Source organism: Phoxinus phoxinus (assembly GCF_949152265.1).
Source record: "Phoxinus phoxinus genome assembly, chromosome: 24".
NCBI classification, from domain to species: Eukaryota; Metazoa; Chordata; class Actinopteri; order Cypriniformes; family Leuciscidae; genus Phoxinus; species Phoxinus phoxinus.
Window position 1 is genome coordinate 2,871,853 of NC_136899.1, and position 141,855 is coordinate 3,013,707.

Consider the following 141,855-nt stretch of genomic DNA (forward strand, 5'->3'; position numbering starts at 1 on the left):
AGGGCGCCGAGGAGAAACGATTTCTCAAAACCGTTCTACCCCGGAGGGGACCATCCTCAGAAGCCTGCAGCCTCGGCGTCAGGCTTATTTTCTTTCTTTTTGCAGCACTTTATGCTGCGAGGAGCTTTAGTAGGTTGAGACTGCTTCCCAGCAGTCTCAGGAACATTAGATCGGTGAGGAAGAATCCTCTGGAACGCCGCTGAATAGTTTATTCCTTTGCTTATTTGAAAGCGCAGAGTTCAGAAGAACAGACATGTTTTATATTATTTTTCTTTACATCAGAAAACTTAATATATATCACTCCGTGGCCACCAGCAGGAACAACCGAACTGGCAGCGCTGCAACCCTCCTCAGAGAGTCGCCCTCCAGAGGACGCCGAGGAAAAACGATTTCTCAAAACCGTCCCTCCCCGGTACAGTTTTGTCTGTTGCGCGACGCAATTCTGGAATAGCGTCAGCGCTGCCATCCTCACATTCATCCATGCCCTTATATATAAATATATATATATATACTTTACCAACCAGCGCTGCTTAATAATATTGATCTATTATTTATGATGGCTGGTGGGTAGCGTCGGGGTTATAATGACGCCGACTCAGGAGAGAGATAGCTTGCAAGCGTCTCTTAACCCGAGGCTCTGTCATACCATGATACTAAATACCCATAACTATAGTAGAAGTTTGGGGATTTAAAACACATAAATAGAAACCGGTTTATTCCACGATCTCGACACCTCAGTGTGCAGATAGGGCGCTTTTTTTTTAAAACGGCAATCCCCGACGAGGAGGCTGAGATATAGAGTTTATATAAATTCATTATATTCTCACTCTCAGATTTTTTATCATTATATTCTCACTCTCATAATGTTGGCTGGCCAGTAAATATTTATTTAACTTAGCAACAGCACTAGATAAAACCTCCTTTTATAAGCTCCTCTTTATTCAACAGAGTTATGAGCAAACTTATTTATTATAGAAACTCATAAACATCTGCCTTATATATATATATATATTCTTTATATATATTCTTTATTGTTTTGTTCTCTCTTTCTTAACAAAACATAAACGATACAGTTCCTCGGAACTGGAAATCGCAGCATGAGTGTCTCATCGTGGGGAGGAGAAACGCAGCGCGTGCTTCTCCCCGAGAAAAGCCACTGGATCTGGCAGATGAGAGCCGAGATAGGGCGCGCCCGTCTCAACCCCCGCTGTCAGATCCGTTTGCGAACCCCACGAAACGAGTCCCCGCCGCGCCTCGGCAACAGCGGGACCCGCGCTTTGAGGAACGCGAACCGAACCGTCATCCTCGAAGAACGGCCGGCGGGAGCAGAGCGTCCTCACGGACAGCTTCTAGCAATGCTCACAGGCAGTCCCCTCGAGAACTGACTGTTAACATGCTCCACTCCCAAACAAGCTGATGTGTGTCCCCGCTCGTAAAATAACGTGGGCAGGGAACAACACAACGCTTGTTTGCTCTTTTTTTTTTTTGCCATAAAATATATATTGCAACTTGACAGACAACAATAAATAAGACAGACAGAATCAGACCGATTCACACAGAGAGCGCTTCGCTGAAGAAACAGAAGCTGTCACGCTCTGCGTTCAGGGGTGATTTATAGTTTCCTGGTCTATGACGTCACCTGACGTCCCGCTCATTCATTGGACTGATTATACATTTGCTTCATGACGAGACACTTGGAAGTGTTCCCACAGCGTAAACGCAGCGGGAGTTCCCTTGATAGGGAACATGTATTAATATTAAAGTCCAGGTCAATATTTAAAAAAATTATATATATATATATATATATATATATATATATACAATTATAAATATATGTAGATGTGTGTATATTCATATATATATATATATATATATATATGAATATACACACATCTACATATATTTATAATTGTATATATATATATATATATATATATAATTACAATAAAATGAAAAGAAAATGACATGATAGAAAATTATAGTTTTTAATGTTTTTGTAATTATATACATATATATATATATATATATATAATTACAAAACCTTAAACCGATTTATATATTTTTTGCAATTATTTATACATATATATATATATAAAATATACACCAAAAATATATAAATATATAGAGTTTTTAATGTTTTTGTAATTATATACATATATATATATATATACAATTATAAACATATGTAGATGTGTGTATATTCATATATATATATATATATATATATAATTACAATAAAATGAAAAGAAAATGACATGATAGAAAATTATAGTTTTTAATGTTTTTGTAATTATATACATACATATATATATATATATATATACATATGTATAATAATTTGCAAATATATATATAAACCGTTTTAAGATTTTGTAATTATTTATATATATATAAAATATACACCAAAAATATATAAATATATAGAGTTTTTAATGTTTTTCTTATATATATATATATATATGACAAAAATATTTATATATTTATATATATATATATAACATTTTATATAAATGTATATGTATCAATTATATATTTATATATATTCAAAAAAAGTATATATAAACCGTTTTTAAGGTTTTTTCAAATTATAATAATAATAATAATATAATAAGTACAAAAGTAATCCTAGTACAAATAAAACATTGTCATTTCAGTTTGACTTGGCCAATTTACTGTATTAATTTGCATAAATCATTGCATGCAGTTGTGCTCAGCCACTTGGTGCTGCTGAGGCGATGCTGTAAGACCCGTCACCATAGTTTCTGGAGGTTTCCATGGCAACTGAGCCACTATATATCAGCCGAGATGGAGGGAGAACAGCGGAGGGGAGCAGAGAGGTGAGCTTTGGAAAGCAAAGGGGAGGAGAAAGCCAATGAGGGGAGAGTCAGACAGCAGGGGAAAGGAGGGAAAAAAACACTGGCATGTCTTCAGAGACAATAAATACATGCATGTTAGAAAGAGAGAGAGAGAGCGGGCTATTTTCAGCCCGTGGTTGTCATGGAAACAGAGGCCTCGCTACTGATGCAGACGTTCAGTGCTCACAGATGCTCGGCACTTGAATCTGATTAACAACAACTGGCGATAACTATTTGATATATATCAGATATAACAAGCCAACATGAACACTACGACCTCAACTAGTACAGAGACAACTGCAAACGTGATAAAGCACTACAAACATCTCGGATTGCACGAAGCATCCCAGAGATGCATTTTTTGCACGGATGCAGACATAGGGAAAAAGCATCTGTCGTTGGGAAAGAAGAGCGTGGAGGAATACAGTAATGCAGCGAGCGGCTGATCGCAGTGCAAACACTATATGCTGATGCTCCATCACTGTTTCCAATCACATGATCACCAGCACCCCCTCACTCCTCTCTGAAGGACAGAGGGTTTCCCACATTTCACAGTTGCTATGGAAACGCTGCAACGAGAGCGGGGAGTGTGTGCAGGAAGTGTGTGTCGTATAGGTGAGGCCACAGGAAGACGGCGACGTGTGCACATCCACTTCTCAGGAATATCCAGAGCTTTACTGCTCAAAACTTGGGAATAATCATCTCCAATGCGGCATTTATTTGATGAAAAATACAAAACTGTAATATTGTGAAATGTTTTGAACATTTAAAACAGTTTTTTTACAGTAGGTGAATATATGTAAAAAATATATATATATTCCTGTGATCAAAGCTGAATTTTCAGCATCTTCAGTGTCACATGATCCTTCAGAAATCAGTATAATATGATGATCTGATGCTAAAGAAACATTTATGATTATTATCAATGTTGAAAACAGTTCATATTTACGTGGAAACCGTGATATATTACGATTTTAAAAAAGAAATAAAGAATTGAATATGTTTATTCAGCAAGGATGCATTACATTTATCAAAGCGACACATTTATGATTTTAAATAAACTCTTTTGAACTTTATATTCATCAGAGAATCCTGAAAAATGTATCGCTGTTTTCAACACTGATAATATTTATAAATGTTTCTCGAGCATCAAATCATCATATTATACTGATTTCTGAAGGATCATGTGACACTGAAGATGCTGAAAATTCAGCTTTGATCACAGGAATAAAAAAAATAACTTCACAATATTACAGTTTTTACTGTATTTTTAATAAAATAAATGCAGCCTTGCTGAACATAAAATAATCGTAACTGTACGTTCACACCACCGCCGGCGAGAGCGGCAAAATTCGCTCTCGCCGCCCTGCCATCGACGGCGTGAGATTCGGGGACTCTCTAGCGCTCTGACGTAGATTTTAGAAAGCGTGATTTTTAAAAAAACTTTATTTAAAGGAGCCGCAAAGCAAATAAGAACTGAACATAAATCAGTATCCTATTTTGTGCATACTGGCCACACGTAGGGTATAAGTTAACCTATTAAAATATTTTAAATGTGCAAGTAACAAAACACCAACAATTTCAAGTCGTACAATAACGGGAAACCCGCAACAGAAATAATTAACTTTTCCTCCATTTTGCTTAGGAACTAATGTGGTCGGAACCAAAGTTTACAGGATTGTGTTCTCTGGTATCCTCTCAGACGGAGGACTTCTACATTCCGATTGGTTGCCGTCGAACCGCGTCATAGCTTATTACCATAAAGTTGACAAATTTCAACTCTTCTCGCCGTCCAAGACCCGGAGCCGGAGCTCGCCGCCGGCTCTCATTGAAAATGAATGGCTTCCGGCCACTTTGACGCTCTCGCCGCCGGCGGTGTGAACGTACAGTAATTATTCCAAACCGGTAATTTCAACCGGTAATCTAAACGTCATTTTCTAAATGTTTGTCTCTTGTTTGGTCAACCGCAGCATTCTTGTATAATGATTAACGCGCTTAATTTCTCTCGCATCGCTCTTCTCTCAGAATCATCTACACTTGAGTCGGTTCATATAGATTTATTTACTTCAGTAGCCGTGTAGTAAGTGTGGGATCGTGTACAGAGAGAGCCTGAGTCCCTCCGCTTCCGGCTCATGGGACCTTATTTCGGAAAAATATTGTATGGTAGTCAATGGTGAGAGACAACTTATCTTTTTATTCCGTCCGAACTGTGCCCTGAATTACACATATGATGTTTGTCAATTTAAAAGATAATTATGAAAGTCAAGAAAGTCGCAGTTTGTCATAAAACTGAAGAGTAACGTTTAGTCTCGCACTATACGTCACCGTTGCTCGTGTGTGTGCAGTCTGGTACAACACACTCCGGCATGACGGCGTAACGTTACGATTATAACGGAAGACTATAGATGACAGACGTTAGCTTCAGTAAAGTTAGCTTCAGTAACGTTAGCTTCAGTAACGTTAGCTTCAGTAACGTTAGCTTCAGTAAAGTTAGCTTCAGTAACGTTAGCTTCAGTAACGTTAGCTTCAGTAAAGTTAGCTTCAGTAACGTTAGCTTCAGTAAAGTTAGCTTCAGTAACGTAAGCTTCAGTAAAGTTAGCTTCAGTAACGTTAGCTTCAGTAAAGTTAGCTTCAGTAACGTTAGCTTCAGTAACGTTAGCTTCAGTAAAGTTAGCTTCAGTAAAGTTAGCTTCAGTAGAGTTAGCTTCAGTAACATTAGCTTCAGTAAAGTTAGCTTCAGTAAAGTTAGCTTCAGTAAAGTTAGCTTCAGTAACGTTAGCTTCAGTAACGTTAGCTTCAGTAAAGTTAGCTTCAGTAGAGTTAGCTTCAGTAACGTTAGCTTCAGTAACATTAGCTTCAGTAAAGTTAGCTTTAGTAAAGTTAGCTTCAGTAACGTTAGCTTCAGTAGAGTTAGCTTCAGTAGAGTTAGCTTCAGTAAAGTTAGCTTCAGTAAAGTTAGCTTCAGTAACGTTAGCTTCAGTAAAGTTAGCTTCAGTAAAGTTAGCTTCAGTAAAGTTAGCTTCAGTAACGTTAGCTTCAGTAACGTTAGCTGCAGTAACGTTAGCTTCAGTAAAGTTAGCTTCAGTAAAGTTAGCTTCATTCATTGAGAGAAAAGGTATGACGTCACATGTGCGCCTTTTGGGTTTGTAGTTTTTGTAATGACGTATTTTCAGTCTTACACCTCAACAGTTTTACATCAAACTGCGACTTTCTTGACTTTAAAATGTATCTTTTAAATTGACAAACATCATATGTGTAATTCAGGGCACAACAGGCTTGATGTGGTTCCCAACTGGTGGGTCGCAAGGTCACGGTAACGTGTGTTAATACAAATAATAAAGTGCAACTAACTGTAAACATGCAAGGTTAGGATAGCAAAATAAGGACACACTTTAGTGTAGGGTCCAATTCTCACTATTAACTACATCTACGTGTATTACTGCTTCTCAACAGTAAGTAGTTGATAAGTTTAGGTATTAAGGGATGTAGAATAAGGCATTAATATGTGCTTTAATAAACAGCCAAAATCCTAGTAATATGCATGCTAATAAGAAACTAGTTAATAGCGATAATTGGACCCTAAACTAAATTGTTAAGAGGATAAACATGGTTTGTACACTATTTGTTTTGTGAAATCATGAAACTTGAAATTAAAGCAAAACCAGACTCGGAGACAAGCCAAAGAAATCATAATAAAAGTACGTTTTCTTATTCAGCCTGTCTTCTTCCGATTTTATGTGTGCATATCATGGCAATATTTGGTTTTATGACCATTTTAGTGTGATAAATAAGTGTTGTCCTGTGTTGGCTCTGCGTCTTGAATACAAGCCAGTTGAGAACCACTGATTTACTCATCTAGAAACTGCAGAAAGAAATAATTAAAGAAAGAAATTGTGCTTTAATCAATTTTACCATTTGCTAACTTCCACCAGACTGCTGTTGAATCAGACCACGCCCTCTCTCCGAAACCCCGCCCTCTCTTCAAACCCCGCCCTCTCTCCAAAACCCCGCCCTCTCTTCAAACCCCGCCCTCTCTTCTAAACCCCGCCCTCTCTTCAAACCCCGCCCTCCAGAGACATGAGTCACATCCAGACAGCATTACTGATTGGCTAAAAAAAGGCACAGGCCACTCCCCTTTCTTTGCTGTTTACAGAGTCAATACTTCTACAGTATATCTCAGTTTATGGATTGTTTACAGCAGCTTTAATCAAAGTTGAGCATAAAGACACACAGTCAGGGTTCTAAAGCCAAAATGTCCATGTTTTATTGGTAAAGAGCGTCTGTGTAGCGAATGGCATAGTGCAGAGGCTCACACGCACAGTTAAGCATTTGCCACAACCTTTGACCCGGAACTGATGGCCAACCAACTACAGCTCTTCACAGCCGAACCACACAGCATCAACAAAGAAACCAAATCAACTAAAAATACTCAGTACAAATAAATAGGTAAACAGATGAAGAACAAAGCCGATATCAGCAGTACTGTATTTTTTTTAATGCAAAAAAGATTAATTTTAAGGTTTTTTTTTTTGTTTGTTTGTTTTTTTCTTGAGGAGTTTGTTGTTCTAAAGACAGAATAAGAGAAATATATGAGTGAATCTCACAAAACCTGCTAAGAACTGGTTTCGGGTCAAATTGCACCCCAAAATCGTATTTTATTTTGTTTAATAATAGTGAAAATTAAACCCATTATTAGTTTTTTTTTTTTTTTTTAAGTTTCATAACATATATTTTTTAAATGATTTATTCTGGGACAATTTCTCAGAAAAAAATGAGAGAATAATAATTATTCTCAACATTGCAAAAAATTGAAATATTTATATATATTTTAAATGTATGATTGTAGTACTTATACAATTTCTTTTTGCAAATATATATACATTTTTAGAAATTATTTTTATTTATTAAAGCATACACGGAAAATTGGGAATTTACAAACAAAATATCAAGATGTATAATAATAATTAGTAGGAAAATTAGTTAAATGCGGAAAAAGAAAAAAAAACAGCATTATTTTTCTTCCCGCATTATTTGATCCCGTGGTGAAATATGACCTGTTTTCATGAGATTCACCCATAAATAGAAGGAGAGAGAAATGCAGATAGTTTCCAAAAAGCTTCGTTCTGTTTCAAATCCTGAAGAACGCGTGTTCTGCTCATGGTAAGTCAAAAAATAGAGAATATTTACATCTTTAGATTATATACATGGCAATATATGAACACATGGTCAGTGTGAGAACGTGATAGAGAGAGACGGAGAGAGAGAGACCCACCACATCAAGAGTCTACAGCGATGAAACCGCTTCATAATACAATCTGTGCGGATTCAGAAACCGCGTCCATGCCTCGTCTTAAAACACTGCAACACGGGTCTTCATCTCACAGCCAGTGAAATCAGCTTACAGCCGCTTTCCGAAACGGGGAACGGTTCAGGTGAACTGTCTCTCAGTAGCCGTAAGGGTAATGTGATTTTTCTGACCGCCGCAGAGATGCATAGAGGAGGAGAACCTGCTACAGGACGAAACACACATCTGGACTCGCTCAGGGTTTAGCCATTTTGCATTTCACAAGTTGATATGATAAAATCGAGGTATGGAAAGGTTAAAGGTGAGGTTTGCTGGCTATTACGCCGGTCTGTGTCAACTACACGTGTAGTTGATGAATGTTAGCAATATGCTGGTGCAGATATATATATATATATGCATTTAAAATCTAAAATCTTGCACCAAAAATGCTCTAGAATTAGACTTTTTCTCACCCGATACGGCTAATTGGCCAAATCAAGGTTCAATTGTGGCAACTGCTTTATCATTGCGCTTGGAAATTACACAGATGTGTTCCACCAAAATCAATACCATTCAACAGGCGAAAATATTCAAATCGGTTATGCAAATTTTGGATCCGGGTTCAATGCAAAATCTTTCCTAGCTCGATGTCCAGGACACAAAGCGACGCGGAGAACACGTTCCTCACATTAACTAACCTTTTGCTTCTGTGATACTGACGTAATTCTGCTCTACCTATGCGCCGCATCAGCCGACGAGGGTCAGGTGCTACAATAAGCTTTTAAGAGCATTTCCTGGCAATGATGTTGTTGCTAAGCAACTCCACTGGATATTCAAACACAATCAGCTTTCATACTGTAGGGAGAAAGAGGGGAAGCAATAAAAGAAACAGAAAAAATATAGTTCGTCCTATAATTCCATTATGAAGAATAGCAGGGAGACATTTGAGAGGGATATAATGTCCTCAGGTTGCTGAGCTATGTATAGCACTTCAACAAAAAAATTAATAATGTCGGACTCGATTCAATGGAGAAAACAATTGCCCAGTTGTTCAAATGAAGTCCAGCTTGATTAATGAAAGTTCCCACCATTTGCAAAAGGATGAATCAGTTTTAACAACAACAATTTGATAGAAAGATGATGAATTGGAAATTAAAAACCGAATAAAGTTTAATGCAGCAATTACAATAATACACGCATGTGTACTCTACTCCAGTTAATGGCACATTGCACATTGTTATTATACAACTTCAAAGCCATTCAAGAATGAGGAACTTGATCAATAGATCGCTTTATGTAGTCAGCAGTTGTTGTATGGCTCCCACGGAGGACTGGTCAGTCCACAAATCTCTTCAAAGAAAATACTCTCTGAAAGCGAGGCATACAAGTTTCGCCAACGGGATGGCTAACGTTTAATCTGAAGTGGCCCAAAGAGCGGTATTCCCATTCCCTGAACCCTGACCCTTAACCAGCCCCTTGAACCCAAACCCACTGATTTGGTCTATAAACAGTATACTTGAAAATCTTTACATAAGATTACATGTCATATTGCAAAATCTTTCGTCAGAAAAATCTGGACATTTTCACAATGTCTTTCATTCTGTCTCTGTTAAAAATCTAAAATTTTCAAGTCAATGAAATTCTCCTGTGCTGCGTATCCCAGTATATTTCAAAGCTTTAATACAGCTTATTTTTAAAGTCAACATGAACTCAAAATGGACACTATTTACTTTCCTAACACACATTCCTGGCGTTATTGTGCACGATTCAACTGTGCACATTATGCCAAGCCAAAAAAAAAAAAAAAATTCAGATTTTTTTATCAAACCGTAACCTGCTCCGCCTCTGAAACGACTTTCCATTTCGGCTAGAATCACAAATCCCTCCTGGCTCCATTCTGGTACACCCACTTTTCACGATCCAATCAATTCCCGATGGATAAAGTCAAGTCCCGCCCTGCATCCATGTTTCACATAGAAATACTACAGAAGTTAAATGGCGTTTCATGTCGGCTTAAAGTCCAGATACGTTCCGCGCACATCAAAAACACCCAATGCCAGTGAAATAGCCCTTACACACTGCTGTTACTCTTCATTTCAGCGCTGACAGGCGAAAAGACAAACATATGACACTCACGATCTCTTCAAACGTAGATATGCACAGAGAGTTTGCACTATGGCGGCTTGTTGGGAGGTACTATGGTACCTTTGCTGAGGACAACAGCCAAGTAACTCTTATTGTTCACAGGGAAAGGCTTCTTCTCTCTGCCCTCTCCTCTAGGTATGATGTGTGTCACCCTGAAACCGGTGTCTTTTATTGAACTTATGAACTGATCCTCACTTGTGCTAGATTCAGAAAGTCATCATGAAGCCGAGTGAACATGAGCATGTATTCTGGATCACAGCAGTTTAAGTCTTTATTTCTGAACTAGTCTCAGTTAATACTGTCCCTTACACACACACACACACAGGTACACTACCTACCGAGGTGAGTACAATGAATAATGATGTCAACCTCCGGCGAGTGTAAATGTGTGTATGCTTTTATACAGGTCTGTTAGCTGCTGTACATCGGTGTGTGTGTACTCTGTGTCGCTGGACTGTGGCAAACCAACACTTAAGTAATTACACTACTTTAATATAGACTATATTTTTTATACGCGGACACAACTCAAAAAAGAACTGCAAAAAAGACGCTTGCTTTGGCACATATGTACTCAATAGCGCCATGTCCACTTCAGTAAAACCCTGTCTCTCTGTTCACTGAACGGAATATTCCATAGAATCTGTCGGAAAGGGATGGAGTTCCATAATGTCAAAGGCTTGACAGTCACACTGGCGTAAAAACCAGTCTACGTCCCTTCCTGCATGTGTGTGTGTGAGCAATCAGATCTGGGTCTCCTGAACGCTCTCCTTGGAGCCATTCGATAGCAACAGCGGCTCAGTCTGCATATTGGGAACGTGACTAAGGCCTTTCAGAGTTCCATGGAAAGTCATCGCCATTGGGATGGGGATTGGCAGGGGAGGGGAGGTCGAGCCAGGGATGATATCACCGGTCCCTATTTTCATGGTTGAAGCCTGATTTTGGGAAAGATTGGGTTTGTTGTTGAGCATTCCACTCGCCATGTTTAAGCCCAGCACGTTGTTGTTAAAGTGGTGCGCTTTGTAGTAGTGGTTCAGGTGATCCGATTGCCCAACGCTCGGCAGAGTCATGATCTCAGGGTCATGAATCCTAGGACTCTGCCCGCTTCCTCCACCAGTTCCCGCTCCACCGTGGACCGTGCTCCCTCCTGTGATGCCACTAGCTCCCGCAGATCCAATCTCGTCTTCGACGTTGATGATCTCAATGGCGCGCGCCGGGCCGTGGTGTTTGTGCAGTTGGTGCTGCTTGCGAAGCTTGTAGAAGACGACCAGCATCACGGCCGCCATGAAGGTGATGGCCACAAAGCAGCCTATGATGATCTTAGTCGTCTTCATTACGTCCTCAAGACCCGACAGGTTGGCGACGTCTGTGATGGAGACGGTGAACGGGCGATCGGGTGCACGGGTAGTTCGCGGTGACAAGGAGGACAGCATCGAACCAGTGGGACCTGCTGATGGAGATACGGCGGACGGTCCTAGAAAGCTAATGATCGTCTCGTTGACGAACTGCCGAGCTGATTCGTGCCCTTCTTGCCCCGTCTCTACGGTTTCAACAGTGACAGTTGTGAAGTAGCTGTAACCACTGCCTGGATCAGGAGCTGAGACGTTCAACACAGCAGTTGCTGTGGTGTTGCCAGCAGAGTTGGTGACCATACAGGTGTATGGTCCGGTGTCTTGCATGGTCACGTTGGTGAAATTCAAGGTTCCATCATGCAGAACAGAGATCCGGACCTTGTACGCTCCATGGGTCATCAAGGTCCCATTGGGGGTCAACCAATTAACAGAAGTCATGGATGTCCCGCTGCGGCATTTTAGCTCCGCTGCCATTCCCTCGGTCACGTTCAGGTCCGTTGGTGGCTCCACAATCACAGGTGCGTAGCAGGTGAAGTCTCTCTGGTCAAGGTCACCAATGTACCTGCCCTTAGTACCTGGTGGGGCATGGCATCGTGCACAACAAGTGGAGTTATCAGGTACGGTTTCTTTAAGCCACCAGCTCAACCACAGAACATCACAGTTGCAAACCCAAGGGTTGTGGTTCAGATGGACACGCTCTAACTGCTGCAGTGGAGTGAAGAGATCATGTGGCAATGAATGCAGAGAGTTATGCGACAGATTGAGCTCCTCCAGGTTCTTGAGGTCGTCAAAGGCATTCCTCTCAATGACAGAGATCCGAGAGTGCATGAGCCACAGTTTGCGTAGAGACACCAGGCCTTGGAACGATCCCGGACGCACCACGCCCAGCTGGTTTCCTGACAGCTCCAGTTCCTCTAACCGCACGAGAGGCGCCAAGTTGGGTACGTCCTTAAGCCCGCACATGCCCAGATTCAGGAAACGTAGGTTCAGCAACCCTTCGAATGCGGCCTCCGAGATGAAACTGAGTTTGCGCAACTCGCCGAGGTCTAACCGCCGCAGTGACGGCACGCGGTGGAAGGCGTACGCTGGGAGTGTCTCTATGGGGTTGTTCCTTAGCCAGAGTTCACGAAGCTTGCTCAGGTACTCAAACGCCTGTGATGGTACCAGTGGGAGTCTGTTGTCAAAAAGCTCCAGGGTGATGAGATTGGGAAGGCCATTGAACGCTCCCACTTCTATCTGACGAATCTGGTTCTTAGACAACTGTAAAATTTCCAGATGATTTAGGTGCTTGAAGGTGTCTGACTTGATCGACTGCAGAAGAACAAGAAGAAGAGAATATAGTTAGTTATAACAGCGGACACATTCTGGAACGGGGTTACTGCCTCTTCTGAATCTATATTGTAAAGGTTTAGCCTGTTCTGCAGAACCCATCTTTGGTATTTTGTATTATATTTCAGTATTTGCGTATGTGTGACCATCTGTCACTCTGTGACTGATCTACAATGCCCGATTGGATTGTCTAACTAACAGAGCTTGTAAACAAAGACTAACACCAAGGCTCTGCAAATCATTGCAAGAAATCCATCATTTTCATTTGTAGCTCATTTCGGCATGCAGTTTTCATGGAGAAAGCGTATATTTAGGGAATCAAGGAGGTTACCTGTATGGAGTTCTCCTGGAGGTTGAGGTATCGCGTATTGGACGAGATACTCTGTGGAACTTCATTTAAGCCTTTTCTGGTACAGATCACTCGACTGGCTTGATTGGAACAGCTACAGGGATTGGGGCAGGCGGGACTGGCTTCGGCCAAGCGAGGTCCAAGGAGGTGTGGCCACAACAACAGCTGGACCAACCAGATAAGGGGGGAGGGGCTGAAAAGGCCTGTTACGATAGCAGCCTGCATGGCAACTGAATCATGTCCTGCCCCTTTCCTAAACAAAACAAGGCAAATAGTGAGCACCAAAAACCCTCAAAACTTCAATTTGATGAAAAATAATAAATATGGAGGTGTGTTTTGAATGACAACATCCACAAAACAAGAAAGAGAATTAACTTTTTTTACGATTAACTTGTGGAATCAGGTATCTTGTGGCATCAAAGTGTAATCCACACAGTTGTCAACAGCACAGGATGCTGCTACGGGAGTCTTCTGCTTGCCATCACAATCATCACAGTCAGCACTGGCCTTGCTTACTGGAGGAAAAAACACGGGACGGGGAACGCGAGAGAGAGAGAGAGAGAGGACGAGGGAGGTCAAAAACTGCATATATGTACAGCTTATCGTATTTCATATAGCTAAGGGTGTGAGGGTCAGTACATCAGCAACTAAAAACTGTGACCTGTGCAACTAAATGCTGTGACCTCTAGCCCAGTCAAAACAGGATTGTAATCTCAATTTATTTTCTATTTTCTTTTATTACTTATAATCATCGAGCAGCCACAGCTGTAGCCAATAATAATAGTCTTTCTTTTTAAACCTTCCAGACTTGGATTGGTCTGGCCTTGACTGAAAAAAAATGTGAGGTTTAATATTTAATTTGACTGGTTGAAGGCAACAGGTTTGTCCGCTCTGAACAACGTCTAGCTCTGAAATTATATTTGCAAATGAGTACCCTTTATTAAATGTGCATAGATGTGTGGTTCTGTAAACATAAAGAGTCGAATAATGAGAAAAAAAATACACAATATTTACATTATTACTTATGTAAATGAAAACAGACATTTAATACAAATTGTACAAAGAAATGTGTGTGTGCAACCACTGTGCATACGAGCAAGAGGTAAACAGCTCTCATGTCTGAACACTGATGTTTACAATGAATAAATAGAGAATAATGACGAATGTTGGATGACAGTAATGCATTAGCAGCAGAATTTGTTTGTATAAACAGCTTTACAATTAAAACTTTTGGCAGAATGGTGGGGAAAAAACACAGACTGCAAGAATGTTAGTAAATGCTGCCTATATTTAAACAAATGTTGTTGTTTTTCTGAATTCTACTTTTTAATTCGATTCTATAAAAAAAAGTTAATAAACCAGACCAGTCTTTTAGCTTTTAGGTGTAAGGTGGGCCAGAAATGAACTCTAAACCAAAAGTCCGAGCTCGACACCACCATGTTTATATGAAATTACTGACATCAAAATGGAAACCAATAGACACAGTAAAAGAGAGAAAAGATTTGAACACTAGAAAAGGTTTACATGCAAAGTGGAATTGAGGAAATATGGGCAAAAATGCAGGTGTTCGATCTCTTCTCTTTTTTTCACTTACTATTTATATTACTATTTGTGACATTTACCTAATAAAACAGCTTACATGAACTCACACATTTATAGACATAATCAGTTTAAGATCATGCACTCACTAAAAACTATCAAAAATCATCCTACAAACCCAAGGCACAAGAAAAACATGTTTGCATTACATTTGAAATTATCACTTTTTTTATATCCATTTTGACATCAAAGCAGGCATGCGCAGAACACATGCGCACAGGGAACGAGCCGCCAAAGCCCCGGTACGGGTATTTACATGCAGAGCAACATCGAGGTAATGGGAATCTAATGCCAGTCGGGTTTGTGTCAAAGGTTTACGACCTTTAACTGATAACAGAGCACGTTTATCAATTATAAAGTAAGATTGTGCATGCAAACACACACATTGCCTTACATCAGAAATATTTCAAACGAATCCAAAGAAAGTCTTGCAAAATACAATTTGAATACAACGTTTTGTTCTAATATGGCTCTAACATCTTTGTCCATCATCATCACACACAGGCGCATATTTACTGTGTGTGTGTGTGTGTGTCACAGGTGCGGTGGTGCAGCTTCACTGTAACCATGACAACGCTAAATTGATTTGCAGATGCTGGATGTCGGAATCCGGTTGGGTGGCGGCGCTCTGTTTGCACTACGGCTTCGTTAAAACCAGCCACAGGCCAAAAAACGAGTCAAATGCATGGATTAAACATCCATTTCATAAGCCATTATATTGATTATTAATTAACCTTCATAAGGCATCAGATGCAGGGCTCTCCATCATGCCAGAGACTGCAGTGGGTCTGATGCTCTTATGTGAGAGTAAATCGGTGCATCTGAATGCGTTAGTGACTGCGGCGTCTTAACGGAGACCGCCGTACGCGCGTGAAATACACAAGTGAGGCCCCGACACGCGCGCGCGCTCCCTCGAAGACGCGCAACAAAATGGCACACGGGTGTCTGTGTAATTCACGGATAATGAGAAAGAAAAATGCAAATCAAGCCAAGCCATCATTAACACAACTGACAAACTCCGAAATCATCACAATTCCAACGGCCAGATTCAATGCTATGAATACATATTTAAGTAAATAAACTGACTAGCTAAATAAATAAATAAATAAATCAAACGAATGCTGAATGAAAGATCTTACCGTTCTCCTCTCATGCATCCATCACATCCTCCGGATCCTCTTCTAATGACTCATGTTGGACATGAGGAAACCTAAATCAAACCAATTCCCGTCAATCCCACAGCATGACTTTATAACCAAACCTTATTGATCAGTTCCACAGCATTTGAGATCAGTCATCTGATCAAATGCACATTGTACCTTTTCCTTTCTCCTCGCGCCGACTCGACGAATCTTCTTCTAATGATTTTCCTCCCGTTGATTCGGTGTCTCTCACAGATCCGGAGCGCGTCAGTGCGCGCGGACACGGTGAATATATAGTTAACAGATCATACCACCGCTGGGAGAGAAAAAAAACGACGCAATCGCTCGCTGTAAAGTGTAAAAATCGAATGTAATTTGATTATCCGGGGTACGAGGCGTACAAACCTACTGGCGCATTTTTGTAAGTGTATGCAGGCAGCTCGCGCGCGTCGTGGCCGTACACAGGGACTGATGCTGCACCCAGCGCAACATCTTACGCAAAGTCCGTAGCCACGGTCCTGAATACAGCGACCACTGAGACATGCACAAAACACACCTGCTCTAGCCTGTTTCCATACATCCATGCATACACACATCACTCCATGCATTCAAGCACACACACACACACTGTTTCATCTGCAGGGACGACTGAGATTGTGATCATGCCTAGCCTACTACTGCAACTTAACAGAAATTGAACATGGAAAAGCGGTTTTGGTTCAGAGTTCACCCTGCAACAATGTATCTTACAACTGGAAATAAAACATTGAAATGTGTTAATATTACCTAGAACTGCATAAGCCCCAAAATATGCAAAATCATTAACACACTAGTGACTAAACAGATAGGAAAACTGAATTGGTTCAAAAATGTCTTTTGGATTTTGTTGGTTTTTGCTCACAGCAAATGAATTATTTAATGTCATCTGGGTCATATTTTCTTGTAGCTTGTGTAGTTGTGTGCATGTTTTTGAGGATGAAGGTGTCTCAAAACTTTGACATTAAATGTGACTCTAACCCTGCACCAAAACAGAGTTTGATTGGATGCGTGACAAGTGTTTTCTTTTCATATGCATGATTATATTTGTACTTTCGCAGTGAGAATTGCTTGTACATTGCTCTCTGCAACCCTATCAGAACATTGCATTTTACATTACATATATGCATTTGGCAGATGCTTTTACCCAGAGCCACTTACATTGCATTACAAGGTATTTTTCATGCATTCCCTGCGACTCGAACCAATGACCTTGACGTTGCTGGTGACCTGGCTATTTAATGGACTAAATTAGATTGTGTATGTGGGTGACATAATCATCATATTCACAGAATGATTATTTTGTTCACAACATTTTTTCTTCTTCTTGTGCATAAAGTATACAGTATAACAGCGGTTTGCAATGAAATACTAATTCATTTCGTCCACAAAATCGATCGGGTCACACTTGGCGCCTCAAACTGATCCATGATTTGAAAAGCTCTTATCTGGTTATATATGATGGTTAAATTATAACTTGAGGTGTATATATATATAAACTAAATGTATATTTGTTAATTGTCACCATTGTTGAGGGTTGGTAACAGATAACTCACACTAAATGTTTTCAAGAGATGATAACCATGAAGCAATAAGACATTCAAGTTCTCCTAGTTTCAGCTTCAGGGTTTGGAACATGAAGGTCCTGCCTGTGGATAGACATAAATACACTCTAAAAAATGCTGGGTTGTTTCAACCCAATTTTGGGTCAAATATGGACAAACCCAGCCGTTGGGTTACATTTTTTAATTACATTTTTAACCCAACGTTTGGGTTTGTCCATATTTCACCCAAAATTGGGTTGAAACAACCCAGCATTTTTTAGAGTAATATATATATTTTAGTGCAGTGGAAAGACTCAGTGGAACCATCAATGCCAATAAGGAACCTTTATTTTTAAGAGCGCAATATTTGTTCAAGAAATTTCTAAAATATAACCAGGAAAGCAGTTCTTGCCATTTTAGTGTGCTAAACACATGATGAATTCACATGCGGGCCTAAAACACACATTCAAGATGATGCTCAGCTATGCAAACTCATTGCATTGTGACCAATTATGAGATAAAACTGCCTCTGAAACTCTTTAGTTCAGGGTCCAATTCTCACTATAACTAGTTGCTTATTAGCATGCTAATAGGACATTGGCTGTTTATTAGCACATATTCTGCATGACCATATTCTACATCTCCTAATAGCCGTAAACTTAACAACTACCTTACTAACTATTAATACGCAGCGATTAGAAGTTTACCGAGGCAGAAGTCGGCAGTGAGGATTGGACCCTAAACGTGTGACCAATAAAAAAAAGGTTGTATTTTTATTAGGCTATTTTTGCAGTTCCTGGTAAATGCAGATGACCGCTAGCGAAGCTGATTCTCCCAGTAAAGGAATAAATGAATAAGCAGGGCGTCTTGACCAGATGTAGCGGGCGTAATGGTAATGGAGCTCGGCCTCCATGTTCAACATGCTCGAGGTGGTTAGTTCACATTAGCGGCCCTGTTTGAGCTCTCCTGTGGTTCTGTGTTGAACTCTGTCTGCGTCCCACACACTTGTGTCCTCCAGTATGTATTATGACTTAATGATAAGCCATCTACCTCTCTCTCTCTCTCCCTCTCTCTCGCTCTCTCTCTCTCTCCATCCCCCCTCCCATTAAGAATCCAGTCACACAGTGGTGCAGTGGATATTCTGCCTTCCCTCACCTCACTCCGTTCCGTACAACACGCACAGACACACACACACACACACACAAATATAAACAAACAAACAATAAACAACTCCCCCGTTTTGCGGCGTCTATCTCTCTGGCTGTGGTTTGATGAAACTCGAGCTGTGTCATCAGTTTGGCTGATGTCTTTAACGCGGCTGTCGTGCGCTAGTTTCTGCCCTCACAATGTCATGGTCTTTCATTTCTCTTCCAGTGCATATGTGCGTCAACATCTCGTGGCTATATTATTGTGTGTTTCCTCCCACTAAGGGTTTTCATGTATGCGCGCGTGTGTGTGTGTGTGTGCATGTGGAGGACTGTGCTTGTGTGTGAATGAGTTCTCTGTATCTGCCTCACTGAAACGCTATGTGCTTCTGTTACTAATACTGACGCTATCGCCTGCTACATATGGACTGGACACTTTATATGCATGATATTGATATTATTAACCATTATAATCTCAACAACTTGTTGTTTTCAATCTTTAATTAACACAAACCTTGTTGTGAACCTATATCGCTGCGTCCCAGTTCAGTTGCTACATCCTAATAAAATAGTACACAAGAATAAAATAGCTGATAATAAGAAATCTAAATGTGCCGGTTCGAAAGAAATTTAAATGCATAAAGTAATGGATTTAGCTATAGATTTTAACGCTTGCATCCGAATGAAAACCGTACGTTACAAGGGTTTGGCCGGTGTTATCCCGGTTTACTGAAACTGTCCCAGTCCTGCGGTTAGGCTGTAGTGAAGGCCACACATGATCCACAGAAGCACGTGAGCGTTTGTGAACACTTCCGGCCCGGAATAAACCAAAAAGTGGCACCAACTTGTTACACGAGAGACTAATAAATGATCCACAATTAAAAACAGTCTGTTTGTGAACTACAGATGCTTCAAACTCTGTGTTTACAGGTTTAATTAGACGGTTTATTTATCTTTATTTTTAAATAAATATTTATCTTTATTATTGTGGCAAGGGGGGCGTGGTCTAGCGGAGTCTGTGACAGGAGAGAAGATTGAGACACAGGTGTTTGTCATTTGCACTTGACCCACTTACACCTCACCTGTCTCCCAATCTTCTCTCCTGTCACAGACTCCGCTAGACCACGCCCCCCTTGCCACAATTATTTATTAGCTAAGAGAAAGCAGGCATAAATTGGTGCGTTTATGAATTAACATTTTCAATGAACAGTTTGGGGTCAGTCATTTTTTTGTTGTTCTTGAAAGTATTCAATACTTTTATTCAGCAAGGATGCACTAAAGTGACAGTAAATACATTTATAATGTTATAAAAGATTTTCAACAGTGATAATAATGAAGTGTTTCTTGATGATCATGTGACACTGAAGACTGGAGTAATGATGCTGAAAATGCAGCTTTGATCACAGTTAATAAATTACACTTGAACATATATTACAATAGAAAACAGGTCTTTTAAATGCTAATATTATTTCACATTTTTACTGTATTTAGATTAATTTTTAATCTAATAATTACAGCCTTGGTGAGCAGAAGAGACTCCTTTCAACAACATAAAAAATCCCTAAACTTAAATGGTGATTTAAGTGCATGTATAATACTTCATATGCACAAGATAACATTCAGAGTAATACTTTGAATACAACAAACTGTAAAATAGACAAGCTTTCTGACTGTAAAAACTACATTAAAACAGACGGAGATGTGATTTCAGATCGACCACCAGAGGTCCCTGTCATTCCAGAGTTATTGACCGGTTGCTATAGTTACGCACCTGTTCCTTGATGTTCAACCAGATACCTGTTAAAACCCCCGCTTCGCTCGTTCGGTCCGGGGTCGGTGTGTGTGACAGAGCCGGAGCCGAGAGTCAAGTGTTCAATGCACAGAAATGTTAGTTTTATTCCTTCCACTTTCTCAGGTGTAAACTTTTCCTGTAGGTGAAATATAATATGGATTTGGCTCTGATGATAATGGAGGCTTTTCTCCCGTGCGCGCGCGGTAATCTTTCTAACAAGCTCCTACTGGTTTTTGTACAACCCCTCATTAAGCAATATATAAATTACAAAGAGGCCGTTTCTTGACTCTGCTTGAATCATTTGCAGGTCTCTGGCTCTCTTGGAGGTTCTCCAAAAGCAAAAATGTGTTAATTAAAATTAATGACATCCCATATTATTAAATAAAAGAGGTAAAGGTTCCATTGATGAAACAGAATTCATATTTTATTTTCATTTTGGTCTGTAGAAACACTGGTTGTAGTTGTAGTTTGTTTTCCGATTAACACACTTGTTCACTTGGTTCTTTCCATTCATAAGTATTTGGACACTTCAAATATCTGAATGTCACTGTTACTAAGTAGCACTGTAAAGTAAGTAGCAGTTCATTTACAGAAATAAGACACAAATACACTTGACAAGAAGAAGAAGAAATCACTGAAAGACTTTTAGTTGGTTTTAACCCTTAAACACGTGATTTCATTCACTACCATCCTCATTCATTTTTTTAAAGTTAGACATCAACCTTCTTAGTATTCCTCAATTAATTCATTATAAAAAATATAACAAGAAAAAAAAAATCATAAAATGATGCCTGTTTTCCCATTCATTTTTTGTAACAAAAAATTGTGGGTCGCTAACGACCCAAAGTGTGTAACAATCGAAGTATATATTTTTTTGCACAACAATAATTGAATCTTTGCTGACTGAATAAGTGCAATTCCGCATTATTCCACATGGTGGCGATGTCTGATCCACAATGATGACGTGATGTTTCACTCACAGTTACCGCAGGCAGAAAACAAAAGAAGAAGAATCAGAAAACCTTGAAATGGCTCAACGACTCGAGTGCTGACGCAATCAAACTGTCACTTGATGGTGGATCTAGTAAAGAAGCTGTCAGCGATCAAAATATTAATTTTGAAGATGAAAAGGATGGTTTTGAGAATATGAGCCAGATGCTGATACTCAGAAATGAGCTCTGATGAAGACAGTGAGGATGATGATGGTTTAAAACATCTTATAACAAAATACGCTTTATTTCATCCTTCTGTACTTGTTACTCTAATATCAGGAGAGTTTTTTATTGTCGCGACAGAGATCCATCCGTGTGTTAGATATAGATCCGGGTCGCTAAAGACCCGAATATGTAATGATTGGCAAAACATTCATGCATTTAAGGGTTAAATGACAAAAGAATAGATATAGTGTTGAAAAAGTCTAAAAGAAAATGACATTCAGACATTCACATACTTTTTGATGGCCACCGTATAAATGATTTCCATAACTGTAAATATGCGTGGTCGTGCCTCATCTATGATTCCTGATCTCCCTTCACAGGCAACACGTAATTGGCCGGGTACAAGCCTTGGACTCCGCCCTCCTTCACCCCCCAGCACCAGCCCTGATCATCCTCTTCCTCAATCTTCAGGAACTCTTCACCTGTGGGACAGAGCGACAGCCGTCAGCACCTCAGAGACACTCGGGCCCTGTTTACACGAGAACGCTCGCGGGTGAAAACGTAAAATATTTTATCGGATGTGCCTGTCGTTTACACGGCGACGGCGTTTTTTGGGCTTAAAAACGCAAAAAAGTGAAACCACCCTCCAGAGTGGAAATCTTAAAAACGCTCCACCGTCGCGTTCCCGTCTAAAGGGTAAAAACGGTAAAAACGCAAAAGTCTGCTAGACAGTGAAGGCGTCGCGTAAGCGTTTACGTCACAAGGAATGCGCCAGTACAGGAAAATAACAAAACATTATCAAACTAATATAGCATTAATTTCATTGACAAAAAAAATTATAATTCTGAGCGACACGCAAAGAGCACCGAGGGTTAAAGCAGCAGCTTTACCGTATTAAACATGAAAAACTGTGTCAGCGTCTCTTTCACTTTCAGTGCTCCACATCGCCACCTAGCCGTCTGGAGTGCACACTACATCCAATTTCACACACTTTTGCGTCACCATATGCACGCAGATTTCCCCCCCATAACGCTCGTCTAAATGCAGAATAAAACGTGATAACGCAACGCCACTTTTGCGTTTTCTCTTCAGATCCGTGTAAACATAGCCTTAGGTTAACCGCAGAAGAGTCGAGGATCACCTGCTCTGAAGGACAGCTCATCTTCCTCCTCGCCGGTGTAGTTGTACAGCGCTCGCACACGCACTCCTCCGATCATGACCCTGCGGGAGAAGAAGACAGAGAAACCTGTTTTACTATTATATTATATACAGTGTAATAGATGTTGCAAATGTTAAATGCATGAATCTACAATATGCCTTGAAACATAACACTCGCCAGCGCTGATTAATTCTTCCCCAAAAACGTTTATTCAACCCACTAAACAACTCGCAGCCATTAACATTGAATATACCTTAAAGCACACCGAACACCATCATTAAAAAGGTGACATTCACAAGTGTGAGTCTGCCCAGGACTGGCTGGCCTCCAAGCACAGCGTCCGCGTGAGAGAGACTGTTTTAAAGGGAGAGACTCGTGCCTAAAGGAGTTACAGTCCGCATGGCAGAATAAAGCACACCAGCTCGACTGGAGCTCAGCCAAAAGCACACCGCAGGAAGATGATGACAAAACCAACTTCTGGGCCTTCATGCTTAAGTGCTAAAGATTGTCAGTATATCACAATGAACACACACAGCGTCCCTACAGTGAAACATGGAAGTGGCAGCAGGATGTTTTATAGATGCGTCTCTGAGGAAGGGACTACAAAACTCATGAAGGAGCGCAACACACAACATCTGGGAGGAACAGTCATGTTGCAATACCTGGCTGGCTGCCTCTCTCATGCTTTACCAATATAACCTTTCATGCGGTGTGTAATATAGCAGTTTGTGAATGTAAAAGGCCTGTAAAGTTTTGAAGATTTAACAAATCTGCATAATGGCCTTCATTGGTTGCCTGTGAGCCACATTAGCTTTGCCCCGCCCACAAACGCTGAAGCTGAGACGTTCGGTTCGTGTTGTTGAGAAGACGCTGTTTAAGAGCAACCGATGAAGAGTATCTGGAGGAAATTAAAAGGTTTTTTGACCTTGGATGTGTGTAAATCTATAGTGGGAGACTCCAAAGCAACATTAGGAACCTATAAAATAGCACAATAGGGGACAAAATACAGAAACTAAACTATAGAGATTAGAAACCAATAGTGTGCCAACTAAGATAATGTTACCTTAAAGAGCTATTTCTACCTGATTTAACCCATAAACATGAGTTTTGTTGGTATAAAAGTATGTATTTAGGTCGAATCAGTGATCGTCAATCAAATTTTCGACTAGGAAAAAAAACATTAATTTAGATGTTGGAAATACCCTCAAACAAATGTGTTTCAATTTCTGGTGTGAAAAATTTTAATTTTTTAGAAAATGATCTAAAATGTTGTTAAAATATTCTTCAATTTAAATATAAGTATAAACAAGATACTTGTACAGAGATGAATGTGAAAATTGTTAAAACTATAACAACAATGATGGTCTCGTGGTTGTTTTCGTTGCCAGATTTGTCATCATTGTTGTTTTTGTTTGTTTTGTAAGCAGAATTAATAATTTAAAAAAATTAATAATAATAATTGTTAAAATTGAAAGTAGACTACATCTGGTCTGGGCTATTTTGTTATTTTTTTTGGTTTTGTTATTTATTGTCATGTCGGTGAGGCCATCTAATTTGTAACTGTTTTAATATAAGAATGGGGAAGGAGTTTATACGATTTTTTATTTTCTTCATCCTTCTCCTGTTCTTCTTGTCATGGAATGTATTTTTGTTGTGTCTGTTGGATTGTTGTTGTGGCATTTTGTGTTGCATTACCATCAAATAAATAAATGAAATACATAAATAAATGAAATGTTAACCATTTTTAAATGTCATTCCAATTCAATGCATCATTATTTCTGAACATCAAACTCAAAGAAAAATGAAAGTAAAAGAATGGAATGGTCACAGTATGGCACTGCATGCTATTTTAAATTATGCATTGTGCAACAATAAGCATTTTAAAAAGTAGTATGCAACATTTTTGTCACATGACCTCATGTTTAATTCAGTGACTGCCAGCCCGGGATCATGCTAGAAACATAAATCTGCATTTTTAATGCATTTTGTGTAAAAAACTTTTGACGGCTGATCAGATGAAATCAGCTCCAGTTCGTTCCTCTCAGTGGAGATGAAGGTCAAGCTGAGCGCACTAGTATTGCACACAGTACTGCACATGTCTGCAGATGACACACTTCACCTCTGTGTTCACAATCATTCCTCATCCCAATCCGTTCAGCCAAGAGGAGTTTAAACCGCTGACAGACGCAAACCCAAAGAGACTCGTGCTCAATACTTACACATTTCATTTCATAATCGGAGTCATTTTCTAATTAACTTCAATTAATTAATGTTACCTTTGACATTATAATAGAGCATGTTGAGTGCAAAACTTCTCAGTTAAGGCAAGACACTACAGGTGAATAGACTAATAAATATCACCATCATTTCCTACATCAAGACTATAGAAATATGTTTAAATATTTAATTAAATATGCCCTAATTTGTATACATTTCCAGAACACAAATGTGAACACTGATTAAGTCAGGTTGCTTCATTTTGTTGACATTAGAGCTAAAGATGTTTTTTACAGAGGGGATCTCTTTTTATCATAAATCAGAAAATATTGTCAACAGAAAATTCACCATGTTTTAGGGATAAAATTGATTAAATTAGGTATTAAATCAGGTAAATCATTATATACTGTATGAACAAGCTCTCTGTAAAACCCGTCAGAATATAGATAGGAATAAAACCGTAAAGTTTAGTGGATGAAAGTGATACTGAAGTGGAGATTAATAAAAAAAAAAAAAGCTTTTTCTAACAGGGTTAAATATACAATTATAGACACTTTATTACGCGTGTGTGTGTGTGTGTGTGTGTGTGTGTGTGTGTGTGTGTGTGTGTGTGTGTGTGTGTGTGTGTGTGTGTGTGCTTACGCTTTCTCCTCAGGTCCTCTGTGTGCTTTTGGTTTCTTTCCTGGTTTATGTTTTTTAATCGGAGGATTCCAGTCCTGCACCAGAAACACACATAGACGAGATTACAGGACAAAAACACACACAGAGAGAAGAATCGAATGGGTCCTGTAGTCGGGTCAAGACCCGTTAGTCAAGTCTTGAAACACTAAATTACGACATTTAGGACATTTAGGATGCATATGATGACACACACCTCTATTTTGGGCCAGTCGGTTGGCATGCCCGGCCCATGGTTGTTCTTCCACCAGCGGAGATCATCAGGTTCACTGACGGACATGAGTGTGTGATGTAGTTCACCGTACACTGCTTTTATACTGAAACACACGCAACACACATGTAAAAACCCTCAGGCTTTTTGACAGGATGATGAACATCACTGATAGGCTAATAGGCTTTATGTTGAACGTCACATGAACAAACAGGAAAACAGGCCTCATCGCTTCTGCTCGTCTGAGAAAGTGTTATAGTGGTATGAACTTAATATGAATATATATATACACACACACACACACACACACACACACACACACACACACACACACACACACACACACACAGGTGAAACTCGAAAAATTAGAATACGGTGCAAAAGTTCATTTATTTCAGTAATTCAACTTAAAAGATGAAACTAATATATTATATAGACTCATTACATGCAAAGTGAGATATTTCAAGACTTTATTTGTTATAATTTTGATGATTATGGCTTACAGCTTATGAAAACCTTTTCACAATATTCTAATTTTGAATTTGGGGTTTTCATAAGCTGTAAGCCATAAAGGATCTCTCCACCTAAAACACATTTTTGTTGAAATGATGAGGATAAAAGAGGAAGGGAAGAGATGGCTGGATGACAGGATTTGGTTAAAATGAGAAATGAATGTATGAAATCCAAATTTTATAATATATATATATATATTATATATAAGATTGTTTTTTTTTTTGGCCAGTAGAAGTTCTGAATGGGCGGTAACTTAAGTAGCCAAATTGGCCGTTGAGTGAAAAAGTTCATTTCAAACCCTGTGTACACATATCATTTTTTGTTAAATATCCATTTCAATTGAACCTGTTCTGAAATCAACACTAACACATATTTGCTTTTGTTCCCTTTCATAATGAACGGATCGCTTTAATGTATTCACTACAACAACAACAAAATAATCACAATTGTTTTATGGCAGCTAATGTAATGTTGTAATCAAAAGCGTGTTGCCGTGTTCAAACCTCTCATTGTTGGTGATGTCCAGGTGTCTGTGGATGGACAGGAAGGCCTCTTTCAGGAAGCCGATCCTCTTCCTCTCCTCCTCCTGTGATTGGTCGAACACAGACTCCATTTCCTCCATGTATCGCGGTGCAAAGCCACTGACGTCCTCTAGGACCTTCTCGTAACGATCACGTGCCTGCAAAAACACATTCATGAATAAATGATAAAAAATCTAATATTTGTGTAGGAAGTCTCACAGCTCATTGACCTTGCTGCGTTCCTGGGTGGCTTTCTCTCTGTTCTGCTGGATCTTGGACAGTTTGCTCTCACTCAGGTTGGCGTTGTGTTTGGCTTGATTCTCTTTCTCCTGAGCGATCTGCTCCCTCTGACAGGACTTATGATACGCCACACGAGCCTTTTCCAGCTAATGAATACACAAAACGTATTATTAGCATCACGTAGTGCTTTTCATGTCATATTCAGCTCTAACTTATGCTATTAAATGCACTGGGAATACAACTATTTCATCTTCTCTCTCGCCAATGTCAAGTAATGTTTTTTCCTCACTAAAAGCTGAATACTGTATGAAAGGAAATAAATGCAGATATTAATAGAGTAACAATTTAAACTGATAGATATCACCACAATTTCCCTATAGTTGATTAATCACAGTACATTATAAAGGGGTCATTAACTTTTTATTTATTTATTATATTGTTGTCTGAGGTCAACTTTTGGATGTTTGCTTGGTTTTTACATTCAAAAACATCAAAATTAATAATTAATAGGCTATTTTCTACCCTGGGTTTGAGTCTAGCTCCTGAATCGCTCGGTTTTATGGGCGTGCCGCATTGAAGACTTGGAAGTAAAAACCCACTGCTATGATTGGATAACAGTTTTGCATATTATAATGAGTTTCATATAATGCGTGAATTGGTGGGCGGGGCTAAACAGGCGGTGTTGAAGTGGGCGTCGTTCTTCTTCTTCGGAGGCGGGGTTTGATACCGTGTGACGTCATAGATCAACACTTTGAAAAGCTTTTATTGGACTAACAAGGACGTTTTCAGTTCTGAAACTTACAGGATATTCATATAGTATGATGACCTCTTATATGTCAAGCTCATGGAAATTGTTATATCTCAGTTCATCACCGCTTTAAGACAATTGTTTTGAATTACAAGTTATAAATATGCTGTGAGGCATTACCTAATTACATTTGCACATACATTTTCAGAGCTGAAATCTGAAAAATTCTTGCTTCCTTTTATTGGCACATTAGAGTTAAAGTTTTTTTTACAGATGGGATTTTGGATATCTATTTTTATCATTCTATAAACCAGCCAAATTATATATGAACAAACTCTTGAAACCTTCAGAGTATAGATGGGAATAAAACTGTAAAATTTGATGTAAATAAGTGATACTGAGGTGGAGAAAAAAAACTCTCAGAATAATGGCCTTTAATGATATGTATTGTAATTGAAATCTACGCTAATAGCTCTACGTGTAATAAATGTGTATTTCGGATGTTTTCTTTCCACTAGTTAAAGAAGCAAAATAGCCTGAAATATACTCAAATACTTTAAAGCAAATGGTTCAGTTGGTTTACACCTATTAAGTTGCAATAGTTGGCGACCTCCAGCGATCATATGATCGTCAGTATACGTCTTACTATCACCTTCTTTAATCTTTTCACCCAGGGCTTCTGAGCACGTGAGAAAGCCGTCCCCAGGTCATGTGACTCCCTGAAGCCGCAGAACATTTTCCGCGGGAACGTCTCTTTCTTCCACGAGCGAATGCGCTCTCCGTCTTCTGAAACCAGAGACTGGGAGATGGACGTGTGAAAGGCAGACAGACGCTCAGTGGACGAGAAAAAGCACTGCCACGCTCGCAAGAGGGACCCGTACAGCGGCCCTGAGAGAGAGAGAGAGAGAGAGAGAGAGAGAGAGAGAGAGAGAGAGAGAGAGAGAGAGAGAGAGAGATGGAGAGAGAGAGGGAGAGAGACAGAGAGAGAGAGAGAGAGAGATGGAGAGAGAGAGGGAGAGAGACAGAGAGAGAGATGGAGAGAGAGAGGGAGAGAGACAGAGAGAGATGGAGAGAGAGAGAGAGAGAGATCAGCTCAGTTGAAAACACTTTTATCCATTTACATCACACTAAGCAAAACTGCAACTGAACTTGACAGCCAGCAGATTTTAGTTTTTATGTAACAGTGCTATTTTAATATCATGAGATACTGTTAGCTTTCGTTAATATTTTGAATTAGATTTATTTTTATATTTTTATAAGGGTTTTTTTATGCATGTTTTATACATTTTTATTTCAGTTTTAGTTAATTTAGCACATCAAAATTCTGCCTTGGCAACTAGATGAAATACAATAAGTTTAAGATTTTTTAAAATTTTATTTTATTTCAGTTAAAAATTGTTTTATTTCAATGAAAACAAATTATTATTTTTTTTTTTCATTTTCATGGTTTTAGTTAACTATAATAACCCTGGTATATAAAAGAGCAGCAAAATCAGTGTGGGTAGATGATAACAGAATCTTCAGATTAAAGATACTACTGTACAATACCTGACAAAGACATCAAATACAAAAACTCAAAAATTAGCAAAGATTCAATAATAACGCCTCCGCCAGTGTCAGTGGGTGTGACGCTTCTGAAAATAGTGGACCGATTTCGGACCAATGAGATTTGACAGTGGGCGGAGCTACTCTGAGTTATAAACGGATCACTGATGGACAGTGTTTGACCGGTCAGGCCGACTCACGAGTGTCAGTGATCGACTTCCACTTGCTGCTCCACTCGGTCAGCTGACGGGCGTACTGCCGCTCCACACGCGCCCGGTCCTTCAGACACGCTACGATGTCATTACACGCTTGGTGCGACTCCGGTGTCCTCCGCACTGTCCGCACGTAATTCCCTGGCTTGAGACAAGAACACAAGGAAATGGATGGCGTATTTTTGTAGGCCAAATCCCAGAAAAAAGTTAGCATTTGTCCTAAACTCAATGGGGGTTTTGAATGTTTGTGTTTTGTTAAATACCCGAAATAAACTTCACATTTTATTCTGTGACATAAAATGCATCAGTAAAACTCCCTTGTGGATTTTTTAACAAGTGCCTACAGAGGTTGTTGGACATTAAACGTCATCAACGAACAGGAAAACTCATAGTCAAGTAATGAATATGTTTTTATTAATGATCATAACTATAATTACTCTATAAAAGAGCAACATTTACTAAATAATGGTGGATAGATGATGACAGCATCTCCAGATTAAAGCAAATCATCTTGATTGGAACCAAATTAAGATATGTTAATGAGTGATTTTTGCCACGTTACCAAAAATAATTGTGCAAATTATATGACAAAGATAATAACAATATAATTCGGAGCACAATGTGTGCAAAGTAAGCACATCTGCATAATATCCAAGAGGACAATATATATAAGATAGGCTTTTTTTTAGAAAGGAAAATGTAAAAGATAAAAAATAAGAATTAGAGAGAATATATTGAATTAATACTCAATAGTTAAAAAAAAATATATATATATATAAATAAATATAAATCAGATATTTGCGTGCAACACTTTAAAATAAAGGTCCCAAATGTGGTTTTGCACAGTGATGCCATAGAATAATCATTTTTGTTTTCCCAATAAACCTTTCAGTAATCAGTTATTATAATATATATATATATATATCTTTTTTAGTAGGAATAATATTTAAATAATCTGAAGAACCGTTTTCCACTATTAAGAACATTTTCTGTATTAGAAAGGCTCCATTGATGTTACAGGTTCTTTATGTAATGATAGATGCCAATTTGAATCTATTTGAATCGAGTCTCCCAAGCGCTATTTTGTGTGACGCGCGCTATAGTGCAGTCCACATCAGTCACTTCTGATCTATGGTGCTGCCTTACACTCTAAAAAAATGCTGGGTTGTTTCAACCCAATTTTGGGTAAAATATGGACAAACCCAGCCGTTGGGTTAAATTTGTACATTACATTTTTAACCCAACGTTTGGGTTTGTCCATATTTTACCCATATTTGAGCATTTTTTAGAGTGTAGAAGGAAGCTACCTATGTAGGGAGTAAACAGCAAGGCTGCACACTAGGTGTTGGAACAGCTTTTTGCTTACCATCCAGAAGCTGATTTTGTTGGGATCCTCGGGTGGGCCTGCGGGGGGGTCCGCCATGCTCACGGCTGGCTGCAAAACACAGTCGGATTACATGCATGTGTGTAAGTGAGGAAGAATCTGCACGGAGTATAAAACCAATAAACCAATAGAAGTCTGAAGTTGTCCTGGTCCAGTTCGCTGCTTGTTGCACCACCTCAAGGCTGTTGTTACCCCTGCACTACCAGGACCCGATCGGCAGATCAGCTGGCCTTTATTCCGGGGCATCTGGGTGTGTTTACCCATTTGTTTCCACAATCCTCCCCGAGGCTTCATGGCAAACAGAGGCCGCTCACTGCAGCGTCTCAGAAGCTTCTGAACCCTCTGCACATTTGCATTCCCCGGGCCTGTTGTTTCATCGGATGTGAACATCCTCTTGTTTCGACATATTGCAGAATGAGTTACATGTACATGCAGCGGTTTAGAAGTGTTAGTAGATGCTCTTGAAAAAGAAAAAAAGTCACCTTCGTACAGCCAGGTGGTTCCTTTTGCCTTTTACAATATAACAACATTTTAGTAATGTTGATGAGTAACTTCAGTCTAATATGTCTATATATACACTGTAAAAAAATATTTGCATGATTTGTTATCACAACTTTTTATCTTTTATCAACTTCGATAACTAATGTGTGAAGATAACACAATATTTTGAGTTTCTGTTTATTAAACCATTCTTCGTCACTGTATTAACTCAGATTTTTAATTAGCCTAAACTAACTAAAAATTTTAAGGCAACAAGGTAACTTGCTATTTTAAGTTAAACCAAAAAAAAATGTTTAGTGTATAAACAATGTAATATTTTAAAAAAATTGAATTGCATGTAATTTGCAAGTGAATGAAATTTGTCTTTATATGTGTCATTTCATAATTATTTCTATTCTCTTTGACGTGGTTAAAGTGCACGGTCGACTGAAAAATGTATGGTACACAGAAATAATGTAATTTCTATTGAAACTTGTATGTCATGTATTTAATTAGTTAAACATTTGTAATGGAGAAGTTCTAATTTAGTGCATTTAAAATGTTAATTAAAAAAAAGTCACATCAGATAACACACTTCAGTTAAAATTTGAATCAACTACTTTATATGTGCTTTATGCATGTTAGTCACATCAAAATGTGTACTTTAAAGCACGGCAAAAGATCATTAAAGTGTACCACCTTTACATAAAAAAATACCGCCTTTTATTTCATTAATAACATATTATCTGCAATTACAGCTTTTAAAAATATACTTTTAAGATTTGGTGTACACTACAAGTGCATATTAAATATAATTATGATAACTTTTTCACAAGGTAACAAAGTCTAAAATTACATCCGCTGTGGTTTGGGGTTTAAAACACACAAGATGCAAACTAGCAAATGACAAAAGTCCTGCGACCCGCTTGATAAAACAAGAGTGTGTAGAGCAGTGGTTCTCAATCTGCTGTCTACACATCACTGCAACTTGATTAATAATGATGATTCAAATAAAAACAGATCTGAATAGTCTTGAAAAATGATACACTGGTAAAAGTAAGGCAATTTCAAATGGTAAGTGTATGAGAGCCACTGCTAGAACACTAAACTATTGACACATAATATGACTTGAGCCTAAATGCATGGGTGAAACTTTACAATAATGGTTCAATTGTTAAAATTAAACATGAACAATACTACTACAGTAATAAATCATCTTTTAACATTTAATAATACATTTTTAAAGTTAAAAGTTGTATCTGTTAACATTACTTAATGCACCGTGAACTACAATTGGTCCATTTTAGTTTTAATTTCTATTGAATTGAATTTATTTGTATTTTAATGGCATTAATAAAGATGAATAAATGCTGTAAAAAGAGTGTTAGTTAATGTGAGGTACAAATGAGCCCTTACTGTAAAGTGTTATGAATGCATGCATTTGCAAAGTCTATCTGATAAAAATAGGTTGTGGGTGAGTTTCTGGCCGTTCTCCAGAGCATGCAACTGTCCATGTGAATCACTCCTGGGACTCGCTGCATGCGAGACTGCAACTGGATATAGTCAGTCGTGATGATAAACATCTCTGAAATGTGCGGTGAATTTATTATGATTAAACCTGACAGAAATATTTATACTAAAGAATAGGCGCAAAATCACACAAACTAGCCAAATTGAAGAACGGCAAAATAATGAATGCACTGCATCAGTATGTGTATTATTAATACATGCATTTATAAGTTACTGTAAAGGCGTGTCTGTCTACTCTGTGTGTGTTGCTACTGGACTCTGGGATCAGAAATAGAATTCTCCCCCACCCTGGATTCCATACACCAGCCGAGCGAACTCCAAATAAACAAGAGCTGGTAGGTCATCTTACACATGCTTCACAACACACACACACACACACACACACACACACACGAGTGATATTTGCCACCCTTGAGGCGATTTTATATTTATCAGAGAATATGTTCTTAATTCAAAAAATTAGATTAACTAATTAAAATGAGCACTGTGGAGTCTAAACCCATAAAATTGTCACATATATTCATTATTAAATAATAGTCACATAATAAAATGCCCACAAATGTAAAATATCAGAGTGATTTCCCTCAAGTCCAGGTTCATTTCTGACCGTGATGGATAGTGTGTTTAACTTTTCAACTGTCATGTTTCTAACTTCACACAAAAAAATGTTATGTTACATACATGAGATCACAATCATATCTCTAATATGAAAGAATGGCATAGGGAAAAAAACACATGTATACAAAAATACAGCATCATATCAAAATTCTTTAAATAAACTCATAAAGCCCCAAAATCTAACATTGCACGTAACAATCAATTGTTAGTAAAGTACAAAAACATAATGGAAGCATTTCAACAGTGTGTGAGCTAAATATACACAATAACACACAAAAGTTATTTTTCACATGCAACACTTTCCAATAGTGCGCAACACTCTTTACACTGTATGGGTAGTTGACGTGACACACATCTAAAACTATTTTGCATGATTATCATGCATGCATATTTTATGAGCTCATATTAACTGAGAATGAAATAATTGCACCTACTACTAAATATTAAAAAATATGTAAATTTTAGCTTAAAATCTTGATTATGAAAAAAACAAAACATGAAAAAGTTATTTGTCAACTACCCAATAAACTTACGGTAAGTTAAACTGAATAGAAAAAAAACAAGGCTTTTTACCTCCAGTCCTCGGCTTGTTCTGTCCTCCTTCAGTATCCTTCACTTCTCTCCCATGTCTGATGTTCACTCCAGTGTGTGTGCAGTCAGTCAGCTGTTGCCAAAGTGCATATGTACATGCAAGTGTGTTCTCCTCCTCCTCTCTCTCTCTCTCACACACACACACACACACACACACTCTCATCTCAGTGTAAATGAGTTGTCAGGTGTGAAATGTAAGTGTGTTGTAGAATGTGAGAGTTATTTCAGCTCTCCGCCAACCACAGCTCAGAGCGAAAAACCGCCAACATGTGAAGCAATTAGTATGTATCAGTGCGGTTCATAAGTTCAAAAGCAAACAATACAGCCTGAACAAAATATGCAATTTCTTTATCAGAGCATTTAAAGTTATGAAGTGCTTAACTTAGCATAGCAACACTGGCTGAGTGAATGTTGATTGTTTATTATCAGAGTTCATCACCTCAGCGACAGGAACGGTGGAGAACCCGCAGTGATCTCTGCATCACAGTCACTCGTGGCCTGTGGGAACTTAAGAAATAGTTCATCCTAAAATAAAAAAATTACATTATTTACTCACCCTAATGGTTGTTTCTTCCATGGAACAATGTTCAAACATACAATTAATGTGAAAATAGGCTGTTAAGCTGAAAAAATGGCTAAAAAAGAAATGGGGGGACACACACTTACTGTATGTTTTGCGCACGATTGTTTCTCAAGAACAGATGAGAATAAATTCAACGAGAATAATTTATTCAAACCTCTTAAGCAGAGCTTATGTATCATCATATTCATCAATTATTGTACAGAACAATAGAAATATCTGATATTTATATATATATATATATACTTTAATTCTGCATTCATTTCCATACACACACGCACACATATATTCATATATATTTCCTTTGTTTCTAATTCCTTAAATATATTTTCAAATGAAATGGAGTTATGCTTTACTCCTATAAAACAACCACCACCGCCATCACAAAACACACACATACACACACAGTCCGTGTTTGTGTGTATGTGTGTGTGTGTTTGTGTAGGTTAAAAAGAGCGCACTTAAGCAATATAAACGATGGGTTCTTTCATTGTGTTCTGATCTTTGGAAGACTGATTCTGCGTATGGTATTAAAATGCTTACATACTTAATCCTTATATGGTTATTATTGGCATTATGATGAGCTTTTACTGCTTAAAGTCAACACGAAATAGTTTGTAACCCATTTTTCTTTCATAATCCAAGATATTTTCCGATTTAAAAAAGGACATTCAATGATAAAAATGTAAGGCAAGGCTTGATTTTATGATCTATCGCAAATTGATTGGATGGTGAAAAGTCACTCAACATGACTGATGGTTCAAAATAAGAGAGCCAAAAAGGAAAATTACATTTGTTTTCTTTGGAATAATGTGTATTAAAAAAGTAAACAGGGTTTATTCTGATTTCATGTTGACCTTAATCATCATATTATCAGATGAATCAAAGCCTGTACGTCATGATGCTAAAATATGCACAGTAGCCTCTTTTTTATCAATATAATAATATTACTAAAATTCATTACACTTTTTGATATAGTCATCCCAAAAAACAATGAAAGAAGTACATTCTTTGTGTGTCTCTGATTGGCTGAAGAAGTTTGCCCATCTGGCTTCAGCAGAGATGACAAACATTTGCTCAGAACGACGGAGACGATGACTTTAGCTTTCACTCGGCAAGAGTGTTTGAGTATTTCATAGCACTTCTCCTTTGCAATCATCCCCATCTCTGTCCTTCAGTGGAAGTCTTTCCCTCTCATCCCAAGTGCTTTTTGTCTAACCACATTCTTTCTTTCTTTCTATCCTCTAACTAGTTCTCTCTAATTCTCCTCTAGCTCTGAGTCGTATCATCTCTCATGCGCTCGTTCTGCCCTTCAGAAGAAACAGTGGAGAGAGAGAAAGCAGAGGAGAGCCTAGAAAACATGGAAGGGGGAAAGGAAAAGAAAGGAGGCAGAGCATGAGGTGTAAGAAACAAAAGTGCTTGACCATCTAGAGACTAAAATGAAGAATTTGGCATTCAAAAAGCAATTAGTTACATTAGTGTGCAGTGTGTAATTATAGGGCATGTGTCAGTTGTGCAATTTTAAATAAATGCCATGGTTAACAAAAAGAATGAGATGTAATTCCATTGATTGGTGTGGTCTTAAATGGAATATGAAAAATCATAACTCAATCAAACCAGTCAAAGGTTTAGACACACTTGACTGATTTTATGTTTCTGGTTGACTTTTAATCTAAAGGCTTCTCTCTTTGTTTAAAAAAAAAGAGGAAACTACACGTTTGCACGTGCATGAAAACAAAAATGTGAAAATTCATTTAGTCACTACATTATATAAATATTTCCATTTGTATTATTTCATAGTTTTCATACTTTACTATAACACTAAAATTAGACAAATGTACATAAAGAATGAGAAGATGTACAAACCTTTGACTGGTAGTGCAAAATAAAACGTATACATGAAGGTCACAGTCTCAAGAAATGGGTTTTGTGATCAAATTAAGACTTCCTTAACTAATCTTCATCTTAAGCATACAAAAACATTGAGGGCAGACTATTTATTTGTCGAGTAAAGCTGCAGGCAGAAATATCCATGCAGAGCTAATTTTTAATGAAATGGTGGACCATTTTTAGAAAAACAAATGTAAAGGCTTTTTTTCCAGTTAAAAAAAAGAATAATTTCCCCCTCACTACTTCTGTCTAGTTTGCTTTCTAATGTTCTTTTGCTTGTTCATAAGGTCCTCGTCTGAATCTACCCTTCATTTCCCCTCCTTTTCTCATCTTCCTATCTCACCTGTCCGTAAGTCTCTTAAGCGCACGCTCAATGTTCATGCGATGTCCGACCCGACTCACACCCAGATCCAGGAAGTCCTCTTTTGTCAGAGATGGCAGGTGGGAGCCATCAATCTCGTTGTCGAGAAAACGTTCCCGGTGCTCTGCCAGATTCAGGTAAGTCAGCCAATCAGCAACATCATATTTGCTCCAGTAGGGGAGGGGCTTAGACACAAATGGCTGATTGGGTGGAGGAGGCGTTAAGGGCGGGTAGCCCATACAAGATGGGGAGGAGCCTCCAGACAGGTAGTTTGTAGGGGAGAGTGACCTAGAGACAAGCGCAGGGTTAGGAGGAGCCACATGAGATGGGAGTGGGAAGAGAGGAGAAGTTTGGGGGAAAAACTGGTCTGAATATTGATGGGCGACTCCCAATGGGGGTGTTAAAGGGGGTTGGATTTCATACAGAGAGCTGTAAAGCGGCGCAGATGGAAAGAGAGGGAGCGAGGATGGACGCGGAGGTCCAGGCTGCGGGTGGTCCGAACAGGAGATGAGGGGACTGGGCGCTCGACGGCGCTGAGTGTATGAATGAGATTCAGAACGGCGCAGCTCTGGCCCGGAGAACTGAAACTCGGAAACTTTTCCACGATACTTAGAGCGAAGTTTCGGAGACAAGGGATAGGGGGAATAGGATGGAGAGAGAGGTGGATAAGAGACAGAGGAAGGTGAGATGGGTGCATGAGAGAGAGATATCGGAGAAATGGGAGGATGAGGTAATGATGGAGGAGAGAGGGGTGCATGAGCCAGGGAAAGAGGAGAGAGGGGGGTATGGGGCAGTGACGGAGGGGACAGAATACCATGAGGAAAAGAAATGGGAGAATTAGATGGTGTCCAGTCTTTTAGAGGGGGTGGAGCTGGGGTTGGGGTTAGAGGTAATGGGATCGGGATTAAGGCTGGGGTTAGAGCGGTTACAGGAAGAGGAGACAAAGGTACAGGGTTCAGAGTCACAGCGGGGCAGTTAGATGTTAAAGAGTTAGGGGGCAGGTTTGGAGAGAAGGGGCGTTGGAGAGACTGAACAGAAGCAGGGATGAGAGGTGCACAGCCAGAGGAGGGATCACCTGGAAACCTGAGAAAGAGAAAATAAAAGTATGTAAACCAGAAAAAAGGACATCAATAAGATGCATGCCAGTGAAAAAGTTCACCATAACAATGCTAAGGTGTTGTGTGTGGTTGCCAAAGAGAACTGAGAGGTTTTAACTTGTTGGGTTGCTATGAGGTTGAGGTATAATTCATGTCCATAGCCAGAGGCGTAAAGTCCAGGTTCAGAAAGTAAAAGTCCTTCTCAGTATTTTGTTCCAATCACCTGGATTTGCTAATTAGCACAGTTTTTCAGCCAGGAGATACAACTAATTAGTGAAATCAGCTGGCTGAGTTCATGGGTGGAATAAACATATGGCAGGACTTTTACTTTCTGACCCCTGGACTTTACACCTCTGTCCATAGCACAAGTTCCAGGATTTGTTCAAATGATTGTTTATTTGAAAAACTGGTTGCATGCGTTAGTTTATCCAGACTGTATTTCTCAATGCAAAAATTCAGGTAATTTCAAATGCTGTACTGTATTATTAGTAAGAATGTGTGTCTATGTGTGTGATTGTTTTCACAAGATGTCTCACCTATGATTTGGCGGTGGTCCCTGACCCTGCCAGCCACCAAGCTGTTGTAGTTTACTGCTGAGTTCATTTATGATGCTGGCCTTAACATTGGAGAGAGGAGAGTTCAGACGTCGATCCATAAACACTGGAATCTTCACTTCAGCATCACCTACTCTTCCCTGTTCTTGCCCCTCCTCTTCCCTTGACCTGTACATGTTGGGAGCAGTGCTAGCCTGCCGCTGTAGCGGTGGTCCGGTTCGCCCATTCTGTGTGGGTGCGTGGTATTTTAACATATTTTGAGTGTGTGGTTTAGCTAGTGGCTGGTTTGGAGGTTTGGATTTATGTATGTGCGGTTTGTGTGTTTTATCGGTGTGAGAAAGAGACAAATCCAGGGACACTCTTTGGTCTCCTTTGAAACCATCCCCTACTATCCCGCTCTCCATACTTTCTCGCCTTCCTTCCCTCTCCTTCTCTAGGCCTCCTTCTTGATCCATTCTTTCTGCAAAGTTTTCCATGTGGTGATCACTGATGCTGTGACTCTCCAGTTCCTCAATTCCAGAATCAACCACAGCCTCCGACCAATCACGCCCCTTATGTGCCGGAGGAAGTCGATCACTTGCTATAACTGATGTACTTTCCAAAGGCATAGTTGTGGTGATTACAGCAGCAGGTGCAGCCATGGTGGAATACGACAGAGAAACATTAGTGTGACCTTGGTGTTGATAGAAAAGTGGTAGAGGTCGATGCAATGACATAGGGTCAGATGAGGAGGTGGTGGCTGGGGCGGAAGGGGAACTCGAAGGAGGGAAAATCTGAGGAGAAGGAAGAGATGGGGAGAGAGCTGACTGAGTCAGATTGGCCACCTCACTGTCATAAGATGTAAGACTAGAAGTGGCAGAGTCTCCCGCTTGTGGCGAGGGTAAAGGTTGGGGTTGGCCAGTGTTTGGGTGCTGGGAATAGCCAGAGGGTTGAGACTGAGGAGGGTTTGCAGTAGGTATTTTAGGACACAGCTGTGGAGGGAGGATTAGAGAAGACTGTGGGAAAAGATATGGATGTACCACAGCAGAAGGATGGATGGGTGTCTGCTGTGAGTCAGCATGCATGTTGTCTGGTAGGGACATGGCATCTTGCGGGGGATTGGAAAGCATTTGCAGGGACTGTTGGTCATTGAGTGACTGAGATCCTGACAGCTCCTTCTGTTGTTGTTGTTGATTATATTCTGTTGTTCCATGGGTGTCTATTTCTATTCCGTTTGCAAACTGTATAGGGGGAGGTAGGGGCTCTGCAAACACAAACTCATCGTCCACATCCACAGATGGAGCAGGAGGTGGAAGCATCATCACATCGCCACCCTCTCCAACCCTTAGATGTCCCCCTCTCTTCACATCCTTCTCTCCCTCCTTTTCCATCCCACTCTCTCCCATCTTCTGCCCTCCCCTGTCATCCTGGGAATTACTGGTGGGACTTTTGTCAGCTGTGCCGAGTTCACTCTCCTTATCTATGTAGGAAGGCCTGCGGGGAGGAGGCTTGGGCGGTATCCTCTTGTGCCCTTCTCTCTCTCTTTCCCGCAGGTAAGTGTGGTACTGATTGGCTCTGTTGTCCCTGTCCTGAGGGTGAGACTGGTACTGACTTGCTTGATTATCTGTAAACCGCACCTTTGGTGCCCCTCTTTCCTCTCTATCCACAAGGTTCTGTTCATTCCATTCCAAGCTCCCCGTCCCACCACCAGTCAATCGCAGCATTCGAGGAGACTGGGGGCGACTCTGTGGGCCTGGCCCACCTGTTGTTGGAGAGGCACCACTAAGGTAGAGTGAGGTGTGTGATTGGTATATGTAGAATGGAGGAACGGGCTTTTGGTTTGGAGGGGAGACTGCAGAAGGAAAAACTCCAGTGCTGGACAGCTGGCGACCGAAGTGCCGTTCCTCTCTACGTGTACGGTGGTCGTCTTTCAGCGCTCGCTCACGTGCTGCCAGCGCGAGTCCAAGCGGGCTTGTTGGGTCTAGAACTTTCCCCGTCAATGGGTGGATGAAGGTAGTGGCTTGATGAGGTGTAGCTGATGCGTACTGCGGCAACCCAAACGCAGGCGGCATGCTTAAGGCATCACCAGAGATCAATCCCTCATCAATAGATTTAGAAGAGCGCAAACGAGAGGTGGTGTTGGCCTCCAGTGGAGTTTGAGCAGACCCCTTGTCATCTAAAATGTCCTCCTCAGAGGAGTAGTAAAATGAGGCGCTTTTCCGACGGGAATCACGGAAGCGTTCACGTTCCCGCTGTGCTGTGCTCCTGCCCAGTGTATCCAGTTTACCTGGGATATTAGGTGGTGGAGGTGGAGTGGGTGTAGGAGCCATGACTGGGTTTTGAGGCTTTTCCTCTTCCTGCTCTTCATTTATCTCAGGAGACAGTTCTGTATCCTCACTGCTTGCACGGCTACTATGCCCAGAGCTGCTGGTAGATGGCGCTTTAACAATAATCGTTGGGATTGAAATGGAACTTTTCTGCAATTTTTCTCGGCCTGTTGTCTCCTCCACCTTGCGCTGCTTCATCAACAGCCCCTTCCCACCTTGCCGACTTGCAATCTTAGCCACTGCTTGCGCTTGGTTACGCTGTGTAGTGGACTGTTTGGCGCCCATATCAGAGGGAGGTGTGGCGTTGCTATAGCCACGTCTCATGCCACCCATTCTTGCTCCTCCCATCTTGCTGGTATCAGTTTCAGCCTGTAAAACACAATATTTCTAAGATTTAACACTCTTTTTTGTGGAAATATATGTAAAGGAAAAGACAAGAAATAACAAAGCCTATGACTGATGCCACTTCTTGAGACATTTGACCTATGGTATCAAGCTCTTACCCTGCGGTTGGGCGGGACCCTGTGCTGTGTCTGGGTGTGAGGCGGGTGGTGTGATGGAGGCAGAGGAGGGACAGCATAAAAATGTGTTGGTGCTGCTCTCCTATCTGTGTGGCCACCGGCAGACAGGGGCGGCTCAGGCGCTGAGGTGTCGGGTGGAGGGGGAATGTCCTCTGGTCCAGGCACAGAAAGACTACGGGACAATTTCATAGTAGGAGGGTGGAGATGTCTCTCCTCTTCTGTAACTCCTTTGGAGAGAAGACATGCAGAACACAGTTAAATAAAGTAGAGTGCGGATCAGGCCGCATTTTTCTGTCCGAGCCTGGCCCGCGTCCGACAGAGCAGTAACCGAACCCGACCTGAGCCGGGCATTAAGATATTTTTTATCTTGTAAAATACAGGCATTAAGATATTTTTGCCCGACACATTTAAAATCTAATTTTCTCATACTAATGACACATGTACGTTTGTTTGTGTGGAAAGCCCACTTTTATTAAGCAACTGTAGGAAGACATTTGAGCGCATCAGTGCACACGGGGCAACAAGCGCACGTTAACACAGGCACGCGCACATTATGCACATGTTTCGTTGTCACAGCTACATACAAATTTCCGCACACAGGAAGACGGATGTTATGCATCATTTCTAAATATCTGTCCGAACCCAGACCCTCGGGTCGGGTATCCATCCTCTAAATAAATAAAGTGCACTTAAGGTGTTTTTCCACTGTGTGGTACGACTCGTCTCGCTTTACTTTGGCTCGGTTTGCTTTTCCACTGTAGTTTAGTACCGCTTCAAGGTTGGTAGGATTATAGACTGATCGTTATAGTTGCACCGCCACCTTGTCTACTGACCACGATACAGCCATTTCGTTTTTCAAGTTGTGTGCGACGGACGTTAAAAGCAAGACGGTAAAAATGTTGTGCAAATAAATGATACTGCGTTGGCTGTTGCTGACTATTTAAATCTAGCGGGTTTGGTGTCTCGTGTCACAAATCCAATGACGCTGGAGTAGTTACGATTCTCTCTGACCAATCAGTGTTTACATGTCACATTTTAGTATCGGTACGGCTCGCTTGGAACCTCAAACGAGGTGGTACTAAAGAAGTAACAGGTACTAGGTACTGTACACAGTGGAAAACCCCACAAAAGTGAGTCGTACCATGCAGTGGAAAAGCGCCATAAGAGTTACAGGCTGCGCGATTATGACAAAAATCATAATTGTCGATTATTCCCTAGAAATTGTAATTGCGATTTTTAATTACGATTATCACAATTTACGTTAAATGATGTTATATCAAAATAAACAAGCTGAAAACATTTTTTTGTGTGCTTTTTATTAGCCTGGTGGTCCTACCAGACTCTCGTACATTTCATTTGTACAGAGAGTCTGGCCAGTCTCCATTGAAAAGCGTTAACTTCCGCCTTGAAGGCGGGGTACTCAGTTGAAGTTTAAAACTATTGGATCTGCCCAGAGTCACTGGATCTGCCATAATCAAACGCTATCGTTTGGTCGTGAGTCTCTTGACGTATGTCAACTCAAACTAGGACACGACCTCAACGTCATCATTCTCAGACACTCCCTCTGTTCGCTGGTTGGACCGGTAAAAAAATGATCGGAGGAAACCCAAGAATACACCACAATCCCAGACGTAGTACTAAAGGAAAATGAAAATTGAGCAGAAGTACGTAGGAGGGCAGAGCCAGGCTAGCTTTTTATAGCATTAAGCCTGAAATGTCAAATATATATTTTTTTATTTATTTTTAAAAAACAAATCAAAGTAAATATATGCATGGTATTATAATGCTATACTAAAACTAACATTAAAACAATGGGGGGAAAAAACCCTTAAGATAATCTTAAGCACACAGAATAATGTACCGGTAAGTGAAATTTTTTTTGTAATTGCAACTTTAAAAGATTACTTAATTGTGGCATCTGTAATTGTAATTGTGATTACAAATTCGATTAATTGTTTAGCCCTAGTTACAGTGCAATTGAACTGAAGAGATGGATTCAACACCTTCTGCATTTAAACTCACCCATGGATTTCTGACGCATCATCATAGCACGCTGAGTTGAATGGCCTGATGAAAACTGGGCTTGGTTATAACCATACCCAGACCCTGATGGCATCATGCCAACACCTGATTGTTCAAAAGTTTGCTGTGAACAAAGAAAAGAGACTGATGGGATTAAATATTTATCACATTTCCTTGCTGCCTCAGTGAAATACGGATTACCGCACTATATTCACACATGAACTGCTTGTAAATTTACTTTTTTCCCAGTAAATGCAGCACAGAGGTTGTTGCACTCTTACACTTATTACCAGGTGAAAAGCCTTACTAACACAGCTGTTCAACACCTAAGATCGGGTTAACATACGTAAATGGTCATTTGTAGCAATATACTATAAAGAATATTGCTTTCTTCAACCAAAGCTACCAAGTTTCAAAGCTGTGTACTGTATATAACTCTTTTGAAGCTTATCTTATAGCCACTTTTTCCAACAAGGAGCGGTGGTTTTTGATGTCATATGCTAATGCTACTCTACAGCTGAGTAAGCTGAGGCAATAATCAAACAGGCTTTTCCATACTTCTCTCTCATGTATAATGTTAGAAAGTCCTATTCATTCTAGAGACTTGTTTTGTTCAGATGGTTCACCGATTTGAGTCTCTGCACAGCATTTTAGATCTTCTTTATGCTGAAATATTTAGCTATATGCTGCTGTTCATTACAATGTTTTTAAAGTAGTTTGTTAAAGTTTATGCTGGTGATAAATGACAAAAGATATCATCAGTAGCTTCACCTTTAAGTAGCTTCCACCTTTTCAAATGAGTAGCTTTGATTGTAGTTTAAATTATGAGTAACTTGACAAACTAGCTTTAAAAGTAGCTTCCTCAACACTGTCGAATCACTGTTAATCAGTACAGAGATAAATGAAACTGAGATGTTACCTCATTAGCGTTAAAGCCCTTGGTTCGTTCCTTCTTGCCCCCATGACCTCTGTGACCCTGAGAGTCTGATGTGCTAATTGTCTGTTGAGCAGCGGCTAGAATCTCGTCCAGCTTACCTGGAGAACGAAAGGATAAAAAAAGTGCTATAAATCATGAAAACATATTTATTGCCTTTTGGTCTTTTTATTCAACAGACTGTCAGACTGGAGGTGAAGCCATGTGCATATATCATAATATACATTAAAATATATATAAAGATATAAAGAGAAATGTATAGCAGGAGATGGATATAAAAGATGTCATAATAAATAGGAAGATTTCTTACTAAGGGCCATTTGATACACACTCTTCTTCTTTTCTGGAGCTTGAGAACTCTCTGAATGATCTGAGCATAGAGAAAAATCACATTAAAAAAATATGCAACTTCACACACAAATACACAGACAGAGAAAGTTACACATGTATCTGACCAAAATGATCCTAACAAACAGCTTACAGGGCACATTCATACATCCCAGAGAAACTTGCTCTTACTGTAAATGCCTCCCATATGATAATCGTGCTAACTTAAGGCAGTCATAGTACACATTTCATCATCTTCATCATCATCATCATCATGCATTTGATAACTGACATCCACATACCCATTAAAGCAAAGTTAAAAGATAAATCACCTGGTTTCTTCCATGGGGTGGCAGCTGTAACAGAAAGTGAGTAATCTTTTACATATGCAATAACCTTCCACAAGTGCATGCTTTACTGGACACTATGGTGACAATGTAACATTTTCATATTTAGTTTGTATCATTAATTTGATTAAAATGATTCCCTTGTAACAGTATTAACACTCATCAAGTATGTTTCTCAAGTTTGCAATCTATTTTGAGTTGTCATGGTAACAAACTGACAAGACAACTGACAGCCAACAAATATTGTAACAAGTTTTCACTGTCGTTGACCAGAAGCACATTTTATAACTAATAAATGTAAATCACATACAGTTATTCGTTGTTTAAAATCTACCACAACCTCTGGGTAGCACATGGTTAAGTTAAAAGCACAGTGTAATTTATATTACTACTACTACTACTACTAACAGAATAATAAATTCATATCCTTAAAACATTTTATATGAGAAGACAGATTACTGAAACAACTCTCTACAGCATTTTGATGAGATTAAACAGTTAGAAAACTAAGATAAATTTCATCCTTAATTCAGAAAACTATTTTTTTTTTTGCTTAATAAAAATGAAGCCTGTTTAAAGTTTAATTTTGGCTTTTCATTGTGACATTTTCATGACAAAAATACGTATAATGTACTATGTTTTTAAATAGTGAAGTATTTATACATTATGGTTGTGAAATACAAATATCGTTAAAAGAAAACTAGCATCAATTCAAATCTAATGATGAGAATAGCCTTGAGAAACATTGTAAAATGAATGAAAATTACAAAAAAACTACGGTAATGTTTAATTGACACAAAATTATAATATATATATATATATATATATATATATATATAAAACGACTTTTGTGTGTATACATACACACACACACAAAAGTCGTTTTTGTAGCAATTAAGTACATTCTTTTTTGTAAATAATATATATACAGTATATATATTTATTTTTTTGGTGTGAATTGTGGATAGTTTTTTTAGGTCATTCATTCTAAAATAATAATATAATGGTTCAAAATGCCAAGAGATTGCACAGACCTTTCTCCACTGTGTGCAAAGAAGAGAGACAAATAAGCACATCATCAGTCAAAAAGATGACAATGCATGATAATAAGTTTTAGGATAAAACTGCTTAATATACTAACATGTATTTCATGCATGTATATAATGTATGTAAGGTAAGGATATGTGTGTGTAAGATTGTACCCATCTCCTCCAGTTCTGAAGTCATGGATTTGGAGCGCAGAGCTATAGCCGGAGGGGTCAGCCGCTTACTTTGCTGGGGAACTAAAGGTAAAGAGAGAGCGCTATTAAATCAAATCAAAAACTGTCTCCAGTGCCATTCATTCTTACTCCCACAGACAAATCCACAGTAAAAGCAGACCCTGACCTTTCTTCTTAGGCATTTCCTCCATCTCAGGATTTCGTGCAACCATGACGACCTTCACCATCAGACTGTTCCCGCCCTGGCGAATCATGTTCACCACCTGCCTGTGGCCCACCTTCACTACATTGATTCCATTCACCTGGGAGAAAACAGCGATAATGACGACACTACTTTGAATCAATAGTAACATAAAGGGATAGTTCACCCAAAAATGAACATTCTGCCATTAATTACTCCAAACTCATACGGCTTTCTGTCCCTCCATTGACAGCTACGCAACTACCACTTTGACGCTTCCAAAAGTTCATAAAGAGATCGCAAAACGTCTCAGGTTACAACTGTAACCTTTGTTCCCTGAGAACAGGGAACGAGACAATACGTCATCGACGCTTTGGGGAACGCCTCAGGCGTGACAGGTGTCTGAAATCACAATCAAATCACGGCAATCACATTGACCGGCGACAGCCCGTGAATCATTACGTGAATGATTAACGTGCGACCTGGAAGTATATAAGGGCGCCTTGCAAACATGACAAATCATCCTTCGTCTGAAGGGACTGTTTGGTAGGCAGGCCCCGAGGCATGGCAGGGAGACGTATTGTCTCGTTCCCTGTTCTCAGGGAACAAAGGTTACAGTTGTAACCTGAGACGTTCCCTTTCGAAGGGAACTCGACAATACGTCATCGACGCTTTGGGGAACGAAATACCCACTCCGCCATGCTGAGGGGAGTGCATGCCAGGAGGCAGTGACAACTGTCAGAACCAGCAAATTCAAATGAAATGCAAGAACCACTCACCCTCAGGTCACACTGGGCTGTCAGTGACAGCATTCCCTACGGTCATAGCCCAAGCTATAAGCCTAACAGGAGGAACTCCAAATATGTAATCCGAAGGCCTACCTGGGCCTGCTCAAAGGCCTAGGACCACAACTTCAATTTAGAAGGGGTCCCTTCTAGGGAATGTGGCTAGGGAACCCGAGGGAACCCCAGCCAGTCACTATTCGGGGGAATATACCACCCGAAATGCCACCAGGACGGCCTGACCTGGTGTCACTACGTCGGACACTTCAGTCTGGCCAAATTCCTGTCTGTCTGGAGACAGAGCCTCTGGACATTTGCCTTAGGTAAGGCATCCAACCCGAGGGACTGCGAAGCTGGCAGTGAACCCTCAGCCCGGATCTCAGAGACGGGATATCCCGGAGAGTATGACTCAGCATAGTGCTTTACAACCCTTGCTAGAGAGGGGAGTTTCTCTACTCGATCCATGGATCTACCCAGTGTTTGTGTTTGAAACACTGAGGAGGCCTGTGAAGGCCTAGGGGCTGATCTAACTGGGAGGCCTCACGAGAGGCCTACGACCGTCTGACCAGACTCAGGAGTCCAAACACTCATAGAGACCCTCAGTGAGGGGAGCAATGGACCGACTGGTAGGAACCAGGCTGTAGGCAGAGTAAGAAGTTCCCGGAGGGAACCAGAAGCAGAGGATGAACACTTTAGTTGAGCCAGGGCACGAGCTCGCTTTTAGCAACGGCCTAATAAGGCCAGCTGAACTGATAGCAGGCGGCCACTAGCTTCCAGAACCCAGCATGGTTGGGGAACCACTCACAGGGAGGCCTGGAGGCCTACTACCTGATAACCACAGTATGTGGGAGCTCATAACCAGGAAGGCCTGGTGAGGCCTGTAACCTGATAACCACAGTATGTGGGAGCTCATAACCAGGAAGGCCTGGTGAGGCCTGTAACCTGATAACCCCAGTATGTGGGAGCTCATAACCAGGAAGGCCTGGTGAGGCCTGTAACCTGATAACTCCAGTATGTGGGAGCTCTCATGACCAGGAAGGCCTAGTGAGGCCTGTAACCTGATAACCACAGTATGTGGGAGCTCATAACCAGGAAGGCCTGGTGAGGCCTGTAACCTGATAACCACAGTATGTGGGAGCTCATAACCAGGAAGGCCTGGTGAGGCCTGTCACCTGATAACCCCAGTATGTGGGAGCTCTCATGACCAGGAAGGCCTGGTGAGGCCTGTAACCTAGCGACCACAGTGTGTGGGAGCTCAAAACCAGGAAGGCCGGATGAGGCCTGTAACCTGATAACCACAATATGTGGGAGCCCACATTCAGGAAGGCCGGGTGAGGCCTGTAACCTGGCATGTGGAAACTCATAACCAGGAAGGCCTGGTGAGGCCTGTAACCTGATAACCACAGTATGTGGGAACTCACCTTCAGGGAGGCCTGGAGAGGCCTATTACCTGATAACCCCAGCATGTGGGAGCTCATGACCAGGAAGGCCTGGTGAGGCCTGTAACCTGATAACCACAGTATGTGGGAACTACCTTCAGGGAGGCCTGGTGAGGCCTACTACCTGACAGCCACGATACTTGGGAGCTCACATATAGGGAGGCCCGGAGCGGCCTACCACCTGATAATCACATTATGTGAGAACATGCCTTCAGGGAGGCCCGGTGAGGCCTACTACCTGATAGTAGGTCAGGCTAGCTGTCCAGTTGCCTGTCCTTTGGGCTTGCCTACAGGGAGGCCTGGTAAGGCCTACTACCTGATAGCCACCGTAAGTGGGAATTCACCTTCAGGGAGGCCTGAGGAGGCCTACTACCTGATAGTAATCTTAAACAACTGGTAGCTATGAGCCCTGAATCTGGGTGACAGTTCGAAGGCGGCCTGTTAAGGCCAGCCCACTGGGGACTCGCCTATCAGGGAGGCCTGGTTGGGCCTACTAGCTGACAGCAAGTCAATCTGCTCCAAAGGTACACTGTTGGGAATCATACCACACCAACAAGTATGTCCCACAATGTTGGGACTCACTTCCGAGGAGGCCTGTTTAGGGCCTACTACCCATCAGTGAGTCAACTGCCCGAACCACCAAGGCCAGCAACACTTTTTTGAAGTGAGCTGGCCTACAGCGCCCACTTGGGGGCTGCCCATACAGGAGGCCTGCTGAGGCCTACTACCTAATGGCGCAGCCTTCGTTGGCAGATAAGCTGTTTACACAGCGCCTACAGCATTCTGGTACCTAATCACATTGCCCATGGCAGTGTACTCAGCAAAAGCGCTAGCACCCTTTGAGCAAGGGGAGTACAACATACGCCACTCTGCCTCAATGGAGGCCCCAGAGCCAGGGGCCTACCATCTGTAAGCATGGGCGTCAGCTCATGGCAATGCTCTGGCTTCAGGGGAGCGTACTTCGACCAAAAAAGAAGTGAAGGCTAGAACTTTCCGCTCAACCCGAGCCATAGTGGTGCGAGGTAGGATAATACAGAACTGAAAGTGAAGGACTCAGACCTGCCCTGTATCACAGGGGAATACTCTCCACCTCACCCTGAGGTTTACCAGGGTGCGGGCCCGCCAGTGGCTCTAGGGGTGACAGAAAAAGTATCTGTGCCCAACCTAGGGGAGTGGGGCTTGTTTGTGAGCCAACCACCTACAACCCGACGCTTGAGCAGTAGCTCAGCGAGGTGAGTAAAGCCTATACTGGCAGCCCATATCCGTATGCTAGTTCTGCACGGCAGGGTCGGGCAGACAGACCCAGCCTCTTCGTGAGGCGAAAGGCGGCCTAACCCTGCTCAATAAAGACACATTGTACCGGGGAGGCCTATTTGAGGCCTAACCCAGGATCTTTATAAACCATGCCTCTGCACCACGCTGCATTACACTTGTCGCCCCAGAATGCAGAGAAGGGGGCGGGCCTTGGCCTAACGACTCCCATTGGAGGAGGCTGTCATACAGGGATGCTAGGAACCTATATTCACACAGTGAAGGTTCAGAGGCAGAAATGCTTAAGCAGAGCGCCTCCACTATCCCTGGCACAGCCTAGGCCAGCTACAGAGGCGGCCCTGGTGAGGGCCAGCCTGCAAGCATAGATCTACCTGAGGGCTCGGAGGAGCCACAGCCTTACTAGAAAAATAGTTATTTCATACAACTGGCTGCAGAATCGCTCAGCCCACTGAAAACCCAAACAGAGCTCAAGGGGGCGATGTACTCAGGAAGGAAGTCAGACGGTCCCATGGACCGGACATAAGATCTATCTGAAGCACTAGCGTCAGTCTATACTCCAAGATGAAAATCCTAAGGGAGGGAGACCAACTACTCTACCCTGAGGTGGCTAACAGCCCGAGGGCTAAGATAGTCGTTCTAGCCACCTAAAGGGGGACTTCAGGGCCCTAATAATACAAAAATGTACCTTACATGACCCCATAGCTCTATACAGGGAACGAGGTCTGTAGAGAGATAAATTTTAGTGTTAGTTGCACACAAATTACTCTTAAAGAAGACCACTCAGCTCACCTGCGGCGTGCGAAGTGAAGACTTACCAGACAGTTCTTTATGAACATGGGGTCTACCACCTATACATGCCTGAAAGAGGCACTCTCCTAACCAAGCAGAGGCAGGCCAACAGAACATTGTTCTAACCATGAGCCCAGCCTCAGGCCTGATGTAGAAAGTGTCTGGGGAGTCGGGGAAGAGAGGAGAGGGCTAAGATATAATCACGCCCTCAGGGGGAGGTGATCCATGCCGATGCTGTGTGCAATCGTGCTGGATCACCTCCCTCAGAACCCTCTTCTTGCGGGAGTTGCACCTCTACAGCGATCTACTCCTCCACGGAGGAGGCGCACGAGAGGCGACACTGGCTCTCTGGCCCTGTCTAAGGTCCCCGGACCATGATGGGCCAGGCCCTCCCGTCTGTCTGGGTGTGGATACGGATCTCAGCGGTATGTATTTGTCCTAATACAGCTGAGCGCGCCCTCGCCTCTCTGAACTTTCCAGCCACCGCCTACACGGAGGTGCCAAAAAGCTCAGAGGGCGAGGGCGAATCGAGGAGAAAAGACTTTCTCTCTTCTCCCCGATGTCGGCCAGGTTCACTCCGTGGCGCAGCTCAGTAACCGCCTCAGGGGCCCCACCCCCTGGACGAGATCCCCCAGCAGATTGGCCTGGTGTACCTGCAACACCACCATGATGTGCAGGGTAGCACCGGCCTGACCCGCTGGCGTGTATGCTCTGCCATTCAACTGGCAGGGTTTGAGCTCTCAGTGTAGACGCCTGTCCAGACACGAGATAGTTGCAAACGTCTCGTCAATGGGCGGCATCGACACATACCCATGCTCTCCTATCACCTCAACATCAGTGAGACTAGCCCGCTGATGTCGGTGGACACGGGCAGAGTATGGGTTCTTCCATGTCCTCTCGATCTCAGTATGAGATCGGGAAGAAATGAAAGGCTCACCTAAGCTAGTGGTTTTATGACTGAGGAAAAAACGCTCTCATAGTGAGCGATTTTCCCCCAACGTTACCATAAAACCACCAGTTCAGCATACACGGGGCAGGGTGGCTGAGAAGATTGATTATCACCACCCTCATCAACCATCTCCTGTTTGTCCGGAAAAGCACTCACTGCTTAATCTCGTCAGCCGCCGCATCGCTTGAGAGGATTATACCCCTCTCAAGGCGATCGGCGGGCTTCATCTGGGATCCCTTTTTTTTTTTTTTTTTTTACACCCAGATGCTGAGCCCTCTTCTCTCAAGGAGAGGGTCAGACGAGATCGGAGCGTTCTCAAAGAAAAACGCTCGCAATTGTACAGGCAGTTCCCTCAAGAACTGCCTGTGCGCGCTCTTCCTCCAGACAGAAAAAGCACAGTTGAAAACACTCAGCCTTCTCAGTGCATTTCATAAATACCTGATTTTCAAAAGCGGTTACAGACAAAACAGTCCCTGAAGACGAAAAGATGGTTTGTCATGTTTGCAAGGCGCCCTTATATACTTCCAGGTCGCACGTTAATCATTCACGTAATGATTCACGGGCTGTCGCCGGTCAATGTGATTGCCGTGATTTGATTGTGATTTCAGACACCTGTCACGCCTGAGGCGTTCCCCAAAGCGTCGATGACGTATTGTCGAGTTCCCTTCGAAAGGGAACTAATCCATATGAATTGAGTGAGAACATTACACATCAGATATGGTAAACAGAAGCTCAAGCATGTTCGCTTGATGTGTGAGAACCAATGAGGTTCATTCTCGTGTCACGCGGCACGTTTGAGCTTCGGCAAGAGGTTTCTTCTCACGCGTCAAGCCGGTTCGGTTAAACTTCTGTTTATATTCGCTAAACAATGTTTATATATGAATAAAAGCCTAAATTAAATCTGTTCATCATATAAAGCGATCGAGTCTCTTCAGAAAATTTGGACTAAACTGCTTAATTCATATGGATTCGTTTTTTTATGAACTTTTTGAAGTGTCAAAGAAGTACGGTAGTTGCGTAGCTGTCAATGGAGGGACAGAAATCGCTCGATTTCATAAAAAATATCATCATCTGTGTTCTGAAGATGAATTAAAGTCTTATGGGTTTGGAACGACATGAGTGTGAGTAAATAATGACAGAATTTTCATTTTTGGGTGAACTAACCCTTTAAGATATTTTGTAAGATTTGCAACCGTTCAAAGGTTTGGCGTCAGTAAGGTTATTTTAAAATACTTATTTCTTTTATTCAGCAAGGATGCTTTGAATTGATCAAAAGTGACAGTAAAGACATTTAAAATATTACAAAAGATTCTTTTACAAATAAATTCTGTTCTTTTTAACTTTCTATTCATCAAAGAATCCTGTAAAAACGTATCACGGTTTCCATACAAATATATAATACAGTATATTATAATATGTAATATAATATTTTAAAAAGCAACAAAGCTGATTTCAACATTGATAATAATCAGCAAATGATCATATTATACTGATTTCTGAAGGATCATGTGACACTGAAGACTGGAGTAATGATGCTGAAAATACAGCTTTGATCACAGGAATAAATTACATTTTACATTATATTCAAATAGAAAACCAATAGATTAAATTGCAATAATTTTTTTGAATATTTCTGTTTTTGCAGTATTTTTTATGAAATAAATGCAGCCTTGGTGAGCATAAGAGAATTCTTTCAAAAACATTAAAAAAATCTTACCGATCCTATACTTTCTACCTCATTATTCAGTTCAAGTGACTTTCACGATACGCACAGCTTTACAAAGATTGTTTTTAAATAAAATTATATTTGACAATTATATAAGAAAGGAAATTTGATTTGCAGTTTAGAGAGAGAGAAACACAAGTGGGCGTCTTAAGCATTATCATCAGACTTGTTTCAAAATGATTCAACATGATTCACACTCCAAATTACCCAGCCGGCAACCGTGAGGTGAAGGTGTTTGCTAACAGGCCGAAGCGTCTGGAGATGCATCAATACAAATATATTTTGCAATACCAAATAGTCAAGATGGCATATACAGGGTACACAAGCTCCACGTCATCTTCTCTTGCAGAATCAAATTAAAGTCAGTAACACAAGTATCACAGTGAGGCTTATCACCTCAGAGTAGGTGTTAAGATTTGTTCAGTCTAGGGTTTAACACCTCACAGACAGGAGACTATACCGCTAAACTCGTTTTGGCTTCGCGTTCAGCCTGCTATCTGTATTTGTATAACTGTCTATGAATAAAATCCGTGCATTAAGTGTTGCATCTGAGGAGGCGACCTCTTTGCTGACCTCGATCAGGAAGTCCCCCATCCGCAGACCGGACCGCCACGCGACGCCCCCCTCGTCGACAGACTCCAGATACTGCAGAGCAGGGAAGGCAGGAGTCGGGCTGAACTCCTCCACAGGAGTCTGGGCTAGAGATCATAGATCATAATCACAGATGAGATCTGTGCTGCTGTTATCAAGCCAGAAAAGAGCTCGTTGATGTCCATCACTCACCTTTGGCCCCTCTGAGCACAAAACCAAAGCCTTCATTGTCTTTTTTCTGCAGAAGTACAGTTTTCTCCTTTATGATGTAGTCACTGTCAGAGAGAAAAGACAGAGGTGTTTCGAAGCTCGTATGACATGCAGAAGCTCATTTTATCAACCTAGAATCAAAACTATTTGTCATCATTAGAGAATATCACCCTGGGTTGTGATTGTAAACTAAACCAAAAAAAAATAAAAAAATAAAAAAAATTATTCAGTTAGTTGCCAAAGCCAATAAATAATTCGTTTTTTTTTTTGTACTGAAATGACTATACCTGAAATAAAATAGATAAAAACTATATAGACATATAAAACTAATAAATATGACAAAAACAAAAATTTTAGTCATTTAAAAAAAATAATGGAAATCAATATGTATCGATAGAATAAAATCCAACAAAAATCTAAATATTAATATAAAAACTACACTATATACATTAATGATACTAAAATAGCACTGTTCTGAATTCACAGGAAAAAAGCTGTTTTATAAACATACAATTTGTAACCGTTTCAAGCATGTCAATCATCTTGAATCAGTCGAGTTACAGTATAAAGTGGTCAAGCTGTGGTCAAGTCTTCTTTATATTCTTCCACAGGCATATAGATAATATCCCCACAAGATCCATTATGGATACAGCACAGTTAGCTAGCTATTTAAAATGTGCATATTTATCCCACATTCGTTCAATCAAGGAGCATCACAACAAGCTAACGAATTAATATCCAGATTATCAGTGTTGAAAAACGCACTAAAATAAGTTCAGTTTCTGTATATAAAATGAACAATTATAAAACGGATAGTTGATCATCTTGAATCTGCAGAAACCGAGTTACAGTGGTCAAGCTGTGGCTGTAAACCAGTTCAAGTACAGCTTTCGTTAGGTATTGACCAGCTTGGACCGGTTAGAAACCAGCTGCCATGCTCCAAAACACAAAAATAGATTGTGAAATGTCATATATGTTGGATTTACAGTAGCAACGATAACGTTAGTAACTATGGTATTTTGGCGGACACTATGGTTACCATGGTGAATGTATGAGGGTTTGTAGAAGTGTGCAGTTAGTTCAGAGCAAAGACAATGACAGTTACAGACTAACATTATGTTTTGTCAGCTCGGCTCTATCATTTTGAACATTGTGTGTTCTGACTGTGAAATATCTTTGTTCTGATGCTAAAATGCCTCTAGCTGAATTAATGCTACAATGGCAGGCACAACGTAAAGCCTGTACTCTTATCAGCTTGACAGAATTACCACATGAACAAATTTAGACTCTAAAAACCTTTTCCAAACGATCCATTTTTAGGCTGTGAGAAATATAAAATATACAGTTTGCCTAATGTGAGTAGAAAGTCATTTAAGGTCAAACAATGTTGCACTAGGAACGTATTTAAGAATACATAATAACCACAGAACATGTGTTGCTAACATGCACATCACCTTTACATAATGTTATCCAAAACAAATGAGAAACATTCATTATTAGCTTCACGTCAAACTATGGATCTCAATTTACTAAATCAACAAAACAGGACTTTATAGTGCCTGCGAGCTCTTTCCATTAGCTAACATTACAGTCTTCTTTATCTTCTTCCACAGGCATATAGATAAGATCCCCATAATCCTGGAGATCCATTATGGATACAGCACAGTTAGCTAGCTATTTAAAATTTGCATATTTATCCCACATTCGTTCAATCAAGGAGCATCACAACAAGCTAACAAATTAATATCCAGATTATCAGTGTTGGAAAACTAAAATAAGTTCAGTTTCTGTATATAAAATTGACAATTAGATTTTTTAAAATACAAAATCCTCTCACATGACAAGTTTGCTAATTTTCTAGAGGTCGAACCGTCTCAAATTTGAATCCGACACAACAGCAGCACTTTCCCAATTAAACACCGTCCCGAATGGCATCATCATCCATCATGGATACAGCACACGACCCACAGAATTGGCAAACACAAGGTTTAACACATCTAACAACAAACATATCAGATGTGCCTGAATGACAGCGGAAAATACTGGGATGCAAAATGACAAGAGTTTGGAAAGAGCAACCATCCGTTTAAATGCATCATGATACTGTACTGAGGTACTACTGTACTTAACTGACACACTTTAGACTTCTAAATCTTACATAAAGCTAATTATAAACACTTATGACGAACCCGAACCAAAAAACAGAACATTTGACAATTTTAAATGTGTCAAAAATCAGATTTTTCCAACCAACGACAATACACCTAAAATACACCTATTTATGCCACATTTGTTCAATCCTGGAGCATCACAAGATGCTAATGAAATGATATTCAGATTATCAGCATTGGTAAAATAAAATAAGTTCAATTTCTGTAACTGAAGATGATTACAATTCAACATAAGCTGAACGTTTTTTTATTATTATTGAAACTGTGATTTTCAAATACAAAATCCTCTCACGTGACAAGTTCGCTCATTTTCTAGAAGTTGATCCGTCTCGAATATTACCAGCATTTTCCTACTTTAACACCGTTCTGAAAAGCATCATCATATCGCATCTGTGTAGGAATGACAGCGGGAAGGATTGTGATGCATAGATGACGATACGCCAGGAATACTCACACACATTCATGCCGTATTTGATCAACCCCGAAGGATCGCAACTTTCTATGATGCACACTTTCACACACACACACACACACATATATACACCCATAGTGACTCATACCCTTTTCAATGATTCACAAACACACATACATGTCACATGAACTCATTTAAAACACACGCACAGCAGGAAAAGGTTTTCTGACGTGTCGTTCCTCCGTCGTATGTACAATGACAGACACATTCACGACTCAAATGCACACGTATAGACGCATACACACACGCACAGAAGAGGGATCTGATTACGATAAAAGAGCAGACTGTTCACACACACACACACACACACACACACAGATGATATATATTGTATATGAAAACATTGATTCTGCTCAACAGTCTGTCTGCTACCTCTTCAGAGCATCCATCTGCCTCTCTCGCTCTCGCTCTCTCTCGCTCTACCTCTCTCTCCGCAGCGACAATAAAAGAATGGAGCAGCCGATACCTGTAAATGAACCAGACGCTGCGGTTCTGGGGACCGAGCGAGGGCCATGAGGATGAGAGGGAGAGAGGGAGAGACAGGTCTTTCTCTCCGTATCCCCCCATTGCCATGTCCCCCCCCTCCTCTGAGTCCTCCTCCTCTCCGGCCCCTCGTCTCTCAGCGCACACACAGCCAGAGGAGGAGAGAGAGAGAGAGAGAGAGAGCGAGAGACACCAAGCAAACCTAGAGCCTACATGCTTAAGAACGAGTGAGGAGGAGGAGGAGGGAGAGAAAGGGAGGGTTTAACAGAGCTCACATTCAGTCACTGCGACATTCAGAGAGAGACAGAACGAGGAGGGGTTGTGTGAAAAAAGAGGAGGGAGAGAACGAAAGAAACAAGTGTGGGAGAGAAACATGCTTTAAAGGAATAGTTCACTGAAAAACGAGAATCCTGCACTCGTTTCAAACCTGTGTGATTTGTGAAACGCTGCTCTTTTTCACGTAATGAAAGCATATAGTGAGCAAGGGCTGTCAAAGTGTCTCAAATGACATATACTGTGGCTTCCTGAAGTCATAAGATAACTTTGGATGAGAAACAGAATGACATTTTAAGGGAAAGTTCACCCAATGAAAACTCTGTCATCATTTACTCACCCTCAAGTTGCTCCAAACCTGTATTTTTCTTTCTTCTGCTGAACACAAAAGATATTTTGAAGAATATGGGTAACCAGACAGTTGATGGACCCATTGACTTTCATAGTATGCAAATAAGTTATATGGAAGTCAAACGGGGCCATAAACTGTTTGGCTACCGACATTCTTTAAAACATTTTACATTCATGCATAGAGGCTTTCACTTAAAGCGACTTTGCATTCATGGTACAGATATTTTAATAATGACTTGTGCATTGATTGCTTTCATGATACTTTTATGGTGCATGGCCAAAAAACAGAGCAAAAAACATTATAAAATGCAAATGTTGTTGAATGTAGTGCATTTTTCAATGACGCAAACACAAACGAGATTTCAGAGTTTTGATGGAGGAAACTTAAATATGGTATTGTCCTCAAATAAAGCATCATGTGACTTCAGAAGACTGTGGATATTGTGATAATATGCACTACTGTTCAAAAGTTCGTGGTCAATAAAAATGTTTTTATGAAAGAGATTAATACTTTTATTCAGCATTAAATTGAGCAAAAGTGACAGAAAAAAAAAATATTTATACTGGCTATACCATTCTTCTGAGCTCAAAAAATCCTGAAAAAAAAATCTGTTTTCACAAAAATATGAAGCAGCACAATGTTTCCAAAATTTAGAATAATCAGAAATGTTTCTTGAGCAGAAAATCGGAATATCAGAATGATTTCTGAAGGATCATGTGACACTGAAGACTGGAGTAATGATGCTGAAAATTCTGCTTTGATCACAGGAATAAATTATTTTAAAATATATTACAATATTAAACAGTTATTTTAAATTATAATAATATTTCACAATAATACGGTTACTGTTTGATCAAACAAACACAGCCTTGTTGAGCATAAGAGTCTTTCAAAAACATAAAGAAAATATCTTTGGGTTACTAAGAACTGCATAAACATTCTTCACAAATTGCCGTTTGGACAGATAAAAAATAACAGTACAGGTTTGGAACGACATGAGGGTGAGTAAATGACAGATTTTTCATTTTTTGGGTGAGCTACTCCTTTCATACAGTACTGGAGATAAATTGTGGGATTTTGATGAGTGGGTGAGAGAGATGCGAGCGGATACTGGTATTCATCACACACACTCGGCCTGCATGGCAACAGATGATCAAGACAGCTTATATGTGCACGGACACACACACACCCGTGCATACATGCGCAATTAGTTGTATATAACACAACCTATGCACACAATTTTACATATTCACTGCAAACCAAGCCTTCTCAGCTGATGCACCGTGTGTGAGAGAGAGAGACAGATCTGAGCAGAGAGACAGCAGTGGCTCACACCGCATGTGTTAATATTCCACATGAGAGCCACAGATCCAAACATTGTTGTGTAATTTTTTGAAAGTGGCTGTGACATTTGCATACCCGTCTAGTGGAGGCAGAGACTCGCTTTTTGCACCTGCCAGCAAACGTTTGAAACAGGAAGTAGCAGCTAATCTTTCTTATGGCGAATCCATTTGACCAAATACCATCAACAGATTTTACTGGATCATCATGTACAGTTTAGTTTATACTTGCACACACACACACACACACACACACACTTGTTTCACTATATTAGTGAGGACATTGCATAGACTTCCATTGATTTTAAATCAGGTGAATAATATTTTCTATGGCCTAACCCAAACCCTACCCATCACAGAAACATATTTGGCCAATTTATAAACTTTCTTAACGAGAGAGGACCAGTAAAAATGTCTGATGTCATACTATTTCACTATAGCCAAACCAGTGGACACACACACACACACATGTACACTTAGGCGCGCACACACACACACACACAAAGGTGCACACATAGGTGCACGCACACACACACACGTACACATAGGTGCGCACACACACAGGTGCACACATAGGTGCACACACACACACACATACACATAGGCGCGCACACACACACAAAAATGATCAGCATATTATAATGATTTCTGAAGGATCATGTAAAACTGAAGACTGGAGTAATGATGATTTTGAAATAATTTCTACATAAGTTTATATATTTCATTTCCAAATAATTTAATTAAAATATAATTGTTAAAAATATTATCATATTATTTAAATATATTATTATTAAATATTAAATACATTTAATATTACAATAATAGTAAACCAGATAAATGTCTACTTAATACAAACTGAAATATTCATATTCAATTGCATTTAACATTGGAATATATGTGAATAAAGATTTTGTTCTGTTCCCACCTGGGCACTTCGAGGCCATCGTACGTTCCTACTGTGTAATGACGAAACAGTTTCCTCTTCGCCTTCTCACTGCGGCTCTCTGAAACACACACACACACACACACACTCCGACTGTTAGCACATGTAGGCGTGTATATCTGTGTAAGTGGAAGTGTGATGTATTCAAATTGATGTGATTTTGCATATTTGTGTGTTGTGCGCATGAAGATTATGTGAGTAGGCAAACCACCACAGGGAAAAGCTCTCGGGGACGTCCTCAAAAAAGAGAACAGGACCCATAAAGGATTCATAAAGAAATTAATTCACTGTTGTGTTTCAGGATTGCGGTTACAAAGTCCCACAGCGGGAGATATTCTCTGTTATCATCTGAACTCCCTGAAACGCCTCCATTGTAGTCTTGAGTTTTCTTCCGGGAACAAACACGTCACAATACTCCTCATTTAAATAATTCATACGCAGAATAAAGGGGCGGGGCCTGGTTGAGTTAGGCTTTTCAGGTTCGAAAACGCGATGTTGCTGTTGCTAGGCAACCACCGAAACAGCTGTCCTGTCAGTCAAGTAGATGTCATATTAGCCTTTTATTAACTTTATTTATTTTCTGTTAACATTGTGGTAGTAACGATTTGTGAAGTCGTTAAGCTCCTGGTAACCCGTGACAGCCACCACACGTTTATCCTCCATCATTGCAGTCTCTGGATGTTCAAAGCAACTGTAGCTTTCGTCACTACAACGGAAGGCCCGCCTCTTCATTCATTTCATTGGACAGTGGATAAAAACATGAAGTGCCCTATCTTGCACCCAGCGCAATTGACTTTGTACACGACGCATGTATCATTCCTAATTTTGCACCCGTGCACAGCTGACTTTTCCCTCCACAGACGCACGTCTGTAAATTAGGGAATGAACTTGCGCTCGCGGGGGCGGTTCAGTGAAAAGAGGAGCGTGTTCCGGCGCAAATGTTCCCTGGCGCTATTTTCCAGTTTCAGAAAACAATTCCTCCACTGACCAGGAGAAACCGAGTCTAAAGACAGCGGCGCGTTGCGCATTAGTCATATGCTATTTTAAGGGCGCGCGCTTGGCCATTATGTAGCGTGTAAACGCGCATCCACTTTAATTCTCTAATCTAAACAGACGCAGCAGTTTTCATTTTTGCAAATCATACATTATTACAAGGAAAAATATTAACACACGAGGGAAATCATTGTTGTGTCCGTGAAGATGTGTTTAACCGAAGCTAATTTGTGTGGTTTCTCCCATCATCCCCAATGTCACTTCTCTGTGTTTTACGGCCCTGACGAGAACGTCGGCCTCATCGGCTGTTGACCGCTCCTGGCGTGCGCCGGCAAACCCGCCGTTATAATAGCGATCCGCCGTTATAATAGCGATCCGCCGTGGAACAAGCGCGCTGGCTCTTAAGGGGAATGTGAGAGGACGCTCTGATTGGTTTATTTTACTTTACGCCCAAACCACACCTATGAGTAATGAAGATACTTCAGACCAACACATTTTAGATTTGCGTCGGCGCAAGAGTCGTTTATCCAGCCGGTATAATAGCAACAGCGCCGGGATCTGCCCACAGATATTTTAATTTTTTTTTAAAAAGGTGTCTCTCACTGCAAAAAACGCGTTCGGTGTGATCAGGGCCTTAGTTAGTGGTGTGTTGAAACTGGCGGTTATGGTAAGGGGCGGGACATTTCCCAAACACGCTCGAAGCGCTTGACCAACCACAACACACTGATCCAGCTGACCAATCATAGCACAGTGTGCTTTTCAGAAGGCGGGGCTTCATAGAGACAGGAACTAAACAGCGTTACTGACAGACCGGGAAGAGAGGAGCCGCAACAATGGAGAATATGAGGGACATAATCAACATTCAACATTCAAGCCTAATAACCTGCTCTAGTAGAGCCTTTGAAAGTAAAGACTTTGTAAAGGGCATAATATGGTCTGTTTACTTTAAGTACAACATAAGTCCACATTTAGATAGGTCAGCAGAAGAATATTATTGCTCAGATGTTAATGTTTCATAGGTCAGGAGAACTAGCATTCACAGTTTTGTTTAAACTTTGTCTCAGATGTTTCTCCTACTCCTTCTACCATTTATCTTGAGAGAACTTGATGATAAACGTTTGAGTTCATATCGAGATCTTTGACTTTTCTCTCCAGGACCTCTACAAACCTGAGCACTGTTGTGACTCCCAATAAAAGTCTGATTGATTTCCACTTTTTCTCTTTGTTGTCTAGGTAGGAGACAGAATTGAGATATTAAAGAGAGCTCAGGTGTGTGTTTGTTATACACTACCTGTGTGCTGCTCCTGGTTTTGGGGCAGCACCTCTTCTACACATTCAGCAGGAAACCAGCCAGTGCGGCCCTTCACTGTTCCTTCCCAGAATCCTCCTTCACCTACGCTCAACACTGAGAGCCAGAAGAGTTTGACAGCGCTTTAGTAGATTTAAATATTTAACGTTAACATTAATTGGCAAGTGGAATGCAGTTGAGTAAAACTGACAAGACCAAAATGTAAGATTTTTTCATGCATTTTTTGAATATATATTGACTCGAAGAGAACGACATAATGAGAAAGATCATCTGACCTTTGACCTTGTCTCCTTTGCTGAAGCTGATCTCACGTTCACCGTGAGCAGAGTGAGAACGTGTCGCCACAAACACGCGGCCTGGAACGGCACTGTAGAGCCTTTTCCTCTGACCTCCGGCCCCTCTGCACCCGACACACAAGAACACACAGACTGTATATCTGTATATATATATGTATGTGTGTGTGTGTGTGTGTGTGTGTGTGTGTGTGTGTGTGTGTGTGTGTGTGTGGAGAGATATGTTCATCCATATTGCTTTCTGTTTTATGTTGTTTGTTTATTTGTTTCCTCTCGTATTATGCATTCTTTTCTTGTTTGTCGTCAACAAGCTTATTTGTCTGATACTTACTTTTTCCACATCTATATTTGTTTTTTTCTGTTGGTTTCTTTATGTACTTATCTGTATTGCATTGTTTGCTTAATAAAAAAATGTAAAATAAAAAACACACAGACTGATAACAGTTGTCATTGTTCATTACACTAAAACTAATAATTTGTTACCGGTCATCTCCCTTTTTGAGCACAATCTGACCTTAAATGGCTGTAGTTCATAAATGCTTTGCACTACAGACCAGAGGTCAGTCTATTTTTAAAGACACTTCGATTATTGCAGAAGTGAAAGCAGCTTCAAATAATGAAAGTGTAAAAATACTATTGAACTTTAAGTTTACTCTAAAGCAAATGAACTGAACTAATATATATATATACTGTATTTGGACTCTAAATTTGCTGGAAAGTCAAAGCCATGTGTCTAACCCAGTTGTTACAAATTAAACAAAAATTGAGCCTGCTAAAAGGTTATAAAGTACTTTGTCCAATGTAATGCAATATCAAATTTCAAAAGTTTTCACAGGATGAATTTTGAGTGTTTTAAAAAAGGCCAATAAAAAGTGTCCTGCTACCAAAACACTCGGTCTAAAACTGTTTTCGGTAATTCAAATAAAGCTTAAAGGAACACTCCGACTTTTTGGGACTTTAGGCTATTCAACTTATCCCCCAGAGTTAGATAAGTCCATACATACCTTTTTCATCTCCGTGCGTGCTATAAGTCTGTTTGACGTACCCACCGCTAGCCTAGCTTAGCACAAAGACTGGATGTAAATGGTTGCAGCTAGCATACTAATCCAAATAAGTGACAAAATAACGCAAACATTTTCCTATTTACATGTTGTGATTTGTATAGTCACAGAGTGTGCAAAAAACAAAGTCACATGAGACACAGACATATTTTAACCGTATAAATACTGGGAACCATATCCCCTGAATATAGGGCGGAGTGATAACCGCAGCGCACCTGAGACGCGCTCTGAACGAACTCTCTGCTCCTCACCACGGCGCGTCTCAGGTGCTGCGGTTATCACTCCGCCCAAGTAGCAGTGCTTCGCCTTCAGAGAATATAGTTCCCAGTATTTATACGGTTAAAATATGTCTGTGTCTCATATGACTTTGTTTTTTGTACACTCTGTGACTATACAAATCACAACATGTAAATAGGAAAATGTTTGCGTTATTTTGTCACTTATTTGGATTAGTATGCTAGCTGCAACCATTTACATCCAGTCTTTGTGCTAAGCTAGGCTAGCGGTGGGTGCGTCAAACAGACTTATAGCACGCACAGAGATGAAAAAGGTATGTATGGATTTATCTAACTCTGGGGGATAAGGTGAATAGGCTAAAGTCCCAAAAAGTCGGAGTGTTCCTTTAAAATAAAATAAAATAAAATGATGAAAAACTTAAACTTAGAAAACTTTAAGCTTAAAGTGTGTGTAAACTTAAAAAAAAAAAAAAAAGTTGCCTAAGCAACTAACTGAAAAAAGTTTAAGTACCGGTAGTAAAAATACTAAAACTAAAATAAATATAAATTAGAGCTAATGTATTATAGAAATATAAAAAACTAGACAAAAATACAAACATAAACTTAGAAACTTGAAAGCAAATTAAACTAAAACTGAAATACAAATTCTGATAAAATGACAAAAACACATAAGAATGAGACTGAAAATTTAATAAAAGTAAATAAATACTGTATTATATTATATTATATTAATACTACATTTTATTATATATAAAGCACTAAAACAACACTGGAAAGACAGAAGAATACAAAAACACAATAATGTGAACATGCAGGCATAAAGTTGTATCTTATCCAAAGTAATAAAACATGGTGTAGGCGGGTGACTTTGTGCATTAGAGCTAATTTATAATGTTGGCTTGGCTTTATTTTATAGGGTAAGTTTCCAAGGATTTTGTGCAGGAATGTGATTGTAATAACTCCTTAATATTTGGATACGATCCATTATTGAACACCATGGGACCAAAACCACCATACAAAATTATCATTTCTAGGATGTAACCAAATTTTCAAGACTGGCTGGACCAAATGTAAAAGTATCCCAGTCTAGTCTGAATGTATTCTAGGTATACTACTGTACAGACTCCATATAATGAAGGTATAACTATAATTTTAGCCAGATGATTGATTCTTTTACACAGTAGACAGTGTTTGTTTCTAACCCACTGAGTAAGAATTAACTCAGTATGGCAGCGGAGCTTTGGCCAGAAGCCTAACAGTGCAAAACAGTGAGTCAGAGCTTCTGTAATGTTAACATAAGAGAGCAACAGAAATCAGTGCTGACAGTTAGCATGTAAAAAACCCCACAATGATGGAGGTAAGGGTCTAAACATGTATTAACACTTGAAATTTGATGTTTATGCACTACTGAACAGCAAATGCTATAAACTACACTCTATGAATCTATGGGTGAATATAAACGGCTGATCACATTTCACCCAAAAAGCAAAATAAAGAAATAAGAAATGACATTTTGCTTAAAATATCATGGGGAAAAAAATTAAAAAGAAGCTATTTTCAGGGCCATTAAAAATTTGCATGACAATTAAGCCCATTTTCCTTTCTTATTACTGTAATGCATCCAGAGACATTTAACTTTTTAATTAATAAAAAAAAAAATTATTGCGATTCTTTTTAGGTCCTCATTATCATGTTTTGTTTTATTAAAAAAATACAACTCAGCATAAATAAAGGCAATATAACAGAAACTACAGTTGATCAAAAGCTAATAATTAATCAAATCATTGAAATGTAAAATTCAAAAATGAACATGCAAATATTTTGTTCAATTATTTAATTTATTAAATTATTTAAATATTAAATTAAACTCTCAGTGGGTTTGGAAAGCCCTGTATTACAGTAGGAAAACTGAGAGAAAGATGTGACTAAATTATTATGAAAATAATGTTGCGATGTAAAACAAATTTAACTTAATTTGCTTTGACTTAATAATCGTTTATATTTTCTTTTGATTTTGGTTTGAAATATGACCCGGAAGAGTTCCTGACAGCCTGGGATTGTTTAGTCACCAAAGGCACGTTTACCAGCATGGAAATCAAACGACGGGGTAAATAAAAAAAATAAAAAAAAAGGTAATTACAACCCAGAGGCATCCTGGGAAATTCATTTATTAATTTATGATGCCCTAAGGTGATTCTCATTTCCATGGGTTTGAACTTGGCTTAAAAACAGCTCATCCTAGCAGGAGTCGCTCTTGTTGCGTGTGCTTAACGCCTGCTGAGAGCCGGATGATTGATTTTGTGGCACAGGCTGAACTGTTTTTCCCAGTCCGTAAGATTTGTGCTGTTTGTCATGATTTGCTGTGTGCTTTACACCGCATTGGTAAGTAACTCGCCTTTGCAACTAGCGTTTACATTTTTCAGTATTTTCCACAAGACAGTCGCTTTTCCATAATTTAGCTACAATAATCAAACTTGACTTAAAAAGTCTCTCTTTCATGTCAAGCATTACTAAATCTGATTCATTATTTGAAATAAAACTGAATAAATAAGTAAATAAATATATATATATATATTGATATATATGTTAGATGAAAAACTTAAACTAAATTAAAATGATAAATGTTGCCTTGGCGATTAACTGAAATAAGTTTAAGCTGAAGCACTGAAATTACTAACTGGAAATAAATAAAAACTAAAACTGAACTGAAAATAAAAAATAAAAAATGAAACCTAAATAGCAGTATTTTTTATTTTTGAAAAGCAAAGACGACAAAAGCATAAGAAAATTACTAAAAATGAAACTAAATTTAACAATAAAGCTAATTCAAAATATCAATAAAAACTATAATGGTGAAATTGTAGGCATTATATTATTATTATTATTCTACTCACTTCCTATATTTTTTTTTGTTTAAATATATTTTTATGTATTTTTTTCTAATTTTTATTATTAATTAATTTTAGTCTATTTACTTAATTTCTTTGTTCAGTGAATTGGTTCGTTCAGATGGTTAGTGTGAATTAAAACTGTTCATTGAACTGATTCATTTCAACTATTTATTGAGGCAATTATAATTCTATATGTGTGTGTGTGTGTGTGTGTGTGTGTGTGTGTGTGTTTCTAGTTGCATTTAGTGTGCTTTTATTTAGTGTTGTTGGATGAAAATGATGCACCAACAAACCCAGTGAACCTGCCAAATCTGACAAAAATAAACTCTTCACAGGATTTTTACAGAATTTGCTTTTAAAAATCATCACCACAATGGCCAAAACCGACCACCTTAGACATTTTTTATGTATCCATTCTCACCCCTGCCTCCCTCGCTGCTTTTGCTGCTTTTCCTGCTTTTCCTCCTTCTCTCCTCCCTCCCTCCCACGAGACGGGGACCGGGTCCGGGCTCCACGGGGACTGCTGGAGCTCCTCAAAGCGAAAGAGGCCCGGCGTTGAGTCTGATTGAAACGAGAGAAAACGAATGATTTGGCGACTGATGTGTTCGCGTGTTCCCTTGATGGCCAGCAGGGGGTTAAGGGCTACCTGAGCAGGTGGCATGCTGGCGGCAGCGGTGGGCATCACTACGGGATCCATGAGCGTTGTCATCGTGTTCTCGCTCTTGGCGCGGAGCAGCGGGTGAGGATGCTGAAGGCCAGCCGTGATGGGCTGATTCAACATACCGTCCAGAAAGTGAGGAGCGTATTTGGGAGTTTCCAAAAATGGAACTGATGGGAAAGAAAATAAAAGATTAAAGGAGAAGAGATTACATAGAGATGGGCTCTGTTCCAAAACTTAGTGAGCTGCCTTGATGTCTACTGTCTACATAGGCATCTGCCTTCTGAGGAACTTCAAAACCAAGCAATTTGGAAAGAGTACACAGGCAGAAACTAAGTACACGAGAAGCACTAGTTTTCTAGCTTTATATACTATTATAGAATATTTTCGTTTAAAATTGTAGTAATGTTATATGCCTTTGTATTTTTGCATATTTCTATTTAGCCTTAATTAATTTCACTTCAATTATTTCAGTTATCGTAGTTGCCAAAGCAACATTTCTCTTTTTTGTTCAAGTTTTTTTAAGTTCAAGTTTTTCCTCTAATATTTATGTTATTTTATTTAACAATAAAAAAAAAAACTTTTATGAAAAATCACTAAAACTAATGATGCAATACTCTTAAGAATAAATAATGCACAAAACCCAAATATTGAGTAAAATAGACTCAATTAATGTTTTAATTAATTAAACAAACTGCTGTTCATCAGTACTTTGTTTTTTTACACTGTGCTTGTCTCAATTTTGGTTTCTCTGTAAAGGACACATGAGACTAGGTACCTTTCTAGACAACAAAATCACACCAGTGATGTCTTAAAGAGTGGCCTGCATAGGCTAGACTTTGGAAGAGAGCTTTGGTATACTCATTTCTTTCTGTCATAAAGATGCACACTCACCAACATCTGCATCATTGTGATTTTTGATGATTTCTCCAAGTTCAAAATGGCCCGACATCACAGCAACCTGTAAAAACAGCATTGCAATGTACTTTGCAACAATGCCATCTTTAATTTGAGGATATGAGGACACGCTGCCTTCTAAGAAACCAGCACTTGCTACTGTGTGTTAATTTTTTATCTGTGCACTTAATGTGAATGTCTTTTTGTTTCACTAGCCTTTAAATGTTTAGTACAGCGGTGACACATCCCACATGCATTTATAATAAGTCATGTGATTAGAACTGATAGCACACAGTGACCTGGAAGGGGGTTTGACCATGTTTGTTCTTCATCTCCTTACTGGCTCCTCGGTAGAGAAGGACCCGAACGCAACTCTCCTGAATGGACAGAGGAGATGTTGTCAATCATTAGTCATTAGACTAATTAGCGTAAACTAAAACCATTGAAACATTTTGTTAATTGTAATAAAGCTGAAATAAAATAAATATTAGACAAAAAAAAATCTAAAGAAATTAGCAATGTTGCATTGGCAACTAACAGAATAATAAAAAAAATTTAACCTAAATTGTAAAATAGATAAGCACCTAAGAAAATTACTACAAATTAAAATAAACTGGAAATATAAAAATTAAAGTGAATTCAAAATATGAATAAAAATTATAACAGTAGATAAAAATAAACAAAAATAACACGACACTAAACCAAAAATACAAAAATGAAAGATAACTCAAAATGTTAATAACAACTACTAAACATTTTGTTTATTGAAATAGTGAAATAAAACCTTGTTGTAAAGGGCACATATGTGAAGGGCAGTGTTTCCTGATGCATTCTGGGTAGTGGTGTCTGCACCATAGAACAGAAGGTGTTCTAAGTGTTGGGCAAATCCATGCTGGCACGCCTACAGTTGAGTGAACAACACACAGAGTTAAAGAAATAAGAGGACATCTGACTTATTGGGGAGAAAGTCCGAAGAACAGGGAAAAACTAGAGGAACAACCTAAAGAGGACAGTAAAGACAGCATCGCATTACAGTCACTGCGTGATTAGAGGCTTGGACATCACAAGAAACAGGGCTGGACGCCTTCCCTTTGTGGAGGTTATTATTGAAAATAATATCGCTGCATCTTGTTGAACCTAAAATATATATTATTATTCTCTTTTTCATATAAACAGCTTAAAAATTCAACATTTGTATATTATTACTTAATTATGTTAATGTGATGCATCCTGAATAATATAAATGTCAATAATTGATATCTAATATCATCATAATGTGCATACAATACACAAAACATCTTCTTTCAGCCAATGCAAGTAAGTGCTTTGGGGTCCGACTCAGTCTTGCTCAACACTGTATGTGTTCGAGCGAGTGACAGATCTTGGCCAGTTAACAGACGTGGCAGTTCCTCCTTCAGCATAATTTGTAAAATAAGATCTACATATCTGATCAAGTGTGCCACACACGTCCTGAAAAGAGAAGCCAAAGCATTTCGGTGGCTGGCCTCAGTGTGTGTCATAAACCCCGCCTCTCCATGTCATCAAACAGCCAAACTAAAAAATCCAATTCTACTTTAATGTCATTTTAGGAACTTCTTATCAAGCAGACATACTGTACATTCAATGGTTTGTTCTTCCAATAAGTTTGGTTTTAGTTGCTATAAAAACGTCATGATTGACAGCCGTGCTTGCCATTGAGTCTGTGGAAGCGGGACCTTGAATTTGTTTTTAATTTTATATTTTCCATTATCATTATTTTTATTTCAGTTTTAGTTTGAGCTATTTTAGTACATCAAGTTGAAACTAAATAAAAATGTATTGTTTACTAAATATTATTTATTATAATTTATGATAAATGTTTTATTTTATTTCAGTTAACTATATTATATTAACAAAGTAAGTAACACAATTAAGTCATTTTTTAATGGTTTTAGTTTACTACAATAATCCTGCCCTGCTCTCTAGAGATTCAGTACTGGTCATTAAAAATCCCATGTTGTTTGTTTGAACTTCATTAAATTCCTCCTAAATGTTCTGCGAATGGGCCAGAAGCTCAGAATGAAATCTCTGCCTTAACTCAAGATATATATATTTCTTTATATATTTTTCAATTTATTTTCCCCAATTCATAACCACCTATATATAGGTGGTTGTGAATTGGGGAAAATAAATTGTATTCATATATTTGTTCAGAAAAGAGGAGAGAATTAAAAAGAGAACCTTTTGTTTAATATCAAGCAAAGACAGACATTAGAAGACGATGAATGAAATGAGAGATGAGAGATGGGTACCTGTGAACTTCAACCTCTCCAATCGTCTCTTCATGTCTGATCTATGGAGAGAGACACAGAGAGAGAGAGAGACAGGGGAAGACTATGGATGGTGTCTGACATTTGATTCAAAAGCACCCAGATGTTGTTCTTCATGTGTTGAAGGCTTTTATGTGCTCAGCTGTGATTGGGTGGCAGGGATTCATGTAGTTTCAGGAGCACATTGCACAGGAACATCTGTGAGTCTCATGACACTGGTGGTGTAGTGGTTATATCTCAGGGTTGATATGCTGGATCGTTTCTAGCAATGAACTTTCACTGTTGTGCCTTGAAGCAAAGCACTTAACTCCAGGTTGCTCCAGGGGGACATGAACTGAACTAAGTACTGGAGGATGTTTCGGATAAAAACATCTGCTAAACCAGAAGTTCTCACAGGATTTTACATTAGACAACATGTACAGCCCTGATACAACAATCTTGAATGTTGATAGTTTAACCCTGCATTCAGCAGCAGTGTTGTTTTAGTATTATTTATATATTCTAATAAAGATGTTTTTAATGTTTTAATTTTAGTTTGCTTTAGTAATTTAGTTCTGTTCTTTTGTCATTTCTCTCTTTTTAAAGGGGTCATGTTTTTTTTATAATTATTTTAATATGTTCCTTAAGGTTCATTTATAACGTTAGTAAAGTTTTTTGTAGCATTTTTTTTTTTTTTGACCCTCTGTCTGAAATGATTTTTTATTATTATGTTTTTAAGGCGCGGCTCCTTTAAGGATTGTCATTAAACAGTCACTGTTATGATTGGCTAAGGTCATTGCATTGGAAACAGTATCAACGACCACTCGCTATTCTCCTATATTTTAAAAACTAACAAGCCTAATTAATTTCATACGTTTAGTTGCATTTTACTCTATCCTCATTTTTAGTTTACAACCCATTAAGTTTTTCATTTTGACATTTTTGTGTGTAATAATAAGGTGATTAGACCTGATGAGTGTGGAAAAACATCTTCAACAGAGGATAAACAGAGTCTAGTTGCTTACGAATACAGACACTCAGTGATGACCAGGATGAAACACTCAAGCATGTGCATGTGTTAAGAATCACAAGAGCAACGAGCATGACAGACTGACAGGAAAGAGTTCAAATGTTGTTATTTAAGCACTATTTGAATTTTTTTAATAAAAAAATTCCATATTTGAATGCTTATGACTATTTCTAGTCATCTAATGACTATTTCGAGTCATTTTTCTATTATAATTTAATGTGGGACATTAAAGATGTGCAACAGAACCACAGTCTGGCCTTGGAATGAGAAATGTAGGGATGCTGATTGGATTAAAGAGAAAATTTAGCGGCCATATAGAGAAATGAAAAGAGAACCAAAAAGAGGGAATGATGTGTGATTATAAACAAAAACCCACCAAAATGGACACATGCATGCACACATATAAACAAAGAGTCCAGATATGCATTATTCCCTTGTGTTTAAGACTGTAAACTAGTGACACAAACCTGGTGTGACTCGTCCCAGCCGTTCTCATCTCTGACTCCCAGTTGTGCTCTATAGTACAGCAGAGTTTCACAACAGGACGTGTCGCCCCCTGTCAGCACTGAGTGGTACAGCGCCGTCAGACCACTGCGGTCTCGATAATCCGGAGAAGCACCCAAAGACAGCAGAGCCTGATAAGTGGGATAGACATGAAGAGTTAGGCACATTAAGATTTACAAACAAACCTCATAAAAAAATCCCAAATCAATATTTAGAATTTGTCACCATAAATTTCCTCAGCAAATCATGATCATGATCTCAAGACAAAGGAACTTATTCAAATGAATTTTTTATAGTACACTGACATGACTAGCCTTTTAGGTGTACAACTTATTTAAATGTTACATTTCATGTAGTGTGTAATAGAGCTGTCTGTGAATGTAAAAGGTCTGCTTCAAAGATAAATGGAGTTATTGTCTCCCAAAAGACAGAACTGAATCTGAAGTGTCTGAAACGAGTCGTCAGTAATTCCAGTCTCACTTCCTGCTCGAACCTATGAAGGTTTGTAACAAATCTGCATAATGCCAGCCTGTGGTCTTCATTAACTGCCCGCGGACAACATCTACTGTGCCCCTCAAACACTGCAGTTGTAGCTGAGACGGGAAGAGTTTGGTTCGTGTTATCGGCATGCTGAGAAGATGCTGTTTTCTGCGCTATGAAAGCAAAAAAGATGCACTTCCAAAAGATGTGAACTCGCACTCGAATTTATGAGGAAATACAGACGCCATCATTACTGTTCGTATCACTGTGAATTAAGTGCTGAGGAATATCTGAAGCTGAAATTCAGATATGGCAATGGGTGTTAGGTTTCCGACACAGGCTGTAAGTGGTCGACCAATTACAACAGACTGAGCCATCTGACCAATCAGAGCAGAGTAGACCAATTACAACAGACTGAGCCATCTGACCAATCAGAGCAGAGTAGACCAATTACAACAGACTGAGCCATCTGACCAATCAGAGCAGAGTAGACCAATCAATACAGACTGGGCCATCTGACCAATAAGAGCAGTGTAGACCAATCACAACAGACTGGGTCATCTGACCAATCAGAGCAGAGTAGACCAATCAATACAGACTGGGCCATCTGACCAATAAGAGCAGTGTAGACCAATCACAACAGACTGGGTCATCTGACCAAACAGAGCAGAGTAGACCAATCACAACAGACTGGGCCATCTGACCAAACAGAGCAGAGTAGACCAATCACAACAGACTGGGCCATCTGACCAATAAGAGCAGTGTAGACCAATCACAACAGACTGGGCCATCTGACCAATAAGAGCAGTGTAGACCAATCACAACAGACTGGGCCATCTGACCAATCAGAGCAGAGTAGACCAATCACAGCAGACTGGGTCATCTGACCAATCAGAGCAGTGTAGACCAATCACAACAGACTGGGCCATCTGACCAATCAGAGCAGAGTAGACCAATCAATACAGACTGGGCCATCTGACCAATCAGAGCAGAGTAGACCAACCACAGCAGACTGGGTCATCTGACCAATCAGAGCAGAGTAGACCAATCAATACAGACTGGGCCATCTGACCAATAAGAGCAGTGTAGACCAATCACAACAGACTGGGTCATCTGACCAATCAGAGCAGAGTAGACCAATCAATACAGACTGGGCCATCTGACCAATCAGAGCAGTGTAGACCAATCACAACAGACTGGGCCATCTGACCAATAAGAGCAGTGTAGACCAATCACAACAGACTGGGCCATCTGACCAATCAGAGCAGAGTAGACCAATCACAGCAGACTGGGTCATCTGACCAATCAGAGCAGAGTAGACCAATCACAGCAGACTGGGTCATCTGACCAATCAGAGCAGAGTAGACCAATCAATACAGACTGGGCCATCTGACCAATAAGAGCAGTGTAGACCAATCACAACAGACTGGGCCATCTGACCAATCAGAGCAGAGAAGACCAATCACAACAGACTGGGCCATCTGACCAATCAGAGCAGAGTTGACCAATCACAACAGACTGGGCCATCTGACCAATAAGAGCAGAGTTGACCAATCACAACAGACTGGGCCATCTGACCAATAAGAGCAGAGTTGACCAATCACAACAGACTGGGCCATCTGACCAATCAGAGCAGAGTAGACCAATCACAGCAGACTTGGCCATCTGACCAATCAGAGCAGAGTAGACCAATCACAGCAGACTTGGCCATCTGACCAATCAGAGCAGAGCAGGCTCTCAGAAAGGAGGGGTTTAGAGAGACTTTATTAAACCGATTTAGACACTGTTGGAAAACAGGTGATGCTGCAATATTTATTATGAGAAAATTAGAGAAAATTATGAGAAAAGTGTTTTTTGACCTTGGTTGCATGTAAACCTGTTGTATGAGACTCCAAAAAATAAATTAGGACCATTTAAAATAGCATAATAGGGACACTATAAGAGAGAAAAAACTACTTTGCATCTCAAAATATTTAAAAGCATTTTGTTCAGTCATGCTGTAAATGAACTGCATGTGTTTGTACCATCAGTGTGGATTGGTTGTGTGCTCTGACTGCTTTGTGGAGGGGTGTGAGTCCGTCTCTGGATCTGAAATCCACATGAGCTCCGTTCAGCACCAGAACACGAATCCCTTCCACGCTCAGACTCCCCTGAACCGCCAGAGTCAGAGGCGTCTCTGAGAGACAGATGGAAACAGACACGGACATTACAGCTACAGAACAACAGCTTTACTTAAGAACAGGCAACACAGTAAATGTTAAAATGGCAAACACGAAAGGATTGTCTCGGTTAGAGAAGTGACCAATGAGCTGCAGGATTACTGTGACATCATACTGCCTGTGAGCGACATACTCAACTCTTGCTTATTCTTAGCATCAGTGTAATTAGTGCGCTGAACGTCACATCAAATAAAAAGCATCCTCTCAATGAAAAAACACAGCAGATGATGAGAATAGACTCAGAGGAACATAATGAGCTTTGAGTCTGTTAATGAAATGAGACGATTCTGACGGGGCAATGTTGGCAGCACAATGACGCTCATCAGAACTGAAAATGCCAAAGGTTTAAACATATTCTCCATGCAATATACATTTATTACATCAGTGGTTCTCAATTCCGTTCCTCGTACCGTCCCGCTCTGCACATTTTGCATGCATCTCTTATCAGTTCAGAGATTTGCTCAATTCGACTGTAAGTGCCCCGCGAAAGTGGAGTTCACAAGGGTATTCTGCCGTCATAAGTGAGATTTCACTCTGAAAGGAGCGTACGTGTTCAGTCAATTCTGCTAATGGCATAGGGAACGAGAGAACATCGATACGCCAGGACCGGGATTGAGAACCACTGTACTACATAATATATGCAATCTAGGCCAAAAAAACTAAACAAATCAAAGTTCCAGGATCACACTGATTGCACAAATAATTAGGGCTGTCAACTTTAGTTGTTTAGTCCAGTGGTTCTCAAAGTGGGGTCCGCGGACCCCTAGTGGTCCGTCCGTGAACTATAGCCAGGGGGTCCGCGAAATAATTTATAGCAGCCTACCGCCTTTTCCGGACTCTAAGTCGTGTTTTCTTTATCATCTGAAAACATGCTATTTATTCCAAAGTGACTTATATAATGCATTTAACGTCAAATAATACAAAGTAGGCACTTTAAAGGTTTCTATGGATAGATAATCTATCTGTAGCCTATTTTTTATGTCTGTGCATCAAGTAGACTATTCGCTGTGTTTTGGTTGATTTTGGGGCACGTGCGCCAGAAAGGAGACAGAGACGGCATGAACCCGCATCCTGCTGTTTTCTTTATTGTAAAAAATATTTATAAATATTGTATTCCATTGTTTCCCCTACTTATAAGCTATATTTGTGTACCTCGAATGTGTTCAAATATTGGAATTTAACATCTATGCAAAATAATCCTTGAAACGTTTCTCATTTAAAGCCATTGCTGTTTGGAATATGTGATTGTGTTTTGATGAACAATAATCATATACATTTAGGATTTCCATTTTGTATGTGGATCATTCATTGTCAAATTAAACTGTCATCTGCTTGACAAAAAAATGTATGCCACTGCCCACTGACATGCTTTTAAAGCTTTTTTTTGGGGCCTTAAAACACCTTAAAATGCACGTGTAGATCAAGAAAATCTAAAATTCCTCGGGGGGCATGCCCCCGAACGCCCCTAGCAAGATCACTTTTGGGACCTCAGTAGGCTATTTACAACTTCCTGACCCTGGGTGGAGACCATTTGTGCAAACATATTTCATTAGCCGCTCCCACATTAAATATGGGCTCAATCACTGTTATAAATATGAGGGGGTCCTTGGAAATGTTTTCCCCTGTAAGGGGTCCCTGGCTCCAAAATGTTTGAGAACCCCTGGTGTAGTCGACTAATCGGTCGATGCCGTCTTGGTCGACTGACATTCTCATTGGTCGACCAGTTGCATTATTTATTAATTTTTCACCAATAAAGAAATTTTCATTGATTTACTCCTTGATATTTATTCCTTTATAAGCAGTTTTGCTGTATTCATTCAGTTAGAACGCTACTTGTTTTGGCTTTAGTCGACAAAATGTCCAAGAAATCTAAATCTTTTGTCTGACTGCATTTTACAAAAAAAGACGACAAGATCTGGAGTGCAAGCTATGCGGCCTAAAGCTAACTTACCATAGCTCAACGTCAACGACCAATAAGTCACCTAAAGCGGTAAGCGAGATATATATGTCTAATGTCTAAAAGTTTATATATTAACGGTGCGCGAATGTGACTGTCACTATAGACCGAGGACAGAGCTCCTCACTTTGCAGTTAAAAAAATCACTTAATTTTCAAAGAATTGTATTATTATTATAGTTTTATGTATTATTGATGTTTTTTCATTGTTGTTTTATAAATGCTTTATGACAATTGTTTAATAAATGTTCAATCAAAATGCAAAACATCGCATCTTTTTTTCCTTTCTTTTTTTTTTTTGTCGACTGATCGTTGCGCAGGACAGGACTTTGGTCGACTAAGCAATTCTTTGGTTGACTACAGCCCTAGATAATATGATTGCGCTTTTGTCCTCATGAAATTTCATACTCGTGAGTTTTATAATCAAAGCTCTGCAAGCTGCATTTAAAGGGATTGTTCCCATAGTTTCCATAAGGAAATAAAAATACTATGGAAGTCAATGGCTACCAGCATTCTTTAAAATATCTTCTTATGTGTTCAACAGCAGAAAGAAACTCATACAGCACTGGAACAACTTGAGGGTCAGTAAGTAATGACACCATTTTCCTTTTTGAGTGAACTATCCCTTTAAGGGTTTGTCTTGGCATATTAAAAGTACTATTTGGACACTCACATACAGTAGTTTAAGTTTTGTGTGTGTCTCACCTCCGCTTTCAGTGTCATGGTAGTTCGGATCCAGTCCTTTCTCCAGAGCTTTACTCAATTTCTCCACAGCTCCACCGTGAACATAATCCAGGAACTTCTTTAGATTGGCCTGTAGAGGGAGACACACACACACACACACACACACGGTCAGACACTTCACTTCCTTACTTCAGTCTGTTCTGTCAACACATCCGTCTCTACTGGAGATTTCATTTTTGCTGTTATACTACAAGATCTGTTTTTGGTGGATATTAATATTTTTTGTCCTGTATTTACCTTGGTGTGCAGCTTCGTTAGTTGTTTCTCATCTAGGTTTGTCTGTTTGTAGACTCGTGTCTTATATCTGAACTGTGAGTTTAAGACACCAGGAAGAGAGGGAGGGGATAGAAGAGAGAAACTGGTGAAAGCTTGTTCAGTTCACAAGTTCTGAGAAACAAGAACTAAATGAGTCATTAATGTAGATGGTCGGGTCAAACTGTGCACATCAAAGAAATGCTCAACTTTTGGAGACATGACAAATATAATAAAATAAAACGTAAAAAAATTAAATGTGAAATAAAATCATTTAATGAATTAATTCAATTGATAAAAAATAACATAACAAAAATTTATATAAAATATAAAAATTAAATAAAACAGCAAAAATGTAATACAAATAAATAATTACTAATATATTAAGAAGACTGATTAACAAATAATAAACTGTTCAAACCTTAAAGTATAAGCCATTAAGAAAATAAGTCAACTATACAATGAATGTAACAATGGTTTGATAGTTTAGTCCATTTTTGCTGCTGTTTCAATAATTTTATTTTATACTGTAACTGTTTAAATGTCTAAAATGTCCTAAAATGCCATTAAAAAAAACATGTAATGCATTTTAAACACAAATAAGTATTATTTTTTTAAAGGTATTCGGAAACACTTGAAGGTCCCATTAGTTAACTATAAATTAGCAATACAGTTACAGTATTTATTCATATTCCTTAACATTCATTAAAATACATTATTCATTGTTAGTTTGTGTTAGCTCAAGTCCATGAAATAGTATTAAAATATACAACTCTTGAAATGTTCAATAATTGATTAATAAATGTTTAAATGAACCTGCTTTTGAAGTACTGTTAGTTAATGTTAACAAATGGAGCCTTATTGTACAGTGTTGCCAGGTTTTTTCCTCAATTGTCACTAAAACAGCAGGTTCCTGTTGTGACAGCTTGCCCCTGTAGGCTCGGCATGAGCCAAAAACGATTGAAATGTTCAAGCTTTTTTGTAGCCGAGACTTTAAGGTATGTCTGTACAGAAGGTTATGAGGTTCTGTTGTCTAGTGTGTGTGAGCCTGTGATCTATTATTCGCTACAGCACCTCCAGGTAGGGCACTCCCTTCTCCAGGGACTGGGAAAACTCTCGAAGCAAGCGCTCCTCCTCCAGGAACTTGGCATCTCGTCCGTCTCCAGCTGGCTGGAAGAGGCCGTAATTGTAAGCGTCCCACAACGACTCGCTGAGAGAACAAATAATCTGCTGCTTCGCACTCCAAACGCTCGCGTCGGGATCAAACCGCAAACACTTCTACAGACGGCGAAAGAGAAAACAGGTTTGAGAGAGAGAGTAAGGACAACAGATTGAACTGGATTTAAGGTTCAAAACGACTTCAGCTTTATCGACGGCATCTGTCACATGCTTCAGACCTTCATTTTGACTCATACCTCAAACAGAAGTCGTGTTTACAGTAGGGCTGTCAAACGATTAAAATATTTAATCGCGATTAATCGCATTAATGTCATAGTTAACGCGATTAATCGCACATTTTTATCTATTCTAAATGTCTCTTGATTTCTTTTTATCTCTTATTTTTTCTCATTTTAATGCTCTTATCAACATGGAAAAGTGGATCGGCTTGCTTTGTGCAAATGTTTTTTATTTTTTGAAAACAACATTGGCATACTGTGTTCAATTTCACACTAACATTCTCACTTGGAGCAAATAATCTCTCACACAATGTAACACTGTCCATCAATAAAAGGGTGAAAGAAATACTGATGAGGTAACGTTACTGATGTAGAAACGCATTAGCTGTGTGTGTGTGTGTGCTTGGCCATCAAGTTCAGACTGGACGTGCTGCGATGATAGCTCAGTTCACAACGACAAAACACACAGATCACTTTGGTCTTGTCAATTGAACCATTTGGCAACTTTTTAAAAGTAAACTTTCCATTCAGAATCTTATTGGCATTTCGGCCTCTCGCGCTCAACATTCATCCACTCAAAACGTAACGTTCAGACGAGAAGCGCCGCGTCGCGCAGCACCTCGTATTTAAAATTCGAACACATTATTCTCTAAGAGTGTACACACACCGGCGGCGCCATTCAACGTTTTTATTGCTGGCCATAAACTGAGAAAGTGCGCGTCCGATATGCTAGACGCGCTCAGTTGTCCTAGACGCGGCTCGGCGCTGGGCTTCTCGTTTGGCCGGATCGCAAGCCCAAACAAGTGTGTGCGGCGTGTCTGTTGTTTTGTTTCTGGTCTAGCTAGATCCGGTGTGGTGTTGTAGTTTTAATAACGTTATAGTTGTTGCAAAAGCATGTTAAAAAAACTACAAAGTTTGCTAGGCGTTAATCTCGCGATAAAAAAATTGACGCCGTTAAAATGGGTTTGCGTTAACGCCGTTAATAACGCGTTTAACGGACAGCCCTAGTTTACAGTAATGCACTTACAATGGACGTCTAAGGGTAAGACATTCTGCAGGGTTTACAGGCAGAGTGTGTAACCTGAAGACTTTTATTTACATTACATGTATGCAACAATGTGTGTGCAAAGTTTCAAGAGTTTTTGAGCATGTTAAGGGCCACTTAAGCCCCTGAAAATATGAATAATTAAAAGAAAAGTCATTTTTCAGTGTTTTGGTCTTGAGGCGAGACACTACAGGTGAATAGGGTAACATTTTTAAATAATAGATATCACCATGAAACTTCCTCAGTTGATTACTTAAACAAGTTCATAAAAAAAATGTATCACAAGTTTTTGAAATGTGTATGTTTAATTATGCAAATTAGGCATTATCTCATTAAATATGCGGAATTTTGCATATATTTTCGGTAGATAGATCTGAACATATGATAAAGCCAGGTGCAAAAAAGCCAGTGCTTTTTTCATTTTGATTACACACAAGATGAAAAAAGATGTTCAGAGGGATTTCAGGATGCTTTCATTACCTAGGAAATCAAAATTTACTGTCCATAGCCTTAAAAAATCGATTTTCGCCATATTTTTTTAATTCAAATGTCACATAAATCAGGCCAGGAATGATTTATTAACAAATCCCTCTGAACATAATCTTCAGAATACTGCTAAGTGTATAACTGGAAAGTTTGGTGTACATAGGTGCTACATAGGCTGAGATGTTTATACTGGAGAAATTATCAAACTAAATTACTAAAACTTTACCTGAAATTGAAGAAACAGAAAATATAAAAATATAAAATAAATAAAAATCTAATTCAAAAACTATGATAGTATATCAATAATACTAAAAATAACACTTCTATTACTGTATAATGAAATGCATTACTGTAAACACGATTTTTTTTTTTTTTTTTACAAAGCTGCAATAATTTTCTGTGGTGCACAAAACCATGTCAGATTAAACATTTGTTTGCTTAAAATCCTGACACCTGTTGAATATGAAATTGAAGCGGCACAGAAGAGCCTCTGTGTTGTTTGCATTTGAACAGTCGTTTTTACAAGCCATTTCAAAAGCTTTAAAACTGACACACTGAAAACAATAAACCATCCTGCATATTAAAAACCGACAGCAAAACTTCAGCACTATGAAGAGTGTGTGAGCTGCTTTATCTGGGGATTGTTAATGTGCCGCGATTGAGCGTGTTAAGTGAGCTGCTAATTGAGTCAGGAGTTTAGATGAGTTTAGATGAGAGCGATTTTGACATTAAATCAGGTCAGAGCTCCCACACAAATCATGAGAGGAAACTCGAGCTCAGTGTGTGTGTGTTTACTTAAAATGTCCCAGAATAGCTTCACACACACACTAATATCAAACACACTAAATATTCTTTCATTAAGGATTCCCATGTCCCACCCTTTCTCCCCCTGAATTAAATTATTTTTTTTAATTTTCTTTTAATGTCTCAATCCCTCCTACGATAACCTTGGGAGACACAATAGATCCAGAATATATTGAAGTGTGTGTGTGTGTGTTTCTTTGAAGCTTTCAGAAACTTATTAGGCACATTTACTGTTGTACAGTTTCTTTGTTTGTGTGTGTGTGTGTGTGTGTGTGTGTGTGTGTGTGTGTGTGTGTGTGTGTGTGTGTGTGTGTGTGTGTGTGTGTGTGTGTGTGTGCGTAATTTTCCATTTTTTTGTGCGTCAAATTACTTTTAAGTGCCCAATTACCAATATGCAGAATACATTTTAAATAATTATGTCTATTTAATTCACGTAATAAAAAAATGGAAAAAAAACATTACACTACAACTATAAAAATAAAGTACTAATTGTATAATAATACCACATTTATAATGTCATATTTAAAACGTATTAATAATAATGACAGCTAAAAAAATCGTAATTACAGCTATAAAAACAAAATATTAATTATGAATATGTATAACTATAACAATAATACTGATAATAACAACTGAAAAAACATATAGAACTATAAAAATAAAATATTTATTTAATTTATTTAAATCAATTGATTTGAATTCACTTTATTTGACAACAATAACAAAAAAACTATATTTATATTATTATATATATTTATATAATTAAATATCAAAAATAGTAATAACTGAAAAATCGTTACACAACTGTAAAATAAAACATTAATTATAAATAATTATTATTATCAGTATGCGTGAATCTCGGTACGCAAAATTAACCAATTAAGTAGAAAAGTAGTCGAGATGATTATCGGCCACTCTCTCGTGCAGTTTGAGAGTGTGTCTGAATGTGTGTGTGAACAGAAATGCACAGACCGTTTGTTTGATATCCGGTATGCCGATGCGGAAAACGATCACAGGGAGGTGCGGGTCCTCTACAGGCGTGACCGTGGTCATGCTCCGCTCCATCACACGCCGCCGGGCCTGCTGATTGGTCAAGACCGGGTGATACAGCGGCTGATTGGCTGTCTGATGATAAAGCGTCGGCTGACTGGGTAAATGTGGGATTCCTCTTTGGGCCGGATTGCCTGCCCTCGGTTGTCTCTCTCCTCTCTGCCATCCAATCACAACGGCTGCCGGTTTGGATCCGTCCCCCTTGCGTCCGCCCCGGTTCTGGTGTTCCTTTTCTCCCATATCGATCATCCCATTTTGTTTTGCTCTCTTCAATCTCTCCTCCTCATCCTCCTCATCCTCACCCTCTTTGTCTTCGGCGCTGCCAAAAAAACGTTTGGTGTTTCCCAGCATCCTTTGCTGCACCGTGTCAGCAAGCAGTGTTGATGCTATGCTGTTGGGTCATGGTGCTTATCGACATCCACCTTATTGTGAGACAGACTGAAGAGGAAAAGAAAGAGAGAATAATCCTCAGAGGGGTGATGCATTGATGTTAAAATAAATTCCGGATTGATATATGGAGTCAATATAAAGCTCCACCTTGAAACCAGGATATCTTTTAACTTAGACCATTAATAATCCACATAGAACTCCTTAGCAGTGCACTAACAACCACTCTGAACACCTTAGCAACTCCCTGGAAACAACACTGCGGTAAAGCCTGCAAATAACAGCTTGTTTTAGTAAAAAAATATTTTATTTAATAAAGATCTGCAAGATAAGAAACTATGTGGGACTTTTTCCACCATTTTACTTCTAAAAATAACAAACTCCAGCTGTATCTCCAGGGCTAACGGACTGGATTCAATTTGCGGAAGACTGAAAGTTTAATTCGGGCTAAATTACAGTATGATTTAGTTGTTCTCTGTGACTCTCTATGTGCTGGTGGCATCCATGTGCATCTCTAAGAGGATCTTATTGCTCTTAGCATCTTAATGTTACTCTTCGCCATCTATTTGTGAGCCTGAAAAGACATAATCAAAATAAAATCAATGCAACCTTTGCTCTGCTGGAATAATTGTGGTTCGCTTTTTAAAGAAGATACATGGGATAGAAAAATAGTTAGAAACGCTTGAGTAATGAGCACACTTCAGTGCTTTAATACTAAATTACAGAATAGGTATCTCATTTATATGGAATTCATTATTTTAGTCATCAGGAATAACCAGCGTTTAAAGAAAAACTTGGTTTTAAAATTATATAAAATAGGTCAAATCCTGTTCACTAAAATATATTGATCAGTAATCAAAAACTTTAAATGTTCATTGCCTTTCTTAAAGATTAAATTTTTCAATTTAACCAGCTTTTATTTTTTGAGTGTTGCAATTATTTGTAAAAATGTGTACCGGTAATATGGTCTGTCATACAGAAACACTTTTTTTTATCTTAAACTTAAATTCAAACGCACCATAAAGGAAACAACTGGACATTCAAGAACAAACAAAGTTTTTTGACGAAGTTAAACTTGTTTTTCTTGTGTACTGAGCATGTACTAAATGAGTGTCTTCAGTGATGGAAGACATTAAGCGATTCATGAAATAGCGTGTGCTATACAAATAAATTGGCTTGACTTGCAGATTACATTGGTTGCATTCAGCGTGTGATTCGGGTCATTGTCCTGTAACTGTGAAGCATCCGCCCGCTGCATTTCTGCTGATTATATTGTTGTTTAATTGCACACGAGAGGGTCACTGACTCAATGAATTTATTTACATCAGCTTTCAGTCAGCATAATTTGTCTCGGCTTTATTTTACACGCTTAAAGAACATAACTCCACAGATGCAAAACATCTCCACCTCTCCCTCAATGCCTGTCATCTGTACAGTAAATACTGTAGATGGAAATGACGTCAGTGGCGTCCACATTAAGAAACTGTCCTGTAAACCTCCAGAGATCTCCATCAGCTCATTACTGGCGGCTCATGGTGACTGATCCACCCGTTCACAGCCTTAGATGGTCATTTACCTTTAATGAACCTGTTCGTGGATCATTAAGTGCACATTCCCCACTGCAAATACTGCCGTAGCTCTCAGTATTATTGGAATACTATTTATAAATCAGCCCAGTGTTTTGACCAATGCCTTAATTATTACTGTATTTTAATAATTTGGTTTTGGACTGTTTGATTAATCTTTATATAATTGATTGTTTCTGGCTATGTAAATAGATCTCTGTTATAAAAGATGATAAACACACCACATGCTTCATCCTTTGAAAAGCCAGAAAATGCATGAATTTTCTGTTCCCTCATGATAAAGTAAAAGTGTGTGATTAATCTGAAATAGATCACCACAATAATACACTGTTTTTAATAATAGGCAGTTTCTGTGAACGGTTATACAAAAAAATACCACAAAATAAGCAATACTCTGAATATCCTTCAAAGATTTGATGCCACTAACCTTGGTAATCTATGGCAAATCCAGTGATAATTCATCCTCAAAAGCATCCATTGAATCAACCCACTACCCAGTGATGTAAAAAAAAAAAAAATAATAATAATCAGATTGATCAAGAAAGTTCCATATTTTATATGCAATATACATCAGACGGTCAGAAAGAGATTGTGGCGTCTGACGTTGAGACTAATATCATATTGACTGTTTAAAACAGGCTATTAGGAAACTTGACTGGTTACACGGGTGCCAATTCAAGGATGAATCAAGCCAATGAGACACAGATGGTCTCGTTCACAAACCCTCCAAATCAGTTGCTTAACCCATATATAAAAATACATTGATGGCAATATCAAGTTGAGTTTCTAATACAGGCTTCCAATGAGTCTGGTGATGGATGCATGTATGGATGGATGGATGCATGTATGGATGGATGGATGGATGGATGGATGGATGCATGTATGTATGGATATATCTGCATGTATGGATGGATATATGCATGTGTATGGATATACTGTATGCATGTATTTATGGATATATGCATGTATGGATATACTGTATGCATGTATTTATGGATATATGCATGTATGGATATACTGTATGCATGCATTTATGGATATATGCATGTATTTATGGATATATGCATGTGTATGTATGGATATACTGTATGCATGTATTTATGGATATATGCATGTATGGATATACTGTATGCATGTATTTATGGATATATGCATGTATGGATATACTGTATGCATGTATTTATGGATATATGCATGTATTTATGGATATATGCATGTGTATGGATATATTGTATGCATGTATTTATGGATATATGCATGTGTATGGATATATTGTATGCATGTATTTATGGATATATGCATGTGTATGTATGGATATACTGTATGCATGTATGTATGGATATATGCATGTGTATGGATATACTGTATGCATGTACTTATGGATATATGCGTGTATTTATGGATATATGCGTGTATTATGGATATACTGTATGCATGTATTTATGGATATATGCATGCATGTACACTGCCGTTCAAAAGTTTGGGACACTTTGATTATTCTAAGCATGCGCTGCAGTTTATGTCATCTGTCGCTTTAAATGCTCGAGCCCTTTAAAGCAAAATGGATTCTGATTGGCTGTCAATGTTTTTATTGGTCATCAGCTGGAAAAAATAGTTCTGAAAGTGATTCCAACGATATAGTTCCTCTGTGCCGTTGTCGTTATAGTTGTGCTTTGGACTCTTTTACATTTAGAACGATTTTATAGAAGTATATTTTTACCATTATCGTCCTTAGTGTGAACGTGCCTTAAGAATTACACATGGATCCATGCACGAATCCCCTCATATTAACCAGCTAATAAAACAGGACCAATGAGAATGCAGAGAAGTGTTTCTCCCTCGCCTGATTAGCTCTCCGCTGTATAATTGGCAGTTGACTGGGGCAGGTGGGGAAAAATAGAGCACTGGCCTCATTTCACTCTCTAGAGACGATTCAGAGAGAGTAATGCAGGCGCCACACAGAAACCAGCAGCCCAAGGACAAAGTGGGAAGAGCGGTGATACGAGACCAGGTCATGAAAACAGCAAAAATACTGCAGAAACCAGTCTGCCAGGACACCGGACACGAGACAAGGCCTGTTAAACAGTACTATATCACAGAGAAACAAATGCAATTCAGTTAGTAGTCCAATAAAACCAGTATTGGGTCACATAAATAACTAAATACAGCAACAACAAGGCTTTTCCACTCGCATTTCTCCACATAATCCATCACGTCCGAGTGTCCATTCAGCTCGCTCAGTTTTTGCGAAAAGAAACCCTTTTACACACACCTCCTATCGTATTGTACTTCATTCTCTCACATACATAGCGCACCACCCCCTCCTATGTAGGACAGGGTGAATATAGATATATTTCCAGTGAATCGGTCCCCAGAAACTTTAATTGGAGAACTGCCATGGAACAGGCTGTCCCACTTTTATAACCCGTTAAAAAGAAGTGGAGCAACCAGGTCCGGCATTGGTCCCTTCCTCTCGCTCACGCTCTTTGTGTCTCTCACCGGCCATCGCTCCATTAGAAAAGAATGACAGCGCAGATAACGGACCGTTAAACCGAGTGTTAGTGTTTTTTCTGCACTCTTTCCCTGGAGCTCAGAGTGAGACTGTGCCATTGAGAAAAGCACAAAACCACTTTCTGTTTCTATAATGAACCTGCTAGTGTTCATGATGCAATGTTTTAAACCCCCAGGGATCATGAATGAGTGAAATGAGAGGCGTTCCCTCCTCTGTACACTTGTTTGCAGGTGATAGAAGTGTTACGTGGGAGGCCTGAAGATCATAAGAGATTTGTTGTGAATAACCGTGAGTTGCTCAAATACATTCAAATACAGGCCACAGCTTAATAATATAGACTTCCATTCAAAAGTTTGAAAGAAGTCTCTTCTGCTGAACAAGACTGTATTTACTTGATCTACAGTAATATTGTGAAATGTTATTTAAATTTAAAATAGCTGTTTTCTATGTGATTATATTGTAAAATAATTTATTCCTGTGATCAAAGCTGAATTTTCAGCATCATTACTCCAGTCTTCAGTGTCACATGATCCTTCAGAAATCATATAATATTCAGATTTGCTGCTCAAGAAACATTTCTTATTATTATCAATGTTGAAAACAGTTGTGCTGCTTCATATCTTTGTGGAAACCGTGATACATTTGTTTTCAGGATTCTTTGCCGAATAGAAAGTTCAAAAGAACGGCATTTATTATAGGTCAAAATGTATTGTAATATTATAAATGTCTGTACTGTCACTTTTGATCAATGCAATGCATCCTTGCTGAATAAAAGTATTCATTTCTTCTTTTAAAAAAAAACTTAATGACCTCAAACTTTGAATACTATATTCTAATTTACATAGCAAAGAAAGACCTTTGAGGTAAACAGAACTAAACTTTATATTTCTACTTATTCCATTATCATTTGAATGCATACATTTAATCTTAAGTCTGATAACTTATTAAAAGTTAAAGCAAACCTCTGTCTGTTAAGCCAAATATAAACCACGTCACATTCAGGAACAGCCCTATAAAGAGCTGTGACGTTGCAGAATCGTTATCAACCATCATCTTACACCTAGTAATTCAGTGTCAAACATCCTGCCACTATAACCAAAGTCAGACTTTAAAACAATCCAGATGCGAGAATGCATATCAGAAAAATACAGGTGCATGTTACAGTATTTATCAACCTGAACAGAAAGGCACAGAGACCAGTGTTGCTACAATTAACACACCATGTTGTCCTACAAAAACCACACTATACATGTGAATCAGAGTATCCTGCAACACACAACCAATCATAAACCATTAATGCCTTCTGAATAATTGCTTATGACATAAAATATGTATGCACTGTTTAGTTTCAGACAACATAAAACATATTTTTAGTTTACACATTTCCTTCTATTTTTTTGTAATACATTTTAGTTAGAGAACTAAAGATAGCTAGAGTGGATTTACATGCCAAAATGTATATGAATTTATAATTTGATGTAAAACTACTATAGCATGCTTGTTATATATGAATTGTTCAATCAATGTTTAAACATCCTAAATAATAAAATAATAATATTAAGTCAGGGATTATGGAACTACTGTAAAACCTCAAAACTGGCAATTAAATACAAACCCAGATTAATGTTTGACCAGTGTTAAACTGGTACAAGATAACCCAGAGTAATTTTAAAACAGGAAATCACATGTGAACAGCCCAAATAATGAGCAGAAGCAAACGAGGAGGAAACCCACAGCCGTGACCTCGTTCAACAATATTCTGGAGGTCAGCGCTCTAGAAGAGAGGAGGAGTACGAGAGAAAACTGGGACGAGGAGAGACAGAACGCAAAAAACGAGTGTAAAAGCTGGAGAGAAAAAACACTAAAACACAACAATCTGACCACACCACAAACGTCACAGACTGATGATGATGCTCTCATACAGAAAGCTCAGAAAATCCCTGCTACACTGGTCAAGAATATCAAAAAGATGAAGAGAAACTAGATAGAACAAACGATAGTACGAACGATAGATAGAGAGAGAGAGAGAGAGAGAGAGAGAGAGACACAGATAGATAGATAGATAGATAAGATAGATAGATAGATAGATAGATAGATAGATAGATAGATAGATAGATAGATAGATAGATAGATAGATAGATAGATAGATAGATAGATAGATAGATAGATAGATAGATAGATAGATAACGAACAATAGATAAAACAAACTAACTACAGATAGAACAAACAAACAAATGATAGAACGAACAAACAAATGATAGACAAAAAATTTACAATAGAACAAACAAACGCTAGAAATATCAAACGAACGAAAGTTAGAACGAACAAACAATAGAACGAACAAATGCTAAAACTAACAAACAAACAAACAATAGAATGAACGAACAAACGATAGAACGAACAAACAATAGATAAAGCAAACAAACGAAATATACAGTAGATGGAATGAACAAGCGATAGATAGAACGAACAATCGAATGAATGGAACAAACAAACAAATAAACAATAGAACAAACAAACAAACGATAGAACGAACAAACAAACGATAGAACAAATGAACAAACAATAGAACAAACAAACGATATATAGATAGAATGAGCGATAGACTGAACAAACGAACTAATAAATGAACGATAGATAGGAGCAAATGAATGATAGATGGATGGATGGATGGATGGATGGATGGATGGATGGATGGATGGATGGATGGATGGATGGATAGATGGATGGATGGATGGATGGATGGATGGATAGATAGATGATAGATAGATAGATGTGCTGTTTTATGACCACATGACAAAGTGAAAGATAAACAGGTTTTGACCATAAAAATAGTAGCATAAAAAATGTCTTTACAATATCAAACAACTTGTGCACAACTTCCATTTGACTTCTGAAGTCATGATGCTTTGCGAGAGAACCAGACCAGAGAGAGAGACGAGAGCTGAAAGATTATCACTGAACAAACACTCAAATTTGGGTTTGTTCCTCACACAACCCTATCATATGACTTGGAATATAGCAAAGTAGCCATGAACTACTTAATTAGTGCTTTTTGGATCTTGACAGTCCCTGCTTTAAAACATAATTCATGTACACAGCAAGAATGCACTTCATACACAGCTCAAGATCACACTGCACCGTGTGCTCATTTAAACCACAGATAAATCAAACAGCTAATTGCGCTCAAACTGTTTAAACACACACAGATTCTCTCGCTTTACAGATTTCCTAGATAAGTGTTTGAGTGCAGAATTATGTTCTCTGCGTACAGTGACCTACCTTTGCTCTCAGCAGGCCTCTCACACCAGGAAAACAGCACACACACACACACACAATCACCCACTCACTATCAGCGCAATTTAGAGCAAAACACACACTGAAGTCAAAAGTGCTGCATTTGCAACTACTGCAGTTCACAGTTCTGCCAAAGCACACCAGCACAACTGTACGTGCGCAAAGCAACACTTTCCCAAAAGTCCTCTATTAAGCATCCCGGGAGTCACATGCATCATGCATCCAATAGTTTTTCCTGTAAACACTATTATCTCTGCTCTCTCTAAGCATCATAACGGATGAACTATCCAAGTGGGAATTCATACCTCAATGTCCAGCCCGAGCTTCCTCATTCCAGCACAGAAGAGCCGCTTTGCTCCAGAGATGTGGTCAGAACAGGGTCCAGAGAGACACAACCAGAGCAAACGGTCATAAAAACGCCAATAAACGTGCACATCCAGGCGTCGCGTCCACGCAGGATCACCTCCAGCACTGGAACAATCTCTCTTCTGAGATCTCTCTCATCCCGCTGTCATGCACTCAAACACTCCTCCCTCCAGCCTCGCTCTCCACACACTTACACACACACATACACACACACACGGCCTCTCGGATGCTAGATCAAACTGGCTCGCATCTGAGGCTTGGGTTTCATCCGGATCTTCTGTGGCTTTGTGGGAAGAAGTCATCTGTTACACTCGGAAACCACTGAAACCCACGCGAGATAACATACAGTTTCACATGTATAATGCAAGACATGTATGCATGCATGTGTGTGCTGAGCTAATAACATACTGTGACACTCACACACACTCTTGAACATACAGTAAGTGGGTCATGGACTGAAAAATGAAAGGATAAATTAGCCTGACTGCGAGTGTTCATGCGGTGAATTACAGAAATCCTCACCTGTCCTCATCACGCTGAGATCAATCGCCGTCTCTCACACACAAGGTCTCGCACTCAAAAAACACCTAAAACACAAGCAGTTACACAGAACGACTGGCTTTCATCAGATAGACAGAATAAATGAAGAAACCAGACAGTTCCAATAATACATCACCTGCTTCAGAAGAGCCTCTTCTAAATCTGGCCTGTTTGCCAATTCCTTCTTATTAGTGGCATTTACGTTTATTTGAGCTTCACTAGTAATAGTGCTCGGGAGATGTGATGATCGCCAAGGAGAGTTTTCATTTTGTTTTATTTCAGAGTTATATAAATAACCATAAGTTATAGTTTGGTTTTAGTTTAGTTAACACTGCTCCAGATAAGAAGATTTTGTGCCGTTTCAAAAGATGCATTTATTCAGGAATCATTTTGACATAATTGGTTGCACAGTATGTTTTTAATTCACTGAAAAGAACTGCTTCATATGAGTTATTTGTTTAGGAACCTGACTATACTGGTTGCACTGATGATCAGACACACTGTTTTCACCTGCTGGACCATAAATAAAGATGAAAAAGATGAAAAAAAGGATGAGGGACCCAAACCACATCTACAGACCATAAGACCACAGAGAGTTTTCATACGAGACAGTTAACAAGCACCTGTCAACCACATAGCAACACCCTGGTAACCACCCACTATAGAGTGCAACAGTGCCCCCTTTTTCAGCGGCGCTGGTTCCGGAAGAATTTTTTTCATTAATTTCTCCAATAGGGATTTTAAAATAGTCTTTGTTAAAGCGTTATAAGCCATGAACCAAGCCAATCAGCAACCAGGTGAATCTCAACTAACAACACTACAAACTTTGATTTGAAGCAAAAAAGTATTTGAAAATCGGACAAAAAGACAAAAGGTACAAGACTGCACTTAACGGCTTTATTGAGGGAAAGAACTACAATCCCATGAAGCATTGCGAACAGCATAATCAAATTAAAAACAATGGAGAAATATAAAACTACTCATTTACAAAATTGATTATAAGTTTAGTGTAAAATATGCACATATATATACATATATGTTTATGTTTTGTTTTGTGTAGGGAGATCAACTTGATTATGTCATTCATGAGAGTGGGTGGAGCTACAGAGCTATTTTGGAGTGTGTTGCTTTTTTCAACTCTCTGATTGGTGTAATTTTCTGTCCAGCATCATGGGTAATGTAGCTTTTTTTTTACCAGGAATTCCACTGTTAAACACAATTATTTTTTAAAATAATGCAGGATGATGGCTTCAGCAGAAGCAAATATCATCGATTACTCGTAGCTCACAGTAGCTCTGTTTTTAAAGGTTTATACAGTTTCATTCATTATCTCCCTAAGGAAATTGATTTTGAACAATACAAAATCAATTTCCTTACGGAGATAATGACTTGAGTTTTTACTTGCAGAGCCCGACTGTTGCACTCTAGGGTCAGTAAATTCTGAAATTGTAAACATCGTTCCAAACGCCGCTTCCCACTCAACTGTTTCATGTACAAATTGGATCATCAATCAATAGAATACATCAAAATATATGTCTATCTATCTATCTATCTATCTGTCTATCTGTCTATCTATCTATCTATCTATCTATCTATCTATCTATCTATCTATCTATCTATCTATCTATCTATCTATCTATCTATCTATCTATCTATCTGTCTGTCTGTCTATCTATCTATCTATCTATCTATCTGTCTGTCTGTCTGTCTGTCTGTCTGTCTGTCTGTCTGTCTATCTATCTATCTATCTGTCTGTCTGTCTGTCTGTATGTCTGTCTGTCTATCTATCTATCTATCTATCTATCTATCTATCTATCTATCTACAGTATCTATCTGTCTATCTATCTATCTATCTATCTATCTATCTGTCTGTCTGTCTATCTATCTATCTATCTATCTATCTATCTATCTATCTATCTATCTATCTGTCTCTCTCTCTCTCTCTCTCTCTCTCTCTCTCTCTCTCTCTCTCTCTCTCTCTCTCTCTCTCTCTCTCTCTCTCTCTCTCTCTCTCTCTCTCTCTCTCTCTCTCTCTCTCTCTCGGCATGTATAGTTTTGGTGAATTGAGGCAGTGGTGTTCTAGTGATCACCAGTTCTCAGGTTTATTGAGTCCTCCAGCGTGGTTTTCTCAGTACATCTCTATTTTCAGGCGTCTGTAAGTAGGTCTGACACAGTGTTGGGAGTCACACACTAACAGTACTGTTATCTAATTACTAATACATGTTTTTCTTCAATCACCCGCTTGAAAACGGACTGATCGTGGCCTGTTTGTAGCCAGCGCTAGGCTGTGTGTTGCTCCCCACCACTGTCCTGTTTTCTGACCTTTCAAAACAGACCCAGGTCCTCTCACTATAACATCAAAGCTTAGCGTCCTTAAATTAGAACCACGGCGAAGCGATAAACACTTCAGTTACTAGTTTATGCATTGACATCTTCACAGAGATGATCAAATGTGTTTTTTAAACTAATGACATGAATTTGATTTACTAGACAAAGGCAGAAGAGCTGAAAGAGAAGAGCTTTGCAGTCAATGTTTTGCTTGATTAGCATGCTATGCTACCAAAACAGCAACATCTTGAGTATAAATTAATCACATTATCCATAAGGATACATCATTTATTCAAGTAACTCTCAAAGCTGCATTGCACTTATCTGGTCGTCCAATTAATAAACTTTATGTTTTCATTTCTAAAGAACATGTGAGAGGTTATTATAAAACTCACTGCGCCTTGTTGATGCTCAATGTAAATCTGTGGGATTTAATGTAAGTTACCAATTTTAATGTCCAACAGGCATAACATCATAACTAACATGTTAACATGTTGTGGAATTATTCATATCTGGAGCACAAACGCTGCAGGACGATGGACATCGCATCACTAACTCTAACGAGAAGCAACAGTAATAGTGATACTTTAATATAGTAAATACCAGTAATTAAGCCTATTGGTCAGAAAAACTAAATCTTCTATTTCTATTCTAAGCCTTTTAAAGAGGTTTGGACTGTTTTAACATTAAAATCAAACTACTGGAATGATTAAGCATATGGTGACCTTTACAGAAGACTTGTACTCTGTTCCTCCGAGAGACAAATGCAGATAACCTCAAAATCCCCAACATGTCTTAAGCAACATCACTGACCCTCAGACCGTAGTGAACTATATTACTCATTCATTAGATATTACTCATGCCATTTTTATTAATAGGCTGTAAAAAGCAACATTTAAAAACGCTTTCAGTTTTGGATTGAGACACGTCTTACAGTAACTGATGCTCTAAATAAAATAAAATAAAAATGAACAATTAAAAACTACACTTAACTAACAGCAAACCCACAGCCTTTAAATAATCACGAACATATACTAGAAAAGTGCAGCAACACAACAACAAACAACTCGTTCAATTCTAAGAGGCAAAGAGATCATGGAAATAGTCATTAAAAGCTATATTATCTTTATAAATAAAATAAAATAAAATAAAAGTGATGTTGCCTGATGGGTCAACATATTTATTGGTTCTGGAACAACATTTTCTGTACGACAAGCAACATTATTAGGTTAGGCCCTCTAGTTTAAGAGTTAGGTCATGGTTAGAGCTTTTCTTTCTCACGACAGGATTGTCGTTCCAGGAACACGGCTTACTCTGCAAAACCAGTCACCGTTACTTTACCACAGGTATCAAAATCTCTCTTTCCCAACACAACTATTAAAGTTCACAGGTCACAGAGTTTACTGCCTCTAGATTTCACCATCTGGGATAAATAGATATTCTGTCACACTCAAACGTTCATACTGATAATCAATTTAGCAACAGCATCTCTGAATCATCCATACTGTATATAATGCATTATATTCATATTGAATTATTTAAACAGCTCGGTTCTTTATTAAAATGAAGTTACATCAAGAGCAAAAGCTATTTTTTTATGTGATGTGTTACTGACACATTGTGTGTTATGTGAATAGATAATAATAGATCTGTGACCAATTGCTTTGCAAGTCACTTTGGATAAAAGTATCTACTAGATGCATATATGTAAATAAGATTAATAGATTATAACGGTTACAGTTATTTATGAAAACAATGTGTATAATAGGGCAGGGCACTGTCAAATCAATATTATAATGCATAATTATGCTGGCTTCATAGAAAGTGCTGCTATAAATTCATATGTGGCCGAAACGATTCCTAGATTTCAGCACATTTTGTCCCTTGTTTTACTAAAAGCATCATCAGTTCATTTCTGAACAGCTTTCTCTACATGTGTAAATGTTACTATGTGTCTAAAAAACATTGTTGGGTGTGACTGTGCACTGTGAACTGTAGCAAATCCAACCAACAAATTTAATATAAACTTGTTGCTTGCAAAATCTACTCTATTTAATCGAAAATAAAAAAGAAGTAAAAAAGTGCTGACCAATCGGTATGATTCTGTTCATAAATAACACCATCTTTGGGTATTCTGGGAAATGCACAGGAAGGTAACGCACACACACACGCACGCACACACTAAAGCAAGTTCCTCTTGCACAAAAAGAACAAAGAATCAGGAACACATCTTGAGAAAATTAAATAAAGAATAGAATCGAATAGAAATTACTATGAAAGCTCGAGTCTCAGAACTATAAAGACGCATTGTGACACTGAAATGGAAGATATTAAATAATAAATTAATTTCCTGTCACTAAAGTAGTCCATGTGATTTAAATATTTGTGATCTCTATAGCAATATAATTCCATCTATTTTGTCACATTGTTGAGTGCGAAGTGAGGAGCTTTTCCTCAAACTAGCTTTGAGATCTGTTGTCAGATCAGATGTCATCTTTGCTGTCACTACTGACCTGTGGGACCTCCTGACAGAAATTAATTACAAATTTGAATCATATTGAAATCAAAATCAAGACCACATATTGCATCGTACCCAGATGCATCTGAATGAATTTATCTGCTTTTATCCACTACTGAACTTTAAGTAAATACTAAAAAAAACAGCAGAGCCTCTGCACTTTACACTAAAAGAACAGCGCTCACTAAACATCAGTGTGGTTAATGTTGTTAATCCAGTTCACACGTCAAACTAGTACTGGTAAACTAAAAAGGAAAGTAGCACTGTTTTGCCAACGTTGAAAATACACAAACCTCAAGAGTTAACACAGGATCTGCAAACAGGCGATGATGTTCTGTGCAAGACTATAATAGCCTGGGTCATTTCAGGATAACTAGCCAAGCAGTTCAAATATTTGATCATTTCACAAACTAAAAATTAATCAACAGGTCAGGCTTCTGGGGAACGGGGCTATGCATCGCTTCTCTCATAAAATTACTTTAAACTGTACATGCATGAATGGAAAATATTTTAATATACATTAGAAGTTATGAAGTAAACAATGAACCAGTTAATAAAACTTACTATTGCTTATGGCTTTTAACATGAACATCTGAATGCAAAAATGTATAAAAATGCTAAATAAGACAAGGAAGCACCTAGTTATAGATTCATATTATTATTAACTTGAATTTTTGACATTGATATAAACAATATTCTACAATTTCATAAATGTTCTGAGGGCAGAAATAGAATTGATGATAACATTTTTGAAGTGATCAAATTTGAATGAACTAAAAATGCACACTTTTAAGTTAATTAGTTGCATTATTACTAATTAGACAATGTATTTATCTTAATTATAAAAAAAATCTGAAAACTTAATACCATAAATTGATGAATAAAATATATGAGTCATGCATCTGTCTTTCATGCTTAATTTGAGTTTGAGCCTCCCAGTTGTTCTTGATCACTGACCATCCACACGACCATGACTTTGCACGTTCTGTAAATAGCAATGCCTGATAATAACCAAATTGCACATTGACAGCAACACTGCATGCTTGAATACAAACACGCTAAAACGAGCTGTTAAAAAAAGTGTGACTAAAGGGTGCGGCAGCCGCTCTAATTGTCATAAGAGAAAAAAAACTGTCAGATTGGACAAAAAACATGGAAACATGCGCAGACACATGCATACTTAGCAGAGCTTTAATGCAATAAAGCTGATAAACCACTTTTTATCCACTTCCCCAAATTTCTACTAAAGGCTCATCTTTCTGTCCATCAGACAGTCATATTTCTCTTTCTGACTAACGGACAGCGCGTCTCGGCTGATGAACATGAGGTCTCTGCTGACACTGTCAGGTAAATACACAAGAGTTTATGCAGCATCTTATTGTCTGATTCTGTGTAATGGGATGTTTTGACAAATTCTTGAAGTAAAATGTTGAAGTTTAATTCAAACCAGGCAGTTTTCATGGAACAGATAAGGGGCACAATATTTAATGAGCTTTGTCTGGTTAATATATTGACAATAAATCATGATAAACGTCGACAATTATCAAAATTTATAAAATTTCAATGCAAACTTAATTATGTAATAATAAAAAAATTTGCTGATGTTTGCACTATGATAATTGTGTATCACAGATTTCCAATTACACTGCCAAAAAAAAATTTTTACAAAGATATTTTGAAAGATATGCAAGAATTACTTTCAAAACTACCAACTACCTATACCTTTGTATCCAATATTTAGCTTAATTTATGATGCACAATATCGGCATATAATTTCAAAATAAGAAGTCCGAAAAAGTATTATATACCAATAATAAATAAATGCAAGTTAAAAATGTATATATAAATATGTATTCAAACGTCAAGAGAATATTAATGAAAATGCTTTTTTGCATTATTTTTGAACGTAATACTTCTTATAAATTACAAAATATTTATTTATATTTAAATTATATATTTTTTATTTATTTATATATATATATATATATATATATATATTTATTTACATATATATATATATATATATATATATATAATTTAAATATAAATAAATATTTTGTTATATATATATATATTATACAGCGTGTCCTGGTCAATATTCAAAAATATTTTACCTATGAGTCAGAATTATGTTTACCAAAGGGATATGTACTAAAACACAGATGTACAGAAATACATCTTAGCATCATGGTGTCGTCATGGATTATCTGGATTTTGGACACTGTTGGTTCCACAGCACTGAAAATGCAACTGGCCCGTGACTAGTCTTGAGTCTTGAGCCATGATTCACCGAAAACTGACTGGGTGCCGCCGTCTCATTTCAATGTCAATGAAGCTGCAGATTAAAATTAAAGATGTAGTTTCTTAGTGCAGAAATAATCTGATTTATCTTTTTTATCTCACAGTGTTGTTGGCTCTCATAAGAGAAGACAAGGCAAAAACACCAGAAGGTAAATACACACATTTTCATTGTGAACAAGATCAGAGGAGCTGAAAAAACTTCAGATACTATATTATAAAGCACAGCATTAATAAAGAACCAATGCAGATCTGCAAAACTTTGGTGCAGGAAACCTCATCACTTCACCAGACCAGAATATGTCTCTAATGTTTCTAGTGTCAGTAATTACCTCACTGAGGGTCATTTATAATCAACCTCAAACCTTGTCCAAAGTAGTTCCTGCCGTGGTTCCTCGAGAAGGTTCAAGTAAACGCCACAGGGTGAGTCCGCTGAAGACTGAGCAGCCTGACTCCTACATGATCAAAAAGCATCAGATCATTTTCTAAGATCTCAATGTTAGAAACCAGCAGCTTAAGTTTATTTTTAACAAGATCACTTGTGGCACATTTCACATCAATTAGATAGTCAGAAACTGCACTGAACTCAGCAGAATACCTGAAAGCCCTTGAATAAAAAAACAGAAAAAAAAACAGAAAAAAAAAGTTAATTTATTTAAAGTCAGAGAGAGGGTAAAAATCTATATTAAGACAATTTAAATAAAGCAACAAAAAAAAAGATTCTTAAAATCTTTTATTCTAAAGAATCTGATAGATATATGACTTTATGAATAAATTAAATAAATGCAAAAATAAGAGCACAAATGATTTATTTACGCATTTTTAAATGCATTAATAAAAAAATTATAAATAAATGTGCAAATGCATAAATAAATTAATAAATGCAACTTTTACGGTGCTTTTTCAAACTTTTCCAATTACTCCAATCATTATATTTGTTGAGTAGACAGAACTAAATCACCATGGTTTACAATTATTGTCAATCAATAAATCAATCAATAATATTTAGTCAGACAACCTGGCGTTACAGAAGACGTGTCTCTGTTTTCTTTCTCTCAGTGTCTCTCCTGCCGAGGTTCCCAGCTGTGTTTGTTGGAGATGACGTCACTCTGATCTGTAAAGGAGGGCGTGGACCGATAAAATGGTTCATTAATGGAGATCACATCAAATCACATCAGGATTCTGTAATGCTTGTTACATCAGTGACATCAAAAAACAACGGGAAGTACGAATGTGAGCGTGGCGGATCGAAGAGTGAGCCGTATATACTCACTGTCGAACGTATGAACACCATCCTAACTAACTCTAAACGTCCCTCACGATCCTCTGTTCCTCCTGCTGTTTCTCATCATCTCTCTCTCTCTCAGAGCTGGAGCCTCACGCTCAGCTCTCTCCATCTATAGGTGGCGCTGTGATGCACAGAGGTGGTGGAAGAAACCTGGTGCTGCAGGTGGAAGATGATCCGGATGGCTGGAACTGTTTTGTGTTGCGGGGAGAGAGCGGCTTCAGGCTAGGAACCACTGTTGATAATAATAATAAGACGGCTGTGATCTTTGCAGAATTGAAAGAGGCAAAAAGAGCCACTTTCTGGTGCAGGAACGGTAGACGACGAAGCAATGCAGTGACGCTGAAAATGACAGGTGACTCCTTCCTTCTTTCCCTGTTGTGTTTCAGATCACCTGTGTAGTTAAAGGGAAATACAAAAATACAAATTCTGTTATTATTTACTCGCTTTCATATAGTTCCACACCTGTGTGACTTTCTTTGTTCTGTGGAAAACAAAAGAAGATATTTTAAAGGATGACTTTTTGTGTCCAATGCAATGAAAGTCAATGGGGTCCAAAACAACACCTGACTATAATCGTATGAACAAACAAACTCCGAGACATCTTTCAAAATCTTCTATCGTGTTCCACAGATGAACAAACATCTAAAACAGTTTTATATTATCATACAATTATCATAACATTACAAATTCTGTGAAATACATTTACAAAAGAAGGGACTGCATTAATATTACACACTATTATGACACATAGTGAGTACACGTCTTCTGTTGCGTTTTCAGATCATTTTAATGCAGACAGCGGTCTTTCCTAGAAAAAAAGTTTCTGACCACAGGAAGTTAACTAGTTCCCATCAGTCTTATTGGCTCTGAAACAGTATACTATATACTAAATTTACTAAATACTAAATTTGAAGCTTGTTAGTCAAGGTGAGTTAGTTAAGTTTTTTTAATAAATAAATAAATCTTACTTGCACACAGAGATCAATATCTAAAAATATACAAAAGGCCACAATCTTATTTTCACAATAATTAAATCTGAATGTAATAATCAAAATTGCTCATGTTTTTTAGTGTGTGTGCGTGCGTGTGTGTGTGCGCGTGTGTGTGTGTGTGTGTGTGTACTTGTACATGTGTGTACTTGTAAAACTATCTTTGTGAGGACCAGTTTGAGTTTTAGACCATTGGAGTGAGGAGAAAGAGAGTAAAGTGAGGACATTTTGGCCGGTCCTCACTTTCTGAGACCCTGTTTGAGGGTCAAGACTTGGTTTTAGGGATAAGGTTATAATGAGGTTAAGGGTCGGTTTAGGGTCAGGGTTCAGGTTAGGCACTTAGTTGTGATGGGTAAGGTTAGGGTAAACAGCTAGAGATTGCATTCTGTCAATGAATGTCCTCATAAAGATAGATGTACAAGTGTGTGTGTGTGTGTGTGTGTGTGTGTGTGTGTGTGTGTGTGTGTGTGTGTGTGTGTGTGTGTGTGTGTGTGTGTGTGTGTGTGTCTGTGTGTGTGTGTGTGTGTCTTCCATAAAGAGCCATGAGACTAAACTGCAGAGCAAATGGGAACTGATTCTCAGATGTTGAGAAAAAGACGCCTCACATCTGTCACCTCAACAACAGCTCAAACTGAGCTCAGACTTGCCAAAACACCAAAGTCTATAAAAGTCAGACCTCAATATAAAGTCTAACACTTCTCTAAGATCAGGGTTTATAGCTCTATACTCATGTGTACTGTATGGCAACTATTTACTCATTTGCATCACAAAGACAAAGTTGAGAATTATAGATTCAAATTCAAAGATTATTTTTTTCCAGTGCTGACATTTCCTGTTGAATCCCTTTTTCTTAAACAGCCAATAGCCTGTAGTTTATGTCAGTAACACTATACTTTAACTGAAGCATGAGGTTCTTGCAGCAGAGGATGATGGATGTCTGACCTGTGTGTGTGTGTGTGTGTGTGTGTCAGCGCTCAGGGTGTTGTTGGATCCTCCAGCCGGTCCTGCACTGGTGGGGGAGAGTGTGGCTCTCAGCTGTGGAGTCTGGGGTGGGAAAGCAGAAAAGGCTGAATTCTTTAAGAATAATAAGTCAATCGCAACCATAAAGGAAGACACTTACATCATCACCAACGCCACACACGGTGATACCGGAGAGTACAGATGTCACGCCACCTACAGGTACAGCCACATCAGTGCAGGAGCTGCCCAGCAGGAAGGAGATTCTGATGCCCAGGAGTTAAAGGTTATAGGTAATCATTACAATAACACCTCACCTCACGCTTCATTTATACACAACCACTACTAGATAGTACTAGAAATAGAAAGTATTTTTTGAACATGATGCCATGGCATTAATGTACGGCACTATATAATAATAATAATAAAACATGACTCATGTTAATATATATTTAAGCACAAGATTTTTAAACAAGTATACACATTATACATGTATAATGATAATAACACACTGTTTGCAAGTAAGATAAAATAAATCAAACTAATAAAGCAACCCACTATATCTTTTGTTGTTTTCACTGGCTGTATGCTAAAGCAAGCATACCGCTACACCAGCCTAGTCCGATACATGAACAAATAACTCTTAATGAGTCAACTCTTTTAATGAATCAGTCAGAACGACTCGCACGTTATCGGTTCGAATTAGTCTAACGAATTACTCACTGAATCTGTCAGAGCGGTTACATTTATACATTTGTCAGATGCTTTTATCAGGATACGCATTCACTGGGAATTTAACCCATGACCTTAGCTAACGTTAAGTCACTATCCTACCAACTGAGTTACAGGAACAACCACTGAATCAATTCTTTTGTAAGTCATATCTGTGTGTGTGTGTGTGTGTGGTACAGGTGGACCTCCTGCTACTACAGTGGATTCAACATCTTCTCCGAGTCTGAGGTGTTTCTGTAGAGACTGTCCTGGCGACTGCAAGACCTACTGCTGGTATCGCACACTTCTTACTGACTCATTTGCACGCGAAAGACTGCCTGAAAACACAGACAGTATTACCGTGGAGAAAGAAGGACTGTACAGCTGCCGGATGGAGTGTGGGAAAGGTTTCTCCCGTTTCAGCAACATTTACAGCTACAAAGGTACCCATACACACACACACACACACACACACACACTCACACTCCTTAGACACACACTCCTTGTTCATTAGCCAGTGTTTAGTGTAATAAAAATTCTGTTGTAGTTTTTTTTATTCATATTTTAAATTAGTTTTTAGGTTTATATTTTGAAGGTTTAGTAATTTTGTAGTGTTTTTGTAATTTTTATTAGTTTTTATGTAATTGGCTAGAAATGTTGCTTTGTAATTTATTTTATTCCAAGTTAATGATTTTTTTATGGTTTATTTTAATGAGAAATTATTTTCTGTGGTAATCAACAGAAGAAACGGTTGTCAAAGTGTCTGCTACACCTAAAAGTTTCACGCCAAAATAGAGGCACGCAGAGCTGTGTGAACACTTTCGTTTTCCGTGCATTTTAATGTTGACTGTACTGATGTATAAATGCACTAGACACTTTCACTTCTCAAGATTGAGCACTTCTTATATTTTTTCTTGCATGAGAAAACGTATCTTCTCTCTTTCTCGTAGAAAAAACAAAGCCAGACCCTGTGAATTTGCTGCCCATCATGGTGGCTGCGATTCTGATGGTTCTTGGGGTGTTGATCGTGTTGCTGATCGCGCTGAAGCGCAGAAGACGAGGAGAAAGCAGTGTTCAGGCGACCGCAGAGGATAAAGATAAGAAGAAAGATGGAGGAGACTATGAGCAAATCCAACTCACCGATCAGGCGGTGTACCACACACTAGGCGAGAATACAGATAAGGACAAGGCCGAGGGAGGTTACGAAGCCCTAAAAAAGAGGCAGGACGAGGCGGTGTACCACACACTAGGAGCTGCAGAGGGTCAAGGTCAGGGTGAAGGTCAAGGTCAGGGTGAAGGTCAGGGGGAAGGTCAAGGTGGTTACGAGGCTCTTAAGAGCGTGAAAGCCGAAGTGTACCAAACCCTGAGTTCAGCCGACTCAAAAACACCGGCAGGAGAATCAGAGGGAGGGTATGAGCAGCTTCCTCAGAAAGACAAAGATTATGAGGCCGTGGCAGTAGAAGAAAATCCATATGAAGAACTGAAGGCCGGGCAACAGGATAAGAAACAGATGAGCAAAGAGAAAGAATGAAGGAACCTGTAAGAAAGAGCATCACATTAATGCTAACCAATAGTCAAATCGCTAATCTTTTTATCTCACAATTCTGATTTTTTTTCCCACACAATTCTGATTTTTCTCTGTCAAGATTTTGACTTTATAACTCGCAGTGTTATGAAGTCAGAATTGCGACATTTAAACTAGAAATTGTGAGAGATAGAAAAGACAGAAATGTGAGTTTATATCTCGCAATTCGGATTTTATATCACGCAATTCGGAGAAAAAGGTTAGAATTGTGAGATAAAATAAGTTACCTGTTTTATTGTTAGGCCTATAGGTTAACATGCCTAAATTAATTGTATAGTAATGTTACTCGACCCCAAAATTTAAATTCTCACATCATTTAACTTACTCACCCTCATACTGTCTCAGTTGTATGACTTGCTTTCTTCAGATTAACATGAAGATTTTTAGAAAAACAATCCATCGTGAGTAACGTTACGTTATAATTTACGGGACCAAAATCAAAGTGAACACGACAGTAACGTTAAGTTAATCCAAACGATCGCAGCTGATGATGAATCAATGTCTTCTGAAGCTAAACAATAGGTGTGTAAAATAAAAATAAGAATATTTAAACTTTTAAACTAATATTTTGACCAAACCAACTGTCACAACGTTTACGCTTGAGAAACTCTCGCGAGAAGTGCCGTGAATCTTCGTTATATCCACTGTCTATGCCGGTTATAATCTGGGAGAGACGGCAAAAATCATGAGAGAATTTTCTTTTTTGGGGTGGGCTATTTAATATAATGAATGAAGGTTACAATAATAGCCTACTATGAAATAATAAAAAAATTAACAAAGAAGTGTCACCTGGCGTGGATACATGAAGATGCTCTGGAGAGTGAACGTGACTTTTATAACTTCCACTTCCAAAAGCTCAAAAGTGTGTAACGTTAACGTTACCGGTGTCATGTTTCAGAAGATCCCAGACAATCCGCTGCAAACTCAGAGATCTGACTCCCTTCTGATCAGAAACGAAACCTTAGCCTACATCAAATTCCCTTTGCTTCAGACTTAATCTACAGTGAGTTTGGTCCAGACGTTAATGGCGAAGAAATAAGGCACGTACTTCACCTTTAAAGAAAAAGTCTGATACTAGGCTAAGTAAAGAAAGTAATGAGAACATACAGTTAACACAGCAAACAAGTAAGATTACAGTCCACATTTACAGTTTTAGACATGTTCTTGCAGTTATGAGAATTCCGATACAGCCTATGAGAAAGAAAGTTATTTTTGTGCAATAAAGCTGAAAGATTGAAACCACCGAAATCTAAAGGCTATAAATGTAAATACTATTAGCATCACGCATAAGCATCAAACCCATACAACATAGCCGAGGCTACTTGATTCACCTTAGGCAATTACACTCACACATAATTACACAGAATCAGTTATTGTGAATATCTGCGTGAAGTTACTTATCACTGTACAGTTTATGTTATTAAAGTTTATCTGTAGGGCTGAAGAGCATTAACACATCATTAGCAAATGTATTTATTTCTGAGCTTGCTAACTTACACTGGTTAACAATAGATTTAGGCTAAATATTATATAAGCAATGATATTTCAAGTCATTCTCAGCCTCATTCAGCTTCATGTAAATGCATTTGGACTCTCATTATTTCATCATGCTTTTTGTTAGATCTTAATTATAGGATAGTTATTATGTTTTTGTTAAATATTTTTATTCATGCACGTTGTTTTGTATGTTGTTGGGTTTTTTTTATGTAAGAACTTAAAAAGCAATGCATTTTCTGCTTGTTTAATTGAAGATGTATATCAAATTGACCACAGCTGTATGCATGCATGCCGCAATAAACTTTTATTGCAATGCAACTGTAGTTCTGTGATTCTCCACTAAAAGGCAAACTGGTGCCCAGCATCAAACTCAGGTTTGTTTGTTTGCTTGTTTCAACCACAAGATGTCACTGCAGGATTGATTTGGTTTTCACTCACTGGTTAGTCGTTTTGCTTTTGATCGCAGAAACTGATCCCTTCATAACTCCGCTTCTGATGCATTATCATAACCACAATAATACACCAGATTATGATATTATAAATGTGAACCCAAAATGCAGATTAAGAACTCCCAGAATGCATACTACTGTAAATATAGGCCTACACACAAAAATATAGGCCTATATGTTATTTTAAGTATCTATAACTATTAACTATTTTATATAAATTATTTATTTATGCATGTATAAATAAATATAAATTAATTTATATTATAAATAATGATAAAGCAGTAGTTTTAGTATGCTGTAGAATAGATTGACATCAGGATTTTGACCTTTTAGTCTCTGTTTGAACTGCAGCAATGATAATAATAATCACAATAATAAATAAAACATTGCTTTTTTCATATTTTTTAATATACATTCACATTTCAAAAAATGCGTGGAAAAAACTCAAGAAAGAAAAAGAAAGAAAAAGGCAGTCATGTACAAGAATGTTTCATCGCATGTGACTATAAATATGCTGAGAGAACCACAGAAATAAAAAATGTGAATTCTATCATAATGATTAGCTCGATTGAAAGTCTAGAAAGTCAAAAGGTTTGACCGTAATGGGAGCTGGTTTTATTTGTTGGGATTTAAGTCTTCGTCGATGGACTGCATTGGATCAAATTGACTGATCTGACGGAGGTGCAGTTCTGAGGAAAAAAGTTTTCCGTGGAGAGAACGAGCGTGCATGTTAATGTAGAGTAAGGATATCACTGTAGTGTTGCTGAGAATGCATCGGGAGCTGCATGAGGAAGACGCCGCTATTTCTCGTCATCCACGGACTGCACACACGGTGGAACATGTAGGTATCATCTTTTACAACATTATGAACCACTTGGCAAACTTGCACGGCCATTTAAAAAAAGTTGTGCGCACACTTTAAAAAAGAGAGAATTGTTTGTTATGGTTTATCTTGTTCAGTCAATGTGTGACAATGTCTGCTTGTGTTTATATGTACTATATGATGTAGACAAGCAGTAGAAAGTGTATATTGAAGCCTAAAAATAACAGATGAGTGAAATTCATGCTCCAAACTTACTACACAATGTTGTTGCTTAAACTCGATATGTTGCAATAACTGAGAAAATCCAAGATTGAAAAAGCATCACATCTTAGTCGTCATGAAATCAAAATTGAAGTATGAATATGTTAGTCTTCGCTACTGTTATCTTTAGTGTGCTCCACTATAAACAATAGGCTCCTTTGAGATGCGCCTCGCCTTAAACTCAGCCGAGAGATATTGGAGATAGCGACTGCAGAGGAGGAATGAAACAAGCCGGACAGTTCTTTCTTCTGGAATTTAAGTTTGTTGCTTTTGTATGAAAATAAATATGATGAACAAGACACCAAAGGTAGGCTGCTTGTTGTTTAATTCCATTCGAAACCCACTAAACATTGGACGTCCAAACTAGGTCCACTATTTGGACGTCCAACTTGGACGTCATATTGACGTTCAACATTTGACCTTTGAACTGGTAATTTTTTTGGACATAATTTGGACATCTATGACAGGTGCAAGAAATTGACATGATTAATATGTAATATTTTTTTAATTTAAAAATGTCAACATTGTTGTTATCAACATGATTAATATATATGAATATAAGTCACTGCATAAATCACTTATGTCTGTGTGACATTAAGGCCTGGTTTCACAGACAGGGGTTAGATTAAGCCAGGATTAGGCCTTAGTTTAATAAGGACATTTAGTAACATTTATAAACGTGCCTTAGAACATAACATTACTGGTGTGCATCTTGAGACAAAACAATATCACTGTCATATTTTAAGATATCTCAGTGCAAGTTGCTTTCGGTTAAAACAGCTCAAACATGCACTTTAGTCTAGGACTTTCTTGGCTTAAACATTAAACCTGGTCTGTGGAACCGGGGGATAGCTTCAAAACAAAGATATTCAACAACTTTGGGGCACTATTCATTTTGTATAACAATATTCTAAGATTAAAGTAAACTTTTTCCCATATCGGATATCAATAAAACACATCCACTTAAGTGGATAAGTGGATTATTGCCACTTCCATATTTTACAAACTATGAATGCTAATTACTTATCTGTATGTAAATGTCAGAAACATTAAATAAACAGTATATGACTGAGAACTTTATAAATGACGAGAATAAACAGTATATGACTAAGAACTTTATAAATGACGAGAATAAACAGTATATGATTGAGAACTTTATAAATGAGTGAGAACTTTATAAATGACGAGAATAAACAGTATATGATTGAGAACTTTATAAATGAGTGAGAACTTTATAAATGACGAGAATAAACAGTATATGACTGAGAACTTTATAAATGACGAGAATAAACAGTATATGATTGAGAACTTTATAAATGAGTGAGAACTTTATAAATGACGAGAATAAACAGTATATGACTGAGAACTTTATAAATGACGAGAATAAACAGTATATGACTGAGAACTTTATAAATGACGAGAATAAACAGTATATGATTGAGAACTTTATAAATGACGAGTATAAACAGTATATGATTGAGAACTTTATAAATGACGAGAATAAACAGTATATGATTGAGAACTTTATAAATGAGTGAGAACTTTATAAATGACGAGAATAAACAGTATATGACTGAGAACTTTATAAATGACGAGAATAAACAGTATATGATTGAGAACTTTATAAATGACGAGAATAAACAGTATATGACTGAGAACTTTATAAATGACGAGAATAAACAGTATATGATTGAGAACTTTATAAATGAGTGAGAACTTTATAAATGACGAGAATAAACAGTATATGACTGAGAACTTTATAAATGACGAGAATAAACAGTATATGACTGAGAACTTTATAAATGACGAGAATAAACAGTATATGATTGAGAACTTTATAAATGACGAGTATAAACAGTATATGATTGAGAACTTTATAAATGACGAGAATAAACAGTATATGACTGAGAACTTTATAAATGACGAGAATAAACAGTATATGATTGAGAACTTTATAAATGACGAGAATAAACAGTATATGACTGAGAACTTTATAAATGACGAGAATAAACAGTATATGATTGAGAACTTTATAAATGACGAGAATAAACAGTATATGATTGAGAACTTTATAAATGACGAGAATAAACAGTATATGACTGAGAACTTTATAAATGACGAGTATAAACAGTATATGATTGAGAACTTTATAAATGACGACCGCTGAGTACCGGCCATATTTTAATTTAGCAGTTGATCACGTGACGCACTGAACGTTCTAATCACACCGGTGTGATCGTATATGCTTTAAAGGGTTAATTATCAAATGTAAAAAATTAAAATAAAATCCATTTGCCCCCTTGGTTTGAATGGGCCTCTGCTATTTGTATTTTACAATGAAGAGAGAAAACCATGAAACATGTTTCCAAATCGCTGCGGCTGGAGGAATTTCCTGTTATTGTCAATGAGTGGCTAAAACAAGATCAAGGGGAAAACCAGTGCCTGTTATGAAACTCGGGTGTGCAGTCATACAACTAACAACACAGATCTGTCTCTACTAAATCCAAGTCATCTGCCCAATGAGTGTGCGCATTCACGTGGAGGCGGAAAGAGGTGTAACCCTGTTTACAAGAACTTCTATATGGACGATTGTCTGAAGAGCAGAGAAGGAAGCAAGCAGTCCAGATTGCCAAAGATCTGGCTGCTCTTTCTCACAAGGTAGTTTCCATCTGACACAGAGGGAGAGCAACAGCTGTGAGGTCTCGCAATCCATTCCAGAGCAAGACAGATCAAACATTATAAGGGAGCTTAACGTGGAGCGAGACCAACTGCCGAATGGAAAGCGCTCGAGCGCTCCAATGGAGAGTGCAGACACACTCTCAGCTTCAAGACTGTACTCTGTAAAGGCCAAATCATAGTAGACGTGGCCGTGGGATTTTGTCAGTGATCGGCTCAGTCTATGCTTCCAGTCAAGCTCATTTTACAGGAATCATGCAGGACTGCATATAGCGGAGTCCTCCAGTTCTTGACCAACAAGGATTGAATGTGTTACTGGTCTGGATCAGATGAATGCGTTGACTAATGTTTGAAGCCACACGGTTTTTGGACAATCTGTTCAAGCGCAACTGCACAATGTTCAGATGCCAGTGAAACCGGATATGGCTCTGTGTCCTAAATTAGATTACAGAATAGTCATAGCTCATGTCACCGTTCTTCTTGGCAAAGCCAGATTGCCTCCCCTCAGAACACTTTTGCTTCATTTGAAGAAGTAATTGTGTTTTTGGACTGTTTTGAATTTGTAAACACCTTACATATAACTACCTATTGTTTTATTTTTGTTTGGTTATTGTTGAAGTCCACTTCTCCATATTTCTCTTTCTGACAGACGGACAGCGCGGCTCGGCTGATGAACATGAGGTCTCTGCTGACACTGTCAGGTAAAAACACAAGAGTTTATGCAGCGTCTTATTGTCTGTAATGGATTTCTGATTTTGTTGATATTTAATATTGTCAACATTCATGTTGAAGTTTCATTCAAACCAACCAGTTTGCAGTGTTCATGCAACAGAAGAAGCGAATGATTTAATAAGCTTTGTTTGTCTGGTTAATTGACATTAAATGTTGAAAATGTTCCATTTTTTCCAGAATTTTATTGCAGATTTCACAGAAATATTAATTATATTGCCTATATGATTATTTTGTTACACAGATTTGCATTTCACTGCCAATTTTTTTTTACAAAGATAATTGTTAAAGATTTATTTTCAAATAGTTGTTGTATTTGTAGCCAATATTTTGAACAAATTATGATGCACAATATCAGCACAGCAGGGCCACATTAACAATAGGGTTGGCGGGGCCAAAGCCCCAGGACCCGAGCGAGGAGAGGGCCTGTGATTGGCTGTGGAGTAGACTGGCCATCGGGAGCACCTGAACTTTTCCCAGTGGGCCAATCGCCAATACCCCACTCTTGAACCATGATTCACGAAAACTGACTGGGTGCTGCCGTCTCATTTCAATGTCAATGAAGCTGCAGATTAAAATTAAAGATGTAGTTTCTTAGTGCAGAAATAATCTGATTTATCTTTTTTATCTCACAGTGTTGTTGGCTCTCATAAGAGAAGACAAGGCACAACCACCAGCAGGTAAATACACACATTTTCATTGTGCACAAGATCAGAGGAGCTGAAAAAACTTCAGATACTATATTATAAAGCACAGCATTAATAAAGAACCAATGCAGATCTGCAGCACTTTGGTGCAGGAAACCTCATCACTTTACCAGACCAGAATATGTCTCTAATGTTTCTAGTGTCAGTAATTACCTCACTGAGGGTCATTTATAATCAACCTCAAACCTTGTCCAAAGTAGTTCCTGTCGTGGTTCCTCGAGAAGTCCGCTGAAGACTGAACAGCCTGTCTCCTACATAATAATAAAAAACAAATAATAATAAATCATTTTCTAAGATCCCAATGTTAGAAACCAGCAGCTTAAGTTTATTTTTATCAAGATCACTTGTTGCACATTTCAAATCGACAGAAAACCTGAACCTTTTTTTTTTTTGCTCAGACGGAATGATCAAACCAACATTTGAGATGCTGTGATGTGATTGGTCCACTGGTTAGTCCTGTTATCCAATCACATTCTCGGTTGAGGCGAAGTCAAGGGAGTTTTTTGACATTGAGGGATTTATTCTGTAAATGTGTTTCCATCGTACATTACTAAATGCTGTGATGTTATTTTCCTCAAGATCTTGTGTTGTCAATGCACGAGTCCAGCGCTCTGTAAAGTCTCCTCCCGCACGTCCCAAACACTGTCAATGAATGTAAGCTCTGGACTCATGTGTGGAAATGATTCTTCACAACCATTCTTTCACAATCTGAGCCTGATGAATCTGGACACTGTCATCCTGGAATATGAACATGATGTTCTTCATACATGATTGTTTCAGAAATGAAAAGCTACACACTCCACCAGTTAGAGTTAGAAGAACTGCTGCCAAACATATAACATGCTAGAAACATAATAATCACTGCAATAACCATCCAATCATAAACTCTTAAACATTTGCATATTTAAATCCAAAACAGTAACTTTTTTTGACGGGCAGTGTATTTTACAATAGTAGTCAGACAACCTGGCGTTACAGAAGACGTGTCTCTTACGCGCAGAGGTGGACAGTAACAAAGTACATTTACTTGAGTACTGTACTTAAGTACACTTTTTGAGTATCTGTACTTTACTTGAGTATTATTTTTTTCTGGAAACTTTTTACTTTAACTTCACTACATTTGAAAGACAAATATCGTACTTTTTACTACACTACATTTCTGTCCAGGTCCTCGAGTAGAGAGTAGTAACGTCAGGGATGATTTGGTCGCATTTGGGTTGTAAATGAAAGTCTGGTTGACGTCAGAACTCGACTGATGTTGGTTTCTGACCTCAACCCGATTTTCAACCACAATACAACGTCTGTGCAACGTTGGAGATTAACGTCAATCTGACATTGGATTCTGACATCAACATGATTTTCATTTTCAACGTTGGGTTTGGTCTTCTTAATGCAAATTTTGTTATTGTTTTGGAGGACACTAGCTTATAGATAACAGTAACATATTCATACTAAAAGCCCAAAAACTGGGACCAGCCATTTGTGTGTCCGAAACCATTGTGGACGTTATTGAGTGACTTATTCAATCCCACGACTGGAACTGTGTTATAGAAATACATGTGATATTTATATGAGGGTAGACCGGCATAAATTCAGAGGCATAAGGTACTGTAAGTATTACATGCAACAATGCAACAATAATAAAACAATGCATTGACATTTACTTTTTACTTTTGATACTTAAGTACTTTTAAAAACGAGTACTTCTTTACTTTTACTTAAGTAAAAATTGGTCTTTACAACTTTTACTTGTAATGGAGTAATATTTGACTAGTAGTATCTGTACTTTTACTCAAGTAAGGAAGTTGTGTTTTTGTCTACCTCTGCTTACGCGTCTGTTTTCTTTCTCTCAGTGTCTCTCCTGCCGAGGTTCCCAGCTGTGTTTGTTGGAGATGACGTCACTCTGATCTGTAAAGGAGGGCATGGACCGATAAAATGGTTCATTAATGGAGATCCACAATCACATCAGGATTCTGTAATGCTTGTTACTGCAGTGACATCAAAAAACAACGGGAAGTACGAATGTGAGCGTGGCGGATCGAAGAGCGAGCCGTATATACTCACTGTCGAACGTATGAACACCATCCTAACTAACTCTAAACGTTCCCTCACGATCCTCTGTTCCTCCTGCTGTTTCTCATCATCTCTCTCTCTCTCAGAGCTGGAGCCTCACGCTCAGCTCTCTCCATCTATAGGTGGCGCTGTGATGCACAGAGTTAGTGGAAAAAACCTGGTGCTGCAGGTGGAAGATGATCCGGATGGCTGGAACTGTTTTGCGTTGCGGGGAGAGAGCGGCTTCAGGCTAGGAACCACTGTTAATAAGGGGAAGAAGACGGCTGTGATCTTTGCAGAATTTAAAGAGGCAAAAAGAGCCACTTTCTGGTGCAGGAACGGTACACGACGAAGCAATGCAGTGACGCTGAAAATGACAGGTGACTCCTTCCTTCTTTCATGTAGTTCCATGATTTGTAGATTATCTGTGTCCATGCAATTCAATTCAATTTAATGGGATCCAAAACAACATTGGATCCCACTGACTTTCCTATAACTTTTTTTCCTGATCACAAGTTGCCAGCTAGTTCCCATCAGTCTTACAGGCTCTACACATGTTAAGCAAGAGATGTCAGAGTATATTGAATTTTCACAATAATTAAATCTGAATGTAATAGTCAAGTAATAGACCATGTTCTCTGGTTTAGATTAAGGATTTCTGACTCCTTGAATCAGTTTTTCAAAAATTACAAACAATATCCTCTAAATATCAATGGCTTCCAGACTGGAGAGCAAATGGGAACTGATTCTCAGATGTTGAGAAAAAGACGCCTCACATCTGTCACCTCAACAACAGCTCAAACTGAGCTCAGACTTGCCAAAACACCAAAGTCTATAAAAGTCAGACCTCAATATAAAGTCTAACACTTCTCTAAGACCAGGGTTTATAGCTCTATACTCATGTATACTGCATTTACAACTATTTACTCATTTGCATCACAAAGACAAAGTTGAGAATTATAGATTAAAATTCAAAGATTTTTTTTTTCCAGTGCTGACATTTCCTGTTGAATCCCTTTTTCTTAAACAGCCAATAGCCTGTAGTTTATGTCAGATTTGCTGCTTGGTTGCATGAGGGTCTCTTATTCTAGAAAGCATTTGATTGGACAGAAATTTGAATACACCTGTTAGGGCAACATGATGTCATCAGTATATAAATTCAAAGCCATCTTCAATATGATGGGATTTTTAACTGAAGCATGAGGTTCTTGCAGCAGAGGATGATGGATGTCTGACCTGTGTGTGTGTGTGTGTGTGTGTGTGTGTGTGTGTGTGTGTCAGCGCTCAGGGTGATGTTGGATCCTCCAGCCGGTCCTGCACTGGTGGGGGAGAGTGTGGCTCTCAGCTGTGGAGTCTGGAATGGGAAAGCAGAAAAGGCTGAATTCTTTAAGAATAATAAGTCAATCGCAACCGTGGAAGACACTTACATCATCACCAACGCCACACACGATGATACCGGAGAGTACAGATGTCACGCCACCTACAGGTACAGCCACATCAGTCCAGGAGCTGCCCAGCAGGAAGGAGATTCTGATGTCCAGGAGTTAAAGGTTATAGGTAATCATTACAATAACACCTCACCTCACGCTTCATTTATACACAACCACTACTAGATAGTACTAGAACTAGAAAGTATTTTTTGGACATGGTGCCATGGCATTCCTGAATACTGTATATGTAAGAGTGTCATACATATACAGTATTATATGTATGTCATGTCTAGATCTGGTACTCGGCAGCCACCCATAAGAGCCTTCATGGATGACCAGCTTCAGTTCCAGGATGCAGATGGCTTCTTCAGGGGCTCCAACGCCTCATCCTATGGGCAAGGATGAGCTTTAAGCCAGCCAAGTTCAGGTCCCTGGTTTTAAAGAAAGGCAAAGTGGCCGATTGGTTCCGCTTTACCTTGGAGGGGTCACAAATTCCATCAGTAACCGAAAGAGACTGGCACCTTCAAGTGGACCTGGGAAGGCTGCTCAAGTTCCCGAGTGGTGATAACATCTGAGTCAACCAGGCAGGTGGTCATAGTGGAGCTTACGGTCCCCTGGGAAGACAGACTGGAGGAGGCAAATGAGCGCAAGAGAGCCAAGTATGCGGAGCTGGTGGAGGAGTGCAGGAGCGGCGGCTGGAAAGCACGCAGTGAGCCAGTGAAGGTCGGATGCCGGGGCTTTGCTGGACAGTCGTTGCTCCGAACACTCAAAATCCTTGGAGTTAAAGGTCAACTGTGCAGGCGAGCCATAAAGAACATCACTGAGGCTGCCGAAAAAGCCTCACGATGGCTGTGGATCCGGAGGGGAGATCCGTGGAGTAGCATGCCACTTGGACACAGGCCGGGGACTGATCACCCCCGGCAGGGTCGCCCGGGCGAGGGTGTCTGTTGATTTAAGACCCGAAACACCTGTTGACCGGGTTCATCACTGATGACGTGTCCAAGTAGCACCTTAAGGTGTATGTTAGAACATCATGTGGTACTATATAATAATAAGAAGAAGAAGAAGAAGTGGGATTACATTAATAATAATAACAATAATACTAATATAAATAAATAATATATGTAAGCAATATTTATATATAATAATACTTTACACTAAGTATGTTTGCAGTACAAATTAGATATGTATGAATATATCAGTTATGTGTGTGTGTGTGTGTGTGTGTGTGTGTGTGTGTGCGTGCGTGTGTGTGGTACAGGTGGACCTCCTGCTACTACAGTGGATTCAACATCTTCTCCGAGTCTGAGGTGTTTCTGTAGAGACTGTCCTGACGACTGCAAGACCTACTGCTGGTATCGCACACTTCTTAATGACTCATTTGCACGCGAAAGACTGCCTGAAAACACAGACAGTATTACCGTGGAGAAAGAAGGACTGTACAGCTGCCGGATGGAGTGTGGGAAAGGTTTCTCCCGTTTCAGCAACATTTACAGCTACAAAGGTACCTAAACACACACACACACACACATACATACACACACACACACATACATACATACACACACACAAACACACACACACACACGCTACTTAGACTTCATCTCCATAAGCCAGTGTTATTTTAGTATAATTAATATTCTGTTATAGTTTTGATTCATATTTTGAATTAGTTTTGTTTTATAGTTTATTTATTTTTTATTAGGTTTTTTATTTACTTTTTTTTTGTAATTTTATTGCTTCAACTGAAACTTAATGAAAATTTGAAATGTTGAAATTGGCAACTAATTGAAATAAAATAAGTAAAATCTCAACTACTTAAAGGGCACCTATTATGGAATTTTGAAATGTACCTTTCATGTAGTGTGTAACATAGATCTAAGTGAACAAAAACATCCTGCAAAGTTTGAAATATGAAAGTGCACCGTATATAAAGTTATTGTCTTTCAAAAGTAAGAGTCGACTCTGAGTCATTTTTATGAATCGTTAGAAGACCGAAGCTTTTTCTTTGACTAGATGACGTCAACTTGTCAAGTTATTTGAATACGATACGCCCACTTATTGCGCTCCAAGCCCAGGGAAAATATCATGGCGACGAGACGCTGTGTTCTGAAGTGCGACTCAAAAGCCAACTTTTTTCATCTGCCCGAGGAGGAGCATTTGAAGACTAAGTGGCTACAATTCATATATACAACTATACCACAGAAGTATTAGTCCGAGCCTTGTGCTTTGTTCGCGCCATTTTGAAGACGATTGCTTTTTAAATGCAATCAAACTTGGATTCGCGAGCTGGCTGATATTGAAGGAAGGTTCAGTTCCAAGTGTATTTGCATCAGCTTCCTCCTCCGTATCACAACCTGTAAGTGTTATTAATAATTGTTGCATTTATGTTTTATGTAGCATGCTTAATAATTATTTTGTTTGTTGTGTAAGCACCGTTTAGCTTCTAGGTCTTCAATGACAATTGTATTGAGATATGTGAAGTGTTTGTCGTTGTTTTCGGAGTTGTCTTAATGAATAGAGTAATACCTCATAGTAACGTAACTGCATTTTTTTTTTTTTGTAAAAACGTTATGTTTATGCATCGGGCTAATGCAAACAAAGACTGATTGTGCTTTTACAATATGAACTCTGGGCTATGCTCGCTAAATTCTTTATCTTATTTTTAGTTTTTTACTACAAACTACAAAGCAGTGGACTATAATCATTATTATAACACGATTTAATTGATAAAAGCATCATTGTACTCCGTGTTAAACAATAAGTATTATCTCTGTAAATACTGCTGGGTCATCTGACCAATCGCAGATTAGCGCCGCGCAAAGGAGGGGTTTGGAAAAACGTGTCGTTGAACGAATCATTTGGGAGTCGGTGACCAAATCAGGTAAAAATAAATGCATATTATACGAAAACCAAAGTGTTTTTTTGACATTGTATGCACGTAAAACTGTTGTTGGGGACTCCCTAAACAACATTAGGAACATTTTAAATGTCATAATAGGTGCCCTTTAATTTCAGCTATTACTTAATTTCAGGTTTTAGTTTAACGATAATAACCTGCCAAAAAAACAAAACATTTGTTATTGTAAGCTGAGAGACGAGTCTAAATTATTTTATGTGGTAATCAACAGCAGAAACGGTTCTCAAAGTATCGGCTACACCCAGTTTGCACACAAAACTGAATGAACACTTCCATTTTCAGTGCATTTTAATGTTGACATTACTCATAATGAACTAGTCACTTCCAATTCTTACTTCACCACTTCTTTTTTTTTTTTGCATTAGAAAATGCATTCTCCTCCTTTCTCGCACAAGCAGAGTCAGAGTCTGTAAATGTGCTGCCCATCATGATGGCTGCGATTCTGATGGTCCTCGGGGTGTTGATCGCGGTGCTGATCGGGCTGATCGTGGTGGTCGCGCTGAGGCGCAGGAAACGCGGAGGAATGAGTTTTCCGGCGACTAACAGGTGGACAGGTGGAGACTTCAATCAAGTCCAACTCCGAGAGCAAGGACAGGGCTGAGGTGGGTTACGAGGCAGGAGGAGGTGTACCACACAATGGGACCTGGAGAATAATGATGGGTCGGTCATGAACGGTCATTTTGAACGAATCTTTAAAGGGTAACCTGGTCAGAGCCTAACTCCATCCACTGGCAATATTTGAAAAACGCTGGAAAATGGGCAGAGCCCAGCAGAGACAGGGGGGACGAACCGAGGGCAAAATATATATAGTATATATATATGTGTTATCGTTTACAATTACAGTCTTATATTCAGTCATTTTAAAATGTTTATAAATAATATTAGAGACATGAATATTCTTACAAAGCAAATAATCTCCTCCTCTGCCGCGCGAGCTCGTGTGGGGGCGTGGCTAGTGAGCCCATACGTCACACGGCACCACAACTTCCAATAGGAAAATTCAACTAAATCCTTAAAATGGACGTAAAATCCACAGAATTTGGTGTAACAATGGAAAACAGGAGAAGAAACAAACAAGCAAAGAAAAAGGATGAAAGAACCTGGAAGAAAAAGCACCACATTACTATTTACCAGTAATCAATTCTCATTTTGACTTCCGATTAGAGATGCACTGATTACAATTTTCTAGGCCGATTCCGATCTCCGATTGAGTTTGACCTGCCGATACCGATTTTAGCCGATTCCGATAAAAAAAATTCTAACCACTTTTAAGGCACACACAAATATTTATTTTCTATATATATATATATTAACACCATATACGTTTACCCAAACTGAATAATAAAAACAAGTTTAAATGGGTACATTTTCTATAAATATTTTTGAGTCTTTCTTTTCTGACACAGCCTACTCCAGTTCTTGTTATAGCATACACATGAATGAACATCAGAAGGTATGTTGAAAGATACAGCACAACGTGCCGAAATGTTTCATGTCTCATGTAATCACTTTCAAGCATGAAAAGATCTCAATAAAACTGCTTGTCAAGTAACGTTATATTTAGCCGAGAAAAGCCATTCAGTGTCCGTAGCTCGATTTTGCAAAATGTATATGCAATATATTTCATATTCATTTATACTCAACCTCTTCTTCAACATTTAATGTTTAAATAAATTAAGTTATAATAGCCTCCGTTAAATTCTCACGTCATTTACATTTGCAAATACAATGCATGAACCTCCAAAGTCGACTCCTCGAAAACCACACAAAGTGAACACTACAGTAATCCAAACGACCCAAGCTGACCAATCAATGTCTTCTGAAGCTTAATAAAAGGTGTGTGAGAGAAAAATATGATTATTTTAAACTTTATTATTTTTCTTTCATCCCTTCCGGCCAACGGTCACACTCGGTCATGACTTCACGCTTGAGGTAAACGTCAGCACGTTATGAAACCGCAGCGCACTTGAACGGCATAAATCATGAGCCAATTTTCATTTCATCCCTTTAATATAATGAATATCACGACTATAATATCAAACTGCTAGTGAAATGTATCACCTTTGGGATACGTGGAGATGCTCAGGAGAGTGACCGCCACTGTTAGAAGGGGACATTGATGTATTTGCATTTGCACTGTTGTTTATTTATGTTTAATAACTTGCTCAGACTATTAAAAAGCAATGCATTTTCTGCTTGTTTAATTAAATATGTATATCAAAATGTATCATCAAAATTATAACTGTATGCAGCAATAAACTTTTACTTGCTGTGCAACTGTAGTTCAGTGACTCTCCACTAAAAGGCAAACTGGTGCCCAGCATCAAATCCAGGTTTGCTGGTTATAAACCTCGAGAGGTCACTACAGGATTGCTTTGGTTTTCTGGTTATGCAACACTGGTTGCCAATTTCTCCTGTGATTATACACTTGTTCCTTGTATAGTATATTTTTATAATTCTGTTCAAAGTTGAAACTGTGGTTTTCATTACTTACTGACATACATCTTTAGTTTGACCACCATTTATGGATCGCAGAAACTGATCCCTTCATAACTCCACTTCTGATGCATTATCACTACAATAATACACCAGATATTATAAATGTGAATCCCAAATGCAGATCAAGAACTCCCAGAATACATACTACTGTAAATATACACACTCACAAAAAAATATTATTTTAAGTATCTAATAACTATTTCATATAAATGAATAATGTATGTAGAAATACATTTACATTACAAATAACGATATAGCAGTAGTTTTAATATGCTGTAGATTAGGATTCTGACATTGAGTCTCTGTTTGAACTGCAGCAATAATAATAATAATCACAATAATAAAGTTTAATCGTACAAGTTGCTTTATCACAAGTTTTTTTTATACATTCACATTTCACAACATAGAACAAGTACGTAGGAAACAAACCCCAAGAAACAGAAAGAAAGGAAAAGACACAAACCGCAGTGATGTGTTACAAGAATGTCCTTCTACAGAGAGATTTCATCATAAGTGACTATATTACCTTAATTATTCAGAGAGAGAACCACAGAAATATCACTTCATTTCTATGGGATCTGCTTCTTGATTTATATTAAAGGAATAATTCACCCAAAAATGTGAATTGTGTCATCATTTACTCGCCCTCATGTCGTTCCAAACCTGAATGATCTTCTTTCTTCTGTGGAGCACAAAACACGCTCACGCAATTATAATGAATCAGGACTGAGAGAACCATAAAGCATCATAACAGCAGGTCATGTGACTCACACACCATGTTCAAAGTCTCAGGATGTTTTATGAAAAGTTTGGAGCTCAAATCAACGTTCACTTTCATCATAAAAGCAATGATATTTCCGACATGTATAAGGGGTTTGCAAACTATACAAACACACTTGAAATATATGAATAATGATTATGAAATATATTATTAAATTATTAAAATGACATGTGTACTACAGCATGATAGGAATTGATTCACGCTGATTTACTCATTTTATTAAGAAAAAAAGGTAACACTTTACTTGAAGGAGTGCATAAGACTCACATGACACGTCATGAATATGAAGGAGGTTTTATGCATGTTTATGACAACTCATTAAGTGTTATTCGTTCAATTATGACATTTTTAATGCAAATATGACATTGTTTGAGATGTCTTTGTTATGACAACTTGACATAAACCAATACATCATAAGCTGTCAGTGTCTTTGTCATGACAACTTGACACTACTAAGACAACATAAGCTATCAAAAATATGTGCTTTATGGGTTAATAACATTACAGTAAACTGTCATGTGGTTGGTTTTGACATTGGCTGTCATGAGGCCAGTATGACTGTTATGAATGTTTTTCTTGACCTCAACTACAGTGGTACAAATGTAATTTGTCATTAAAATGTTATAATGTCCTCATGACAGCCAATCAAAACCAACCACATGACAGTTTAATGTGATGTTAACCCATAAAGCTAAGTGGTTTCATAAGTTTGATAATTAATCTGCTATGTCATGTTTATGACATATTTATGACAGGTTGTGTTGTCTTGGTAGTGTCAAGTTGTCATGACAAAGACACTGACAGCTTATGATGTATTGGTTTATGTCAAGTTGTCATGACAAAGACACTGACAGGTTATGATGTATTGGTTTATGTCAAGTTGTCATAACAAAGACTTCTCAAACAATGTCATATTTGCATTAAAAATGTCATAATTGAGCGAATGGCACTTAATGACAGTTGTCATAAACATGCAAAAACCTCCTTCATATTCATAACATGTATCCTGTCAGTCTTATGCGCACCCCTTCAAGTAAAGTGTTACAAAAAAGATAGAATAAATTAATAAAATGTTTTTAGAAGAAAAAATAATAATTTTCTTATATGCAAAATTGAGGTTCTGTTTTTTTAGTTGTTCATTTTAATTTTGGGATGAAAAAAAAAATTACCCCGAGACATTTTGTCATAAGCGACTCCTTTTATCCAAAGTGCCAGATATTCTTCTGAATAAATAAAGTAATTTAGGTTTGGGATGACATGACGAGGGTCAGTAAATGACGAAACTTGAATTTTTGGGTGAACTTTCCCTTTAATATTCTGATGTGCGAGTAAATAAGAGTATATTGAAAATGTCAAGTGCCATGCTGAGGAGAAAGAGAGGAAGTGCCGATAATTTCAGTTAAACTGTGTTATTTCGTTTCAATTATCCTGTGACGAGCCTGCAGGATCATCTCATCTCTTCTGGTCCCTCTCTCGGCTATATGTGCAATCTTTCGACAGCATGGTGTTCGTGTTGCTCCACGCTAGCGGTCAGCGCTTGGCATCGCTTTTGTCCGACTTAGAATAAAAAAGTAAAGGCTGAATATGATGTTTTAATTAAACAAATTAGAAATTAAAGGAATGTTTTTGTCTCAATAAAAAAGCTCTATTGACAACATTTGTGGGTTAATGTCAATTGTGTCACTCAATTAAAAAAAAACAATTTTTAGTGCTAATATAGTGCCACAAACACTGTAAATAGAGATGGACTTTTATTGAATGCTAAATATTCCTTCAATAGAATGAATTAATACAACTTAACTATGGCTACAGATTAAATACATTAAAAAAATACAAATTAAAGATCAAAAAATTAATCGTTAAAGAGAATTAGCTATCAAAAACGAAGTGTCAACACTGCTATAAGTTTATATCACTAGCCTTCAAATGTGTATTTGTCTACATGAGACCAATACTAAACACACCTCACAGTATTGGCACATGAGATCAATTCTCTAAATCTTGTTTTTAATTGAAATTATACTTTAGTTGTTCTGCCAAAGTGGATTGGAACATCTATTTCATATGTGAGTATCACCGTTTACACACAGTTTCATGATTGTCACAATTTAGGCAGAATGGCAGTAATATCTCATAACAGTAATACTGTCAAAACCTTGATGATCACGAGCTAAAATACATGAGCAGAAGTCAGAAGTATGGACACACTCGACATCCACACGTTTGACTGGTCACGTAGATCAGCCGGTTTCGTACCCTGGTAAACGTCCACATGCACTCAAACCGACACGTACACACACTCTCACACACACTTCTGCTGACTCTATGTGATATCACTAGAAAGGTTTGATGTTAATTATGATGTTTTTTTTTAGTTTGGGTCAAAACCACTCAGTTTCTGCACGGGAGGAATAGTCAGTCCTTGTTTTCCACCCGTCCTCTTCCAGCTTTACTCTTGATCTCTGAGCCCATCATTCGGTCAGTCCCCTATCCTCCTCTCCTCCGTATAGGAAGCTATTCGTGCCGACAGGCTGGACGTACTCCTCTGTTTTGTCCCAGTCTGAGGCCCAGCTTCCTCCGGCTCCGCCCCCTCCAGTCCCCGCCCCATTGGGGTCACCTGATTGGATAGTTGCTCCGTAGCCGCCGCCCCCTCCCGTTGAGCGGTACAGCTCCTCCGTTTCGTCCGCTAGCTCGTCTTCTCCCAATATACCGCATTTATCCTCACTCGTGTTCTCTGGCTCCGCCCACGACTGCTTCTCTCCCGACGCAAACAGACCTGAAACGCATCAGCAGTGACATCATCACTATGATTTATGCGGACTTTAGAACATAAAGAAGGGCTTTCGAGTGAATCTCACAAAAATAGTCATAAAATGTCAAAATGTACAATTATTAATTTGAATACTCAATACTTAATTTGAAGTATTAAAATGAATCTCACAAAAATAGTCATAAAATCCAAAGAAAAAATTGCTGAATGTCTATTTTTAGGACCGCACAAATATGATTTTTTTTATGCTATAATTTATTTATGTTTATTAATGAATGTATATATAAATTTGAATATATATATATATATATATATATAAATATATGTATGCATGTATATACAGTATATATATAATTAATTAATACAATTATTTGAATACTCAATACTTAATTTGAATTATTAAAATGAATCTCACAAAAATAGTCATAAAATGTCATAAAATCCAAAGAAAAAATTGTCTGAATGTCTATTTTTAGGACCGCACAAACATGATTTTTTATCCTATAATTTATTTATTTTTATTAATGAATGTATATATAAATTTGAATATATTTATATATATATATAAATATATATATATATATATATATATATATATATGTATGCATGTATAAACAGTATATATATATATATATATATATATATATATATATACAATTATTAATTTTAATACATTTAAACATGACATGAGGATTATTACTGAATAAATAACATAATTTTTTTTACATTTAATTTAATCAAATAAAAAAATATTAATTTAAAAATATTTGTAGAAAATATATTTTTTTTAAACCAGACATTTTTGTCATGAGATTCAGCCTTTAATCCAACGAGCCACAAATATTACACACACAACAAAATACAGCAAAATGAATTTTGATCAATAACTATAAATATTACATATGCACAACTAGACAGAGATGGATGGAAGGAAATGGACAGAAATATTCACCGTAGAAGATAACTCCACCATAATGAACAAGTGAAGCAATGAGAAACACATATTGCCACTCCTCCCGCGTCTACAGAGAGAAATACACAGGACAAGAACGCATGTTCATGTGTGTGTAGAGATATCTGTGCATGTGTCACCATAACATTTCAGATAATGTATGTGCAAGTGTATTATATTCAGATTATATGTGCAACCTAACCCTAATGTGAGAAAGAAGAGAAGGGATGATGTGCATGAACAGAAAAAAGAAGCTGTTATATATTGACAGGAAGCCAGAGAGATGGGACATGACACGTGATCTCTGTCAATATTATAAGCTTTAAACACAAACAGGAACAGACTGTCAGCACAACACACTCCTTCCCTCTGTGTCTGTGGTTTAAGGGGCAATAATACCTTGTTTTTGGTCATGGCACCAACGATCAGCGGGCACACCATGCCAGAGAGCGTGCCCACGCCGTTAGAGATGCCCATCAGAATACTGGCGTAGCGGGGAGCGATGTCCAAATGATTCACATTGAACCCTGAAGGTGGAAAAGAAAAGTATGAAGACATTGGGGTTGGGAAGATTTTTTTATTGTTTCAAAAGAAATCCATGGCTTTATTTATTTGATCAAAAATACTGTAAAAATGTGAAATATTATTGCAATTTTAAATAATTGTTTTCTATGTGTATATATAGTAAAGTGTAATTTATTCCTGTGATCAAAGCTGGATTTTCAGCATCATTACATTAATTATTTGCTGCTCGAGAAACATTTATGATTATTATCAATAGGGATGGGAATTGATAAGAATTTAACGATTCCGATTCCATTATCGATATTGCTTATCGATCCGATTCCTTATCGATTCTCTTATCGATTCTTATTGGGGTGAGGAATTAAGTACAAATTTGTTTGTATTAACTCGCTTTAATATCTGATCAAATTGATAATTTTCACATTCATTGGTCCGGACAAATTTTTTTTATAAAACTGCCATTTATGTGCCATAAAAACTAAAAAACACAGACTGAAAACAGTTAAGGAAGAGCTTGTGCCTTTTGGAATATTAACAGTGCTCATTTGGATTAGGCTATTGAGTTACTAAAACAAACTTTGTCAAATAATACACAAGTTTTATTCACATTTTGAACGTTTTTGTTTCCATTTGTTTAATTTCAAGATCTGATGTGACTTAGCCATTGCTGTTTTTACAGCTACAAAGCTGGGAGCACTAAATGATATTCAGTCACATTATACACGCTTTTAACATTAAATAAAGCACATAAATAGTACCTGATATTATCATTGCCACACTTTGAGATTGTTGTTCCAGCGCGACGTCGCAGTAAAATAGGATCCGTTTCAAAAAGAATCGTTGCGTGTTGCGGCTGGTTAAACTTTGATTAACATGGAAAATTATACTTTTTATCACGTGTCGCACCGTCGCGTCGCATGTAGTTAGGACGCGGTCAGAGCGCTTCTGACTCGATGCCATGTTTTCTCATAGTGTTTGCTACATTCTGAACCAAAACAACGCAGCACGTGTGTAACGTCGTGTCACATTTGAACGAGCGGAACCGATAAGCGGAATCGTTAAGCAGGCATGCTAACGGTTCAAAGGAATCGATTCACTGGGCACCGGTTCTAAAGAAGAACCGGTTCTCGGTTCCCATCCCTAATTATCAATGCTGAAAACTAGTCTGATAGTGCATATTTTTGTGGAAACCGTGATGCATTTTTCCCCCCAGTAAAATAACAATTAAAAAAAAATGTTTTACTTCATAAATAATAATTTAAATAATTTGTAATAATATATCCTATAATTTTATCCTATTATTTATTTGTTGTACAGCACTTTGGTTTCAACATCTGTTGTTTTTAAATGTGCTTTATAAATTAATAAACTTAATTAATAATTGTATTAATAAATTTGTATATAAATTAAAATATAAATACTGTATATATATATATATATATATATATATATATTTATTTATTTATTTATTCATAATTGCTGCTCAAGAAACATTTCTGCTTATTATCAATGTTGAAAACAGTTCTGCTGCTGCATATTCTGGTGAAAATCGTGATGCAATATTTTCAGAAAGTAAAAAAAAAAACAGCATTTATTTGAAATAGAAATATTTTTTGAACATTATAAATGTCTTTACTGTCACCTTTGATCGCTGTGCAAGCCAGTGCATGATCTCACCTGAGATGGCGAAACCACTAAACCCGACAGCAAGCACAAGAAACGAGATCGCGACTCCCTTCGTGTGTGAGAAGCCCACCACCAGAAGAAACGTGGCCTCCAGCCCGAAACCTACACACACACACACACTTCAGATGTCTCATTTATAGCAGCATCCAGACTGTGTACGTTACTCATTGAATAGAGGAATGGATAAGCATATACATCTATATATCTATATCTATATATTCTAGGCTTTACCTCCACAGTTCATGAGTTTCCTGACGTTAGTGGTGGTCATCAGGTTGTGAGTCCTCAGGTAGTCGGCCAGCTGTCCTCCGATCGGCACGACGATGGTCATCACCAGATGAGGAAGAGCAGACACGATCCCGACCTAAACACAGACAACAGGGACGTGAACTTCTCCTTAAATAACACAGACTAATCAAAATATATATTTTTTAATGGTCATGAAAAAAAAAGTGATATTATTATATTATTAACAAAAATAATAACAATTATTATAATAATTATTATCATTATGAACATTTTAACCCATACTAAGCAAAATAACTATTATTATAACCCACACCAAGCAATTATTATAATACTATTGATTATTATTATTATTTAATGTTCATAAAAATAAAATGTTTATTTTTATTATCATATTATTAATAATAACAACAATTATTATTATTATTATTAATAAATATTATAACCCACACTAAGCAAAACAACAATTATTATTATTATGAATACGGAATAACCAACAATGACTAATCAAAATATTATTAGTATTATTCAATGTTCATAAAAATATTTGTTGTTGTCATAATTATTATTATTATATTCAGTGTTCATGATAACAATAATATTTACTGTTTTTGTTTTTATTATTATGAACACTGATTAATCACAATATTATTATTATTATTCAATGTTCATAAAATATTTATTGTTGTTTTCATATTATTAATTATTATTATGAAAAAGTATTATATTCAGTGTTCATAATAAGAGTAATAATCATATTTATTGTTTTTAAATGTATTATTACTATCATCATCATTATGAAGGCTGAATACACAACACTGACTAATCAGAATATGAACAATATTATGATTCTGAGGTACGGCTGCGATGTCTTCTGTAACTCTAGATGTGTGTTTCTCAGGAGAACTGAGACTTCAGCTCTGATAGGAGGACTTCTCTCACCTTGCTGATCTCAAACTTAAACACCTCCTCGAAGTACGCCGGCTGACTGATGAGCAGCAGGTAGAAGGTCCAGCTCCGGCAGAAGTTGGCCACGATGATGGCGTACACGGGCATCGATGTGAAAAACTGACGCCATGGAGTGTTGAATTTCTGTGGAGAAGGAGAGAGATGGTCCTCAAGCTGCACGAGCTTCTATCATCCGTGTTTATAAACGTGCGCTCGTGTGTGTTCGTACCGTCACCGGGTTCGAGAGGCCAGCTGACTCCCCGATGGCGTCTTCGATGTACTTCCTCTCCTCCGCCGTGATGGTCGGATGAGCCGCCGGACTCTCGTAGGACACCAGAACCCAGAACAGATACCAGAAGATCCCAAAGCTACCTGCAGCCAGAGAGATGGAGAGAAGAGAGATGGAGAGAAGAGAGATGGAGAGAAGAGAGAAGGAGAGAAGAGAGAAGGAGAGGAGAGATGGAGAGAAGAGAGATGGAGAGAAGAGAGATGGAGAGATGGAGAGAAGAGAGATGGAGAGAAGAGAGATGGAGAGAAGGAAAGATGAGAGATGGAGAGAACAGAGATGGAGAGATGGAGAGAAGGAAAGATGAGAGATGGAGAGAAGAGAGATGGAGAGAAGGAAAGATGAGAGATGGAGAGAAGAGAGATGGAGAGAAGGAAAGATGAGAGATGGAGAGAAGAGAGATGGAGAGAAGGAAAGATGAGAGATGGAGAGAAGAGAGATGGAGAGATGGAGAGAAGGAAAGATGAGAGATGGAGAGAAGAGAGATGGAGAGAAGGAAAGATGAGAGATGGAGAGAAGAGAGATGGAGAGATGGAGAGATGGAGAGAAGAGAGATGGAGAGAAGGAAAGATGGAGAGATGGAGAGATGGAGAGAAGAGAGATGGAGAGAAGAGAGATGGAGAGATGGAGAGAAGAGAGATGGAGAGAAGAGAGATGGAGAGATGGAGAGAAGAGAGATGGAGAGAAGGAAAGATGAGAGATGGAGAGAAGAGAGATGGAGAGAAGGAAAGATGAGAGATGGAGAGAAGAGAGATGGAGAGATGGAGAGAAGGAAAGATGAGAGATGGAGAGAAGAGAGATGGAGAGAAGGAAAGATGAGAGATGGAGAGAAGAGAGATGGAGAGAAGGAAAGATGAGAGATGGAGAGAAGAGAGATGGAGAGAAGGAAAGATGAGAGATGGAGAGAAGAGAGATGGAGAGATGGAGAGATGGAGAGAAGAGAGATGGAGAGAAGGAAAGATGAGAGATGGAGAGAAGAGAGATGGAGAGATGGAGAGATGGAGAGAAGAGAGATGGAGAGATGGAGAGAAGGAAAGATAAGAGATGGAGAGAAGGAAAGATGAGAGATGGAGAGAAGAGAGATGGAGAGAAGGAAAGATGAGAGATGGAGAGAAGAGAGATGGAGAGATGGAGAGAAGGAAAGATAAGAGATGGAGAGAAGGAAAGATAAGAGATGGAGAGAAGGAAAGATGAGAGATGGAGAGAAGAGAGATGGAGAGATGGAGAGAAGGAAAGATAAGAGATGGAGAGAAGGAAAGATAAGAGATGGAGAGAAGGAAAGATGAGAGATGGAGAGAAGAGAGATGGAGAGATGGAGAGAAGGAAAGATAAGAGATGGAGAGAAGGAAAGATAAGAGATGGAGAGAAGGAAAGATGAGAGATGGAGAGAAGAGAGATGGAGAGAAGGAAAGATGAGAGAAGAGAGATGGAGAGAAGGAAAGATGAGAGATGGAGAGAAGAGAGATGGAGAGATGGAGAGATGGAGAGAAGGAAAGATGAGAGATGGAGAGAAGAGAGATGGAGAGATGGAGAGAAGGAAAGATGAGAGATGGAGAGATGGAGAGATGGAGAGAAGGAAAGATGAGAGATGGAGAGAAGAGAGATGGAGAGATGGAGAGAAGAGAGATGGAGAGAAGGAAAGATGAGAGATGGAGAGAAGAGAGATGGAGAGATGGAGAGAAGGAAAGATGAGAGATGGAGAGAAGAGAGATGGAGAGATGGAGAGAAGGAAAGATAAGAGATGGAGAGAAGGAAAGATGAGAGATGGAGAGAAGAGAGATGGAGAGAAGGAAAGATGAGAGATGGAGAGAAGAGAGATGGAGAGATGGAGAGAAGGAAAGATAAGAGATGGAGAGAAGGAAAGATAAGAGATGGAGAGAAGGAAAGATGAGAGATGGAGAGAAGAGAGATGGAGAGAAGGAAAGATGAGAGAAGAGAGATGGAGAGAAGGAAAGATGAGAGATGGAGAGAAGAGAGATGGAGAGATGGAGAGAAGGAAAGATGAGAGATGGAGAGAAGAGAGATGGAGAGAAGGAAAGATGAGAGATGGAGAGATGGAGAGATGGAGAGAAGGAAAGATGAGAGATGGAGAGATGGAGAGAAGGAAAGATGAGAGAAGAGAGATGGAGAGAAGGAAAGATGAGAGATGGAGAGAAGAGAGATGGAGAGATGGAGAGAAGGAAAGATGAGAGATGGAGAGATGGAGAGAAGGAAAGATGAGAGATGGAGAGAAGGAAAGATGAGAGAAGAGAGATGGAGAGAAGGAAAGATGAGAGATGGAGAGATGGAGAGAAGGAAAGATGAGAGATGGAGAGATGGAGAGAAGGAAAGATGAGAGAAGAGAGATGGAGAGAAGGAAAGATGAGAGATGGAGAGAAGAGAGATGGAGAGAAGGAAAGATGAGAGATGGAGAGAAGGAAAGATGAGAGATGGAGAGATGGAGAGAAGGAAAGATGAGAGATGGAGAGAAGGAAAGATGAGAGACAGAGAGATGGAGAGAAGAGAGATGGAGAGAAGGAAAGATGAGAGATGGAGAGATGGAGAGAAGGAAAGATGAGAGACAGAGAGATGGAGAAAAGAGAAGACCTCTGAACACATGTACAACACCAACAGCACCATGCTTCAACATTAGTGTGTGTGTGCGTGCGTGTGTGTGTGTGTGTGCGTGTGTGTGTGTGTGTGTGTGTGTGTGTGTGTGCGTGCGTGTGTGTGTGTGTGTCTCACCATATACGTAGAAGACTGAGGGCCAGCCTGAATACTGAACCAGAATCCCAGCTAACGGCATGGCTATCACAGCGCCCGCGTATGAGCCTGAGAAACAACAAATCACATACACACTCTACATACATCTATGCAAACTATACATTTATTCATAAAAAAATATTAAATATCAAATTAATATTAGAATAAAAATAAAAAAACAAAATTAATGATAATAATAATAATAATATTATTCATAATTTTGATATTTATTGTTACTTATAGATACTCAATAATTAGGCAGCAATAATTGAAATGATTAAAGGTTACTGACACTTTTCCACAGATTTTAAACTGCTAAGCTAAAATAATGACCTCACCACAGAACGCAGTTGTGGCCAATCGGCTTCTTTCCAGAGGCGGGGCCCATTTGGCCCAGATCCCGTGGCATGCTGGGTAAGATACACCCTGAGCAGAAATGACAATAACAATAGATGATGTCATAGACTATAACCCGAGCGATCTGTGCTTCAGTCACACAATACCCAGAGGAACAAGCAGAGGTCAGTCAACACTGCACAGTAAAAGTAATGCATCATATCATTTGTGTTCCTCATGGGAAAAGTTATGATATATAATATACTGTATATATAAAGAATTTTATCTTTCACCTCCACCAGCCCCTGTAGTATCCTCACACAAATCACACAGCCGAAGTGCACGCGTGCTGCCGAGGGAATCATCATGTTCAGGATAGACGTGGACACGACTGCAAAGCCAAACACTCTGAGGAACAGAGAGAGAGAATCATCAACAGTGTGTGTGTGTGTGTGTGTTTGTCTGTCTGTGTGTGTGTGTGTGTGTGTGTGTGTGTGTGTGTGTGTGTGTGTGTGTGTGTGTGTGTGTGTGTGTGTGTGTGTGTGTGTACCTGTGTGTGTGTGTGTGTGTGTGTGTGTGTGTGTGTACCTGTGTGTGTGTGTGTGTGTGTGTGTGTGTGTGTACACCTGTGTGTGTGTGTGTGTGTGTGTGTGTGTGTGTGTACACCTGTGTGTGTGTGTGTGTGTGTGTGTGTGTGTGTGTGTGTGTGTACACCTGTGTGTGTGTGTGTGTGTGTGTGTGTGTGTGTGTGTGTGTGTGTGTGTGTGTGTGTGTGTGTGTGTGTGTGTGTGTGTACACCTGTGTGTGTGTGTGTGTGTGTGTGTGTGTGTGTGTGTGTGTGTGTGTGTGTGTGTGCGTGTGTGTGTGTGTGTGTGTGTGTGCGTGTGTGTGTGTGTGCGCTGTGATTTAAAGACTGCATGACTGACCGGTTGGCTGCAAACTTCTGACAGATAAAGCCTCCTGGAATCTGAGTGACAATATATCCCCAAAAAAAGGATCCGTGAATCATTCCTACAGTCTCTGGATCCCAGGTGAACTGAGCTTTCTGAAACACACACACTTTCTACACTTAATATAATCAAAAAAATTATATTAAAGAACTAAAAATAACAGAATGCATAAAACAATACTGAAATCCTCCAATAACACGATGGCATTGCCTTAAATTGTAATATTGCTTTTATTAATGAAATGCACCAAATAATTTGATGTGCATTCAGAAATAATACAATAAAATGCAAAATAACTAGTTGAGTCATGTGACAATATTGTAGAGTAACACTGTTTATTGTTGCATGATGTTTTACTACTTTAGTATGCAATGAGTAAATACTGCACAGTATGCAACACTGTTGGGAAATGTTACTTTTAAAAGTGTCACATTATAATTTACTCAATACTCATGAATAATAAGTCGTGTTACATTTCTGCAAGTAACAAGCACACTTGGTTCTGTGTTTTTAATGTTGCTTTTAAAATGTATAAAAAAATCGATGTGCTCTGCATCAAACATGATTGTATGTAATGCCAAACTCCAAGATTATGAGCAGAATCAGTCCTAATATACAACGTAAGTTATGTGTCAGCGCCACCTATTGGTCAACATTTGTGAAGTGCTCTCTGTAAAGAGTAAAGTGATGTTGACATACAGCCTCTCTGTTTGATGTCTAATTCATTACACACAGACAGTTTGTCATATCTAAAAATCTTTTAATATCAGTTGAGCAGCGTAATTGCAAGATTATCTGGACACAAGGATCTGATGAACAACTGTGTGGAGTTTGAAACTGTATGACAAAATGACAGAAAATCTAGTTGGGTGGAAATTGTACATGAAACATGAGATTGTAAACTGACGACATTAGATGCTTTTTTGCATTTAGGGACATCGCATAATAAACGCTGGAGGCGCATAAAGTCTAAAAGTGCGCATATAAACATAAGCACTCAATTGAGGTGGATACATTTGATCTGATTAGAAGACATGCACATGAAATACACTGACTGGCCAAAAGAAATAAATCACTGTCACTTTAAATATGCAAATGTTTAAGAGTCTATGATTGGATGATTATTGCAGTGATTATTATGTTTCTAACATGTTATATGTTTGGCAGCAGTTCTTCTAACCCTAATTGATGGAGTGTGTAGCTTTTCATTTCTGAAACAATCATGTATGAAGAACATCATGTTCATATTCCAGGATGACAGTGTCCAGGTTCATCAGGCTCAGATTGTGAAAGAATGGTTGTGAAGAATCATTTCCACACATGAATCCAGAGCTTAAATTCATTGACAGTGTTTGGGACGTGCTGGAGGAGACTTTACAGAGCGCTGGACTCTTGCATTGACAACACAAGATCTTGAGGAAAATAACATCACAGCATTTAGTAATGTACGATGGAAACACATTTACAGAATAAATCCCTCGATGTCAAAAAACTCCCTTGACTTCGCCTCAACTGAGAATGTGATTGGATAACAGGACTAACCAGTGGACCAATCACATCACAGCATCTCAAATGTTGATTTGATCGTCTGAGCTAAAGTCTGTCATCAGATGATTTGGTTTAAAGGTGGTTGATTATGATTTGACTTTTCTAACTGTAGTTAGTGTGTAATGTTGCTGTTTGATCATAAACAACATCTGCAAAGTTACAACGCTCAAAGTTCAAAGCAAAGGGAGATATTTGCTTTTAAAGAAATTGCTTTTAAGGACTACAACAAACGGCTGGTAGAGACGACACGAGCTTCCTGCCGGGTCAGTGACATCACCAACCCTAATATTTACATAAACCCCGCCCCCGGAACACGATTTATAGATTATCAAGACAGAATATGCTAATCAGTGACTAGAAGATAACTACACATAATCTACATAAATTCATCAACTAACCGTTCAGAAATGTCCTGTTGCTTCTACATGTTGTCACTTCTTCTTGAGTCTCTCCATCATTGTCTGACTCCGGTTTGAACATAAAAGGCTAAAAGATTTTGATATTTTCAGAGCATGTGTGTGTGTGTGTGTGTGTGAGGTAAAAGGACACGAGCTCTTGTAGCTCCGCCCCCTGTGCCTGGAGCAGCAGCTCATTTGCATTTAAAGGGACAGACACAAAACGGTGTGTTTTTGCTCACCCTCAAAAAGTGACTTTAACATGATATATAAAAATATCTGTGGGGTATTTTGAGCTAAAACTTCACACACACACACTCTGGGGACATCAGAGACTTATTTTACATCTTGTGAAAAGAGCATTATACCCCCCCTTTAATTCCCTCTCAGAAGCGTCTCGCATGATTGCGTTCTCAAACACCAGCATCCGAACGCAAGAGATCATGACAGCTTTTATTGACACGCAAGTCATTTATGAAGGAGGAATAAAGAGCCACAGTGGCTTCACTGATTGCAGCGACAGTTTATCCCAGGAAGTGACGATTTTGTTTTCTTGAACACATTGGATGGAAACGCTGCTTTATTCGCAAATGTGATATTCCAATTTTGCGCACAAGTTAAATTCGCAACTTTGAATGGAAATATAGTGACATTAAGGGTTCGAGAACAATACCAAATTTGCATCCGGTGAGAATAGTTCTGAAATCCAACTTACCACGACGTATGGCTTGCCTTCTCTATAGACGGTGTGGTTGTTCACCATGCTAACCACAGCCACACCGAGGTTACAGCGGATCCCGAAGGAGATACAGAATCCCAGGCCGGACAGGATAGCGATGATGTAGCGTCGGGGAAGGCCGAAACACGTGCAGTCCACAACCGGAAGCTCCTTCTCCTCCTGGAGCTCCGGACGACCCTCGGCTGACAACTCAATCGTCTCGCCATTCTCCTGACGCTTCTCTAGAACCCTGACGAACACACATCCACACACACACGCTCTGTAAACGGTTTCATACTCCACTAAAGCCTTCCAACTTATGAAAAGGTAACCGTTGCCAACATTGAACTTAGGCTCTTTTTGTTTATCTACCCGGGTCAAACATTCGTGTAAAAGCATAATTAGGATGGAAACGCAACTTTTAAGTTTGACCGTATTTTTGTTTTCGTTAAAAATGCCTTTTGAATGGGAGTGCACGGGGCACTTCTATGATAGCATCAAATCGCTGTTTTTAAAACACTAATGCGGCTCGACACAACATGAAGCTGTGCTGGGAGTATCACCAGCGGCTCTACACATGAACTCCAGCATTGACCACATTGTTTGTGTACACAAAGTTTACTAAACAGAAAGGTTTTGTACGACTCACTTTATCAGTTAGTGTTGGTGGCTGGAATTTTTGTCAGTCAAAAGTAGACGATCTCCGAATGCAACGTAACATGAGGAGAGTAAAGATGGGAAGCTCCTAAAGCTTAGTTCCATATAAATTCACGGATAATTTGTTGTTTTGTCGTTAGTGAAAATCCATATTGACCTGAATGAATCCATATTGAAATGATTCAGTGATACAGATCGACTATTTTTGACTTACAAAATGCCGGCGGCCGGGAAGAACAACAGCTTTAGTAAGTTGTTCAAAACATTTCTCTTTAGTAAACTTGAGCAATGTAGTCAATGCTGGTGTTCATGTGTAGAGCCTCTGGTGATACTCCCAGCACAGTTTCATGTTGTGTCGGCCGCATTAGTGTTTTAAAAATAGCGATTTTGATGCTATCATAGAAGTGCCCCATGCTCTCCCCTTCAAAAGGCATTTTGACCGAAAACGAAAATACGGTCAATCTTAAAAGTGGCGTTTCCATTCTAAATATGCTTTTACACGAAAGTTTGACTCGGGTAGATTAACAAAAAGAACCTAGGTTCAATTTTGGCGAGAGTTCCCCTTTCAGAATCAGCAGCCTGCGGGAAAGAAAACTGAGACAAATCTCTTTAATATCTCAGTTCGTTCTCCCCGGACAGTAATGAGAGCTTTTGCTGAAGACTCGTGATTCTGAGGTTCTCCTGAGAAACAAACCTTAATAAAGTCTTAAAATGTGCTCAGATCGATCAAGAAACCAGAGTAAGATATTCTCTGAGCTGCTCCACACTCAATATTATGGCTGAATTTAAGATTTACTGTATGTATTTGAACAGCATGTAACATTTTCATCCATTTGGATTACAGCACAAACTAATAAATGTAATGTGATGCATCAATTATACATCAATTAATATGTAAGACAGATCAGATTTCTGTAATAGCACTAATAAACTGTTAAATATGCAATAATTATTGCATATTATATTTTTATTATTGCAGGTTCATATTATTATTATTATCAATCAATCATTTAAATCTCATACATTTTGACTAATTGAATATTGCTTGTTCCACAGAAAATCATTTCTGCTGATTCTAAGAAATTTGAATAAATGCATCCTGAAAATATGATTATTAAAATCAAATCAAATAGAGTTAATAATATGATTTTTTGAGTGCAGAAATCATACGTTTATGTATGACTGACAAATATGCATCACATTAAGTTTATTAGTTTATGTATGATAAACTGTAATCCAAATTGATCGAAATTGTATATGCAATTCCAGAAGCATAAATATTTTTGAGTGCACATTAATAATTAATTTGCATATAGCAATAATTAATTTATAGCTCTAAACTCTTAAGGTATGACAATTTTTATATGCATCTGTTTATGTTTGTGCTAAGGAATTTTTGGAGATGCATCTCAGTTTATCTTTTAAAGACATTTTAATGCTGTGAATTCAGATTTTCTGATGTGCTCATGAAACTGAAATAAGAGGCAGTATTGAAACGCTTCCCAGTTCACATTCATAATGAACCGATGTCACATCTAATCTAGATTACACACACAGTAACATGCTATGAGAGCAGCAGTTTCCTTTGACCACAAACATCACAGAATCACATTTAATATTCATAAATATCTTCAGAAAAATATGAGAGTGGACAAAAACTCCCAGTTTGCATACTTATGCACTATTCTATGACGTTTTCTAGTATAAATAGTGTTTTCCAAATAGAAAAAGCACACTTTTAAAACCCGGATGATGCACTAATGTAAATATGAAGAGTGAAATGTTGGACACTTCATGTTCTCGACTGTCACGGCTTTAATTATGTAACGAAGGGGGAATGACAAAATAAGCGTATAAAATGCATACACTACACAGTTGAGTACATAGTGCACAGTGTATGGTGACACGTTTGGGACACGACTTTAGTGAAGTAACAGCACAATGATTCCCTCATGATTTCATGTTTGGAGCACAAACACTGCAGGATGACACACACAATCAACGTCACAATAACCCTGAATATGTGCAGGAGTAATAAACTTGACTTATTTCCCATCAGATGTGTCAAAGATCTGGCCTTTGGTACCATAGCTTTACAGTACGTCCATGTGCATCTCTCATCGCTGTTAAGTACAGACTCCTGACGTCAGGTTACAGCACCACTGCAGCTGATGAAATAATCATGTTCCTCAGAGCCTGAATTATTGATCAAACCTTCTATTTTAGTCTTTTTCTGCCTCTCTTCTCCCTCCCCCTTCATCCATCCATTCTTCCCTTCTGTTCTCCTAAATCAGTTCATCCAGTTCCATATATCCCATCCACAATAAAAATACTTTGAAACAATTTGTACTCGGAAATTGCTAGAAAAATTTCACAAATAATTACACAGAAACGGCAGGTAACACGTTGATTTAAACATGAAATTTTGAAGTAGAAAGACGGAAAGTGTTCTCTTTTAAAAAACAAACACTTCAATAAGTAAGATTATTTTTCAGAGGTAAATCGAGATTTTGATGTATATTTGACTGAGATTAGACGCATTTAAACCATTAACAAACAAAACAACCAGTTTAGACTTAGTCATTCAGATGTGAAGCAGTGCTATGCAGATAAATAAAATAAAAGATGGAAAAAAATTGCTCAGGTAACTGAAATAAATTTAATCTGAAGCACTGAAATAAATAAAAAAAACTGAAATAAAAAAAATCAGACATAAATAGTAAAAAATTACAAAAGTTTATGTACTTTTGTAATTTCTTTACTATTTATGTCTGATTTTTTTATCAGAATTTAAAAAAAAAAAATACAAGTTAATTGAAAATATTCATAGAAACTATAAATAATACTAAAATAACACTATATGCAGAGAAAATGTCAATATTTCAAATTATCTTATTATTTTTCATAGAAATTCTCAATTCTTACACATTTCCGTATTGTTTCAGATTCACTAAATGTCACAAAAAAACAAATGGAAGTGTTGCTGGTCACTTCCATAAACAGTATATAAACGGTCACTTCATGCATCAGTCCACATCATTTCCTGTTTAAATCAGTGCTTCCTGTCCAGAATAATCTGCAAAGTGAACCAGACTTTCTGCTGGCGAGACACTTTTTACACTTCTTACGGCTTCAGTCCGCTGTACTTTTCTCGAGGCTCGTACAGCACAAAACATACAACAGTTTCAACCACAGCGGCATCACCATGAAGAGCAGACGGTACATGTTTCTATCGCAGACCAGGAGGGTGTTTTGGCCAATATAATAACCTGTTGATCTGATTACAGAGGAATCCATACTCAAGCAAGAGAATCGAGCTTTTAAATGTCTGTAACAACATCCTCACATTGTGCAGGAAGAACTAACAGTTTAATCACACTGTCCAGTCCAGTAATAGCAGTCGTGACGTGGACGACCGTGATGACTTGTGGAAGAGAGAGAGAGAGAGAGAGAGAGAGCGAGAGAGGATTTAACTAGCAGCAGGTTAGTTGGAGATCTATTTCAGGACTGGATTTACACGTTAAAGACCGCTCAAAATCCAGAGAAAGAGACAGAGAGAGAGAGAGAGAGAGAGAGAGAGAGAGACAGAGAGAGAGAGAGAGATGCTAATGTGACAGATCAATGAAAGTTGATTTGATCCTTACAAGTGTAAATGAATAACATATTTATCGGCATATATATCATTTAAATATGAAGACTTTTTGCCCTTGAGAATGAAAAAAAAAAGTACTTGTACTTCTGCAGGAAACTATAAATGCAGAAAAGCATCAAACGCCTTCGATATTATTCCATTGAAATTGAAAAACCTATTATAATATTAAATATTGAATGTCATGAAGTATTAATTGACACATTAATACTTAACCAGTGTTCATTACAAAACAGTAAGTAACACTGAAAAGTCTTGCTTGCTTGTTTTAGAAAGCATCTCATATTTGGTTCATTATCTTTTTGCTTTATCACAATATAGTTATCTTTAATAAATCTTTTTCACTGAATTACAATCTAAAATCTATTACAAGTGCATTATGTATAGTTATTTTGCACTACATAATGAATACTGTTTGGTTTTCCCATTTATAAGGAACATTGTGAGGGAACTATATATTATTATTATTTAAATTATTTTATAATTAATCTAAGAAAGAAGTTTAGCTGCCAAAAACTAAGGTATAGTGAATATGTCGCAAAAAACTAGGATGATAAATGTAGAAAATCCTAAAAGTGCAGCTAATATAATAATAATAATTTTATATAAAATGTGGACATTATATATGCTAACTAACACTGTAAAGTGTATAATAAAAAAATGCCAAATATGCATTTAAATTAATTATAGGCTAGGCTACATTAAGGTCAAATATGTCTATACAATTGCTACTACTCTACAACAAATATATTATATTACCAGGGAGTGTTTTAAATGATCAGTACGCTTAAAGTAACATAAAAACCCTATCAAGTGTATTTTTCTGAATCTGTGCATCTTTACACGACGCCATGATGCAGAACGGAAGTGGTCACCTGACAGGTGAAATGTGACGACACAACCTGGACAAGAGTCGCTATTAATAGAGTCCAGTCGAGTTAATCTGGTCGCGTTAATAAAGACACACACACACAGATACACACTAGACAAACAACTACACAAACGAGTATCTCTTCAGTGTCTAATGTCACTGAAAGCATCAAAGCACTGAAAGAGTGACTTAAATCCTGTCTTTATCTTCTATATGACTGTAGTGTGTGTTTGCGGTCCTGTACCTCAGCTCACATGCTATAATCCCACCATCTCAACATCTTATCTTTATTATATGTTCTGATACATATCAACTATTGGCTAAATAGTTTTGAGCAGAATTAGACCTCATTCAGCTCTATTTGAATGCTTTAACTATGCAGAATTAGACATTCAACTGTTAATGTGAACACATAAACTAGCTTAGGCATTTCTTTAAAAGTTTAATAAGTTATTTTTGCGTCTTACCGGTTTATTCTTCCAAGTGTCTTGGCCGCTGCTGCTTTAAAGCGCTCAGGTCGGACCTCCATCCTCTACAACTCACTGCGGGACCGGGCGAGATGTGCGCGCTCCTGCTCTCACAAGCACTCACCCACCCCCTCACACACACACACACACACACACACACGCTAATGCTCTCCCTCACACAGACACGCGGGCGCGCATCGCATGCACCCATACACACACACACACATACATAAACTTCAGATGTTTACAGGCACCCTCACATCAAGGACGACAACTAGCTATGGCATAACGACAACCACAAAAGTTTTAACAATCGTTCTAATATGAGAATATTAATGAAGTCCACACCACGACGATAGCGACAAAAGCAACGATATCGTTGGAATCACTTTCAGGACGACTTTTTTACCCACTTATGAACGATAAAACATTGACAGCCAATCAAAATCCAGTCTGAGCGCGAGCATTTAAAGCGCTAGTCTGGACGTTAGGATCGTCGTTATCGTTCGTGGTGTGAATGGGCCTTTACGATAACGTTACAAAATTTTATTGAAAAAAGAGTCTAAAAAGAGAAAAAATAGTTTTTTTCCAGCCAATAATAGCCAATCAGAATCTCTCCTGCTTGAGCGGCAAAATACATACCAGGAGAGTGCGCTTAAAGGCTAATAAGTGTATGTGTGGCTGCTAATATTATCAGAGTTATCGTTTTTGGTGTGAAATGGCCTTAATTCTCTGAGAAAAATATTGTTTTTACTGTAAAAAAAAAAAAAAAAAAAAATCCCTTATGACCGATAAAAAAAAACATTGACAGCCAATCAAAATCCA

The 141,855-nt window shown here is 38.5% G+C and overlaps 6 protein-coding genes across 9 annotated transcripts; 2 read left to right on the plus strand and 4 right to left on the minus strand.

Annotated features, from left to right (window-relative positions):
- Positions 1-5,800: 5,800 nt before the first annotated feature.
- Positions 5,801-17,724, minus strand: lrrc4bb (leucine rich repeat containing 4Bb). Of its 2 annotated transcripts, XM_079600852.1 has the most exons (7): positions 17,645-17,724; positions 16,458-16,586; positions 16,230-16,368; positions 16,050-16,120; positions 13,687-13,826; positions 13,294-13,564; positions 5,801-12,944 (listed from the first exon to the last, which is right to left on the minus strand). In XM_079600852.1, exons 6-7 carry the CDS (start codon positions 13,534-13,536, stop codon positions 11,025-11,027), a joined length of 2,163 nt encoding a protein of 720 aa, XP_079456978.1. In that variant the 5' UTR covers positions 13,537-13,564; positions 13,687-13,826; positions 16,050-16,120; positions 16,230-16,368; positions 16,458-16,586; positions 17,645-17,724; the 3' UTR covers positions 5,801-11,024. The 2 variants fall into 2 exon arrangements, with proteins under 2 accessions (XP_079456978.1, XP_079456979.1); XM_079600853.1 differs by having other exon boundaries at positions 13,696-13,826; positions 16,230-16,586.
- A 3,247-nt stretch (positions 17,725-20,971) lies between these two features.
- On the minus strand, positions 20,972-34,543 carry LOC306992823 (protein kinase C and casein kinase substrate in neurons protein 3). The gene is made up of 10 exons (XM_079602042.1): positions 34,356-34,543; positions 31,137-31,205; positions 29,759-29,915; positions 28,666-28,901; positions 27,256-27,411; positions 27,008-27,183; positions 25,977-26,097; positions 25,745-25,818; positions 22,868-22,947; positions 20,972-22,208 (listed from the first exon to the last, which is right to left on the minus strand). The coding sequence occupies exons 2-10, from the start codon at positions 31,191-31,193 to the stop codon at positions 22,081-22,083; spliced, it is 1,185 nt and encodes a 394-aa protein (XP_079458168.1). The 5' UTR covers positions 31,194-31,205; positions 34,356-34,543; the 3' UTR covers positions 20,972-22,080.
- Positions 34,544-34,684: 141 nt separating this feature from the next.
- On the minus strand, positions 34,685-91,933 carry LOC306992827 (SH3 and multiple ankyrin repeat domains protein 1). The gene is made up of 27 exons (XM_079602048.1): positions 91,769-91,933; positions 91,186-91,567; positions 83,021-83,536; positions 79,391-79,594; positions 78,302-78,373; positions 78,026-78,134; positions 75,170-75,321; positions 72,629-72,796; positions 69,628-69,744; positions 69,143-69,220; positions 68,841-68,907; positions 67,935-68,116; positions 67,710-67,849; positions 63,083-63,207; positions 62,790-62,903; positions 60,488-60,566; positions 54,454-54,536; positions 54,244-54,368; positions 46,699-46,834; positions 46,515-46,595; positions 45,298-45,321; positions 44,949-45,008; positions 44,624-44,739; positions 43,705-43,828; positions 41,665-41,909; positions 38,838-41,530; positions 34,685-38,287 (listed from the first exon to the last, which is right to left on the minus strand). Exons 3-27 carry the CDS (start codon positions 83,447-83,449, stop codon positions 37,183-37,185), a joined length of 6,828 nt encoding a protein of 2,275 aa, XP_079458174.1. The 5' UTR covers positions 83,450-83,536; positions 91,186-91,567; positions 91,769-91,933; the 3' UTR covers positions 34,685-37,182.
- Positions 91,934-97,768: 5,835 nt separating this feature from the next.
- LOC306992818 (uncharacterized protein) lies at positions 97,769-106,273 on the plus strand. Its single transcript, XM_079602035.1, has 7 exons — positions 97,769-97,979; positions 99,038-99,082; positions 99,990-100,211; positions 100,298-100,570; positions 102,179-102,457; positions 103,076-103,318; positions 103,826-106,273. Exons 1-7 carry the CDS (start codon positions 97,949-97,951, stop codon positions 104,404-104,406), a joined length of 1,674 nt encoding a protein of 557 aa, XP_079458161.1. The 5' UTR covers positions 97,769-97,948; the 3' UTR covers positions 104,407-106,273.
- Positions 106,274-106,881: 608 nt separating this feature from the next.
- On the plus strand, positions 106,882-119,757 carry LOC306992821 (uncharacterized protein). 2 transcript variants are annotated; one of them, XM_079602039.1, is made up of 8 exons: positions 106,882-107,247; positions 110,816-110,867; positions 111,531-111,575; positions 113,456-113,674; positions 113,762-114,034; positions 114,936-115,211; positions 116,346-116,588; positions 118,370-119,757. In XM_079602039.1, exons 1-8 carry the CDS (start codon positions 107,176-107,178, stop codon positions 118,603-118,605), a joined length of 1,416 nt encoding a protein of 471 aa, XP_079458165.1. In that variant the 5' UTR covers positions 106,882-107,175; the 3' UTR covers positions 118,606-119,757. The 2 variants fall into 2 exon arrangements, with proteins under 2 accessions (XP_079458165.1, XP_079458166.1); XM_079602040.1 differs by lacking the exon at positions 106,882-107,247 and adding an exon at positions 107,565-107,797.
- A 1,095-nt stretch (positions 119,758-120,852) lies between these two features.
- On the minus strand, positions 120,853-141,160 carry slc17a7b (solute carrier family 17 member 7b). Of its 2 annotated transcripts, XR_013796344.1 has the most exons (14): positions 141,031-141,160; positions 135,384-135,636; positions 132,702-132,820; positions 132,069-132,183; positions 131,778-131,865; positions 131,422-131,508; positions 128,641-128,783; positions 128,406-128,555; positions 127,449-127,581; positions 127,209-127,319; positions 125,406-125,533; positions 125,007-125,076; positions 122,569-124,060; positions 120,853-121,527 (listed from the first exon to the last, which is right to left on the minus strand). XR_013796344.1 is itself a non-coding variant. In XM_079602034.1 (13 exons), exons 1-13 carry the CDS (start codon positions 141,090-141,092, stop codon positions 123,756-123,758), a joined length of 1,764 nt encoding a protein of 587 aa, XP_079458160.1. In that variant the 5' UTR covers positions 141,093-141,160; the 3' UTR covers positions 121,111-123,755. The 2 variants fall into 2 exon arrangements, 1 of the variants encoding a protein (XP_079458160.1); XM_079602034.1 differs by having other exon boundaries at positions 121,111-124,060.
- Between the last annotated feature and the right edge of the window lie 695 nt (positions 141,161-141,855).

Excerpts from the sequence above, each read along its gene's own strand:
- lrrc4bb (XM_079600852.1), bottom strand. The coding sequence starts at position 13,536 with ATGCAGGCTGCTATCGTAACAGGCCTTTTCAGCCCCTCCCCCCTTATC. Across the intron at positions 12,945-13,293 it reads TCCAGGAGAACTCCATACAG|TCGATCAAGTCAGACACCTT; the intron begins GTAACCTCCTTG and ends GTTCTTCTGCAG.
- LOC306992823 (XM_079602042.1), bottom strand. The coding sequence starts at position 31,193 with ATGGCGGACCCCCCCGCAGGCCCACCCGAGGATCCCAACAAAATCAGC. Across the intron at positions 26,098-27,007 it reads GACATCACCAACAATGAGAG|TATAAAAGCAGTGTACGGTG; the intron begins GTTTGAACACGG and ends CGTGTGTTTCAG. Across the intron at positions 25,819-25,976 it reads CCGACTGGCCCAAAATAGAG|GACTGGAATCCTCCGATTAA; the intron begins GTGTGTGTCATC and ends TTTCTGGTGCAG.
- LOC306992827 (XM_079602048.1), bottom strand. The coding sequence starts at position 83,449 with ATGCTGGGAAACACCAAACGTTTTTTTGGCAGCGCCGAAGACAAAGAG. Across the intron at positions 79,595-83,020 it reads TACCGGATATCAAACAAACG|AAGTGTTTGCGGTTTGATCC; the intron begins GTCTGTGCATTT and ends CGCCGTCTGTAG. Across the intron at positions 54,369-54,453 it reads TGTGCTCAGAGGGGCCAAAG|CCCAGACTCCTGTGGAGGAG; the intron begins GTGAGTGATGGA and ends TATGATCTCTAG.
- LOC306992818 (XM_079602035.1), top strand. The coding sequence starts at position 97,949 with ATGAACATGAGGTCTCTGCTGACACTGTCAG. Across the intron at positions 100,212-100,297 it reads GTATATACTCACTGTCGAAC|AGCTGGAGCCTCACGCTCAG; the intron begins GTATGAACACCA and ends TCTCTCTCTCAG. Across the intron at positions 103,319-103,825 it reads CAACATTTACAGCTACAAAG|AAAAAACAAAGCCAGACCCT; the intron begins GTACCCATACAC and ends TCTTTCTCGTAG.
- LOC306992821 (XM_079602039.1), top strand. The coding sequence starts at position 107,176 with ATGCATCGGGAGCTGCATGAGGAAGACGCCGCTATTTCTCGTCATCCA. Across the intron at positions 107,248-110,815 it reads CTGCACACACGGTGGAACAT|ACGGACAGCGCGGCTCGGCT; the intron begins GTAGGTATCATC and ends TCTTTCTGACAG. Across the intron at positions 116,589-118,369 it reads CAACATTTACAGCTACAAAG|AAAATGCATTCTCCTCCTTT; the intron begins GTACCTAAACAC and ends TTTTTGCATTAG.
- slc17a7b (XM_079602034.1), bottom strand. The coding sequence starts at position 141,092 with ATGGAGGTCCGACCTGAGCGCTTTAAAGCAGCAGCGGCCAAGACACTT. Across the intron at positions 131,866-132,068 it reads TACTACAGGGGCTGGTGGAG|GGTGTATCTTACCCAGCATG; the intron begins GTGAAAGATAAA and ends ATTTCTGCTCAG. Across the intron at positions 124,061-125,006 it reads TGGTGGAGTTATCTTCTACG|GTCTGTTTGCGTCGGGAGAG; the intron begins GTGAATATTTCT and ends GATGCGTTTCAG.